At 40.0% G+C, this 144179-nt stretch overlaps 2 pseudogenes; both read right to left on the bottom strand.

Moving 5' to 3' along the window:
* Positions 1-90408: 90408 nt before the first annotated feature.
* LOC145799903 (G-type lectin S-receptor-like serine/threonine-protein kinase At1g11410) lies at positions 90409-126714 on the bottom strand (annotated as a pseudogene).
* A 250-nt stretch (positions 126715-126964) lies between these two features.
* Positions 126965-138314, bottom strand: LOC114266109 (S-locus-specific glycoprotein S13-like; annotated as a pseudogene).
* Positions 138315-144179: the final 5865 nt, after the last annotated feature.

Genomic DNA, 144179 nt, shown 5'->3' with positions numbered 1-144179 from the left:
CCTTCGGGTCGGACCCCACCATGTTCACCTCTGAGATGATAGCAGACAGATACATGTCGTCCACATCTTGAGACAAATCCTCTATCTTAGCCATGTGAGCCTGACTTTTGTTATGTGGAGGGTATTTCTTGTAGGGTTTATTCTTCTTATGGCAGTCAACCACCCAATGTCCATCGTTTCCATAGTTGAATCACTCTCCATTGATCATAAAAGTAAGTTCCTGCGGCTTGTAGACCAGTCTTTTAGAGACACCGCCTCTTGCCCCCAGCTTTGAGCTTTTGTCTGTCAGTGGCTTTTTCTTTACTCCTGCGGACTGGCCATGCTCAACCACGTTTGATTTCACAATAGAGGTATTCCCCATTTCCTCTTGTTGTCTGCCTCAATCCAGAGCCTGACAACGTGTTCTTCGACTGTTATCTCCTTTAGTTTATGCTTCAAGTAGTCCTTGAAATCTTTCCAGCCGTTAGGCAGCTTTTAATCAATGCAGCTGCCTGGAATGATTCACTCAGGAACATTCCCTCTGCATGAATCTCATGCAGAATTACTTGGAACTCTTAGACTTGACTAATGACGGTTTTTAAGTCTACCATTTTGAAGTCCAGAAACTGGCCAACGACAAATTTATTTGCTCTAACATCCTCGGTCTTGTACTTCTTGTCCAAATCATCACACAGCTCATTTGCCGACTTCTTGGCATAAAACACGTTGAATAGTGAATCTGCAAAGCCATTCAGAACATAATTTCGGCAAAGGAAGTCTGACTGCTTCTAAGCATCTAGAGCCATCTCTTCCACCGCTAGTGGATCTTCACTCAAAAACCTCGTAAGGCTTAGAGTAGTTAGGTAGAACAGCATCTTCTGCTGCCATCTCTTGAAATTCACTCTCATGAACTTCTCTAGGCACTTATAATGGTTGAGCGGGCCTCCCGGAACAGTAGTAGTAGCAACAAGGTTGACCACAGAGGTTACAACAATCGGGTTGACCATAGAGGTCACAACAGCAGGGGTTGGCAAATCAGTTACCCCGGGGTTTTGATCCCCGCCAACATTGGTAGCAATAGCAATATCGGTAACAGTTGCCATTTCTGAAAAATACAACAGAATTTCATTATTCTATGTTTCCAGAAATTAAACTTCACACTAGAAAATCCTAAAGTTAGCAATTTAATTCAAAACTAGTCTCACTACTTCCCTAGAATTGAACAAGGTCAGAAATGTTTCCCAGAAGACTAGAGGGGTCACATCGGTCCCACTTAAACTCCAGTTAGCCTTAGACAAAACTTTCAAGAGTATGTTGACTCCTAGTCCATGGGAAACAATTTTTAGAATTAAGTTTTTCAGGGGATGAACTAGGTTAAGACAAACCTAGTTCCAAACTTACATGCAATTAAAATAAAATTGCTAACAAATTACAGCAATGTAAAAAATTACTACTACAATTATAAGCACATAAAATGCTTCTAACAATACAAGCAAACAAACTTGCTTCAAAAATTAAGTAATTAGCCACTACTAAACACAAACAAAACAAAATTGCTTCAAATTGTAAGAAATGAAACCAATTCAAATAAGGATTATTATTTGTCTAAAACTCTTTTCTTCGCTTAGGTATTTTTGTTCAACAAAAAGTTAGCAGTCCAAATTTGTGGTTTTACAGTCCCAAATACTATTAATTTGGATTTGTATTTTTTTATTCCATTCCCTTTTGCATAGGCATTCCTGTAAAGAAGGTTAGCACATAACACAACAAAATACGAAGTAAGGAATTGGAAAAAGCTGTAAAAGTAATAAATGAATAGAAAAATCAAGTAAAATTAAAATGCTATACAAGTTACACACATAAACCTTAAGAGTCCAAAATTAATTTAAATTTAATTTACACCATAAACATGTAAATAAATAGACAAGTTACAAAAACCTTTATAACTCCAAATACTTAAATTAAAAATTTAATAGGCTAGAGTTAAATGAAATTTTTACAAAAAAATAACCATACAATAAACATGTGAATGTTTTAGTAATTAACCAAAAAGAAAATTAAAGAACATGCAAATTATCTTAAAATTTGAGAAATAATAAACATATGAATTAAATTAGAATGTTGTAGATATTGAACATGTTGATTATACTAAAAAGTAGAAGATAATTAGCATGGGATCTTTAACTACAATTTGAGACATTCATGAGTATGCAAATTACATTATAAAATTGTAAAATAAAAAGCATGCACAACATGGTAGAAAATTAAGAATCATGCCTATGAAATTAAAATTATACTAGAACCAAATAACATGCAAAATGTATTTATTTACTTAAATGAATTAGTACATCTCATGTGAAATTTTTTTCCTAAACCTAGAAGCATGCACTTTTTGTACACAAATTAAAACAGTGCATAAGTTAATTTACATTTGAATTTCTAATCATCAACAGCATAGACAGTAGCAACCAGCATGTTGGAATCCTAGAATATTTTTTTATACAACTAGTACTAGAGCCAAACACCATGAATAATATATTAGCATTTAAATTACTGCAAAGTCCTAATCACGAATTTATGTAGTGGACTTATCAAAGTGAATTTATAAACAAGAACAACATACTGAGAATTGAAACAGTGGGCTTAATCACTGTACAGGTGTTCGGTGCTTCAGAACAAAACAGTAGCATGTTACAAAAATTTAAATCTCATACATTGGGAACTTTAATCTAGTACAAAGTAATATGAATTTATTTGTTAATTTCATAAGAAACATAGAATCTGTTTAAGATTGTTGGCTAAATTATGTAATTAACTAAAATAAATAGATTCACGATTAATCAAACTAAATTACATAATAAGACAAAAAGCTGGAAATTATAACCATATCGTATTGGACAAACATTCATTCATACACAAAATAATATTTCAGAAAATAAATCATCTTATATCATTCGAAAAATACTTATAAATTGAACATAACTTTACAAAGTTATTACTCACAGATAACAGAGGCTCCAAGGTAAACAGATACAATAAGCAAATTAGATGTCTTGCGGCACGTGACCTACATAACATAACAAATACATACATTGAAACACACACTTGGAGTGTACATAGCTTATTTCATTATTCTTAGTGAGCTTCTAGCCTTTATCCTCATTATGGTGTCTTAATCTTGGTCTAGGAATGCTTAGGATGGAATGAGGATGCAAAAATGTACTTGAAAACATTTTTTAAAACTTGTTGAAAACAGAGTCCACGTTAAAGCGTGGCTTTTCTCGCTCGAGCGGACATGCAAAATGTGAGGGTCCACTTGAGCATAACTTTCTTCGCTCGACCGGTCTGCAAACTTTTGACAAAAGTATTGGTTGCTTGATTTTCACACTCGACGGACGCTCGAGCGTGAGACTCAGACTTTCGCTCGAGCGTGACTTTTGTCACTCGAGCGATCTGCAAAACATATGAACTTCTGGGAACATGCATTTCACGCTTGAGCGGGCTTCAGGTCGCTCAAGCGAAAGTGCACGCACTCAGAGTGGTCGCTTGAGCGTGAACTCCTACGCTCGATTGTAGGTGTAAATTCTGGAATTTCCAGATTTGTTCTCCAAGTTCAAAACTCAATCTTTAAGCATCAAAACTTGATTTTTCTGGGCCAAAACTTGAGGAACTCTTAGAAACTCACAATACATCATGAATTATGGATCTTTTCAAGAAACCATGGCCAAATAGCTTGCCAATTGTGCAAAATTTCAACTTAAAATTTATGCATGAGCCATGAACATGACATGCATGAATTTCTTCGAACTTAAGCTTCTCAAAACATGATCAAACGCTATAAAACAACATGAAACTTGATCATTTCCCAAAATAAAGGTGAATTCAAGACATGCATGAGGGAATTCTTGGAAATTAAACTCAAAATGTAAGAAAATATGCATGCATGCATGGTATGACTTAGTTTTCTTCAATTCTAGCTCAATTCCTACTTGAATTCACTTGTTTTCATACATTAATCAACTACATTACAAGATCAAAGGCTAATTCTCTTACCTAAAGTTTGAATTGCACAAGTGTGGGAGCTTCAATTCCCAAATTCTTTGCAAATCTCCAATACTTCTTGGCAATTCTTTCCTATCCCAACTTTTGATCGCAATTGCCTTCTCTCTCTCACTCTCTCACGTTTTTCTTGTATGAGGGAGCTCAAATATGTTGAATGAAGAAGGAAGAAGGAAGAAGGAATAAAGGCATATGAGATGCCTTATATTGGCTCACTTGAAGATAATTAAGTAAGGCTAAAAAAAGTGGGCATTAAATTAATCTAATTAATTCATTTTGAATTGGATTTCAATTGAACTTACCATAAAATTCTAAAAATTCTAATTAACACATAAATCAAGTCAATTTTTGATTCGGATGCCGATGAGGCCTTCAATTCACAAACTGAAGAGAAAATACGAACAAATCTTTCTACGTTAAATAGATATAATCACAAATAATGCAGCACACAAGTAATTAATTCAGAATTTGAACTCAAGAACTTATTAGGCACATTAAGCATGAATTAACATTAATCATGGGTCAGGGTTGTCACAGTCTTCCCCCCCTTAAAGAGTTTGGTCCTCCAAACTCGAATTACCTTCATTTCGGAAGAATACCGGGTCCAAGGGGAATAGTTCAGGATATCTTTTCATCATGTCTTCTTTCGTTTCCCAAGTTGCATAGGTTCCTCCATGATTCTGCCAATCGACCTTTATTAATAGAATTTCCTTGTTTCTTAATCCTTTGATTCGGCGATTCACAATTTGCATTGGCCTCTCCTCGTATGTATAATCATCTCTTAGAAGTACATGAGTTGGCTTAATCACATGTAGTGGATCTCTCAAATACTCTTGGAGCATAGATACATGAAAAACATTATACATCTGCTCCATGACCGGAGGCAAGGCTATTCGGTACGTTACTGAATTGATCTTTTCAAGAACTTCATATGATCTGATGTACCTCGGTGCTAACTTACCTTTCACTCCAAACCATGTTTGCCCTTTCATTGGAGTCACTTTGATGAACACATGATCCCCGACTTCGTATTCTCTATCTCGCCTTCGAACATCTGCATAGCTCTTTTGGCGACTTTGTGCAGTTTTTAACCTCTGTCGAATCAGTTTCACATTTTTAGTTGTTTCTTGCACAAGTTTAGGTCCTAACAATGGTCTGTCGCCTACTTCAGTTCAACCGATAGGAGAACGACATTTCCTTCCATACAAAGCCTTATAAGGAGCTATCCCAATACTTGAATGATAGCTGTTGTTATACACAAATTCGGCTAATGGTAAATAGGCCTCTCAATTTCCTTGGAAGTCTAAGACACACATCCTTAACATGTCTTTCAAAGTTTGATTTGTTCGTTCAGTTTGGCCATCTGTTTGTGGGTGGTAGGCACTACTCAATTGCAATTCAGTCCCCAAAGCTTGTTGTAAACTCTGCCAGAATCTTGATGTAAACTTAGAATATCTGTCAGACACTATAGATACTAGTACACCATGTAATCTCACGATTTCATTTATATATATGTTAGCTAACTTGTCTGGATTATAAATAGATTTGACGGGTAGAAAATGAGTAGACTTAGTTAAACGGTCAACAATGACTCAGATAGAATCCATACCTTGGGAGGAGCGAGGTAATCCCACAATGAAATCCATGGTAATGTGCTCCCATTTCCATTCCGGTATTGGAAGCGGTTGTAACAAACCAGCAGGTTGTTGATGTTCAGCTTTAACTTGTTGACAGTGTAAACATTTAGCCACAAAATCTGCAATACCCTTTTTCATTCCTGGCCACCAGAAATTCTGCTTCAAATCATGATACATTTTCGTATTTCCTGGATGCATAACAAATTTGGAATTGTGGGCCTCGGTCGGAATGCGTTTCCTCAAATCATCAGAGTCTGGCACACAAAGGCGACCTTGAAATTTCAACATATTGTTCTTAAGTACAAACCCGAGCCTTGGTTTTGAGTCAATTTCATCCATGATATTTTTCAGGAATTCATCTTGCGGTTGTTTCTCTTTAATTTCTTCAATGATTGTAGGCTGAGCGGAAATAGCAGCTAAGATTCCTCCTTGTTCGTGCATCACAATCTCAATTTCATTCTTTTCCAAGTCACATAACAATTTCTTCTGGATAGTGAGCAAACATGACAAATTCCCAATGAATTTTCGACTCAATGCATCTGCAACGGTATTTGCCCTCTCTGGATGATACAAAATTTGCAGGTCATAATCTTTAATCAATTCTAGCCACCTTCTTTGTCTCATGTTCAGTTCCTTCTGGGTAAAGAAGTATTTTAAGCTTTTATGATCTATGTATACTTCATAAGTCACTCCATACAAATAATGACACCAAATTTTTAAAGCAAAAACTATTGCGGCTAATTTAAGGTCATGGGTTGGATAGTTCTTTTCATGAGGGCGGAGTTGCCGAGAATCATAAGAAATCACTTTCCCTTTTTGCATTAATACACACCCCAAACCTTTGTAGGAAGCATCACTGTAAATTTGAAACCCATCAGTACCATTAGGTAGAGTCAAAATTGGCGTAATTACTAACCTGGTTTTCAACTCTTGGAAGGCAGACTCTCTTTGATCATTCCAATCAAATGAGACATTTTTCTGAGTTAATTGGGTCAATGACATAGCAAGTTTTGAAAAGATTTCAAAAATCTTCTGTAATAACTAGTAAGTCCCAGAAAACTTTTAACTTCTGTCATGTTGGTTGGTCTTGGCCAGTCGACAATAGCTTCAATTTTATGTGGATCCACTGATACACTATTCTTGTTAATCACATGTCCCAGAAATGCTACACTGTTGAACCAGAATTCATATTTGGACAATTTTGCATATAGCTTCTTTTCTCTTAGAATCTGTAAAACGGTTCTCAAATGATTCTCATGATCTTCCCTGCTTTTGGAGTAAATCAAGATATCATTAATAAATACAACAACAAATTCATCCAGATATGATTTAAACACCCTGTTCATAAGCTTCTTTTCTCTCAGAATCTGTAACACGGTTCTCAAATGATCCTCATGATCTTCCATGCTTTTGGAATAAATCAAGATATCATCAATAAATACAACAACAAATTCATCCAGATATGATTTAAACACCCTGTTCATAAGATCCATGAAGGCAGCAGGTGCATTAGTCACTCCAAGTGGCATTACCAAAAATTCATAGTGACCGTATCTAGTTATGAATGCATTTTTCTCTACATCTTCTGCCTTAACCTTTAACTAGTGATACCCAGATCTAAGATTAATTTTAGAAAACAATTAGGCTCCCTGAAGTTGATCAAACAGGTCATCTATTCGGGGTAGAGGGTATTTGTTTTTAATAGTTACTTTGTTCAATTCCTAGTAATCTATACATAACCTCAAAGATCTATCTTTCTTTTTGACAAATAGGACTGAAGTGCCCCATGGTGAAGTGCTCGGACGGATGAATTTCTTGTTTAACGGTTCTTGAAGTTTAGTTTTCAATTCTTTCAATTCTGTGGTTGGCATTCTAGAGGGGGTCTTGGAAATAGGTTGTGTTCCTGGTGTTCGCTCAATAGTGAATTCAATTTCTCTATCAACTAAGTCTCCATGCAAGTCATTCAGAAACACATTAGGAAATTCACAAGCAACAGGAATAGTTTCCACATTAGCACTATCAGATGATGCATTCAATATACAACACAAGTAGTCCAACATCCCTTCCTAAGCAATTTAACAACTTTCATGGCCGAAATCAAGTATGGGGGAGGAACTACCCCATTTCCAGTAAAAATAAATTCAGGCATACCAGGTGGTCTAAACACAACAGACTTACTTGCATAGTCAATGGTGGCACGGTGTTTAGTCAACTAGTCCATACCCAGAATACAATCAAAATGATCAATGTTCAAGGGCAACAAGTCAATATACAATGTCATATCACCAATCACAATATCACATTCCGAACAAACATAAGAACATATCGTAGAATCCCCAAACGGTGCAGACACAGATAACACATATGGCATAGATTCTAATGGTCTGGTTAATTTTCGAGAGAACGCATGCGATACAAAAGAATGCGTAGAACCAGAATCTATCAGTACACATGCATTTTGAGAATATATAGGGAGTATACCTGACACCACAACTTCGGTGTTCTGTACGTCACCAGGCATTAAGGCAAACACCGACCTTGTCTTAGAGGTTCTTTCCCAGTATGAGTTCTAGCATTTGTTTTTGACCCAGAAGCTGATCCTATTGAACTTGCTATAGGACGGTTGGTATTCTCTGACCCAATTGGACAATCCCTTATCATGTGGCCCGTTTTGCCACACCGGAAACAAGCGCCGTATACCTGATGGCAAACTCCTTTATGTCTCCTCCCACATTGAGTATAAACAAGCGTATACCCACTGCTTTGACTTGAGCTGCTAGAAGATCCCGTATTTTGTTCCTTATTCATGGCAGTTGAACGGTTCTTCTTAAAACTGAATCAAGATCTTTAGCCTTTTCATTTAGTTGTTGAGGCTGGAGCTTGCCTTTTTGCTACCAAAATGGCTTTTGCCATCAATGCTCTATCCAATACATTCACATACGTAGGTAGGTTGAGGACTCCCACCCGATCTAGTATATCTAAATCCAATCCACCCTTAAATTTGCGGGCTTTCATATAGTCCATGTCCACCATGTGAGGAGCAAATCTGGCTAACTCAGTAAACCTTGCCTCATATTCAGCTACAGATATTCTGCCCTGTTTGAGTTTCTGAAATTCTGAAACCTTTCGATCCCGGAAGCACTATGGAAAATACTTGTCATAAAAGATCGTATTAAATTGAGCCCATGACATATTTCCATTACTGTTTCGAACCAATAACCACCATCTCTGAGCTTCGTCTTTTAGAGTGTAGGTGGCCAAAAGAACATTTTAAACCTTGGAATAGGGAAATACTTCAAAAAAAATTTCTATCTCCAACAACCATGTTTCAGCCTTTAACGGTTCAATACCACCAAGAAAGGTTGGCGGTTTCATTTTCATGAACTTCTGAGTTAGATTGATAATATCATTGTTGTTTGGTTCAACTTGTACCGGTAGAGGCAGATGATGTAAAGGTTGTTGCCTCTGTTGTTGTGTTATTACCTCAGTCAGAGCTGTAAGCATTTGTTCCATTCTGTTCATTCGGGCCTCTGAAGACCCTGTTGTATCATCACTTCTTGTATTTTCCATTGCTATAGGGAAACAGAAGGGTAATAAACATAGGCAAATAGTCCTTTTCATAATGTTCAGAACATTCATTCTCAGTTTAATCAATTCAATTTCATGTGTTTATGTTCGGGTGAAATTTTCCTTATGTACAAAAATTATTACATACTCACACATGCAGATGGAATGTCCCTAATTCTTTCCCAGGACATCCTATAGCTCGTATGGACTCGTGCGTGCGGTTTAACACATGCTTTGATACCACTTTGTCAAGACTCGAGCCCGCCTCTATGGGTTTAACGTCGTAATCGGCCAGTAATCCTTAGATTACCAAAGGCCTCTGAATAGAATAACATAAGATAAGGGTTGCGGAAGCAAATATACAAAATTAACATAGTCCATATTCCATAGAGCTGTGCAGGCATACATGAGACATAAATTTTCAAAATAAACTTATATATATATACAGATGTGACATCAAAATACAATAGTCTTACATCACTCAGTTACACAGATAGGGTCAAAGGGTACTTAGCCCAAGTACATACATACAAAACAAGCTCAACTAAAGCCTTGACGTAATCCTCTCAAAAGGAACCTCCTCAGGAGGCATGGTAGTTGGCTGACAAACCAGAAACATAGGCCGAAAAATTTGGGCCTGGTCACGTGCCTGCTCACCTACATACATAATATAAATAGTGAGCTGGAGCCCAGTGAATAATAACAGAGTAAAGAGGTTTAATGAATGTTGTCCATAACAGTTACAGAAAACAGAATTCAATAATTGTTAGAAATGAATTCGTGATTATGTTCAGAAATCATAGTACATAACAGATATAGTTTCAGAGTCGTAATCATGATTAGAATTTGCAGTTAATCATATGTGGCACATTCATTAGCACTAGCAAAAACAGTTGACCTATAAAGGGACGACCATAAAGGCACACAGTTGACCCATAAAGGGACGGCCATAAAAGTATACAGTTGACTCTCGTGCACGGAGACAGCACAGTTGGCTCATGAGACATACAGTTGGCCCATAAATGGGACGTATACATAAAGACTCATAATAGTCAGCTCATGAGACGTACAGTTAACCCATAATTGGGACGGAATAGAACAGATAACATATGTCATTTGAAGCTAAGAATGCCACGAATACATTTCAGAAAACATTTGACAACCATTCATTCATACAGAAAATAATATTTTCAGAAAACAGATAATCTTATATCATTCGAAAAATACTTATAAATCGAACATAGCTTTACAAAGTTATTACTTACAGATAATAGAGGCTCCAAGGTAAACAGACAGAATAAGCAAATTAGATGTCTTGCGACGCGTGACCTATATAACATAACAAATGCATACATTGAAACAAACGCTCGAAGTGTACATAACTTATTTCATTGTTGTTAGTGTACTTCTAGCTTTTATCCTCATTATGGTGTCTTAATCTTGGCCTAGGAATGCTTAGGATTGAATGAGGATGCAAAAATGTATTTGAAAACATTTTTCAAAACTTGTTGAAAACAAGGTCCACGTTGGAGCGTGGCTTTTCTCGCTCGAGCGAACATGCAAAATGTGAGGGTCTACTTGAGCATAGCTTTCTTCGCTCGAGCGGTCTGCAAACTTTTGACAAAAGTATTGGTTGCTTGATTTTCACGCTCGGCGGACGCTCGATCCCCGCTCGAGCGTGAGACTCAGATCTTCGCTCGAGCGTGACTTTGTCACTCGAGCGATCAGCAAAACATATGAACTTCTGGGAACATACATTTCACGCTCGAGCAGGCTTCAGGTCGCTCGAGCGAAAGTGCATGCACTCAGAGTGGTCGCTCGAGCATGAACTTCTACGCTCTAGCGTAGGTGTAAATTCTGGAATTTCCAGATTTGTTCTCCAAGTTCAAAACTCAATCTTTAAGCATCAAAACTTGATTTTTCTGGGCCAAAACTTGAGGAACACTTAGAAACTCACAATACATCATGAATTATGGATCTTTTCAAGAAACCATGGCCAAATAGCTTGCCAATTGTGCAAAATTTCAACTTAAAATTTATGCATGACCCATGAACATGACATGCATGAATTTCTTCGAACTTAAGCTTCTCAAAACATGATCAAATGCTATAAAACAACATGAAACTTGATCATTTCCCAAAATAAAGGTGATTTCAAGACATGCATGAGGGAATTTTTGGAAATTAAACTCAAAATGTGAGAAAATATGCATGCATGCATGGTATGACTTAGTTTTCTTGAATTTTAGTTCAATTCCTACTTGAATTCACTTGTTTTCATACATTAATCAACTACATTACAAGATCAAAGGCTAATTCTCTTACCTAAAGTTTGAATTGCACAAGTGAGGGAGCTTCAAGTCCCAAATTCTTTGCAAATCTCTAATACTTCTTGGCAATTCTTTCGTATCCCAACTTTTGATGTCAATTGCCTTCTCTCTCTCACTCTCTCACGTTTTTCTTGTATGAGGGAGCTCAAATATGTTGAATGAAGAAGGAAGAAGGAAGAAGGAATAAGGAATAAAGGCATACAAGAAGCCTTATATAGGCTCACTTGAAGATAATTAATTAAGGCTAAAAAAAGTGGGCATTAAATTAATCTAATTAATTCATTCCGAATCGGATTTCAATTGAACCTATTATAAAATTCTAAAAATTCTAATTAACACATAAATCAAGTCAATTTTTGATTCGGATGCCGATGAGGCCTTCAATTCACAAACCGAAGCGAAAATACGAACAGATCTTTCTACGTTAAACAGATATAATCACAAATAATGCAGCACACATGTAATTAATTCAGAATTTGAACTCAAGAACTTATTAGGCACATTAAGCATAAATTAACGCTAATCATGGGTCAGAATTGTTACATGTAATATCTTGTTACAAAGAATCTAAACCCATTTAATCCCACCTCAAAATAATTAATACCTACTTTAATTTCACATTAAAATTACCATAAAATCATTTTTTCCAACATAAGTTTCTTATATATTTCAGGTTACAGACTATAGCTAGGCTCAAATATGTTATTTTTGATCATTTTTGACTTTTTTATGTAGCCTACAGGGCCAGCTTATATGCTAAGCCAGTAAGGCAGTGCCTTTAGGCCAAATTTTCAAATAGGCCTCAAATTTTTTAAATATAATAAAAAATCATTGAGAAAGATTTTGGTACACTTTTCAAAAGGCATATATTATATGCCCCTCATAACTATAGAAAGTGAGGACATAATTTTATAATTTATAAAAAATAAAAAATAAAAAATAAAAAAATCATTGCCAAACACAAAAAAAAATATAACAAAAATCTCAAAATAATATCATAATTAAAGAATAAAATTAGTCATATTTAAAAAGAAAAATAACGTAATTACGGGTGTTAAAAATATATCTCTGTTTGTTTTAATAAAAAAATTCTTTTGAGAAAGGCCTCTATGCAATCAAAAGTAAAACAAATAAATAAAAGTTCCCCACTGATATGCATAACACAAACTCTATATTTGAAAAACGATTCTAGTAATTTGGGTTATATTTTTAACACGCACTTCTTATATATATATATATATATACATATATATTGAAAATCTACATTAAAAAAGATAGATGAGTTTTGAAAATCTACATTAAAAAGCATCTAGTATAGTCTTTACTTTGAGTATATCCATTCCATCTATTTATAGACAATTTATGACACTTTTTATCTATTTTTATTTCATAGTCCTCATAAACAATTTAAACAATTCTTGAAATCAATTAATATTATAAAAATTTATATTTAAACATAAAAGGCCTTTTAATGAAATTTGTCCCTGGCAATCTTGGCTTGATTTGGGTTGTGGATTGTGATTTGGTCACCAAACATTATTTGATATAAATTGAACTTGAAGTTTTCCAGGCTGTTTAATTCTTTTTTAGTAATAAAATTTTAGAAAAATTGTTCTCTTTTCTATGTTGTTTATTTTTTTCTTGTATTTTTCTTATTCCATACATTTTCCTGCATTAGTATACTTAATAAATATTTTAAATTTTGACTTGAGGGGTTGCATCCCTGAAGTTACCTGGAAGAAGAAACAGAAAACTTGAAATGTCAATCCATATATATATGGGAAAATGAGTAGCATACCAGTTCAAATTGACCCAATTGCTAAGTCATATGTGACATTTGGGTGTATAAATGCAGTGGTGAATGACTGCAAATTCATGGAACGGTTTGACAAATTGTTGGTAAAATAATAATTTTGTTGATATTTCAAGGTCATTGAATCAGGCCAAAACATTCATATTCGATCTGAATTTTAGGTGAATTCTATTGGTCTCCTAACTAAAAAATTTATTGTATTTGAAAACATATTAACAACTTAATTTCAAAGTTTAAATAAATCCGTTTTGAGTAACGTTTCTCTAGAATATATTCTAACTTTTATTTTTCAAAGTTTCTGACTTTATGTAATCTTAGCTTGATTTGAAGCATGAATTGTGACTTACACCAAGCATTGTTTGTTATAAATTGAAATTTAAGATTTTACAACTATTAAGTTCTTTTTCAGTAATAAAATTTAAAAAAATTATTCACTTTTTTATATTGTTCTTATTTTCTTTGTCTTGCTAGTTCATAAATATTTTAAAATTTGACTTTGAGGGGTTGCATTGGCTTTAGGGTAAGTTTCAAACTTGGAAATGGAAGATTTTTCTGAAACAAGTTTCAAGGAAAATAATTTTCGTCTTTTGCTGGCAACTCAGCATTTGAAAATCAGAAATTTAGATGAATTTCTCTGCTTTTTAACCCTAGCAAACATGTATTGGTTAGTAAAAGTCAACATATATTAGTAAAAGTCAACATATATACTAATAAATTTTCAATCCTTTGAATGGTGAAGAAGGAGGTCCTTGAAGTTGTCACCAGCTTGGCTTCAATGGACAATATGGTTTCTATTACATGTGACTAGGAACCTCCTTCGTGGAAACTCACAGGATCTTTTGTATCAATCTCTTTGAGTCCTCCATTCCCAAAACACAGAGGACTTGATTGGGAATATATTTTAGTTTAAAAATTAAAAAATTATTATATTATTTTTATTTTTTTGCGCATCTCTTTGTAAAATGTCAATTAAAGTAGTCAATTTTCAAACTACTGCTGATAATAACATATCACGAGATTTTTATGTTTTAAAATTCTCACATGATCCAATAAAAGTGAGTATTTTTTGATGGAGAGATTTATGAACACAGAATCCTTAACTCCTATCCTAATAATCGTTGAAACATGTCGCGAGATTTTTATATTTTAAAATTCTCACATGATCCAATAAAAGTGAGTATTTTGGGATGGAGAGATTTATGAACAAAGATTCCTTAACTCCTATCTATTAGTCTTCGTTTAAGAAATTGGCCGAAATAGTCACTTGGTAATTGCTCATGATCGCCACGTGGTTAATTTTCGTTAACTTCTTAATAACCGGGTGAATATGTAGCAGACTTTGTTATCATAATTAAAAGGTTAAAGACAAAAATAGGACTTGATATAAAATACCAATATCACAAGTGAATTTACCCATTTTTAAAGTTATAATATGTTTCTGGTAACATAGTATGTATATATTAAAAACTTGCCTTTTTCCTTTATTTTAAAACTCTTCGAGAACTAATAAATCAATTGAAGGCTGCTTCAAATTCGAAATCTTGCAAAGCTCAAAATCCCATGTTCTTCCATAACCATATTGTTAGGTCCCTTAGTCTTATCAATTCTGCGAACAAACATAGCTTATTGAGTTGTAATTGTTCCTGGTGTTTTGTCTTGCTCGCTCTAGCGAAGGAGTCTTGGCTCGAGCGAAGAAGAGTTGCTTCCAAAAGTTTCTTTGTCTGCAAAAATATTGGGAAGGTTTATTGTGCGCTCGAGTGAAGGAAGCTTGGCTCAACAAAGGCACTTGTGGAAAACACGCATATCAGTGTTGTTGCTCGAGCAAGAGATCCAACGCTCGAGCGACCTTCATGGCCCCTATTTTTTATAAATATCTGTTCCAGTCTATTTTTAGGTTTACGACTTCCAGATATTCCTTAAGGGTTTTAGGGTTTTCTTCTGGGGCTATTTTGCTAGGTTTTTTGATGTTTGATTGAGTATTATACTCTTGCTTTGACGAGTATACATTAAAGAGTTGTTTGATTATTCGACTTCAAGAGTGTTCTTCGGTGGAATTCAGAGATTCAAGCGTGGAGTATTCGAAGGAGTTTGATGCTGTGCACAGTTGTTGATTCGACAATGGATGTTGTGGATTCTACATCATTCTGATCAATTCCGAGATGAAGGTTGCAGTGAAAGAGATACAGATTGTTGAAGACAAATTGACAGTATTTGCGTAATTTGTTTGGTATATTTGTACTCTGTCTTCCTTTTATAGTGGATTGATTTGTGGCATTTTGCCCCTGATTTTTTTAATCACAATTGGAGGTGCTCTAATTGTGATTTTTCCACGAAAAAATCGTTTGTGTTGATTTATAATTTTTGAAGCGACAATCTAAATCACTTTCGTATGTGTAGATGATTATTGGAAAGCTCGTATGAGAGCGTTTTTTAAATCTATCGATGAGAAAGTTTGGTACTATGTGATCTATGGGTAGAGTGAACCTATTGTCACCATTGATGGTGTTGATATCCCCAAACCTCTTGATAAATGGGACGTATTCGACTATCAAAACTCGAGTTGGAATAGTAAGGCTCTCAATTCCCTCTTTTGCTCTGTCATACCTGAAGAGTTTCATCGTATTTGCACGTAGCAGATAGCAAAAGAGGCTTGGGACATTTGTGAAACTATTCATGAGGGTACTACTTCTGTTAAAAGGTCAAAACTTCAACGTCTTACCTCCTCTTTTGAAACTCTTTTTATGCGTGATGATGAGGCGTTCGATGATTTTTATGCTAAACTTAGTGACATCATGAATTCTTGTTTCACACTCGGTGAAAAAATCCTTGAAGCTAAGGTCGTTAGAAAATTTTTGAAGTTTTTACTCGAGAGGTTCCAATCAAAAGTTACAGCTATTGAGGAGGCTTAGGATGTTGATACCCTTAAGCTTGATTAGTTGGTTGGAAACTTGCAAACTTATAAAGCCCATCAGATTTCTAAGAAAAAACAAAAAGATAATGTGGCTTTTACTAGTGGTCATGAGATTGTTAAGACCCCTAAGATTGAGTTTGATCTAGAGTCTAAAATGACAGCTATGTTTACCAAATAGTTCAAAAAAAATTTAAAGAAAAAGAAGCCTAATTTCAAGGACCCTAGTTCAAAAGATAAGGGTAATGAAAAATCCAAAACTTTTCCACCAAAAGTTGCTCCAAAAACTGAAAAGAAGATTGTGAAGGGGCAAGGTGTCAAGTGTTACGAATGTCAAGGGTTTGGTCATATTGCTCTTGAATGTCCATTGAAAAAGAACTAGAAAAAAGTCTATACAGTGACCTGGAATTATGAAAGCGGGTCAGAGCAAGAATCAGAAGAAACCAAATCCGGTGAAGACGGAGATAGTACCTACATGGCATTTTGGTCTACCGTCACTCAACCTCCTCCAAAGCTAGTTGAGTTTACTCGTGGTCAGAATCTGCACCGTGCTCCTACCTTTGATGGGAGTAACTACTTATTTTGGAAGATCCAAATGAGGATGTTTCTTAAAGCTCATGACCCTGAAGGTTGGCAAGCCATTGAAGAGGATGTTGAAAGTGTTGACAATCCAATCAATCAAAGAGTTCTGACTGCCATCCATGGAGCAATTTTTGAAGAAGAACAACAACGGATTGCTCACTGTACAAAGGCCAAAGATGCATGGGACATTATGAGTCAATTCCATGAAAGAGGAGAGTCATCGTCGCTACCATCCACCAACTTTCATGCCTTGGTTACTCGACTGGATGAGGTCAAAGAGAAAAAGGAGCAAAAAGAAGATGAAGATGATGAAACCTTGGAAGACAATGATGAGATCGATGGTGATGATCTACAACAAGCTTGTGAAAAGCTTTACAATGAATCTCTGAACTTGTCCAAGATCAATGACAAACTGACTTTCAAGCTCAAAGCATGTGAAAGTGAGAATGTCAATCTAAAGAGAGAGATTGCAACAACAAAGAAGGATGTCATCAAGATCTCCAATGACAGGCAAGACCTATGTGGAAAACTTGTTTCTTGTGAGACTGAAAGGAATGAACTTCTGAAAATATATGCCACATATGAAAAGAAAATTGAAATTCTTGAGATGTCACAAGCTGCATTGGAAGCGATGGTCAGTCAGAAAGCGGAAGAACTCCATGATGCTAGAGCCATGAATGATATGTGGAACAGAGGTTCAAAGACACTGGAAGACATCCTCGGGTCTCAATAGATGAGTTGTGACAAAAGTGGGCTAGGCTATGGTAATACATCAGTTTAAAAGGGACAGGCCTCCACGTCACATAATATCAAGACTCAAACAAAGGGAAAGCTGAAGGTTCAACTGGGTGATCCCTCTCTTCATCAATCTAACAGAGGTAAGATCAACAAAAAGGAGGTAAAACTTGTTTTTGTTTGTCATCATTGTGGTAGGTATGGCCACATTCGTCCGTATTGTTTTGAGTTGTTTGGTAAGGTGTCTCCAAAGGGTAGAAAGTCTAATACTTTTTAGGTTAGGAGATAACATTACATGTCTAGTTGGAACACCAAGATTGAGGATGTTCACAACGCTAAGACTTTTACCAAGACTGCCAGTCCTATTTCTGCTAAGACCAAAAAGATATGGGTGAGAAAAAGTGACTTAACTTGTTTTGTTGTTCACACTGCACTGAAAGCACGTGACTCACACATGTGGTATCTTGATAGTGGGTGCTCTCGGCACATGTTTGGTGACAAATCCTACTTCACATCTTTTGAAAAATATGAAGGAGGAATTGTTACCTTTAGAGATGGTGGCACTTCTAGAGTCATTGGTAAAGGCTCTCTATAAGTGTGGTTGGTCGTCCTAAGCTGAAAAATGCCCTTCTTGTTAATGGCCTTAAAGAAAATCTTTTGAGCATTAGTCAAATGTGTGATTCCCATCATGAAGTATTGTTTTCAAAAAATAAATGTGAAATTTTGGATAAGAAGGGAAATACTGTCATGCATGGGGTTCGCACATCTGATAATTGCTATGGGATTGTTACCACTAATGATTTTACTTGTCACTCGGTTGTCATAAGTAACGTTGACTTGTGGCATCAAAGATTAGGTCATATGAATTTCAAGGACCTAACCAAGATAGCCAATAAAGAGCTTGTGAGAGGAGTACCCAAAATGGGTAAGAATGTGAACCAAGTGTATGGACCATGTGAACTTGGGAAGCAAACTCGTGCCCCTTATAAAAAGGTGAATAGCTTCACAACAAAACGTCCCCTTGAACTGGTTCATATGGATCTTATGAGACCCACTCGCACTATTGAAGGTACAAGATACATTTTTTAACTGTGGTTAATTACACTCATTTTTCATGGGTTAATTTTTTAAGAGAAAAATTTGATACGTTTGATGCTTTCCAGCCCTTAGTCCTTAAAATCCAAAATGAACAGGGTGTCTCTATTGGGCTTATCATAAGAATCCAAGCTGATCATGGTCGTGAGTTTACAAATAGGAGTTTTTTGCACCTATTACTCCACAACAAAATGGAGTTTTTGAGAGGAAAAATAGGGTTATTCAAGAGATGGCTAGGGTCATGCTCCTTAGCAAAGAAAGTTCCTCTAAAGTTTTGGGCTGAAGCCTTAAATACCGCTGTTTATGTGGTGAATCATGTGTATTTAAGGCCCGGCACTTTACAAACTCCATATGAATTGTGGAAAGGTTTGAAACCTAATGCAAAAAACTTCAAAACTTTTGGGAGTAAATGTTATATTTTCAAAGATAGAGAGCCCTTGGGAAAATTTGACTCCTAAAGTGATGAAGGTATTTTTCTAGAGTATTTAACCACTAGTAGAGCTTTTCGTGTCTATAACCTGTGTACTTTATCTCTAATGGAATCAATCAATGTGGTTATAGATGACACATGTTCTCCTACTCCGACAATACACGAGGAAGAAAATGGTGAGTCTTCAGTCTTGGATACTGAACCACAAAGTCAATTTGTAGCACCAAGTCAAGCTCAAGAAGGTAAGCCAGAACCAACTTCAATTTTTCTAGGGTATTCAACCACTAGTAGAGTTTTTCGTGTCTATAACTTGCATACTTTATCTCTAATGGAATCAATCAATGTGGTTATAGATGACACAGGTTCTCCTACTCCGGCAATACACGAGGAAGAAAATGGTGAGTCTTCAATCTTGGATACTAAACCACAAAGTCAATTTGTAGCACCAAGTCAAGCTCAAGAAGGTAAGCCAGCACCAACTTCAATGGTAAGTCTAAGACCAAAGAGTGCATAAAGAGACATCACCTTTGATGCTTCCGTCACTACCAGTCCAGAGTTAAAACCATCAACAAGGGTAAAATTGCACCATCCGGTTCAACAGGTAATTGGCAGTGTTTCGGACCGCATGAAAACCTAAAAACAAGTTCGGGAAGAGGTAACTCACATATGCTATGTTTCGTTAATTGAACCTAAGAATGTAAAAGAGGCCTTACTAGATGATAGTTGGGTTAATGCAATGCATGATGAATTAGGTTAATTTGAACGTAACAAAGTTTGGACTCTTGTTCCCAGACCTAGAGAGATGAATATGATAGGTATCAAGTGGATCTTTAAAAATAAATATGATGAGAATGGTACTATGGTTAGAAATAAAGCTAGGTTGGTTGCTTAAGGGTATAGACAGGTAGAGGGTGTTGACTATGACAAGACGTTTTCCCCCGTTACACGTCTTGAATCTATTTGTATTTTACTTAGTGTTGCATGCTTTCTTGGGTTCAAACTGTTTTAAATGGATGTGAAAAGTGCCTTTTTGAATGGGTACTTGAAAGAAGAGGCTTATATTGAGCAACCATAAGGGTTTGAGGACCCAAAATATCCACACCATGTCTACAAGTTAGACAAGGCAATATATGGATTGAAACAAGCCCCTCGAGCTTGGTATGACAGACTTACTACCTTTTTGCTCGATAATGATTTTCAAAGGGGTAGTGTGGACAAGACCTTATTTGTGAAACATACTAAGTCTCATGTACTTGTTGCTCAGATTTACGTTGATGATATTGTGTTTGGATCCACTGCTGATTTTATTGTGAAATATTTCTCGGATTGCATGACACATGAGTTTGAAATGAGCATGATAGGGGAGTTGTCTTACTTCTTGGGTCTTCAAATTAAACAGTCTCCTTCGGGTATGTTTGTTTCCCAGATCAAGTATGCCAAAAATCTTGTGTCCAAGTTCGGTCTAGAGTCAGCCAAACATGCTCGCACACCCATAAGCACTGGCCTTCGCATTTCCAAAAATTCCTCTGGTATTGATGTTGATCCTACCCTTTATAGGAGTATGATATGGAGTCTTTTGTACCTCATAGCTAGTCATTTTGACATTGCATTTAGTGTAGGTGTTTGTGCCCGTTACCAAGCCTATCCTAAAGAGTCTCACCTGCTTGCAGTTAAACGCATCATTAAGTATGTAAATAGGACATTGGGGTATGGGATTTGGTTCATGACTGACACTACCGCTAAAATCATTGGTTTTTCTGATGCCGACTGGGTAGGGTGTGCTGATAATCGTAAAAGCACATCTGAAGGGTGTTTTTACCTTGGGAATAATTTGATTGCTTGGCATAGCAAAAAGCAAAATGCCATATCTCTTTCGATTGTTGATGTTGAGTACATTGCAGCAGGGAGTTGTTATGCATAAATGTTGTGGATGAAGCAAATGCTTCATGACTATGGTATAGACCAGAACACTATCACCCCTTTCTGTGATAACACAAGTGCCGTTAACATTTCTAAAAATCTTGTCCAACACTCTTGCACCAAACACATTGACATTCGTCATCATTTCATTTGAGAGTCAGTGGAAGAGGGCCTTGTTGTTCTTGAATATGTACCCATTGAGCATCAAAGAGCTGATATTTTTACAAAATCCCTTGATCTTCTTAGGTTTGAGTTCCTTAGAAAGACCTTGGGTGTAGTGCTCAGTCACTAAGGTATGACCTGTTACTTGAGTGTGTGAGAGTGATTGGCTTTATGTGTACATGGATGCTATAATCTCATTGTCATTGATTCATGTCATCTCTGCATTTAGACTCATATGAACGCCTTTCATGCTTCTTGCAAGATTTCATGTTTACTTGTTCATAGCTTATTTTGAATGCTCATCCTCATTGACTTTATGATCTCATTCTGTATACATCCTTGAGATAAACTGTTGCAAGGGTTTCCGCACAAGTGATCAAAGTTCTCTATGGACCTCTAACAGTGTCTCGTATACATTTTCAGAGGAATTGACCTATACTAGTAGATCATGGGTGATGTTAAGTCTCTTAACCATCTACCATCATTTTTTACTTTCACGATTTCTCCCTCGGTTCATTGACGTCCGGGCATTAGGAAAAGGCTACCTCAGAGGCACCAACCAGGCCATTCTTATTGTTTTTATGCTTCTCTGGTTTGGTCTCTATACTCTTGAGCATGCATGCCACTCGTGAGTGCCCACAAGCAAGAAAAATCAAAACTCAAATAAAAAAAAAAGGACTCATTGATTGAGGGGGAGCTTCCGCTTTTGCTCAACAAATACCCCTTGATTTCTAGTGATTTGACTTTTATCAGTTATATTTAGTTTTTTTTGTCGAAGGTCCAGCCATCCGATCACTACGAGGATTAACTCTAGCTCTGTGGCCTCTCAAGGATTGCACACGCACACACATACACACATTCATTATGTGAGCTCTCATTTTGTCTTTAAGTTGTGCATTCCCATATAGCTTATGCTCATTGATCATTCTTTATCTGATTTACTCATGATACTATGCTTCATACTGTCAAAACTGTGAGTTTACTGGCCTCATGGGTTGTGGATTATCTCATCTTAGTGTCACATTCTAGCTATTGTACTAGTCCCCTCTTGTTTCAGGTCTTTCTTGACAGTGTGAGTGTTTTTATTCTGCTTAGAAGGGTGGTTTAAGGGTGTTTTGGTTCTTCTACTTCGCTCGAGCGAACTTTTTCTAAATCTATTATTTTTGCAGGTGGTTCAAGATTCTAAGAGCGTGTGGTTTTTGGCTCGAGTGATCTCTTGCACTTAAGTGTCTTAGCTCGAGCGACAAACTTCTTGCTCAAGCGATCTGTCTTGGTTTAAATTCTGCCACTCTGTCTTTTTAGTCTCATTTTCCCCCATTTTTCTACGATTGGTCTCTCTCCTTGGGTGATTTCGCCTCTACTGCTGTTCGTAGTTTGGATTTTCCTAGGCAGGGTGTTTATTTCCTCAATCCATTCCTCCTCTTCAGGTTTTGGTACGTTTTTCTCTCTTCTTATCGTGTTTGTTTTGTCCTCTTGTTTCTGTGTGTTGCTCTGGTTCATATGTGTTGTCTAGGGTTTTCGTTTTTGTTTTAATTCCCGGTTCCCTCTCACACCCTCTGTTTTCTGCTTCATTTATGCCTCTTTTCTAGATTTTGTGCATCTTGTCATTGTGTTGTGTTAGTGTTCTGGTTTTGGTTCCTTTATACCGCTGAACTCATACTAGTCTTTGTGTGGGTTTTGTTTGGTTTTTAGGAGTTGTTTTGATAGTTTTTTGCTTACATAGTAAGGTTTCAGGTCTACCCTAATGCAGTGCTTGAATTTATTGGTTTATTGGTGTGAATCACAATACTACTATTCTCCTGATTGTATTTGTTCTTGAATATATGGCACTAATGCCGTTTGTTCTTTTGATTTGTTTTTTGGGGGTTGCAATTGGTTATTAGGTTTTACCAGTTGGATTTGGGGTTTTATTTGTGGTGGTCTTTCCTTTGTATCTGTTAGTCTTGTCCGTCATGGCCAAGTCTTCCAAATGTCGTAAAACCACCGTGTCACATCCCTCGTTCAATACAACCAAATTCCAATCCCAAGAAAAATCTATCCTATATTGGGACTTTTATATTTCTCGGACAGTTCACTTAGAACGGAATGTCTAACCTAGTGCCTCTGAGTCTATTTCGACCCGCTCTCTTTTTGATGCTTTAGGGGGTGACCAAGTCCTTTTCTCTGGTCCACAAAACCTCAGTTGGGTCCGGGAGTTCTACTGTAATATGCACTCCATTTGTAAGGGATAGCCCCATCTTTTCACACATGGGTTCGCAATAAAGCCCTGGTCATGGATGTCGAGGTCATTAGGAGGTTTCTTAATCTTCCGGAAGTTCGAAATTGTCACTACCCATTCCTTGCCACCAGCAACATTGCGGATTTTGACCAGGTCGCCACTGAATTATGTGGCACTCCCCAGACTTGGATCGCCAGGGTGCTCATTCAATAAAATGAGCTTCTTCCTTGTTTTTGCATTTTCAAATCTCATTGTTTATGGCAACATCCATGTTACCATACACTCCTCTTACATTACCCAAGATCAGGGTTATGTGTTGTATTGCATCCACCGTCGCCTTCTTATCAACCTGTTTGAAATGATCGTGTCCAAAATGATTGGTGTGTTTAAGAGTCGCAAGTCGTTGGGCCCCCTTATAGGTGTTTGCTAAATCGGTTTCTTGAATCTCTTGGTGTCCCCACCTTTGAGACGAGTTTCCCTATCCCATTAAACTTGTCTCCAAACTAACTGTCTCACAGAGTCAAGCTATCACGACCCAAACTTGCTCTTATAGGTTTAGTATTGTAACCAGCCAGTAATCTGTGATTACCAAAGGCCTGATTAACACCAATGACAATAATACATGATACGGGGTTGGCGAAAGCCAATCAATAATAAGATAATATCCAATGAACTGTGAGGACCTGTATGGAAATAAACTTTTATATACATGGCCATATTCAAAAACACTTATGCTATAATCATATATATACAAGACAATATGCAAGTTAGGGAATTAATCCCTTCATCAGAGACAATATAAGCAAAAGTCTTAAACATTCTTTGCACTTAGCAAAATCAAAAGGGTGGATTTGAACCACCCAAAAAGCCTTGACACAGTTTGGTTCGGAACCTCGCTACGAGGCATAATAGCTGGCTTGACAAAACAAGGGTTCGGGTCGGCGCCACTAGCTTTGGTTCAGTGCTCGATCACCTACATATGTATAATAAATTGTGAGCTAAAGCCCAGTGAATAACAAATGTGTAAAGAGGTTAAGAATGATGTCCTTACGATCTTTGAAATAATCGATTTCAATTAATATTTTTTGTTAATCAATCGTTCAATCATTCAATTCGATCAATAATTTTCAATCATATTCATATTCATATTCATAGAGGTCATAAGGGGTACATCCAATAGCAACAATACAATACAATAGGTCTTAAAGACCGAACAATCAATTAATAGCCATCATACAATAACAATAGTTCCAAGATTTGGAATTGATAGAGATCCTTGTAACAATAGCAATATCAATAATAATGACGATAACAATACGCTATAGATGCCATGGATACAATTCAAAAGAGGATTATCATTCAATCGATAGAAAGTAACCATTTAGAAATAATATAAGTTATCGTTTAGAAAATAAATACAATTTGAACATATCTTTATAACATTGTTACTCACAGTGGGCTTCTCGATACACATACTTTTGGTTCGGCATCCGACCTAAACAAACAAATTCAAGCTCACTAATTCAATAATATTTATATTGTTAGTCAATTCTATTCAATTCGGTTGTTACTTATTCAATAATTATTTACCTTTACTAATTCGGTTCTAATTTTTCATTTATTAATTTTAATGCATTCATGAGATGAAAATGATCATGAAAACGCTTTAAAACTATAGAAACGGAGGCTTGGGAGCTGGAAAAGAGGAGCAAAAAACAAAACTCGGACTAGCCTAATTGTCGTACGTGCAGGGGTCCTAGCAGTATGTGCGGGGCCACCTCCGCACCTGCCTCCCGCACTTGCCATTTAAGCAGAATGCTTCACCAAACTGCTCTGTTTTCCGCACGTGCAGGGGCCCAGGCCGCACGTGTGGTACTGGACCTGCTTGAGTTCGAAAACCACTCTGTTATGGCAATCCATTCTTGTGCCAATTCAACTTCCTTTTGAAGCAATTCAAACTCAAAACTCTCCAAGAACACTCTCACAAATTTATAATTTTACATTGAGGCTTAATTTCATGCAAAATGGAGTATAAAATTTTGACATTAACTATAAAATTGGAAACCATGCAAGGTGAGCTTCAAATCTTTAATTTCATGGAGTTTCCTTTTCAAATTCGAAACTTATGCAAGACAACAAATGATTGAGTATGCAATTCAAGAATTATGCCATGCATGGGTGTAGATACCCCATTTTTGACCGACCTTAAGACTCAGACGTCATCGTTTGTGCACTTGATGATTGTGCATGTTTGTGCTTGTTTTGAGTGCCCGAAATTCTCGGCGGAGCGCCGTGTCGTTGGGACTCTAAACCCTTCTTGTTTTGTGCTTGCTTTTAGGCCAAACCTTGGTGCCTCTTGCCTGGAGGGAGGAAGGGCCCTGTCGGCCACTTTTGGCACTTGTTGGCCACTTGAAGTGGTCGGTCGGCTAGGGGAGGTGGCCGGTTGGCCACCTAAAGTGGCCGACAACCATTTTTTTCCTTTTTCAGATATTTTCTTTGCCAGCTGTGCCAACTGTTGATCACTGAAGCCATCCTCCATACACGTGCATGGAGGGATGAATACAAGCCTTAGGCTTGTATTTCTATATATGGGGAGGTCCCTCCCCCATTTGAGGGGTTACAAAATTTTGTGAGCAAAATTTCTGCCTCTCTCTCTAGAATCCTCTCTTTCTCTCTCTCTCTCTCTCTCTCTCTCTCTCTATTGTACTTGAAAGTGAGAATTTCCTACACTTTTATTCTGAGACCCTTAGCCAAACACCTTCACCTTGGAGCTGAGGTTCTTTGAGGCTTGGTTTGAGGTCTTAAGCTTGGTTTTGGCTCAGAAATTGTGCTGTTTGTTGCTATGCTTCAAGGGTATTAAGCTTACCTCTTTAAAGCTTTGCTTTAGTTGCTTGTTTGGCCACCTTTTCATGCTAGTTTTAGGCTGGTTTTAACTTCTAAAAAAACTCTGTTTTTATGGTTAAAATAGTGGTTTGAAGTTTGTTTTTGAGTTAAGGGTGGTCCACCCTCTTTTGTAGTTTGTTTGCTAAGTGTTGTGCCATGTTTCAAAGCTTTCAAAACAACCTTTTTTTGGTCTTTTAACCACTAAATTCTAGGGGAATTTCAGTGGAAAAAACTTGGTTTTGAGGTCCAAAATAGGAGGGGGTGGCCTCCCTTCCTTGTGTCTTGTTTGCAAGTATTGATGGCCTAACATGTGAGCATGTTTTTCTACCCTTTTGTAGCTTAATTCAGGCATGTTTTACCTGCTGATTTAACATGATTTAGCTCTGTTTGAGTTGTTTTGATCATGTGAGTCATGTTTTGTATAGCTATAATGTAAAGGGTTTCACTAGTTTTGTGTTTTAAGGTCTCTAACATGCTTTGCATGGGTTGTTTGCATGCTATAGCATTGTTTTACATGTGATTTCAGTGCCTATATCACTATCACACTCTCACATATATCACTCTTTCATTGCTTTTGAAAGTTGTGCTTTGTATCTTGCTTGCGAGCTTACATGTGCGCATGATTTTCTTACTTTTTGTGCCTAAATCTCAGCATGTTTCAGCCACTTTTTTGGCATGATTTAGCTCTATCCAGAGCTGGTTTGGTCATTTAAGCTTGGTATTGCATGCCTCTAGTGTAGTGCTCTTCACTAGCTTTAATGCTTTTGGCTTTTACCATGTTCTGCATGTGTTGTTTGCACGTTTTAGCAGTATTTCTCATACCATTTCAGTACTAAAAAAGTCTGCAACCTCCCTTATTTCTTCATTTTTCTATTTTTTTTGAGGGTTGGTTGACCTTATGATTGTGTTTAAGCTTGAGATAGAGCTTGTACTCAATGGCTTTAACTCTCTTTTGAGGGTTCCTCCTAGCCAAAGGCATGATCTCTCTCATGTCTTAAACCATCCTTTGGTTGACCCCTCTCTCATTAGAGGACACTCACCTTGAACAAATTGACTGAAGAATGGCTTGGTAATGCCAAAATGAGTAAATAAAATTGAATCAAGTAAAACATGATCAATATAAGCATGTTGTTTGCATTGCATGTGTTTGGATCGGATGTTAATCCAAACACAAGAAATGTGGGACATTTCATACTTGAAGTGATGAAACATATCATGTTTCTTGGTCTCCATCACCCTTAATCATGCATGATAGGGTGGTGGCCATTTGAGTCTTATGTGCGCATTCATTAAGCTTGTACAAGCTTGGTTCTTTGGCTATCATGCATGAAAATACTTGATTAGTGGCTTGAGATCCAAGTGCCATACTCCTTTGAGCATGATAAGGAGGGTGGTAGTACACACATTTCCTTGCAAATTGTAGACGTCCCTGAACGCCCCGGGAGGGAAATCCTGTTCTGTTCATATGGGCTCACTACAGTTCAAGACTCAAATGTCACGGCCCTGTATCTAATCCCGCAGAGTGCAATGCAAGACCGATGAATCATCAAAGAGTCCAAATTCGGAAAATCATTTTTGAAAACAGATTTTTTTGAAAGAAGTGCCAAACATGGACTGCTTTGCCAGATACAGAGTCGCCACCTAAATATTTTATTTTTGGGAGAATTTAGGAAACCCTGACTCGTGCCGAAGGCCACGTGTCCGTCATCATCAAAGTTGCCTCGGCTCGGGAACTTGGCTACAATTGGGGAAGGTCACTTTGTGAACACCCCCGCTCGCCCGATCAATGATCGGCCTCTACTAACCATGATATAGAGTTTTGAAACATTATGTGCTTTTATTCCGGTTATTAGCCTAGATTTACTAGGTGATGCGCACATCATACAAGTATAGACCGGATCGCCTGAATTGGAACAAAACATTTCATGTTTGTTTTTGAAAGCGGTTTGCTACTCGTAAGTAGGCTTAAAATACAGATTTTGCGACCCTTGGGTGGGCTTAGAAAACATGGTTTTGCCACTATCTAGTGGGCTTAAAACTCACAGTCAACGCATTATTCCAATTCAGATAACCCAACCTTCACCCACAGGCACTCAGGCAGGTATATCACATAAGCAAATAGCCTCATGGTAAGCATGCTGTCATGGCAGTCACTCACACGCATGTAAGGATGCCGAAGCATAAAACTTACCAAGTACTCCAAGCCAAAACAGAAGCTGATTAGAAATCATGCATGAATCCTAACTATGCTGGAATACCTAATGCAACACATGCAAAATGCAACTAAAATAGGTTCGGCTATTCTACAATGGCATGTGAAATGCTACAACTAACACGTATTCAACTCGGAATTGAAATACAATACAGCTATTATGGTGCGCCGAGCCCGATGCATGCAAGACAGATGAATGGATGCAAACATGTGAGCATAAGTATGCTAATTGAAACATGCCCTAATCTAACCATCATAAGCTGATAAATAAAAGGGAGAAAGACGTGGGGTTGGAAGACATACATCACACACACGCACACTTATTACAACATTGCCCCCCTCGAGGGGTCCGAATAAATAATACAGTCCGAATAAATAACAGCTACAACTAATTATTACACAACACTAACTAATTAATAAACTATCTAAGTAAGCATGTAAACTACATGAATGTGACTATCTCGGCTCTGTTTTGGATGACGATGGATGCATGCATGCTCGAGTCGCCTCGTCGGGAAATTCCATCGCGATGCCTCGTCTCGCCTTTGTTTGCAACTGATTTTAGAAATTTGCACAAGGCTCCAAGAGGCTGAAACTCCACCCTGGGAAGGCTGCCGACCAGATATTGGCTTGGGAAACAACTGCCGACCACTCTTTGTGGTGGAAACCAAAAAAGGTGGTCAGCCCGCTAGAAAACCTGGTCGGCCGACCACTTTCTGCCCCTGGATTCTGGTTTTTCTGCAACAAAGGCAAGAGGGAGAGAAAGCAAGGTATTTTCAACATATGTGTGCAAGACCACTCTCCCCGTCCTTGCACAAGCTCAAGGGGAGTGTAGACCTTGATCTTCGTGATGCATCATGGTCGAGGAGTCGAATTGCACGACTCAATGTGAAATGAATGCACATATAAACACAACAAGGCCTAAACTCCATCATGGGTAATCCGGAGTGTCGGCGATCGAAAATTGAGACACGTTTCGTCACTTTGAGTACGAAATGCCCCTCATTTCCCGTGTTTGGACTAACCCTACTCCAAACACAATGCAATGAGATGGCATACACAATGCGACTAACGTGCAGCCCTAAATGCAATGCAACCTAATCATGCTGGCATGCGAGGGATGATATGCACACATGCAACCTAGCATACGCAATGCTATGGACTAAAATGGCATACACAATGCACATGAGCTATATGGCATACACAATGCACACATACGAAGATGGACATACACAAAGGCATAATCAAAGCATACACAATGCGATGGTCAAACATGCAACAACATGAACCAAATGACATACACAATGCAAGGTGGACTTAAACCAATATGAGTGGACCTCAGCCACACTCACGTCAGTGGCCATATGATGAAAATGAGACAACCGAAATACATGCAAACATGCACGAATGCAAAGGACCGATCCTAAGGCACAACATGCAACTCTAACTAAGCATGGCAGAGGATGAAATATGGCATAGAATGTCACATGATACAGCTCTAAAATGGCACAAAAGATGGTCCTGAAACATGCAAACATGTCACCCAATGCATGTTAGAAGGCCCGGGTACCGAAACTAGTGAAGCGGATTACACTAGAGGTACACAAAGCAACGCACATATGGAAAAACCAACCCCAAACAGACCTTAGGCAGGTCTGAAACAGCGGGGAAATGGCCTAAAATGATGGCTCGGAATGCAAAGAAATGGAGCTCATTCAATGGTCCGAAAACAAGGCATTCATGGACAACTCTCAAGCACACTTAAGGAGTAGAAAACATGGAAATATGGCATTCATACAAGCTCTGAAATATGATGTATAATGGACCCAAAACATGAACACACCTCAGTATATACATGGAATGAGCCTCAAAACTCAAAGTTAAGCATGGGTATTGAACTACAAGCATGCAAAACAAATATGATTCAATCATGAGACCCAAAAACAGAGCTAGGGCAGTCCAAAATACGCACAATATCAGTTTAAGGCATGGCCAAAAAGTGCTAACATGAAGGGTCAACCAAGCATGCGAAGTAAGTTAGTGAACCATGATTTACACTACATGTATATGAAGAACATGAGGGCTCACCAAACCAACCAAAAATAGAAGTATGCCATGCCAAAATATGCTCAAATAACCACTGAAACTCAATCAACATATGCAAGAATGAAGTGCTCCTTTGAAAGGCCATGCAAGAGGTTATTCTACACATGTATGATGGACACACAAAATGGAAAAACCACCTCTGGAAAGAGGTTACAAGGGTCCTAAAACCCACCAAAAAGGCCTTGAAATTAGTCTAGGAAGCGTGCAAGTGAAAGCCCCTTTGAAAGGCCTTGAATAGGATTGTTCTACACATGCATAATAGACATTCAAGATGGCCAAAAGGGCTCTGGACAGAGCTTATGCAGACCTTAAAACTCACCAAATAGGGCCTGAAACATGACTTCAAAACATGCAAATAAGGGGCCCTTTGGAAGGCCAACAAAGCTAGTAAAGAGAACAAGGGGTGAGAGGGTCACCCCTCTATGGATTTGAAGCTCAAAGACACATGTTAGCCACTGAAAATCCACTGTATTTCAGTGGCTAAAAGGCCCAACCAAGGCCAATGCAAATGCTCAAATGCATAGCTCAAAGCATGAGGAAATGAAGCATGGAAGGGGGTAGATGACCCTCAACAGAAAAATGACCTTAAGAAAACATGTTTATAAGCTCAAAAGAAAACTCTTTTCAGTTTATGTCGAAACCCAAAAATGCTTGCAAATAGGGCTAAGATATGAAGCAAAATAATGCAAAAAAAGAAGAAATAGAGGCTTACCCTTGTAGAGCCGACTCTCAGCAACTTCTGGACCAAGGTAATGAGCCTTCAACCTCTGCAAATCAGTTCCAAGGTGCTTGGATGGATGGTGGAGGTGTTGTGCTAGGAGGTGTAGTGTAATGGGTGCAAGAATAATGGGGTTTGGAGCTTAAGGAAGAGAGCTATGGAGGGAAGTGGATCTATGCTCCAGCCAAAAGTGTTCAACCTTTGCAAATGAAGAGGAGAGCCTCTCTTATAGAAGACAAAGGGCCAAGGCTTCTCTAAGAAGCTTCAACAAAGGGTCAAAGCTTCTAAAAGAAGCTTAACCAAAAGGGTCAAGCTTCTTGAGGAAGCTAGACCAAAGGGGTCAAGCTTTCTCAAGAAGCTTCACAAAAGGGTCAAGCTTCTCCTAGAAGCTATGCAAAAGGACCAAAGCTTCCTTAAGAAGACAAGCAAAGGGGCTAAATCCCGGAGGATGAGTCACATGTTTCCCAGTTGTATTACACTCAGGAAGGGCAAAAAGTAGATGGCTGGCCGACCAGGCTTCAAAAAGGTCAAGAAGAAAAGCTGGTCGGCCTACCCATATTGCTAGTCTCCCAGGTGAATGCAACACAGTGGTGGTATGAGAAACCAGAAAATGTGGCTCAAAAGTATGGAAAACCAACTTTCAAAGAAGGTTCAAAAGGGTCAATCACCAAGGGGGTCGGCCATACCAAATAGGTGGCCTCCCAGATGAATGCAACACAATGGGGGTATGGGAGACCAGAAATTATGGCCCAAAAGTGAGGGAGACCAGTTTTCCGACAAGAAAACTGGCTAGAAGAGAGAGAAAAGTGGTCCCCAAGGAGAAAGCTGGTTTCCAAGGGGAAAATGTGGTCTCCCACCCTCGTACCACCTTCCTAACAATGAAACTAGGGTCCATGCCAAAAATGAACCCTGACCGATGCAAAACGAGGGTTCGGGGGCCAAAACGCGCTGCCAGGGGCCCCAAAAACTGACTGTTAAGCGCCGGAAGTGGCGTGCGACCCCGAAGGTGGTCTCCCGGGCGATAGTGTCCCTCTAAGGAGAGGAAACAAGGTGTGTGCCAAAAACTGAAGCAAACGGAGGTAGTTAAGCGGTCCCGAACCGAGGCACACGACCGACGGCTCAGAAAAACTAGAAACTGGTCTCCAAACGGGAAAAAATGGCCCACGACCACGAAACGTAACCTACGGCCACTGAGAGATGGTCTACGAGACCTCTCCTTCGCTTCGGGAAGAGAAAACAGAGAAAACAGGACCTGGTTCGTAAACCGAGGCAAAGCACAAAAGAGCCCCGAAGTTCGGAGGCAAGGCTCTCAGCCGAGACTCTGAAACCTCAGAACGAGCACAATATGCATCATCACCAAGTGCTCAATCGATGACGTCTGAGTCTTAAGGTCGGTCAAAAATGGGGTGTCTACAGTCGCCCCTCTTTGACAGAACTCGAAAGTCATAAGTGACAGGAGTGAATGTCAAAGCCCAGAGACGACCTATTTTTGACAAGGCCGAAGACTTAGACGAACAGGCGGGATGGAAGAGATGTGTCCGCGGGCATGCCCGCAGGTGGGAGGCAAAATGAAAAGCGAAATGCACAAAGCTGGACGTTACTCATGATCATGCAAAGCAGCAAACTGTAATGAAACAAATATTCACAATAGATGCAACAGTTTTAAGCAAGAATGTAAAGCAATAACTACATTTCATGCAGTTTAAGAATGTGGAGAATTTATTCAATTCTCGCCACGTCTCACACGGAGAAGATACAATACCTGTGCGGTTCATCTGGTCGTACCAGCTTCAAATGAACCGTACATACAATAGCGCGCCTGCAAAAGAGAGAAACTTAACAAGCACAACATAGTTAGCAACATATGTTCAATGCTATATCAAAGACAGACAAAGATGGTGCCGATGGAAAAGTGCATCGCAATGCAAGAGAAACGCGTGTGACAACGCGAATTAAGCATGGAGGTATGACAATACTGGTGAAACGTGCACAATAATGTAAGTGATGTGCTTAGCAATACAAGTGACGTGCAAAACAATACAGGATAAGTACAACTTCGAATGCACATATAAAACAACGGGCAAAGAAATGCCAGTTTCGACGAGGGCGACTCTGTCGCAGCCTCCGGTTTACCTCCCGGAAGGGTCACAACGTACTCAAAAAGGATACATCTTGCTCTTGACGAGTAACAATGGAACATGCATCGAAAGTTGGAGTTGAAGTTCCTACGGAGGGATTTCGTGACGAAAAGTGCACTTTTCTTGTACTTTCTCGGGTGCTGGGGACTCCGATCACTACCAAAATTTGCAGGGAGCTCAAAAAGGCATTGGGGACCACCTTGGGAACACCACCGACCAGGTTTGGAGGCCACCGACTAGGTTTGGTGTAGGGGGTGGTCGGCCTACCAGAAAAGGTGGTCGGCCGACCACCTAGCCAAAAACAAGGGCAGTTTTGTCCTTTCACCCTCGGATCTTTAAATATCCATGGCCAAAACACTTTTCTTCACAACTTCGGGTCCGAAATTAGCTCCTCCTCCTTCTTAGACCATTTTCCCTCTCAGATCTGTGCTCTATACGCGTTTTCCAACGCCCCACGCAAAGTTGTTTCGCGAAAACTTTCAGTTCTCTTTACTTTGAACCGATTAAATTTTGATTTCGGTGCTTCTTTCTCCATTTTCACCACTTGGGGTAAGTTTGTCTCAATATTTGGAACATTTTCTCAGGAGTTGACTTTTGTTGACTTTTTCATTTCCCCGAGAGTTGACTTTTGTTGATTTTTTCCAATTTTGGCTCATTTTGCTCATTTTTGCTCCTTTTTGCAGATTTCTCGAAATGGAAGGTCATTTCCCTTATGGCGGAGGTCCTCCAGGTGCCGGAGGTGAGCCAGACATTATGTCTCTGCCTCCAAGGGTTCGGCCATTCGATCCCGAGAGGTATCACCCTCGGGAGCATATCCTTTCTCGGGCCGTTTTCTACCATTTTACTGATTTTGATGATCGAGCACCTGTGGATCTGCTATTGCGGGAGCCGGAGTCCCACCTCTCTCATCAGGCACGGGAGGTATGTACTTCACTTTTACGTTTTTCGCAATGTATTATGCATTTTCTGTGCATTTCATGCTTTCGCTATGTTTATCTGCTCATTCTAGCACACAGCTTGTTCTGAACACTTAGTCTATAACACAGTATTCCGTTTGCATCTTGAACACACAGCTCAATCACTTGAATTTCTTAACACGCTGCCCACATATTGATTGTGAACACACAGCACACACTTGTTGAGGGTTGAACACGCAGCCCAAACTGCTGAATTTCTGAACACGCAGCCCATTGTTGATTGTGAACACGCAGCACACACTTGTTAAGAGTTGAACATGCAGCCCAAACTGTTGAATTTCTGAACTCGCAGCCCATTGTTGATTGTGTACACACAGCACACATTTGTTGAGAGTTGAACACACAGTCCAAACTTTGAATTCCTGAACACACAGCCCATTGTTGATTGTGAACACGCAGCACACACTCGTTGAGAGTTGAACACTCAGCCCAAACTTTGAATTTCTGAACACACAGCCCATTGTTGATTGTGAACATGCAGTACACACTCGTTGAGAGTTGAACATGCAGCCCAAACTGTTGAGGTGAACACACAGCCCACTGTTTCCGAAGTCTGAACACGCAGCCCAAACACTTGATGTTGAACACACAGCTCGAACTTTGAGATGAACACACAACCTACTATTTCTGAAGTCTGAACACGTAGCCCAAACACTTGATGTTGAACACACAGCTCATTATTTCTGAAATCTGAACACGCAGCCCAAACTCTTGCGTTGAACACATAGCACAACTCATATACTGCATGTTGAACACACATCTCACACACTTCAATTCTGAACACGCAGCCCACATACTTTATGTTAAACACGTAGCTCATGGCATTGTATCTGATTTAATTTGCACACAGCTCATATTTTCATGTTGAACTGAATACATGTGTTCATTCTGAATGCAGGTATCTTCCTGTATTACACAAGGATACAGCTCCATCGTTGCGAGGGAGTGGTACATGGAGCTCCCAGAGGCCATTCGTGATTGGGTTGACCAGGCAGGGTTCGGACCATTCTGCACAGGGATATCTCGCTATCTTGCTAGCAGGGCATTGATGGGCGCCCTTGTAGAGAGATGGTGGGACACCATTAACTCCTTTCATTTCTCAACTACCGGGGACATGACTATGACCCCGTTCGACTTTGCTGTGCTGACAGGCCTTGACGTGGGAGGCTGGTCAATCCCTTATGACGAGGACATGGGCAAGTGGGAGGCTGCCTGGATTTATCTGTTGGGAGCTCGCCCCCCGGTTGACAGATCATCGGGCAGGGTCCGGTACACTTGGTTTTCCACACATTTCAGGAGGACTGAGCCTGAGACTCCCGAGGAGATAGCGCAGTACACTCGAGGGTTTTTGATGTTCCTCCTCGGGACCACTCTGTTCTCTGATAGGGGGAACACCGTCGGACTCTATCTGTTGAGTGCTCTGGTAGACCTATCACAGGTCAGTCGGTATGACTGGGGTGGCGCCGGCTTGGCTACCCTCTATTGCTACATGAGTGCGACCTCCCGCGGACGTGGGAACACAGTCGGCGGCTATTGGAGAGCCTAGGAGGTACTTTTTGCCCTCTTGATTTACATTTCTACTTTTCATTATTTGTACATTGCACGCACGGCACACTTTACATTCTGTACTTTGCATTCTGCTCTCAGCATTCAGCATTCTCTGTACATTCTGTATTCACATTCTACACTCAGTATTCTGTATTCTAATGGCTATTGCCCTGTTTTTCACAGCTATGGGTTTTCGTGTACTTTCCGACGTTAGCCCCGGAGCTTGAGGTAGTGGTGCCTCTCACGATCCCTTACTCGCTTGTATTTGAGGGCCAATACCGGCCGAGAGCTCGGGAGTCTCTCCCCTACCTACGGCAGTTTTTTGATACAATGCGGTCGTCAGAGGTAATTCAAAATTCTCAGTTCTCCATGTTTTCATCTTTGATTCATCTTGCACATTTGCGATTTCTAATCGGCTTATGCATTGGTTATTCGCAGATCACATGGCAGCCCTGGGCGCCATTGGGTAGAAATACCGGATTTCAGTTTGCTGAGGGGTGGGCCGTTTCTCGGTACAAGATCCTATTTGAGGGGCCTGTTGGGAGGGCCTGGTTTCTGGGGGACCGCTTCATGCGTCAGACTATGGGCTACCCCGAGCAGAGTGTCCCCGCAGCACCTCCAGTCGATATACGGTCTACTGAGGGGCTCACTCCCCAGGATGTCGATAGCGCCCTGTTGGGTACCAACGTACTTCTACATTTGGAGGAGGGGGAGTACGCGACTTACCGTCATACATACTTGATGCCTCCATTGACAGGTGTCTGTACTCCCACGAGGAGGCTTGCCGGCATGCCATCGTTGAGCCGGGCCCGGGCTACAGATATTCCTTCGACCAGTAGGGCCGGCACATCGAGAGGTGGGGCTGGACTGGTCCCCCGATTCCCCCTACTTATCATCAGGCTGGATGGCCAGAAATCCCGACTAAGTTGACAGGATGGCGATACGGGACTTCCTACCCGATTCCGATAGAGCCCCCTATGCCCGATCACCGATACGTCAGTGATCTTGACTCACCACCAGTATGTTCCACTGCTTTTCGTTTACCACTCAGGTATTTATTTACTCATTGATGACTTGAGCTTGTATCTGCAGCCTACCAGGGAGTATACGGAGGGGTTACTCGGGTTAGTAGCCTTACTCGAGGGCATGGTCCTGCGGAGAGAGACACAGTTGTCCATCGTCGGTGTCCCGGTACTCTTTAGTTTTCTTGCTTTTATCATACTTCTGATGACATGCTAAACTTGAATATTTCACTACATTGATTGACTGTATGTGTAGAGCACATCTGACACACACAACATTCATGTACTGTATCTGCATACACCCACTCTATGTAGTTTTCTTGCATCTGCATCTGATATACATACTTTGGCTGATGTATTCAAATTGCACTCTTTCTTTTCAGATGCCTCCGCTACATACTGGGCCACAGGCCGGGCCATCAAGGCCTTCTCGGAGAGCTGGAAGAGGGGGTTTGACTCGCGGCCGAGGCAGACGCAGAGCACCTATCGTAGAGGAGGAGTCCAGCGAGGAGGAGGAGCTTGCTCATCCTTAGTCAGAGACATCCGCTGGCAGAGAGGATGACTTTGGTTTCGGTTCTGGTAGTGGAGATGATGCCGAGGAGGATTCCGAGGGTGGCGACTCCGATTCCGATGATGATGATGGTGCAGAGGTTGTTCTGCAGAAGAGGACGAAGAGGGCCTCTTATTCCTACGCTTGATAGCTGTTCCTGCTTTATTTGCCTTTTTTACTAGTAGTTGTAGCACATTGTACATTATTAGGCAATTTTATTTTCTGTAAAACTTGTACCCTTGTTGTAAAATGTTGTAACAAAGGAAGCATGATGGAATAAAACAGCTTTTGAAAAGTGTTGCATTTTATGTTCTTAGCATTGCATCGCATCATTTTGCACGAAAATGAGATTGAATGGAATTGTGCACTGAAAATTGCCAAGTCAGGTAGTGAACCGACACAACAAACTAAACAACTCAACTTACTAAGAAACAACAAAACCTTAGCAAGTTTACAACTCGATTAGCAAGACACAACAATGTTGATTAAACAAAGAGTAGCAACTCAATAAACGAAACTCGATGACTCGATAAAAAAAATAACAACTCGAGAAGCAAAACAACAACTCGATAAGCAAGACTCAACAACAACTCGATAAACAAAATGCATTTCGGACGATTAGAGTGACGGAACGCATCCAAAACAGATAAAAACTCGCACCTTCAACACTCCCGATGCATGGAAATGCTAGGAACTTTCTTTTAGAGGCTAGGACAAGACCAAAGCCCCACTTTCCTCCATGGCCGACCACCTAAGGAAGCTGGCCGACCAGCTTTTTTTATTGGAGACCAAGAGGGTGGTCGGCCTACCAGAAAAGGTGGTCAGCTGACCACCTAGCTTAGCAACCACCAGATTCTTGACACGTGTCCCCCAAACAGTGCCTTATCCTCTATAAAAGTTCCAGCTTCGTGGTTCATCCATTTTATCTCAGTTTTGCACCAAAATGGAGGCGTTCCTTGTCCAAAATCTCACAGCTGGGATTGCTTCTCTAGATGGCTTGAAAAAGTTGAACTTCCGGGGCTTCGGCTTGAATGCACTATTCATGCTGGGCCGTACTCCGCTGTATCTTCCTTTCCTCCATGCTGCGGCAAGGTCTTGGAACCCGGTAACACACGTCTTTAGCTTTAGCGGGCAAGAGATGTGTCCTACTTTCGAAGATTTCCAAGCTTTGATGGAATCCGAGCGCAATGAGGAGATCTTGCCTCAACTCCGATTTGGCTATGTCCAAGCCCTAGGACGAATATGCGGCCTCACTTTGCATGATGCTCGATCATTGGGTCATGATGGGGAGCTGGACATCCCAAGCTTGGTTCGCTGGTTTTCTGATGCTGGTGACCGCGACGACCATCATTGGCAGGGCTATCGGCGACACGCGCTTTGCCTATGCTTGCTATCTCATTTCTTGCTTGCCCCGGGCTCCGGTGGATTCAGTGTCTGGTTGATCGAGGTTGCCCAAGGTTTGAAGGAGGGCAAGAGCTGCATCGCCATGACATTGGTTGAGACATTGATGGGTTTAGACGTTTTTCATCGCCGGGAGACGGCTAGGCTTGCAGGGAGCCCACTACTATTGCAAGTAATGTTTCCCACCCAATCTCACATATGTATAGCTCACATCATTCGGCCCTCAGGCTCAGTTTTTCTCACAAAACCCTTTTATTTCTTTTCTCTCATCATACATCTCTCTTTTCTTTATTCTCTCATTTTTCATCCCTCCCCAAGTGTGGTTGATGGACAAGTTACAAATTGTGGAGTCTTGCCCAGCATACTCAGCTCGCGGCTACTTTTTTCGACAACGCTTGGTCGATGCCCTGGATGAGGGGTGGTGGTACAACTAGATGTGCAGCTTGTCTGTAAACCGCATCGCTTGGCGCTGCCCTTGGCTTAATCTGCCGGCAATGAGTTACAACATGACCCGTCAACCTGGGATTCAATTGATTGGCATGACACACTATGTCTTCTAGTTTCCGTTCCGGTTCCAACGCCAGTTCGGCCATGATCAGACTTGCCCGCCAGAGGGGATAGACTACCCGGCCGCATTCCCGGTCCGAGGCGCACAGCTTGCTTGGTATGCCACAGCATGGAGGACGCGAGAACTCCTGGGCCCCGCTCTCACTTTCAGTTGCACTTTGTCTGATGAGTGCTTGGATTGGCTCAATGAAGAGACACAGGAAGGGCCCACTTTGGCATCAGAGGCTTCGACCAACTCTGGGAGGGGGCGCAGGAACACCTGACTTAACTATGCCCCGGATTTATTGCTTTATTAGTACTTTCAAGTTTTCTTTATGAATGTAATAAAAAGAAACTTCAATTTGTATGCAAGAGCAGGAGAACTCTGTATTGAAATCAATGAAATTGAAGGTTGTGGGTACTGAAAATTTTCCGCTTTGGTCCAAAAATGGTCTAAGTTGTAAAAAGATTAATTTTGAACAAAGTCAACTTTTATTAAAACTTTTCAAAGCCATTTTCGATATGGATCAGAACTGGACATGCCTAAAATCTGTCACTGAGATGCACAACCTCAGATCCTAGCAACTGGAAAGTTGCCCCTAGTCTAAATAGTACCGCGACACTGCACAGCAACGGAAAATTACCCCTAGTCTGAAAAGCACTGCACCAGAGATCATAACCGAACTCTTGAATGCTGAATAGACAAAGATGGCCGAGATGATCAAATGGACAAATTTGATCGGGGAAAAGTTTATGGTTAAACTTCAGGATGAAGTTGCCTACGTATCCCAAAGATGGGAATCAAGCCTTATGTAGTTCAAGCTCGAGTTCACTCGAGTATTTTCACTCGAGTCTAATTTCAAATTTTTTTGTGCTCTGACTTTTGCTTAGGTCACCCTCTCGGGTTTTCGGCCTATCGAGCCTCTCAGGGGTAATATTTCCTCAACTTGTCCATGTTGATCGGTTGTGAGAACTCTAGGCCATCTAGGTCCATTAGAACCACAGCTCCACCTGACCAGATAGACTTGATAATGTAAGGGCCAGTCCAATTGGGTCTGAACTTGCTCCTAGGGTCGTGGATGGGAGCTCGGTTGTCTTTGAGCACCAAATCTCCTTCTTTTAGATTCCTGGACTTAACTTTCTTGTTAAAAGCCCGGGCTATTCTGCGTTGATAACCTTGAGCATGATACAGTGCTTTCAGTCTCCTTTCATCAAAGAGCATGAGTTCCTCAAATCTGCTCTGCTGCCAATCTGCTTCGGCTATCTGACACTCAGCCAGTACTCGCAAAGATGGAACCTCGATTTCAATAGGTAGAACGACCTCCATTCCATAAACCAATGAATACGAAGTCGCCCCAGTAGAAGTCCTAATTGAAGTCCGGTAGCCCCACAGAGCAAACGACAACTTATCTGGCCAATCCTGGTAGGTTTCCAGCATCTTCTGTAGTATGTGCTTGATGTTCTTATTGGTGGCCTCAACCGCTCCATTGGTTTGCGGCCGGTATGTGGATGACTTATGAAAAGCCACGTTGTATTTCTCCAACAAGTCAATCACTTCCTTCTTGAAGTGGGAACAATTATCTGAAATGACCTCGTTTGGGACCCCATAACGACAGATGATATTGTTTCTGATAAACTTTGCAACGTGCGATGCCTTTAACACCGCATACGATTGGGCCTCAACCCATTTCGTGAAATAATCTATCGCGACTAGGATGAACTCATGCCCATTCGACCCCTTTGGAGTGACAGCCCCGATCACATCGATTCCCCAAACTGAAAATGGCCATGGCGAGGTCATATTGTACAGCTTCAACGGTGGAATGTTCATGCGGTTTGCATGGATCTGACATTTGTGGCATCGCCGAACAAAGCTGATACAATCCTCCTCCATGGTGGACAAATAATAACCTTGTCTGAGGATCTTTTGCGCTAGGATGACCCCGTTCATATACGCACCGCATTCCCCTCCATGGATGGCCTTCATCAGGCGTTTCGATTCTTCAGCTTCAACGCACAGCTTATGCATTCTCAGATGACCTCTCTTATACAATTTACCTCCATAGATGATGAACTGAACGACCATTCTTCTGATTGCCCTTTTATCCTTGGCATTTACCCCTAGTGGATATGCTTCCTTCTCCAAGAAATTCCAAATATCGTAATACTAGGGGTTCTCGTCTTGAACCTCATTTATAGCAGCAATCGACTCGTAAGCCGGCACAAATTTCTGGTCGATAATGACTGGACGCAATCGGACTTCAAACGGGATGTCTATCAAGGAAGATATAGTTGCGAGTGAATCTGCAAACCTGTTGTTTTCTCTTAGTAGATGAGTGAAGTTTAGCTTCTCAAACTGAGGAATCAGCAGGTCCAAGGTTTGGTGGTACATTATTATCTTTTATTCTTTGACCTTCCAATTCCCCTTAGCATGGGATACAACAAGATTCGAGTCCCCAATGACGTCCAACAGTCTTGCTCCTAGTTCTAGGGCCGCTTCTAGACCGGCAATGCATGCCTCATATTCTGCTTCGTTATTCGAGACTTTGAATCGGAGTTTGAATGTTAAAGGGATATAGGAGTTGTTGGGTACTATCAGCAACACTCGTATCCCATACTCGTATTGGTTTGACGCTCCATAAAAGTACATCGTCCAAAATTCATCGTTGATATGAAGAATGGCCTCATCTGGGAATAAGTACTCAACTGCTTCACCTCCTTCCACTGGATGATCGGCTAGGAACTCTGCTACCGCTCTTTCCTTGAATGACTTGCGCGTCACATATTTCAGATCGAATTCAAAAAGTAACAGCAACCAACGAGCCAGCCTACCCGTAAGTGCTGGTTTCTCAAAGAGATATTTGATGGGATCTAATCTTGAAACCAGCATTACAGAGTGAGCTAACAGGTAGTGCCGTAGCTTCTTGGTAGCCCATACCAAGGCTAAGCAAGCCTTTTCCAACGGTGTGTAGCGGGTTTCATACTCCAACATCTTCTTGCTCAGACAGTAGATAGCCCTCTCCACCTTGTCCTCAGACTCTTGCGCGAGCATGCAGCCCATTGTGGTCTCAGTCACTGAAAGATACCAAGTCAACGGCTTCCCTGGCTCAAGTGGTGACAGCACAAGCGGGTTCTGTAAGTATTCCTTGATTTGTTCAAAAGCATTTTGGCATCGGCCGTCCCATTGGAATTTCTTTCCTTTCTTTAGGAGGACAAAAAGTGGTTCACAAGTCAAGGTTAATTTTGAAATAAACCGTCTTATGAATTGCACTTTACCCAGAAAGCCTCGCACCTCCTTTTCAGTCCTTGGTGGTGGCATTTCTAGGATGGCCTTGATTTTGAAAGGGTCGACTTCGATACCTCTCTGTGTAATCAGAAACCCCAGCATTTTCCCTGCTGTAACACTGAACGTACATTTCTGAGGATTCAGCCGCAACCGGAATTCTCTGATCCTTTGAAAGAGCTTTTGTAAGGCGGTGTAGTGGCCCTCTCTTTCCTTGGACTTGATAATCATGTCGTCCACGTACACCTCAACCTCTTTGTGGATCATGTCGTCTAATATTGTGGTCATGGCCCGTTGATATGTAGCTCCAGCGTTCTTCAACCCAAACGGCATCACTCTGTAGCAGTAGGTCCCCCACGGGGTGATGAAAGCAGTCTTCTCCCGGTCCTCGGGTGCCATTACAATCTGATTATAGCCTGAGAAACCATCCATGAACGAAAGCAAAGCATGCCCCGCTGTGAAGTCCACTAACTCATCGATATGCGACAAGGGGAAATCGTCCTTCGGACTAGCTCTATTCAAGTCCTTCAAATCCACGCATACCCAGATCCTACCATCCTTCTTCGGCACCGGAACAATGTTGGCCAACCAAGTTGGGTATTCGGATACCAGCAGGAAACCTGCGTCAATTTGCTTGGTGACCTCTTCCTTAATCTTGAGAGCCCAGTCCGGGTGGATCCTTCTGAGTTTTTGTTTAACGGGTCGGGCCTCGAGGTCAAGATGGATCCGGTGCTGTACAATCTCAGGATCGATTCCAGGCATGTCTTCGTAGGACCACGTGAAAACATCTTTGAAATCTTTTAATAAAGCGACTAAACGCTCACGTTCCTCCGAAGACAACGTGGACCCGATCTGGACCAGCCGTCGGTCCTTTTCAGTACCGATATTCACAGTAGTGATTTCACTCAGTAAGGGTTTAACAAATATCTCCTGCTCTTGTTCAATTACGCGTTGCAAAACCGGAGGAATTTCTTCATCGTCGTTTTTATCAAAATTTTGAAAGTCCTGATTTAAGCAATAAATTAAGGGCACGGAAAAGTACTCAGAAACCACATCCACATCATTCTCATTAAGCACATCCAAACCGTTTGATTCTTCTGTTACAACAGACTCAAAAGAGAAAGAAAAAGACGACCTGAACAGGACTGTGATATCCGGGTTATCACCCCCAGGAATATCGGACTCAGACTCAGTCGAGCTGGAACCTGATTCCGACTCAACAGACTCGGTGGAATCAGATTCCGGCTCACTACCTGACCCGGTGCTGCTTGACAAAAATCCCTCTTCATACTACCAAATGAGAGAGGGTGCAATAGATGCATCCAAAATGTTTGTTGATAGGCCTGCAGCCATTTTATTCCCGATCACGTATACCGAGAAGTCATCCCCCAAGCAGTTCTATTTGATCGGAGGATCTGAAAGTAGACACGCCAGCGCTACCCCCATTTCATTTTTGGCATCCTCAGACTCCACTTTCTTGCTCTGCTCAGCCTCAGCTAATGGGTCCGTCTGCTCTTCGGTAACGTCATCCCCGGATAACTGCAGGTCGAAAAAGATCTCAAACCCTGGCACGCGCTTCCTTTCCGCGTTCAACCATGGTTCCGGGAAGCCGCAAAATGGATAGTCCTCCCCCTCCTGGATAAAGCGTCCGTTTAGGGTACCCTGGATAGGTCGGTGCATTAACTCATATGGCTTCCCTGCCTTCGTTGCTCTGGCTCTCCCAGCCATCTCCTTACCCTTTCTCACCCAATCCTCTTTGGTAGGTAGATAACCCAAACCAAAGGTATGTGGATTGTGTGGCACTTCGGCCAACGCTGCAACACCCTTCCGACCGCTCTTTCCCAATCCCATCCCGGGGATTTGTTGAAGCTTGTTCATGAGGTATACAGATTGAGCACTAACATACACCCCCTCATTAACAACCAAAATGTTCTGCATGACCCGGGCCTCAGCCAGAGTGAAACCGGATAAGAACACATCCTTCATACCGTGCTCAATTTCTAAGACTGGTGTAGACACCTCCAGCGGTGGATGGATCGATGAATTCCCAAAAACAATGGCTACTTCCTTCCCATGGGGGTATTTCACCATCAGATGTAAGGTGGATGAAACTGCCTTCACCTGGTGCAGCCACGGCCGCCCCAAGAGTAGATTGAAGGTTGCGGGAACTTCTAAGACGTGAAAGTCTACCTCATGCTGTCCCGGCCCAACCCTGGTTTGAATTTTTACTGTCCCCATTACTTCTCTGCTCGTGTTATCATATGCCCGAATCACCTGGGCTGTCGGCACAAAGTCCGCGGTCTTTAAACCGATTGCATATGCAGTTCTTGCTGGGCACACATTGATGGCGGACCCTGTGTCGACAAGCACCAGGGGTATCCATTTGTTTCTACACTCCACAGAGATGTAGAGTGGCTTGTTATGGTTCGCACCCTCAGGTGGCAATTCTTTGTCGGAGAAAGTCAACATCGGGGTAGCCCCTCCCGGAAAAACTAAGCCCACCAGCTGTTCGGGCGTGGTGTCTATTGAGAGCTTGGACTTGTCCATGGCCGATAAGACAACTTGTCGATACACTCGCGATGCCATAGGCAGTCCCCAGACGGAGATGTCTGCCTGTATCTTTTTCAACTGCTTTAGTACAGCCTCTTCTTCGAGTTGCTTCTCTTTCTGTTTCTTCGCCTCCTTATCTTTCCCAGACACCTTTGGCTGATCTAGATGTGGGGGCTTGAAATATCGCTCGTTTCTAGTCATATGATCGACTTCGCCGATGTACCAGGTATCGTCTGGCTGGTTACTCCCCCAATCCTCATCCGTGTGGGCAAGACATAGATCATCGTCTTCCAACCACATTCCGTCGGCAGCCGACAGACACCTGTCCGGCTCTGGTACAATTGTACTCGCAGTACTTTCGATCCACATGCTCGCAGCATTCTCTGTACCCGTGCACATAGTATTTTTAGTCCCCATGGGGGCCTGGACTTTTCTGATTCTGTCAAACTCCTCGATTCCTTTTTGCTCCAACTGCGTCAGTACAGCTGGCTGCTCTATAATTCCTGTATTCAAAATGCCCAGATCCTGAGTGAAATTCTTAGCACCGGCGCTCTCTGGCGATGCATTCTGATTTCCGACCCTTCCAGCCACAACTGATGTTCTTGCTCCTGTCGGGCCCCGTTCTAACTGAGTTTCGTTGGCAACATCTGGTAGGTCATCAAGCTACCTGGTTACCTCTGCTGACTCCTCAAAATCTGACCAGTTGACTATCATGCCCTCTGGATCTTGTTTATTGAAAAATTGGAGGTTAGCAAAGTCCCCTTCCACGGCTGCCAAGTCATCCATCCTTTGACCAGATTCATCTCCCTGTATCACACAAAACTCTGCCCCTGCCGGCAATTCCACATTTGGCCCAATCTGGCCTATTGATAGAATGTAGTCACTCGGACTGTATACCTCCTAAGAAAAACTCCCAGATTCCTCGGATTCCAACTCAACAATCCCATTCTGCCCTGAAATCTCCCCTGTTCTGTCTTTGGCAGTCACCACCGTTGGTTCAGGTTGGGTTCTGGAGATGTCCAATATGCACAAGTCAGTGCAATCAGGAAGGAGCACCTTCGGCTTGGGTAGGTGGGACAGGGTGATATATATGCTAGGGTCGTAAGATATGACCTCGGTCTGGATAAAGTTGATACGTTTGAGGGGTGGAGCTTGGTTGTGCGGTGGGAGAGGGTTTGTTGTGACATTGGGTTTTTCGGGAGGCACAATCACCTGCTTGGCAACGAGATCTTGAATCTCATGACGCAATCTAAAACATTGGTCAGTGTCATGACCATGTTGTTGGTGATATGCGTAGTATTTTGCTGGGTTATGAGAGGGAGGGAGTGGATTTGGCAATGGCCTCGGCTCCAGGGGCTTTAAGTGCCCTTTCCTGATTAATACCCCAGAGCCTTGGAAAGGAGCATATATAATGGGGTGAAGGTTCTCTGGCCTCGAGGTTGGTATTTGGTGGTTTGTGTGTTGCTTCCAGACGCGCCAGAGAAAGGTGTAGCTGCCATGGGTCTTGGAGGGGGAATGGTGGTGACCACCCTTACTTCTGAAGCTCTAGCATTTGCGGCATTGCTGGTGCCTGTATTGTTGTTGCGGTTGAAGGTTCTTCTGGGTTGCTCTCTGTCATTATCAATCAAGCCCTGCTTCAAGGTATCCTCAATCTGTACACCCATCTCATGCAAATCTGAAAAGGTAGGGAAAGGGAGCATGATCATTTTCTGCATCAGCTTAGGCTGGAGATTGTGCACAATCATCCGGATTTGATTTTTATCAGTAGGCCTTAGAGTCATCATTGAGGCCTTCGCCCTCCACCTGGCTACGAACTCCGAAAAGCTCTCCTTAGGCTCCTGCCTTGTTCTCTCAAGATCACGGGTTGTAATCTCGATTTGCGTATTATAGGAGTACTGTGCAATGAAAGCCTCGGCCATCTCATCCCAGTTCCGCTTCACATTGTCTTCTAATTTTGCATACCAGATAGCGGCCACACCCGATAGGGTCCGGCCGAATAATGAAAGATTCTGCGGTCTGGTGAGGCCCATCGGCCGTAGTATATCTGAGAACAACCAGAGATGCACCATGGGATCCCCAGATCCGTCGAAGCGGTCGATTTGTGGCATTTTGAACCTATGTGGCAGCGTCACAGCCACGTCGGTATACCCGTCCTTAATGTCTGGGATGGACTTTACCCCTTGCGATTTCTTGAACAACTTTTCGAGCTTGCTCAACTTCGATGTTGTAGGGTCCACTTCAAACTCGAAGGGAGAGTCCGGTTGATTGATAGGCGTAGGTGTCTTGGACAATTGAGGTAGAATCGGGGGCAAAGCCAGCCCTGTCGGAATGTCCGTCTCTCCCTGGACATTTGGTACCTCCCCGGGTGGCGGAACTCCTGGTGGGGGAGGAGCTTGGTGCGAAGCAGATGCTCTGGTTTGCTGTTGTAGCCGGGTAATTAGCTCTGCCTATTGGGCCATGACAACGGCCTGCTGTTTTGGCAAATTCTGCTTGACGGACAACGTCCTCATGCATGGCTTTCATGCTCTCTTGGAGTTGACGCATCATCGCCTCCATCCCTGACGTGTTCTGCTGATCCATTTGACTGACTGGTATATCTATCTCTATGGCAACAATTGAGACCTCAGCTCGACTGTCCACTGATGGGGTAGACCACTGCTCCGACAACCTCTGCTCAGATATACTGCGTTTTCTCGGCCTCCGTCTGATAATCGGGGGTAGAGAGTGGAACATTGGTTGTCCGTCGACTAGATCCTCAGATCGATTGAGTCGGCGACCTCTTGTCCAGAGTGCTTGGGAATATCTGCTTGGTCTGAAGCAATTGTGCTAAACTACCCCTAGCAAAAAGATAAATAAAGCAATAATAAGGAAATAAACAACCAGACAAACGGACAGCATAACGGCTTTAAATAAATACACAACACACAGTCGATAAGCTGAAAATACTGTCCTCAAACACTAATCATTATCCCCAAATCGCTGCCCCCCAAAAAACTGAATCTGATACCCGCAGATAACTAATTCCCAAAATACTGAACTGGTGCCTGCAGGCCTGATGCCCAAACTTGCAAACTGATACATGCATTCCTGTGGAGACGCACTCTAAAAGCACATAACAAGCAAGTGAGAGCCAAAACACCCCTATGTTGGAGTAGGGTTTCCCTGTCCTATTTTGTCAGGAGCTAGGGTTTCACTACGCACACAGCGGTTTCAAAACAATCCATGATCAGGTAAGTAACCTGTCCTAGCTTGGAATGGTCACTATGGATTCCGAATATGCACTAGGTTGAATTGTCAAAAAGGGTGCCCCGGTAAAACCGGGGTTTGTGTTCTCGTCGGGGAAGAGTCCACAATCGGTCAGCCTTATGGCACACTTCTCGAAGTGAGCCTCTGGAAAACCATTCAGGAATAGCATACGGCAAACACGGTGTCCTAGGCGCACCAATGTACATGTAATGCAAAGAAACACATAAGTGTAGTCAAAACAAGATATCATGAGTTCGAGTCAAGTTCTCTAACTCCCCAGCAGAGTCGCCAGAAACTGTAGACGTCCCCGAACGCCCTGGGAGGGAAATCCCGTTTTGTTCATGTGGGCTCACTACAGTTCAGGACTCAAATGTCACGGTCCTGTATCTAATCCCACAGAGTGCAATGCAAGACCAATGAATCATCAAAGAGTCCAAATCAGGAAAATCGTTTTTGAAAACAATTTTTTTTGAAAGAAGTGCCAAACATGGATTGCTTTGCTAGATACAGAGTCGCAACTTAAATATTTTATTTTTGGGAGAATTTAGGAAACCCTGACTCGTGCCGAAGGCTATGTGTCCGTCATCACCAATGTTGCCTCGGCTCGGGAACTTGGGTACGATTGGGGAAGGTCACTTCGTGAGCACCCCCGCTCGCCCGATCAATGATCAGCCTCTATTAACCATGATATCGAGTTTTGAAAACATTATGTGCTCTTATTCCGGTTATTAGCCTAGATTTACTACGTGATGCGCACTGCATACAAGTATAGACCGGATCGCCTGAATTGGAACAAAACATTTCATGTTTGTTTTTGAAAGCGGTTTGCTACTCGTAAGTAGGCTTTAAATGCAGATTTTGCCAGCCTCGGGTTGGCTTAGAAAACATGGTTTTGCCACTATCTAGTGGGCTTAAAACTCATAGTCAATGCATTATTCCAATTCAGATAACCCAACCTTCACCCACAGGGACTCAGGCAGGTATATCACATAAGCAAATAGCCACATGGTAAGCATGCTATCACGGCAGTCACTCACACGTATGCAAGGACGCTAAAGCATAAAACTTACCAAGTACTCCAAGCCAAAACAGAAGCTGATTAGAAATCATGCATGAATCCTAAGTATGCTGGAATACCTAATGCAACACATGTAAAATGCAACTAAAATAGGCTCAGCTATTCTACAATGGCATGTGAAATGCTACAACTAACACGTATTCAACTCGGAATTAAAATACAATGCAGTTAGAATGATGCGCCGAGCCCAATGCATGCAAGACAGATGAATGGATGCAAACATGCGAGCATAAGTATGCTAATTGAAACATGCCCTAATCTAACCATCAAAAGCTGATAAATAAAAGGGAGAAAGACGTGGGGTTGGAAGACATACATCACACACACGCACACTTATTACAACATTGCCCCCTTCGAGGGGTCCGAATAAATAATACAATCCGAATAAGTAACAGCTACAGCTAATTATTACACAACATTAACTAATTAACAAACTAGCTAAGTAAGCATGTAAACTACATGAATATGACTGCCTCGGCTCTGTTTTGGGTGACGATGGATACATGCATGCTCGAGTCGCCTCGTCGGGAAATTCCATCGCGATGCCTCGTCTCGCCTTTGTTTGCAACTGATTTTAGAAATTTGCACAAGGCTCTAAGAGGCTGAAACTCCACCCTGGGAAGGCTGCCGACCAGATATTGGCTTGGGAAACACCTGCCAACCATCCTTTGTGGTGGAAACCAAAAAAGGTGATCGGCCTGCCAGAAAACCTGGTCGGCCGACCACTTTCTGCCCCTGGATTCTGGTTTTTCTGCAACAAAGGCAAGAGAGAGAGAAAGCAAGGTATTTTTAACATATGTGTGCAAGACCACTCTCCCCGTCCTTGCACAAGCTCAAGGGAGTGTAGACCTCGATCCTCGTGCCACCAATCACGCATCTCGATGCATGATGGCTGAGGAGTCGAATTGCACGACTCAATGTGAAATGAATGCACATATAAACACAACAAGGCCTAAACTCCATCATGGGTAATCCAGAGTGTCGGGGACCGAAAATTGAGACACGTTTCATCACTTTGAGTACGAAACGTCCCTCATTTCCCGTGTTTGGACTAACCCTACTCCAAACACAATGCAATGAGATGGCATACACAATGCGACTAACGTGCAACCCTAAATGCAATGCAACCTAATCATGCTGGCATGCGAGGGATGATATGCACACATGCAACCTAGCATACGTAATGCTATGGACTAAAATGGCATACACAATGCACATGTGCTATATGGCATACACAATGCACACATACGAAGATGGACATACACAAAGGCATAATCAAAGCATACACAATGCGATGGTCAAACATGCAACAACATGAACCAAATGGCATACACAATGCAAGGTGGACTTAAACCAATATGAGTGGACCTCAGCCACACTCACGTCAGTGGCCATATGATGAAAATGAGACAACCGAAATACATGCAAACATGCACGAATGCAAAGGACCGATCCTAAGGCACAACATGAAACTCTAACTAAGCATGGCAGAGGATGAAATATGGCATAGAATGGCACATGATACAGCTCTGAAATGGCACAAAAGATGGTCCTGAAACATGCAAACATGTCACCCAATGCATGTTAGAAGACTCGGGTACCGAAACTAGTGAAGCGGATTACACTAGAGGTACACAAAGCAATGCACATATAGAAAAACCAACCCCAAACAGACCTTAGGCAGGTCTGAAACAGTGGGGAAATGGCCTAAAATGATGGCTCGGAATGCAAAGAAATGGAGCTCATTCAATGGTCCGAAAACAAGGCATTCATGGACAACTCTCAAGCACACTTAAGGAGTAGAAAACATGGAAATATGGCATTCATACAAGCTCTGAAATATGATGTATAATGGACCCAAAACATGAACACACCTCAGTATATACATGGAATGAGCCTCAAAACTCAAAGTTAAGCATGGGTATTGAACTACAAGCATGCAAAACAAACATGATTCAATCATGAGACCCAAAAACAGAGCTAGGGCAGTCCAAAATATGCACAATATCAGTTTAAGGCATGGCCAAAAAGTGCTAACATGAAGGGTCAACCAAGCATGCGAAGTAAGTTAGTGAACCATGATTTACACTACATGTATATGAAGAACATGAGGGCTCACCAAACCAACCAAAAACAGAAGTATGCCATGCCAAAATATGCTCAAATAACCACTGAAACTCAATCAACATATGCAAGAATGAAGTGCTCCTTTGAAAGGCCATGCAAGAGATTATTCTACACATGTATGATGGACACAGAAAATGGAAAAACCACCTCCGGAAAGAGGTTACGAGGGTCCTAAAACCTACCAAAAAGGCCCTGAAATTAGTTTAGGAAGCGTGCAAGTGAAAGCCCCTTTGAATGGCCTTGAATAGGATTGTTCTACACATGCATAATAGACATTCAAGATGGCCAAAAGGGCTCTGGAAAGAGCTTATGCAGACCTTAAAACTCAACAAATAGGGCCTGAAACATGACTTCAAAACATGCAAATAAGGGGCCCTTTGGAAGGCCAACAAAGCTAGTAAAGAGAACAAGGGGTGAGAGGGTCACCCCTCTATGATTTTGAAGCTCAAAGACACATGTTAGCCACTAAAAATCCACTGGATTTCAGTAGCTAAAAGGACAAACCAAGGCCAATGCAAATGCTCAAATGCATAGCTCAAAACATGAGGAAATGAAGCATGGAAGGGGGTAGATGACCCTCAACAGAAAAATGACCTTAAGAAAACATGTTTATAAGCTCAAAAGAAAGCTTTTTTCAGTTTATGTCGAAACCCAAAAATGCTTGCAAATAGGGCTAAGATATGAAGCAAAATAATGCAAAAAAAGGAGAAATAGAGGCTTACCCTTGTAGAGTCGACCCTCAGCAACTTCTGGACCAAGGTAATGAGCCTTCAACCTTTGCAAATCAGTTCCAAGGTTCTTGGATGGATGGTGGGGGTGTTGTGCTAGGAGGTGTAGTGTAATGGGTGCAAGAATAATGGGGTTTGGAGCTTGAAGAAGAGAGCTATGGCGGGAAATGGATGTATGCTCCAGCCAAAAGTGTTCAACCTTTGCAAATGGAGAGGAGAGCGTCTCTTATAGAAGGCAAAGGGCCAAGGCTTCTCTAAGAAGCTTCAACAAAGGGTCAAAGCTTCTAAAAGAAGCTTACCCAAAAGGGCCAAGCTTCATGAGGAAGTTTGACCAAAGGGGTCAAGCTTCCTCAAGAAGCTTCACAAAAGGGTCAAGCTTCTCCTAGAAGCTATGCAAAAGGACCAAAGCTTCCTTAAGAAGACAAGCAAAGGGGCTAAATCCCGGAGGATGGGTCAAATGCTTCCCAGTTGTGTTGCACTCAGGAAGGGCAAAAAGCAGATGGCTGGCCGACCAGGGTTCGAAAAGGTCAAGAAGAAAAGCTGGTCGGCCTACCCATATTGCTGGTCTCCCAGGTGAATGCAACACAGTGGTGGTGTGGGAAACTAGAAAATGTGGCTCAAAAGTAATGAAAACCAGCTTTCAAAGAAGGTTCAAAAGGGTCAATCACCAAAGGTGGTCGGCCATACCAAATAGGTGGCCTCCTAGATGAATGCAACACAATGGGGGTATGGGAGACCAGAAATTATGGCCCAAAAGTAAGGGAGACCAGTTTCCCGACAAGAAAACTAGCTGGAGGAGAGAGAAAAGTGGTCTCCGAGGAGAAAGCTGGTTTCCAAGGGGAAAAGGTGGTCTCCCACCCTCATACCACCTTCCTAACAATGAAACTAGGGTCCATGCCAAAAATGAACCGTGACCGATGCAAAATGAGGGTTCGGGGTCCAAAACGCGCAGCCGGGAGCCCTAAAAACTGACTGTTATGCACCGGAAGTGGCGTGTGACCTCGAAGGTGGTCTCCCAGGCCACAGTGTTCCTCTAAGGAGAGGAAACAAGGTGTGTGCCAAAAACCGGAGCAAACGGAGGTAGTTAAGCAGTCCCGAACCGATGCACACGGTCGACGGCTCTAAAAAACCAGAAACCGGTCTCCAAAGGGAAAAAAATGGCCTACGACCACGAAACGTAGCCTACGGCCACTGAGAGATGGTCTATGAAACCTCTCCCTTCCTTCGGGAAGAGAAAACAGATAAAATAGGACTTGGTTCGCAAACCGAGACAAAGCACAAAAGAGCCCCAAAGTCCGGAGGCAAGGCTCTCAGCCGAGACTCCGAAACCTCAGAACGAGCACAATATGCATCATCACCGAGCACTCAATCGATGACGTCTGAGTCTTAAGGTCGGTCAAAAATTAGGTGTCTACACAAATGCATTGCTTTGCCTCTGTTGTAGCAAAACCAGAAGCCTGGAAAAAGCATTGGCCGACCAGTCACATGAAGTAGCCGATCGGCCACCTATACTAGCCGACCGGCTAGTTAAGGTGGTCGATAGCCACCTTCTATGGTCGACCGACCACCAGTCCATTTTTCTGCAAAAGAGTTCCTGTGTTGGAGCAAAAGCAGTTTGGAAATTGGTATAATGTTCAGAGATCAAGGTAAGTGCAAACAGAGGCAACCAGTGGCAAGGCGATGGATTTTCGGGAGGAATCCACCTGAGCATGCATATCTCCCTCGCCCGCGAGGCCGTTTAATTGCTTTATTAGCTAGTTGTAGCTAATTAATACATGTGTTGTAATTAATTAGTTCAATTTTTTTTTGTAATATTTTAATTAGCTTAACATAGCTAGTCATTCAATTATGTTGTAATAATTAATTAGCTTAGAATAGTTAATTAGTTGTTTTGTAATAATTAGCTTAGCTTAGTGTAGCTTAGCTTATTTATTCGGACCCTTCTTCGCGAGGGAACAATGTTGTAATAAGCGTGCGTGTGTGTGTGCGTGCATATCTTCTAACCCCACGTCTTTCTCCCTTTTATTTAAATGCTTTCGATGGTTAGATTAGGACACGTTTTGATTAGCATACCTTATGCTTGCATGTTTGCATCATTCATTTGTCTTGCATGCACCAAGGCTCGGTGCATCATTCAAACTGCATCGTATTTCAATACTTATTTGAATATGTATATCAAATTGTTGCATTTATATGCCATCTTAGATAGCCGAGCTTATTAATTGCATTATTACATGTATTGCATTAGGCATCTTGCATAGTTAGGATCATGCATATTTCTAACTAGCTTTTGTTTTGGCTTGGAGTACACTGTAAGTTTTACGCTTTAGCATACTTGCATGAGTGTGAGTGATGCCAAGTTTCGCATGCTTGCCATGAGGCTATTTGCTTAAGTGATTAACTGCATGAATGCCTATGGATAAAGCTTTGTTGCTCGAATTGGAACAATTCGATGATTATAAGTTTTAAGCCCACTTTGCGAAGTGGCAAATCATCATGTTTTAAGCCCACTTGAGGGTGGCAAATCCACGCATTAGCCTACTTGAGGGTGGCATCTTCAAACCATTTTCGAAAACAAACATGAGTTGATTTGTTTCAAGTCTTGCGACTGAGTCTATACTTGTGTGTGCGTCACATAGTAAAGTTAGCTAATAATCGGAATAAGAACACATGTGTTTATGAAACAACATATCATGTTAGTAGAGGCTGATCCTTTGATCGGGTGAGCGGGGGTGCTCATTTCAGGACCTTCCCCTCACGTATCCAAGTTCCCGAGCCGAGGCAACTTTGGTGATGACGGACACATGGCCTTTGGCATGAGTCAGGGTTTCCTAAATTTTCTAAAATAAAATATTTAGGTGGCGACTCTGTAATCTGGCAAAGGAGTCCAATTTTGGCATTATTTGATTTAAAATCTAATTTTCTAAAACGATTTGCCGGATTGGACTCTTTGATGTTTATCAGTCTCGCATTGCACCTTGTGAGATTAGATTCAGAACCATGACAGGAGTCCGAACTGTAGGACCTATTCGAGCCTCTCCGAAAGGGGGCATGCGAAGAAAGTCAAGCCTACAATGGGGAAATTACGAGTGAATTCATTCTATCTTCCTTTCATAAGAGCCTTGGATGTAGTTAATCTCTAATTACATGAACCAACTCTTCTAGTGCACTTCTATTTTCTTAGCTAACCTTGACTTTCATAAGTTACAAGCATGATTCTAAAAATTCATGAAATGAAAGAGAGTAATTCTTACCTAGATTGAGTGTAGTAGTAGTGTTTTCTTCACCTTCTCTTTTCTTTCTTTTTCCTCTCTTCTATCTTCTTTGGGTTGAATTCTCATAGTTTCACTCTCTCTCTTTCTACGTGTATGTATCTAGGTGCAAGAAAAAAACCCACTAGCTCTCTCATCTGAATTCATTTGATGAGTATGAAAGACACTAGGCTCAAATTAATAAGATTAATAAATTAAGTAAAATTACCTAAGGCCAAGAGATTATTTAAAATTAATTTGACTCAAGGTAAATTAATCTCAACATCTTAAAATCTTAATTACACTAAAGGAAATTATACTAATGTGAATTAGGCTCTAATTCCTATTTAATTATTTAATTCTAACTTGTTAAAATTAACGAAGTAGACAGGCTTAATATTCACTTTAACCTATTTGTTCACAATAACACAATGTAAACACTCACATGGCATGACAATAACACTTCATCACGTATAATCATATAATGAACAATAAGCACATAATTAGTTTAATTAATTTGTTTAATTAAGGAGGCAGTTGTCACATCCTCTCCCCCTTAGGACATTTGGTTCTCCAAACTCAATTACCTTCCTCCGGGAAGAATATAGGATCAAGTGGAAAGAGGTCCGGGTATCTTTTATTCATGTCATCTTCTCTTTCCCAAGTTGCATAAATACCACCGTGATTTTGCCAATCCACTTTCACTAACAGGATTTCTTTATTTCTTAACTTCTTGATTTGCTGGTTTACAATCTTAATAGGTTGTTCTTCATAAGTATATTCATCACTCAATACCACATGGGTAGGTTCAATCACATGAAAAGGATCCTGAAGATAATCCTGTAACATCAAAATAGGAAAGATGTTATGCCTATGTACCATTTCGGGTGGAAGTGCCACTTGATATGCCACTGGATTAATCTTTTCAATGATTTCATATGGCCCAATATATCTCGGTTCTAACTTGCCCTTAGTTCCAAAGCGAGTCTATCCTTTCATTGGTGCCACTTTAATACCCACTTCATATTCCCTGTCTTGCCTTCGGACATCCGCGTAACTTTTCTATCGACTTTGGGCGGTTTTCAATCTTTGTTAAATTAACTTTACCTTTTTTGTTGTTTCATGCACAATCTCAAGCCCAAGTAAAGGTCCATCTCCAACTTCAGCACAACAAATAAGAGACCGACATTTTCGGCCATATAATGCCTCGAAAGGCGCCATACCAATGCTTGAATGGAATCTGTTATTGTAGGCAAATTCTGCTAAAGGCAAGTGAGTTTCCCAATTCCCTTAAAAATCAAGCACACACATACGCAACATGTCGTCCAGGGTTTGAATTGTTCTTTCTGACTGGCCATCTGTCTGTGGATAGTATGTACTGCTTAATCTCAATTCAGTACCCAATGTCGTTTGCAGACTTTGCCAAAATCTTGATGTGAATTTTGAGTCCCTATCAGAAACAATGGACACAGACACTTCTTGCAATCTAACAATCTCATTAATGTAAATTGTAGCCAACTTATCCGCATTATAAATTGTTTTGACAGGTAAGAAATGAGCAGACTTAGTCAAACGATCAACAATTACCCGAATTGAATCCATACCTTTATTGGAGGGAGGTAGTCCAACAATGAAATCCATAGTAATATGCTCGTATTTCCACTCCGGTATTGGCAGTGGTTGAAGCAATCCCGTGGGTCGTTGATGTTCAGCTTTGACTTGTTGGCAATGTAGACATTTTGACACAAACTAAGCAATTTCTTTCTTTATTCCCGGCCACCAAAAATTAAGCTTTAGGTCTTGGTACATTTTTGTATTTCTCGGATAGATAGAAAGTTTTGAATTGTGGAATTCGTGCAAAACTCGCCTTTTTAACTCAACATCATTCGGTACACACAATCTACCTTAAAATTTCAACACACCATATTCAAAAACAAAGTCCGGCCTTGGTTTGGATTCCCATTCATCAATAATTTTCTTCAGAAATTAATTTTGTTGCTGTTTTTCTTTAATTTCTTCAAGAATCGCCGGTTGAGTAGAAATAACGGCCAATGTCCTACCTTGTTCTCGCAGAACAAGTTTAACTTCAAATTTCTCCAGGTCTTGTAGCAATTCTCATTGCCCAGTAAGTAAACAAGCCAAATTCCCAATTGATTTTCGACTAAGTGCATCAGTAACGGTGTTAGTTTTTCTCAGATGGTACAAAATTTGCAAGTCATAATCTTTTATCAATTCTAGCCATCTTAGTTGTCTCATGTTCAACTCTTTCTGGGTAAAGAAGTACTTTAAGCTCTTGTGATATGTATAAACCTCACATGTTGCCCCATACAAGTAGTGACGCCAACTTTTCAATGCAAATACTACTACGACAAGTTCCAAATCATGAGTCGGATAGTTCTTTTTGTATGGCCTCAGTTGTTGGGAAGCATATGCTATCACTTTCCCATTCTGCATCAATACACACCCCAAACCCTTATAAGAAGCATCACTAAAAATAGTAAATCCATCTATACCTGAGGGTAAGGTGAGAATTGGTGCAGTCATAAGTCGAGTCTTTAATTCTTGAAAGGCTGATTCTCTCTGATTGGTGCAGTCAAATGGCATCCCTTTCTAAGTCAACTGAGTCAAAGGCAAAGTAATTTTGGAAAAATCTTTCACAAATCTTAGGTAGTATCTGGCCAAACCCAAGAAACTACGGAGTTCAGTAACATTAGTAGGTCTAGGTGTAGACACCCCATTTTTGACCGTCCTCAAGACTTGGACGTCACCGTTTGAACACTCGGTGATTATCCATGTTTGTGTTCGTTTGGAGTTCCCGGAGGCCTCGGCTCGCGTGCCTTGCCTCAGGATCTCCGAACTCGACCGTTTAGTGTCTGGTTTTGCACCAAACACTTGTGTTTTGCCTTGGAAGGGCAGGGTAGGGCTTGTGGACCATCCCCACCCACCACCGGCAGTGGATAGAGGCCACCGGCTGGTTTTTGCTGCCACCGACAATGTATATTGCCGGTCGGCACTATTTGTTGTCGGTCAACACTATTTAGTGCCGGCCGGCACTCTTTTTGGCCAAGATGGCATTTTGGGCCGGCCGATTGCTGTTCATCTGCTTTTGCAGATATTTTTAGACAGCTGTCTTGCTTTTACATCCCTCCATACACGTGTATGGAGGGATCTCCCTCTTGTAAAGCTTGTCTTGTAAGCTTTACAAGACATATAGAGAGAGGCTCTCTCTTGAGGCAAGAGGAGAGGACCTAGGGAGAGAGTTTAGATATTTTGAGACAAAAACAGCCATTGTTGAGCTCTGGTTCTAGGGTTTGAGTTAGATACATTTTCTATCTCTCTTTGCCTCTCATTTGTGCACTAGGTGTTTTGTGTCTTACTATTGCACACAAACACCTAGTGTTTCACCTTCCTTTGGCTCTTGAGGTTCTAAGGGATTGATTTTGAAGTTTTGGTGTTGGATCCAAGCTAAAGGAGGCCATTGGAGCACCATTTGTGAAGGGATCATCAAGGGTAAGAAACTTATACCTTTTTTCCCCAATTTTGCATTGATTTTCTACCTATCTTAGAGCTGTTTTTGTGCTTATCGTATAACATAAAAAAGTTCTGTTTTTAGGCCCTCTTTATTATTTATTTAGAGTGTTTTGTTGTTTGAGGGTGGTTGACCCCCCTTAGGCCTTGAAAGGCCTCATTTTGGGCCATTTTGTGCTAGCTCCAGGATTTTGGTGTTGGGGTCTCTTCACCACTGAAATCTTGAGGGATTTCAGTGGTGAAGATGATGCCTTGAAGTCCCAAGAAGGAGAGGGTCACCCCCTCTCCTTGTTGTCCTTGAAAAGGGCATGTTTTGGCCTCTTGAGAGAGCATTATGCTTGAGTGTGTGTTGAGCATGTTTAGGTTGTTTTTCATGCTTATATATCCATAATATAACATGATTTTAAGTTGGTGTTGGTACTCCATGCATGCTTAGCATAGTTGCCTTGTTATGCCTTAACATGTCTTAGGTTGTTAGCCTTTGTTGGAGCATATTTTAGGCTTAGTCTTGTGAAGATTTTGTGCATGTTTTGCCATGTTCTAGGTCTGTCCTAGGTTGTTTGGGTTGATTTTGGCATGCTTGATATAGCTCCTTTGTATTTGGGCTTGTTGGCCTTGAGTATGTGCATGTGTAGCATGACATCTTTGCATCGATTTGGTGATTTGGGGTCACTTTATATGTTATTTCAGTCCCATTTCCATGCTTGTTTGATTGCCTTGCATGCCTCTTTAATGCTTTGGAAGCTTGTGTAGCAATGCTCCATGTTTTGGTGTTTATGCATGCCTTTGTTTTTGAGTCACTTAGATGCCATCTAAGTAGTCCTTTAGCTTTGTTTTAACATGCTAAACCTCTGATTTTGGTCCTTCCTTTCATGCCATGTTTGGTCTTGTTAAGTGTAGTTCAATGCTCCTTTGATTTGCTTTGAACACTTGGACCATTTTGCATGTGAATGTTAGCTTATTTTGTTGCTTGGTTTGACACCATCCTAACATGCATTTTCAGAGCTTATGTTGCATGTTAATAGTCCATGATTCCCCCTTTCAAGTGTGCTTGAGAGTTGTGCAATTTGTGCTTAAGTGTTGGCCTTTCAACATATGTATGTGTGCATGTGTATTTGGTCCCTCATTGTAGCACTTTGGCTACTGTTTTAGGCCTATTTAGAGCTGCCTAATTCATGTTTAAGACCATCTTTGCATCCATTTGCATCGCCATATGTGTGTTTGTATGCTTGCATAAGCTTGTCACCATGCCATGTTGCATCCTTAGCTTGTATGCTTAGGTTGCATTGCATTTTGCATGCATTCCTTGTCCCTTGATTTGGTGATAGGGATTAGGACTTTGGTTTGATTTGGTTTGCATGCATTTGAAATCAAAGTTGCATACTTGGTTCTTTGGGCCATCATGCATGGAAATGCGTGATTGGTGGTCCGAGAATCGAGGCACATGCCCCTTTGAGTCATTATCATGATAAGAGACATGGTTGGTGCATATATGCCTTGAATTATGCTGCCATGCTTTGCCTTGTCCTCTGTTGCTGTCATTTGCAGATTCTGCAGGAACAATCTGCCGACCGGCAGTGTAATGTGCCGACCGGCAATAATTCCTCTGCCGATAGCTTCATTTTGTGCCGATGGCCACACACCACTGCCGGTGGTAATTCCACTCAGCCGGTGGCACTCCCCAGTGTCCAGGGATGCAATCTTGAGGTTTTGACAGCCTCCAGAGGAGTGAATGAAGGAAAACAGAGGCAGCCTATGCATGGCGGCGCGTTTCCCAAGGCGATTTTTCTGTTTTAATTAATTTATTTAATTCGTTAATTAAATTAATTTGTAATATTAATTAGCTTGCGTAGTTAATTAATCTGTAATATTTATTCGATCCCTCCGAGTGAGGGTAAAGATGTAATAAGTGTGCGTGAGTGTGTGTATGTCTTCCAACCTCACGTCTTTCTTCCCTTTTATTTACCTGCTTGTGATGGTAAATTAGGGCACGTTTAAATTAGCATACCTTATGCTATGCATGCGTGCATTCATGCATTTGTGCTACATGTATTAGGCACGGTACATCACGCTAACTGCATTTGTACTTCAAATTCTAAACTGAATATGTGATAGTTGTGCATTCTCACATGCCATGTTTAGGATAATCGGGCCTATTCTAGCAACACTTTGTATGCGATGCATTAGGCACTTAACATGGACTTGGATCATGCATGTTTGCTAACGAGTTCTTTGTTTTGGCACGGAGTACGATGTAAGTATTTCCGCTTTAGCATATCGCATGAGTGTGAATGTTGCCATGTCAGCATGCTTAACATGTGGCTAAATGCTTATGTGTTATAAACTGCTTGGATGCCTGTGGGTGAAGGTTGGATTGTTTGAGTTGGAAGAACTCATTGAAATCCGTGTTTTAGCCTACTTGCGAGTAGCAAATCCAAAACATTTTCCAACACAAACGGATATGCAATGCTTATTTCCAAATTAGGCAATCTAGTCTATACTTGTTTGCTGCGCGCATAACATAGTAATTCTAGGCTAATAATTGGTTTAAGAACACATTAAGTTTTCAAGAACGGATATCACGGTTAGTAGAGGCCGGTCTTCGGACCGGGCGAAAGGGGGTGCTCATAGTTGACCTTCTCCGATCGTACCCAAGCTCCCGAGCCGAGACAACTCCGGTGATGACAGACATGTGGCCTTCGGCACCGAGTCAGGGTTTCCTAAATTCTCCCATAAAAAATATTTAGGTGGCGACTCTGTATCTGGCAAAGCAGTCCATGTTTGGCACTACTTTTTCAAAAAATCTGTTTCTCAAAACGATTTGCCAGATTTGGACTCTTTGGTTCAGATTAAGAACCGCGACAACAAAAATCGCGAGTCCGAACTGTAGTAGCGAGGTCCCCCTCCGCGGGCACGTCTACAGTTTCTGGCGACTCTACTAGGGATTTTAGAGAGCTTGACTCGAACTCATGATATCTTGTTTTGATTTCGCTTATGTGTTTCTTTGCATTGCATGTGCATTGGTGCGCCTAAGAACACAGTGTTTGCCATCTACCATTCCTGAACGGTTTGCCGGAGGCTTGTCTTGTCAAGGCATGTCCATAAGGCTGACCGGCTATGGGCTCTGACAGCATGGGAACACAAACCCCGGTTTACCGGGGCACCCTTTTCGACCATTCGACCTAGTGCATATTCGGATCCATAGTGGCCATTCCAAGTTAGGACAGGTTGCTTACTCGATGTTAGGTTGTTTGAAACTGCTGTGTGCATAGTGAAACCCTAGTTCCTGACAAAATAGGACAGGGAAACCTTACCCCAATATAGGGGTGATTTGAGCTCTCTTTACTTGCTATGTGCTTTTAGAGTGTTGCTCTACAGGAACGCACATGTCAGTTTGCAAGTTTGAGTATCAAACCTGGGGACACCAGTATTAGTATCAGTTGTGAGAATCAGTTATCCGCGGGTATCGGTTCAGTTTTCGGGAACAGTAATTTCTGGGAACAGTGATCAGCAGTAGGGTACAGTTGTTTGGCTACGCCCGTGTTTGATCAGTTTGGACTGAAATGCTGCCTGCTTTTCCTTTCAGTTCAGAGAGTCGCAGAGTTGATACAGAATAGTCAGTGTCTCCCCCTTGCTGAGGCAGGATTTATGGCGGCACAAAATACAGAAGAAGTTGTGGTTATGACGGCTGCATTGGGGCAGGGGATCGCTCCGCAGAGTGAGGCCAGCATCAGTATGTCGCACCCGCCCAGGTCGCCCGTTGTGCACCCGGTTTGGGCTCCCCAGTTATATCAGGCTCGTGAGCCCACCACCTTCGAATTGATGGGAATGATAGGAGACCTCCAGAGGTCCGTGGCCGATCTAGCCTATGGAATGTCGGTTTCACCGCCAGCGGCGCCGTATGCCGGGAATTTCGTACCACAGGAGCCCCCGCTACTGGGGCGGATTGTGATAGAGCTCAGCCAGCCAGAGGTGGCTTCCAGCTACAGCCGCGATATGCCAGCACCGACCCAGACCCTTGATCAGGCTGAGGTCAGAGGAAAAGACAAGGCAAAGGTGGATGCCGATCTTATTGAACAACTGCTGTGGGCAGTCGAGGCTCTGAAAGTCAGAGGGATGAACAAGCAACAAACATCTGCAATCGTGATCAAAGCTGTGGATGATGCTTTCCCCACTCCAATCAAAGGCAGTTCAAGCCAGGTAGAAAATCGGGATGGGCCCTGTCATGCCCAGACAATGCCTGTAGTTCCCAACCCTGCACCGGGAAAGGTTCAAAAAGCCAAGGCAGCGCCAGCCGACCCCTTCGCCAGCGCATCTGGCAAGAATCCCCAAACTTCAAAGTACCTGCCCCGAGGGCGCAGGGTCTTTCACGACCTCCACATGCCTTTGTCTAGGGCATTGCTAATATTGGCAAAGAATGGGCATCTTAAACCTTTGGAGCCTCGACCACTCCCGAAAAATCTCCCCGCCACGCACGATGCTACATTGTACTGCGCATACCACCAACAGTTCGGTCACAGTACCGATGGATGTTCCTGCCTTCGTCATGAAGTGCAGGATTTGATCGATAACAAGGTTATCCTTCCACCCGCCTCAGCCAAGTCAATTACCACCCAGTTGTTGGATTTCGAGGGCTCAGATACTGCGAGTATGTGAAGTGGACCGCCTGCGGGCAACATTTGGTGTATTTTTGAAGCGTCTGGCACGCATTTTTGAGCATCGGTGAAACCGAGTTTTTGTAAATCCTGGCTTGGATATCGAGTCAGTCTTTTGTTTTGAGTCTGTCTCTTTGTCTTGAGTCAGTCTTTTTTGCTTAAGGGTCTGTCTGGTTGTATCGAGTCAGTCCCCGTTGTATATAATACCAGGTGATTCTGGGGTTGTTGTCCCGAACACCGTTTTGTTTTGTAATTATCTGTTTTTGTTTTGAGTCTGTTTCTGCCAAGGAGCCAGTTACACCAACAAAGCCGATTGAAACAGCTGTTGCTATCTCAAACTTCATGCTTGCTTTCAGCATAAGTGCCAGAGAATTTGATCGGGCTGACAGTACATCTCGCCTGCTCTCCTGCGCGCCAAACTCATTGCATTAACCTAAGTTTTTCAAAAACAAACTTTTTGAACACTGCGGTGATGAAAACGAAGAGGAAGGAATTCCTCGGGTTTTGCAAAATTTTGATCATTTTGAGAGAAAGAAAGGCGTGCTAAGCCTTTTTATGAATGAAATCATGCTTGTCGGCGTGAGTACTGAGAAGGATCCTGGCCTGATCCAGATTGGTTCCACACTATCTACGGCTGATCCAGATTGGTTCCACACTATCTACGGCGCGAGCGATTTGTCGCTTTCTTAAAAACTTTGAAAAGCAAATGTTTTACGCGGCCCTGTGAAGACTTGTGTGGAATCCCTCTTGAGGTCGCGCAGCCTAGGATCGCTCTCAGCCTCAAGATTCAACCTATTTGTTTTCCGACTTTGAACCCGTTCAGAACGTTCAGAAAGTTCAACGGACAAACGCCATGAAAGGCCCGTGTGGCCAGTTTTGAAGTAGCCCTCGAGCAAGAGGCACCAAAAGCCAAATCAGAAGGAGTGGATCTCGTCGGAAGAAGCTCGTGGAGCAACCGTGATGGATTCTTCTGCAAATCAGTGCAACAGCCGTTCTCCTAGACACAGAGAGGCTTCAATTTCAAAAACCATTTGGCATGGACTTGTTACACTTTTACCCTTTGAGAGGCTCGCTGGGCCGAAAACCCGGAAGGGCGGCCCAGGCAAAAGTTAGAGCAAAAAAAAAAAACAAAAAAGAAAGAAAAAAAAAAGAAGAAGAAGAAAAAAAAAGCAGAAAAAAGAAAAAGGAACGAAAAAGAAGAAATAGAAAATGAAAAGAAGCTCGCAAGGTCGAAAACCCGCATTGGGCGCCTTGGCAAAAGTGAGAGCCAAACAAAGTGAAGGTTAAAATACCCGAGTGTACCTTAACCGGAACTATGTAAGGCTTGATTCCCATGTTTGGGATACGTAGGCAACTTCATCGTGAAGTCCAGCCCCCAACGCTTTCATAGCGTCTCAGTCCATGCAATGGTTTCGATTTCATCTCGAAGTCCAGTGGCCGACACCCTTCAAGGTGATTGTGTCCATATATGTGTTGTGACCGTCTTCGTCATCTCTGTGTCTGAGAGTTCGACCATCGCCAATGAAGACTGTTTACAGATTGCTGCGGCACCATCCCAAACAAGGGGCAACTTTCCGTTGCCACGAGCCGCCGTGAGCCGCCATTCAAACTAGGGGCAACTTTCCGTTGCCTCCCACCCCCTTCAAACCAGGGGCAATTTTCCATTGCCTCCGATCCGAGGTTGCGCATCTCGAAGAGTAAGTTCCATGCTTGTTGAGCATTAGCTGTTTGAAAAATAGTTTTTGAAAATTTTTACTGAGGTTGACTATTTTCTCGAAAACTATCCCATTTTCCAAAACTGGACCATTGTCTTGGACCCAAAAAGGAAAATTTTCAGTGCTTGCTGCCTGACTTGCATGCTTTTCAAATAAAAAATCGAACAAGTACGATAATTCGACTCTCATTTTGATCAAAATTGTTTTAGTAGAAAGCAAAAACAAAGAATGGTTAAAGTGATGAACTAGGGGCACAGTTGAGCCAGGCGTTTTGTCTTTCCTCCGTCATCGACGTACTTGCCAGAAGAGCGCTCTACCCGCCAGAAGAAATAGTTGTGAGCTAACGGTGTTGAGCATGAACCCGCAACTTTCTATTTATCCATCAATCACCCCGGGGAGGGATGAAAAATGAGAGAATGAAGAATAGAGAGGTGTAAGTTGAGAGAAAAGTGAAGAAAAGGGTTTTTGAGAAAAAATCCGAGCTCGAGAGCCGAGTGATGTGAGAATCACAAATCAGAAAGGGTGGGAAACAATGCCTAGAGAAACTGGCTCCTCGTGGTCCGAGGTCCCCCGTCTTCGCTAATGCGTCTGTATGTCGTGTCTTTGGTTTTGTTTACCTCAACCTTTGTTTTAGGTCTTTTCTGAGCGTGTCTCGTTGTGTTAGGTCGTGTGCCTTTATATTTGAGTCCTCCCCGCTGTGTTCAGTTGTAGGCTCGATATCCCGGTTTGAAAAACCCTCATTCAATTTCAAAAATCATTTATGCTCAGAATGCTGTGCCATTCTCTACATTTGAACGTGTTTCGACTCTAACCGGTTCCATCTTTGAGGTCCGTCCTGTCAGATTGGGCCGTTTGTTCAGAATTTGCTGTGTGTAGAATGAATCGAATGCTGTGTTATGGGCTGTATGCAGATTAATCCCCAACAGAGTAAGGGCTGTATGTCCAAGAATCAGGCAGCGGGTTGCTTGGGTTATTTTGCTGTTGGCTGTTTAAGTTATCTGGGTATTACAGTGCGCGTGTTCAATTTTCAGATAACCAATCAATTTCATTTACATTGAGGTGTAACATGATGAGATGCGATGCAATGCATAAGATATGTAAATGTAAACACTTTTTAAGCGAAAATCTGTTCATTTCATAATCTTTTCAAATGTACAAGTTTTGGAAACAAAAATCTGCCTGCGGCAGTACAAGGTAATCTAACTACCAACAAAAGGAAAAGTACAAAGAAGAAGAGATGGCAAAAATTCGCATCTGTATCGAGCACTCCGGGGGGGCCGTCAGTCCGTCCTAGTCCTCTTCCTGGACGAGGGTCCAGGAGCATCATCAGCGTCATCGTCAGAGCCCGAGCTAGAACCGTCTCCGGTCTCCTCCTCTGATGACTCGGACTCCACCTCTGCCTCCGCCTCTGACTCCTCGTCATCATCATCGTCGTCTGGGACTGGAGCTCGCGAGCTACTCCCGACATCAGTACGCCCTCCCCTGGTACGGGGAAATATCCGGCCCTCCTCATCTCTCCCCCGGGCAGGGACAGAAGGCCCAGCTGGAGCACCTCCTGCCATGGGAATCTGGAAAGGAGGCTGAAAAGTATATAAAAAGGGAAATGCATCAGTATACTGTAGGCAGTTTATCAGTGCAGAATGCAGTGTGTGAGTACAGTGTGAGAATGCCGTGAGCAATTTATCAGTGCAGAATGCAATGCCGAGTATAGTGTATGAATACCGTGAGCAGTCTATCAGTGCAGAATGCAGTGTGTGAGTACAGTGTATGAATGCCGTGGGCAGTTTAACAGTGCAGAATGCAGTGTATGCAGTGTTCAGGTACTGTGAGATCAGTGTATCAGCTGTCATGCCGTGCATCAGATTATGTGAATCAGTGTATGAATGGTTTGAGGCCAGTGTCAGAAGGACATACCGGTATGCTATAGAGGGCTAGGAGATCAAAAGTCCGCTGGAGCATCCCCATCATCGAGGCATTCATCGCCAACGACTGACGGGTGTACCCAGAAGAAGCCTGCAACAGTATCAGATGCATCAATATTCTGTGGAATATCAAGTAAACTGAAATGAATAACTGTACAAAAATGCAGTAATACATACCGGTGGTAAGTCGGGGACATCGATAAACTCGTGACCAGCCGGTGGAGGGGCGAAGGGGATCTGATAGGTCGACCCACCTTGCCCCTGGAAAGTCAGTACAGCGGGCAGGGCAGGCCAGCCAACTCCCCGTCCTCCCTGCATTCCGCCCCTGCCACGGACCTGGGCCCTCCTCGCAGCCCCCACTCCAACTCCTGCTCCGGCCCCAGCCGCCGATGCCACAGGCCTGGCCCCCTCTGCTCGACGGCCGCTCAAAGCTCGCATCAGGTACGTCCGCACGTACTCCTAATAGTCTCCGGTACCTCTGAAGCCGGCCTCCTCCCAACCGATGGAGTAGTCATCCAGCTGCTCAGTGGTGAGCCCCTCGGTCCCCCTCATATCTGCAGAAGGGGGAACCGGGACTATCTGCTCAGGTAATCCCAGGGTCTGGCGTAGAAAACGCTCCCCCAGGTACCAAGCCCGACAGACCGGGCCCTCAAGCAAAATCCGGAAACGCGAGGTCTCCTCCGCACCAGGGAACCGACCCCGCATCGCCGCCGGCAAGGAAGCCCATGGCCGCCAAGTGATCTGAAAGTGACAGACAGTTTGTTATCTACTGTTTTGAAAATATACAGTGAAAAAGCGAAGCTTAAATGAACTATAAGTAAACATACCTCCGCGGGGGTGATGGTGTCGAAGTATCGGCGGAAGAAGCCGAATGTCTCCCGTGGTCGCCGGGTGCATCTCCCGTCGAAGCGACTCGAAAAGGGGACGACCAGGGGAGTCTCCACAACTGGCACAGGAGGAAGCCTAGGAAAGTAGGCGTAAACCCACAACTGCAAAACAGATGTCAGTATGACCATCAGTTGAAGCAATATACAGAATGAAGCAGAAATAGCAGAGTCGTGTGTTGTGCAGTGTATTGTTTGCAGCGTACAGTGTGAGCAGTGTACAGTCAGTGTAAAGCAGAATGTATGTGTGTGCCGTGTGTACAGTATGCAGCAAGTGTAAAACAGACTACAGTGTGTGCAGTGTACAGAGTACAGAAAGTACGAGACAGAAATGAAAAAGCGGAGAAGAAGTGTACCTCCCAAGCCCGCCAGTAACCTCCAAGCAGCTGGCCGCTGCCGCGCGAAGCCGAGCTCATATATCCATAAAGGGTGGCCAGAGCAGCGCCGCCCCAGTCATAGTGCAGAATGTCCCGGACGTCCACCAGTGCGCTGAGAAGACAGAGAGGCACGGTGTTCGCCCGATCGGCGAAAATGGTAGTCCCAAACAGGAACATGAGGAAGCCGCGAGCATACCTCTCCACGTCCTCCGGGGTCATCTCCGCCTCCTCCTCCAACACGGGCTGGACCCGAAACTGGACCTCAAACCAGGAGTATCGAACGAAACCTGGGTGAGCTAGGGGTGGCGCCTCCCCCAGTAGATGGACCTGAGCTGCGGTCCACTCATCCATCGCGATGTCAAATGGGATCGGATCACCCCCCACCCCGATGCCTGTGAGCATCGAGAAATCATGAGGGGTCATCGTCATATCCCCTGCAGCAGAGAAATGAAAAGAATCGGTGGTGTCCCACCACCTCTCCGCCAGAGCGGCAAGGAGAGGCCTGCAAGTGGAGAGCCTAGAGAGTCCTTGGCAGAAGGCGCCGAAACCCGCTCGATCCACGATACGTCGGACCGCGCTAGGGAGCTCATCATACCACTCCCGAGCACCAGTATTCCCATACCCGCGAATGGTATGGGAACCCTCCCGCAAACAGAAAATAACAATTGCAAGGCAACATTCAAAATGCAGTTTTGAAAAAGCAGATAAAGCATGTGTGCAAGTTTGACAAGATTCAGGCAAATACCGGGTGCCGGTGTGCTTACAGTGAAATACGTGTGATGTGTTAGCGTGTTTGGGTGTTTCAGAACAAATATAGCATGTGTGCAAATTTAACTGATTCAGACAAATACTGGGTGCCAGTGTGTATGCAGTGGAATACAGTGAGTGCAGTGTGTTTGAGTGATTCAGGGCTAGTGCAGTGTGTGTGCATGTGTCAATCTCAAGAAGATATCAATTGTATGTATGTTTACAGTCAACTACAGTCTACAGCATGTCAGATTCAAGCAATTAAAGAGTACAACTAACTATGACAGTTTTGTATCCTACATTGCGAAAAGTAAAGCAGAAGGAAGAGAGTTACCTCGGAAGTGCCGAATGAAAGGTGGGAGGTAGGCTCGCGCAGTAGTAGCTCAGGCGCCACGTGCCTCTCGAAGCTCCGGAACTGAAGTAGGCCGTCGGGGGGCAGAACATGGATCGCCGGTCGGTAGGTCGCCGGGTTGAACGGGCGCTCGCTCAGTGGTAGGAGCTCGACCCCGGGATCCATCTCGTGGTCCGGGGGAGTCCCGCCACGTGGAACATCGTCCGCCATATCGAAAATGATGAGAAAATGGCCGGAGGAAGGAAAACCGGGCCGGAATACGAAGAGTCAACCGAAAAGTCGACTCCCGAGAGGGTCGGGAATGGCCGGAAAGGTCGGAATGTGAAAAGGCACGGGAATGAAGAGGAAAACGAGGGGAACAAACCCCAAAAAGGCGGGAACGCCAAACGAGGCACCGAAACAAAAATGTGATCGGTTGAAAATGTCCGAAACGCGAAGAAAATCGCGAATCCGACGACGAAACGCGCGTAGAACGCGAAGAAACGGGCGAAAAATGAGAGAAAAACACTCTAGAGAGAGAGAGTGAGAGTTTTCGGTGGTGGGGAAGTGAGGATTAGGGTTTTGAAACCCTATTTTAAAACACCCAAAGTGAAAAGTCGAAACTGCCCCGAATCAGCAACTGTTTGCCGGTCGGCAATGTTTTCTGCCGGCCGGCACTTTTTTGTGCCGATGGAATTGTTTTTCAGCCGGTGGCCAGCCGGTGGCCTCCCCTCCCGGCCGGTGATGTTCCCACAGCCTTGTTTAGGCCATATGAGATGTTTTTGGTCTTCATAGCTCAAGAAAGTGCAAGAAAGTGCATTTCCGACGGTCAACCGGCCTCCGTTCTGACTTCGGACTGCATCTGCCGTGCGTAGCACTCCAATCCATGCAAGGTGTATCCTTTTCGTATCCTTTTGACTTTTACAAAGGTCCAAAAGTTGCCCTGTGTATATCGCATATCAATCGCACTGTTTTGTGCAGTTTATTGCTCGCGCTGTTTTGCGCATCGCACTGTTTTGTGCATTTCAAATCATCGCACTATTTTGTGCATCGTCGCACAGTTTTGTGCATCTCAAATCATCGCACTGTTTTGTGCATCATCGCACTGTTTTGTGCATTTCAAATCATCGCACTGTTTTGTGCATTTCAAACTGTCGCACTGTTTTGTGCACCTCAATTGCATCTTGCATGCATCCATTGCATTTTCCCCAGTAGGTCGCATCATACTGCATTGTCATGCATTTTGTAAATATCCATTCCATTGCATATTTGTAGATATTGCATTGTAGATTGCATGCATTCATTGCATCGCCTTCCGTCTATGGCTTGCGCCTTTCCATGTTGAGCTTGGTCTGGTATGTGCCCTTACTTTTCATGTTAAAACACAGTTCTGCATGTGTATCGCGCCGATTCCACGCTGATATGTTGGTTGAGGGTTGCGGCACCTTTTCTGTGTTACACGTGGCCTGTATGCGTACATATCTTTCCTAGGCAAGATTTGGTTTGGCCTGCGTGCCATATCCATGGCCATCTTCCTAGCATATCCATACATATTACATTGTAGTGTAATTTTTGCATCCGGCATTAGGATCGTAGTCCTTTCTCCAGCGGGTCGTTTCCCCACTTATGTCAATTCCACCCAATACTTGTTCTTGCGTCTGTCTACAATGCTCATAGTTCAGTTGACTGTTCTATGGTAGACAGACTTGTTATTTCCATCAATCTATTTGACATAGGTGTGGTTTCGAACCGCTCATGATTGGATCATGATTCAAATGCTTTGCATGTAGCTTGCATTGTTTCAATTACATTGCATCTTCATTTGCATTGTTTATACATTGTTTTGTATATATTGCATATCGTTTTGCATCCGCATTTGCATTGTCATGCATGTTGCTAACAATATTATACCTGTTAAGTTTGTTTTCTTTTCAGGCACGATATTGTATGTACGGTTCATTCGAGGCTGGTGCCACCAGACGAACCGAACAGGTATTGTATCCTCCGAGCGAGACGTATTGAGAATTGCATAATTCTCTTACATCCTTTCTGCATTGTAGTGTAGTTTGGCGTGTGCTAGCTTAAAACCGTCGCATGTATGCTTCGTTACAGCTTTCTTTGCATGATCATAAGTTATGCTCGGCTTCGTGCATTGTCTTGCATTTTGCCCCTGCCTTCGGGCGCATATCTTGATTGTCTTGCATGTTTGTCTAAGTCTTCGGCCTTGTCAAAAATGGGTCGTCTCTGGGCTTTGACATTCACTCCCGTCATTGTTATGACTTTCGAGTTCTGTCAAAGAGGGGCAACTGTAGACACCCCATTTTTGACCGTCCTCAAGACTTGGACGTCACCGTTTGAACACTCGGTGATTATCCATGTTTGTGTTCGTTTGGAGTTCCCGGAGGCCTCGGCTCGCGTGCCTTGCCTCAGGATCTCCGAACTCGACCGTTTAGTGTCTGGTTTTGCACCAAACACTTGTGTTTTGCCTTGGAAGGGCAGGGTAGGGCTTGTGGACCATCCCCACCCACCACCGGCAGTGGATAGAGGCCACCGGCTGGTTTTTGCTGCCACCGGCAATGTATATTGCCGGCCGGCACTATTTGTTGCCGGTCAGCACTATTTAGTGCCGGCCGGCACTCTTTTTGGCCAAGATGGCATTTTTGGCTGGCCGATTGCTGTTCATCTACTTTTGCAGATATTTTTAGACAGCTGTCTTGCTTTTGCATCCCTCCATACACGTGTATGGAGGGATCTCTCTCTTGTAAAGCTTGTCTTGTAAGCTTTACAAGACATATAGAGAGAGGCTCTCTCTTGAGGCAAGAGGAGAGGACCTAGGGAGAGAGTTTAGATATTTTGAGAGCAAAAACAGCCATTGTTGAGCTCTGGTTCTAGGGTTTGAGTTAGATACATTTTCTATCTCTCTTTCCCTCTCATTTGTGCACTAGGTGTTTTGTGTCTTACTATTGCACACAAACACCTAGTGTTTCACCTTCCTTTGGCTCTTGAGGTTCTAAGGGATTGATTTTGAAGTTTTGGTGTTGGATCCAAGCTAAAGGAGGCCATTGGAGCACCATTTGTGAAGGGATCATCAAGGGTAAGAAACTTACACCTTTTTCCCCCAATTTTGCATTGATTTTCTACCTATCTTAGAACTGTTTTTGTGCTTATTGTATAACATAAAAAAGTTCAGTTTTTAGGCCCTCTTTATTGTTTATTTAGAGTGTTTTGTTGTTTGAGGGTGGTTGACCCCCCTTAGGCCTTGAAAGGCCTCATTTTGGGCCATTTTGTGCTAGCTCCGGGATTTTGGTGTTGGGGTCTCTTCACCACTGAAATCTTGAGGGATTTCAGTGGTGAAGATGATGCCTTGAAGTCCCAAGAAGGAGAGGGTCACCCCCTCTCCTTGTTGTCCTTGAAAAGGGCATGTTTTGGCCTCTTGAGAGAGCATTATGCTTGAGTGTGTGTTGAGCATGTTTAGGTTGTTTTTCATGCTTATATATCCATAATATAACATGATTTTAAGTTGGTGTTGGTACTCCATGCATGCTTAGCATAGTTGCCTTGTAATGCCTTGTTATGCCTTAACATGCCTTAGGTTGTTAGCCTTTGTTGGAGCATGTTTTAGGCTTAGTCTTGTGAAGATTTTGTGCATGTTTTGCCATGTTCTAGGTCTGTCCTAGGTTGTTTGGGTTGATTTTGGCATGCTTGATATAGCTCCTTTGTATTTGGGCTTGTTGGCCTTGAGTATGTGCATGTGTAGCATGACATCTTTGCATCGATTTGGTGATTTGGGGTCACTTTATATGTTATTTCAGTCCCATTTCCATGCTTGTTTGATTGCCTTGCATGCCTCTTTAATGCTTTGGAAGCTTGTGTAGCAATGCTCCATGTTTTGGTGTTTATGCATGCCTTTGTTTTTTAGTCACTTAGATGCCATCTAAGTAGTCCTTTAGCTTTGTTTTAACATGCTAAACCTCTGATTTTGGTCCTTCCTTTCATGCCATGTTTGGTCTTGTTAAGTGTAGTTCAATGCTCCTTTGATTTGTTTTGAACACTTGGACCATTTTGCATGTGAATGTTAGCTTATTTTGTTGCTTGGTTTGACACCATCCTAACATGCATTTTCAGAGCTTATGTTGCATGTTAATAGTCCATGATTCCCCCTTTCAAGTGTGCTTGAGAGTTGTGCAATTTGTGCTTAAGTGTTGGCCTTTCAACATATGTATGTGTGCATGTGTATTTGGTCCCTCATTGTAGCACTTTGGCTACTGTTTTAGGCCTATTTAGAGCTGCCTAATTCATGTTTAAGACCATCTTTGCATCCATTTGCATCGCCATATGTGTGCTTGTATGCTTGCATAAGCTTGTCACCATGCCATGTTGCATCCTTAGCTTGTATGCTTAGGTTGCATTGCATTTTGCATGCATTCCTTGTCCCTTGATTTGGTGATAGGGATTAGGACTTTGGTTGGATTTGGTTTGCATGCATTTGAAATCAAAGTTGCATACTTGGTTCTTTGGGCCATCATGCATGGAAATGCGTGATTGGTGGTCCGAGAATCGAGGCACATGCCCCTTTGAGTCATTATCATGATAAGGGACATGGTTGGTGCATATATGCCTTGAATTGTGCTGCCATGCTTTGCCTTGTCCTCTGTTGCTGTCATTTGCAGATTCTGCAGGAACAATCTGCCGACCGGCAGTGTAATGTGCCGACCGGCAATAATTCCTCTGCCGACAGCTTCATTTTGTGCCGATGGCCACACACCACTGCCGGTGGTAATTCCACTCAGCCGGTGGCACTCCCCAGTGTCCAGGGATGCAATCCTGAGGTTTTGACAGCCTCCAGAGGAGTGAAGGAAGGAAAACAGAGGCAGCCTATGCATGGCGGCGCGTTTCCCAAGGCGATTTTTCTGTTTTAATTAATTTATTTAATTCGTTAATTAAATTAATTTGTAATATTAATTAGCTTGCGTAGTTAATTAATCTGTAATATTTATTCGATCCCTCCGAGTGAGGGTAAAGATGTAATAAGTGTGCGTGAGTGTGTGTATGTCTTCCAACCTCACGTCTTTCTTCCCTTTTATTTACCTGCTTATGATGGTAAATTAGGGCACGTTTAAATTAGCATACCTTATGCTATGCATGCGTGCATTCATGCATTTGTGCTACATGTATTAGGCTCGGTACATCACGCTAACTGCATTTGTACTTCAAATTCTAAACTGAATATGTGATAGTTGTGCATTCTCACATGCCATGTTTAGGATAACCGGGCCTATTCTAGCAACACTTTGTATGCGATGCATTAGGCACTTAACATGGACTTGGATCATGCATGTTTGCTAACGAGTTCTTTGTTTTGGCACGGAGTACGATGTAAGTATTTCCGCTTTAGCATATCGCATGAGTGTGAATGTTGCCATGTCAGCATGCTTAACATGTGGCTAAATGCTTATGTGTTATAAACTGCTTGGATGCCTGTGGGTGAAGGTTGGATTGTTTGAGTTGGAAGAACTTATTGAAATCCGTGTTTTAGCCTACTTGCGAGTAGCAAATCCAAAACATTTTCCAACACAAACGGATATGTAATGCTTATTTCCAAATTAGGCAATCTAGTCTATACTTGTTTGCTGCGCGCATAACATAGTAATTCTAGGCTAATAATTGGTTTAAGAACACATAAAGTTTTCAAGAACGGATATCACGGTTAGTAGAGGCCGGTCTTCGGACCGGGCGAAAGGGGGTGCTCATAGCTGACCTTCCCTGATCGTACCCAAGCTCCCGAGCCGAGACAACTCCGGTGATGACGGACATGTGGCCTTCGGCACCGAGTCAGGGTTTCCTAAATTCTCCCATAAAAAATATTTAGGTGGCGACTCTGTATCTTGCAAATCAGTCCATGTTTGGCACTACTTTTTCAAAAAATCTGTTTCTCAAAACGATTTGCCAGATTTGGACTCTTTGGTTCAGATTAAGAACCGCGACAACAAAAATCGCGAGTCCGAACTGTAGTAGCGAGGTCCCCCTCCGCGGGCACGTCTACACTAGGCCAATTCACTACTGCTTCAATCTTCTATGAGTCAACTAAAATGACATCTTTATTAATTACATGCCCTAAAAACATAACATTATCAAGCCAGAATTCACACTTCGTTAGTTTTGCATATAATTTCTTCTCTCTCGAAGTTCGCAAGGCAATTCTTAAATTATATTCATGTTCCTATTTGCTCTTGGAATAAATCAAAATATCATCTATAAGTACAACCACAAACTCATCAAGGAATGATTTGAAAGTTCTTTTCATAAGATCCATAAATGCAGCAGGCGCATTGGTAACCCCGAAAGGCATAACAAGAAATTCTTAATGTTCGTACCTTGTTTGAAAAGCAGTCTTTTCAATGTCCTCAGCTTTGACTTTCAATTGGTGGTATCTGGATCTAAGGTCAATCTTAGGAAAGACTTGAGCATCTTGTAGTTGGTCAAATAAATCATCAATGCAAGGCAACGGGTACTTATTTTTCACTATCACCATATTTAACTCACAGTAGTAAATGCAAAGCCTCATTGAACCATCATTCTTTTTCACAAATAATACTGGAGCGCCCCACGGTGATGTACTAGGCCTGATAAACTTTTTTTCCAACAAATCTTGCAACTGGATTTTCAACTCCTTCAATTCAGTAGGTGCTATTCTATACGGAACTTTGGAAATTGGCTGAGTACCCGGTATCACTTCAATAGTGAACTCAATCTCCCTATCAATCAAATCCCCTGGAAAATCATCTGGAAACACATCTGGGAATTGTCTGACTATAGGAATACTATCCATATTAGCTTTAGTAACCACATGCATAGTCAATATACAACATAAATACCCTTTACGCCCCTTTTTAATCAATTTGAATGCTTTCATAAATGAAATCAAATATGGGGGAGGTACAACACCAACTCCGTTAAATACAAATTTAGTTAATCCGGGTGGACAAAAAACAATTTGTTTTGTTACACAATCAATGGAGGAATGATATTTGGTTAACCAATCCTTTCCCAAAATTACATCAAAATGATTAAGATTCAGAGGCAACAAATCTACATATAAAAGCACATCCTCGATAACAATCTCACATGTAGGATACACATAGGCACAAGTCATAGACCCCCCAGTAGGTGAAGATACAACTAATAAATAGTTCATGGGTTCTAATGGTCTTTTTAATTTTCGTGAAAAAACATGCGAGACAAACGAGTGTGTACACCCTGAATCAATCAGAATATAAGCATTTTGAGCGCAAATAGGGAGTATACCTTACACCACCATCTCGGTGTTCTGCACATCTCCTGGTACAAGTGCAAACACCCACCTTGCCTCAGAGTTTCCTTTCCGGTAGCTTTAGGATTGGATTTTGGTGTAGCAGTTGATGCTGCAGCACTTGCTACAGGTCTAGTAAAATTCTGAGATGCGAGAGGATAGTCTATAACTATATGTCCCACCTTGCCACACTTATGACATGCCCCAGAAATTCTATAACAAACCCCTTTGTGTCTTTTGCCGCATTCTGAACAAGGAGGTACAGAATTGTTGCCATGGCTAGAACTGTTTGTTGACCTTGTATTTTGCTTCTTATTCAATGAGTTGTTTCGACCCTTTTTGAAATGGAAACTTTGTCTCTTACCCCACCATTCAGTTATTGGCGCCTTAACTTGTTTCAACGCTGCAACATTTGTCTCAGCTCTGATAGCCCGGTCTAGGACATCCACATACTTGAGTAATTTTAGAACATTGATCCGATCAAGTATCTCCACATGAAGTCTACCCTCAAACTTTCTAGCCTTTTTATAATCAGTGTCTACCATGTGCGGTGCATAGCGAGCGAGCGAGCTCGGTGAATTTAGCTTCATATTCTACTGCTGACATGGCACCCTGTTTCAATTGTTCAAATTCTATCACTTTTCAGTCACAAACACATTGAGGAAAGTATTTATCATAGAATGCTTCCTTGAATTGAGCCCAAATCATTGCATTATTATCTTCACGCACAAGCATCCACCATTGTCATGCCTCCTCTTGTAGGGTAAAAATTGCTAACAACACATTTTGTGCCTCGGAACACGGGAACACTTCAAATAGTTTTTCAATTTCGAGGATCCATGCCTCAACTTTTAGTGGTTCCAGTCCTCTTTAGAATGTTGGTGGCTTCATTTTATTAAACTTCTATGTTAAAGCAATCATATCATCATTGACATTTGGTTCAAGCTGCACTGGCAACGGAGGAGGAGGTAGGGGCTGTTGGTTCTGTTGTTGTCTTAGAGCCTCAGTCAATAATTCAACCATCCTTTACAATCTTGCAATTCTTGTTTCGGATGATTTAGGTTCATCTATATTCCTTGGATTCTCCATTGCACTGTATAAAACATGGTAATAATAAACATATGAAAGATGGTTTACTTATTCATGTTAGCACATATACACATAACATGTCCACACACACTTATTTATGCTTATGCAATGCCTTAATTGCTTTTCTAGGACATCCTATAGCTCATTTAGACATGCATGTGCAGTATAACTCGTGCTCTAATACTACTCTGTCACGACCCAAACCCGTCCCTATAGGTTTAGCATCGTAACCGGCTAGTAATCCGTGATTACCAAAGGCCTGATTAACACTAATGACAATAATACATGATATGGGGTTGGCGGAAGCCAATCAAGAATAAGATAATGTCCAATGAACTGTGAGGACCTATATGAAAATAAACTTTTATATACATGGCCATATTCAAAACCATTTATGCTATAATCATATATATACAAGACAATATGCTAGTTAGGGAATTAATCCCATCATCAGAGACAGTATAAACGAAAGTCTTAAACATTCTTTGCACTTAGCAAATCAAAAGGGTGGATTTGAACCACCCAAAAAGCCTTGACGCGGTCTGGAAAAACCTCACTACGCGGCACAATAACTAGGTTGGCAAACAAGGATTCGGGTCGGCACCACTAGCTTTGGTTCAGTGCTCGATCACCTACATATATATAATAAATTGTGAGCTAAAGCCCAGTGAATAATAAATGTGTAAAGAGGTTAAGAATGATGTCCTTACGGTCTTTGAAACAATCAATTTCAATCAATATCTTTTGTCAATCAATCATTCAATCATTCGATTCGATCAATCATTTTCATATTCATATTCATATTCATATAGGTCATATGTGGTACATCCAATAGTAACAATACAATACAATAGGTCTTAAAGACAGAACAATCAATTAATGGCCATCATACAATAACAATAGTTCCAAGATTTGGAATTGATAGAGATCTCTGTAACAATAGCAATATCAATAACAGTGACAATAACAATACGCCATGGATGCCACAGATACAATTCAAAAGAGGATTATCATTCAATCGATAGAAAGTAATCATTTAGAAACAATATAAATTATTGTTCATAAAATAAATACAATTTGAACAATATAAATACAATTACAGTGGGCTTCTCGATACACGTACTTTTGGTTCGGCATCCGACCTAAACAAACAAATTCAAGCTCACTAATTCAATAACATTTATATTGTTAGTCAATTCTATTTGACTCGGTTGTTACTTATTCAATAATTATTTATCTTTACTAATTCGGTTCTAATTTTTCATTTATTCATTCTAATACATTCATGAGATGCAAATGATCATGAAAACACTTTAAAACCATACAAACGGAGGCTCGGGAGGTGGAAAAGAGGAGTGAAAAACAAAACCTAGACTAGCCTAATTGCCACACGTGTGGGGGTCCTAGCCGCACGTGCGAGGCCACTTTCACACCTGCCTCCCGCACTTGCCATTTAAGCAGAATGCTTCACCAAACTGCTTTGTTTTCCGCACGTGTGAGGGCCCAGGCCGCACATGTGGTATTGGACTTGTTTGAGTTCGAAAACTATTCTGTTATGGCAATCCATTCCCGTGCCAATTCAACTTCCTTTTCAAGCAATTCAAACTCAAAACTCTCCAAGAACACTCTCAGAAATTTATAATTGTACATTGAGGCTCAATTTCATGCAAAATGGAGTATAAACTTTTGACATTAACTACAAAATTGTAAACCATGCAAGGTGAGCTTGAAATCTTTAATTTCATGGAGTTTCCTCCTCAAATTCAAAACTTATGCAAGACAACAAATGATTGAGTATGCAATTCAAGAATTATGCCATGCATGGTGAAATTACGAGTGAATTGATTCTTTCTTCCTTTCATAAGAGCCTTGCATGTAGTTAATCTCTAATTACATGAACCAATTCTTCCAGTGCACTTCTATTTTCTTAGCTAACCTTGACTTTCATAAGTTACAAGCATGATTCTACAAATTCATGAGATGAGAGAGGGTAATTCTTACCTAGATTAAGTGTAGTTATAGTGTTTGCTTCACCTTCTTTTCCCTTTCTTTTTCCTCTCTTCTATCTTCTTTGGGTTGAGTTCTCACAGTTTCACTCTCTCTTTTTCTACGTGTATGTATCTAGGTGCAAGAACAAAAACCCACTAGCTCTCTCATCTAAATTCATTTGATGAGTATGAAAGACACTAGGCTCAAATTAATAAGATTAATAAATTAAGTAAAATTACCTAAGGCTAAGAGATTAATTAAATTAATTAAATTAATTAATCTCAACATCTTAAAATCTTAATTACACTAGAGGAAATTATACTAATGTGAATTGGGCTCGAATTCCTATCCAATTATTTAATTCTAACTTGTTAAAATTAACGAATTAGACAGGCTTAATATTCACTTTAACCTATTTGTTCACAATAACACAATGTAAACACTCACATGGCATAACAATAACACTACATCGTGTATAATCATATAATGAACAATAAGCACATAATTATTTAATTAATTTGCTTAATTAAGGAGGCGGTTGTCACACAAGCCTATGTCAAGCGGGGTTCGTCGGGAGTTGGGGTTTTTGTTACAGGTGATGATCCACTCACCGAGGAGGCTGCATTTCCTTGGTCAGCTGCAGCAGTTCGAGCAGTCTGTCACACAGCGCCTTGATTAGATGGATGCCCGGTTGTATGCCTTTGATGACCGCCTTGCCCAGCAGTCATCCATGCTTACCCAGATCCTTTCTCTGTTACAGATGCAGCTGCAGGCTCCATTATCTTCTTAGTGATGCTTTCTCTTCTTTTTTATTAGATAGTTTATTAGACAGTTTTTGGCTTGTTTTTGGATAGTTTTCTGTTGCCTTGTTTTTGTTTCCTTTGTCTCTTCCTGGTCAAAAAGGGGCTGTTAGTGAAATATTGGATATGGGGACATTATTTGATATTTGATATTGGATATTGGGTTGGACTACACAATTAATTGAGTTTTTAGGTTATTGTCTTAGATTTGGGTTTTCTTTCTTTTATTTGATTATGTTGATCTGACATGTTCTTTTTTTTTTTTAGGGTGTGTTGCATCAACAGGATTGGTTGTGCCTAGCTCCGTAGTTTTTGTGTTTGATTGTTTGTTTGGTCTAGTGTGTGTATTTGCTAGGAACTTTGTTAGAATGTTTTGTCTGGAAATTGACAAAAAAGGAGATTGTTACGTCCCTTAGTCTTGTCAATTCCACGAACAAACATAACTTATCGAGTCTTAATTGTTTCTGGTGTTTTGTGTTGCTCGCTCGAGCGAAGGAGTCTTAGCTCGAGCGAAGAAGAGTTGCTTCCAGAAGTTGTTTTGTTTGCGAAAATACTGGGAAGGTTTATTGTGCACTTGAGTGAAGGAAGCTTGGCTCGAACGAAGGCATTTGAGGAAAACATGCGTATCAGTGTTGTCGCTCGAGCGAGAGAACCTACGCTTGAGCGACCTTCGCTGCCCCTGTTTTCTATAAATATCTGTTTCAGTCCGTTTTTAGGTTTACGGCTTCTAGATATTCCTTGAGGGTTTTAGGGTTTTCTTCTAGGGCTATTTTGCTAGGTTTCTTTGATGTTTAATTGAGTATTATACTCATGGTTTGATGAGTATACATCAAAGAGTTGTTTGATTATTAAACTTCAAGTGTGTTCTTCTTCGGTGGAATCCGGAGATTCAAGCGTGGAGTATTCGAAGGAGTTTGATGATGTGTGCAGTCGTTGATTCAACAATGGATGTTGTGGATTCAACATTATTTTGATCAATTCCGAGACGAAAGTTGCGGTGAAAGAGATACAGATTGTTGAAGACAAATTGATAGCGTTTGGGTAATTTGTTTGGTATATTTGTACTCTGTCTTCCTTTTATAGTGGATTGATTTGTGGCGTTTTGCTCGTAATTTTTTTAATCACAATTGGGGGTGTTCCAATTGTGGTTTTTTCACATAAAATCGTTTGTGTCGATTTATTATTTTTGAAGCGACAATCTAAATCACTTTCGTGTGTGCTAGATGATTTGGATTGTTAGTTTTAATCGTTTGGGAATTGGGACAATTAAATCTTGATCTAATCACGAATCACTTAGGTTTTGCACATATATCAACAATAATAATTTTTTTTTATTGGTAAACAGCGTTAATTAAAAAAAAAAAACACAATAAATCATCAGAGGAGTTGATCATAAAGAATTTAAGTAAAAACTGTGAAGTGGCTGAAGCAGAGAACAATTATTTGAAGGTTCAACTTGTTACACTTTGTCTCTCGGGTTATAATTATTTAGGTTCAAATTGTTAGAATTATTTCTTTTAGAGCTTAATGTCATCTACTGACTCATTGAAGATGCAAGTTCTATACCAAATATCTTATAAGTGCATTAGTTTGTGAGCGACACAGCAGACAAGATACGTAATACCATTCATGAAATCTGTTTCTCGAGAGGATAACATGCCCCAATCTGTGACATTAAGCTTGTTATTGACATTATTTATTTATTTTTTTAAATCTAGTGCCTTGGCTAAATTTTAATAAAATTTAGGGGTTTCAATTCCACTTTTCACATTTAAACATTATTATACATATGTTTGGGCAATTTTGGAAGCGATTGGGCTATCTCATTTGAAACGGGCTATCTCCTAGCACGGCTTTTTCATGTGTTGCACACTGAATTTTCTATTGCTAAAACATTTTTTTTTCTTTTTTTGCCAAAAAAAGGGTTGTTTGGAGCAGTCCATTGTTTTTAGGTGATTGAATGAGCAATGTTGCCAAAGGAAAATTTCACATATTTGACGACTTTCGTAGTTGAAAATTTGTTATCTGAGCATTAGATTAATAATTCGTGTCAAAATCTAAGCGAAATAAGAATATGTAGAAATCATTAAGGGATTGTTGTGTTACAGTTTTTTGGAGTGATTATAACTTATTTTGATTTTGGAGTTTATGTCAGACTATTTGGTGTAACTTCTACTTAGAGTTTATTAGGTAGAAATAACTTAAATAAGTTGAAAATTTAATTTTTTGAAAGTTGGGATAGGGGTATTTTAGCGTTTACTTTCTAATTATAAGCTTTTAACTTAAAAAAAAGTCCACCAAATAGGGCCAAAATCATTTAATCCTTCTACTTGCAACGATCAATAATTCCTAAAATAAATGTGATGAGAAAATTGAAATTGGGTGCAGACATACCTATCAGTTTCTTGTCTCAAACTACCGTTGTCGTTTGGTTAGGGCTTTTTTAGTTAATTTTTTTGAGTTGAGACTTTTTTTGAGTTGCGACTAAAGTTCGTTTGGGTTGGTTTTTTTGATTTTTTTGAGAGAAAAAATGAAATGATTATAATTTAGATGTGATATTTTGTCTTATTAATTTATTTAGTCTATTTTATTTTTTATATTTTTTTAATCCCAAAATCCCTAGCCATACGGCCTTGTTTGGAAACAAGGTTTTTTAGTAACTTTTTGACTTTTTGGTTGAAATGTAATGTAAAAAAAACTAGTATATTTGAGATGACTTTTTAGTTTTTTACAAAAATATGTGTAAAAAATAAAAAGAAAAAGAAGTTTTTAATTTTTTAATATAAATTATTAACTTTTTAATTTTTTTAATTACTTTTTAATTAAAAAAATCACTTGCCAAACGAGTTAATGTCATTGCAAACACAATTTGGTGCTAACATATAATGTTATGCAATGGAAAGCTTTTATAAATGAAGTAGCAGAGTAACACAGCTTTTTCTAAGACCGTGTTTGAATCTTTGATGTGTGAAAAGATTTGTGGAGGAAAAGAAGAAGGAATGAACAAACAGATAAAATATATGGTAAATTATAAAGTATAGATTGTCTTATGTGCTTTAAAAAATTATAAATACTTGTTAGAATTTTTTATTTAACAGAATTAATTAAAAAAAATAAAATTCATAATTGTTCTTTTATACAATAATAAAATTACTTAAATTATTGATTGAAATATATTTATAACATTATCAAAAATTGTTAATTGAGTTGATGATTTAATAATGGAAGGGTCGATTTGTTATGAAATTATAAATCTCAGGGGATAGAATGTGACTTCCAAAACTACAGGAGGAGCTTTATATTTTAATTAAATCTCAGGGAGCGTATTTATAATTTATCATAAAATAATAAGTTGTTTCTCTTTTTTTTCTTTTTTTATTTTTTAATTTTTTTTTTTTAGAGTTGATAAATGGACGCGGTTGGCTCATCAAAAGGGGTTCTATGTTTAAAATAATTAAATCCAAACCCACTTATTTAATAAATAGATTTAAATGGGTTGGGTTGAATTAGATACGAGTTTGACAAATGAACACAACCAATCAATTAACTTCATGTTTTATTTATTTATTTATTATTCTTTTGTTTAAAAGTTCTTATTTTTTATTATTTTTTAAATTTTATTTTTTATTTCAAAAAAAATAATTTTTTAATTTTTAAAAATATATTTATTTTTTAGTAAAAAAATGGTTAAATTACACTTACCTCCCTTAAAATTTTTGACAATCACGTGGACCTCTCCTACAGTTTCAATAATTACAGAAATTTTCCTCACTTTTAAACCTATTATTAAGATTCTCCTATCGTTAATTTTTTGTTAGCTTATTTAACAGAATATGCGGATAGCATGTATTATGAGTCAAAAATTTCAAGATTGTCCTTATATATTCAAATAGTAAATTTCACTCACCACCCCGAAGGTTTTACAAAAAAATTAGTAAAGACCTACACGTTATTTTAGTAACGTTGAACAAAATTATTAAATTCTACAAAATATTAAAAAAAATCTAAATTGTTAAGATATTATAAAAATATTTAACCAAAAAACTATAATTTTTATTGATAAAATACTTTAAAAGAAGGGGGATTTTTTTTTAAGATCCCTCGTATTAAGATTTTATAGCATAAATGACATAAAAAATTTTCATAGTAGTTAGGGTTCGTCAAATTTTTATAGAGAAATTTCGAAACAGAGAAATTCGATCCAGATAAATTTCAAAGTAGGGAAATTTCAAACATAGAGAAATTTGTCTGGTTTCAAATTTCTCTAGTTTACTCACAAATTTTTCTGTGTTTTGACCGATTTTGTTTGGTGTGGCTTGTTTGATTTTTATTGGAATTTCTCTAGGCAATTTCACTAGAATTTCTCTAGACACATCACAATCTCCTTGGAATTTCTCTAAGTGTTTCTGTTCATGTTTGGAATTTCTTTGGGCATTTTCATTGGAATTTCTCTAGGTACGTCACAATCTCCTTGGAATTTCTCTGAGTGTGTTTGTGTGTTTATGTTTTGAATTTATCTGGCTTTTTCACTGGAATTTCTCCGGACATATTGCAATCTCATTTGAATTTCTTTGAGTGTGTTAGTGTGTTCATGTTTTGAATTTATCTAGCTTTTTCACTGGAATTTCTCCGGACATATCGCAATCTCATTTGAATTTCTCTAAGTATGTTTGTGTGTTCATGTTTGGAATTTCTCTGGACACATCATAATCTCCTTAGAATTTCTTTAAATTTGTTTGTCTGTTCATGTTTAGAATTTCTTTGGGCATTTTCACTGGAATTCTCTCTAGACACATCACAATTCCAAAGTGTTTGAAAAAATTCACACAGTGACCATAGCTAGAGAAAATTCAAACAGTGATCACAGTCAGAGAAAATTCACAAAATTACAATCAGTGACCACAACCAGAGAAAATTCACACAGTGATAACAACCAGAGAAAATTCATACATTTAGAGAAAATTCACATAGTCAGAGAAAATTCACGAAGTTACAAATAGTGATCGCAATTAGAGAAAATTCATGTAGTTCCCACATCCACAGAAAATTCTCAAAGTCTAGAAAAAATTCAATCTAATTTACTCACACAATTTTCAATATGATTTTCTTACAAAATTCACACAAATTCAACATCTCCAAAACTCCCAGCCCAAATCACAAACTTCTTCTTCTTGTCTACTTTCATGGCGGTGGCTTCTGCGTCAAAACCGCATCTTCTCCTGCATACCATAACTATCTCAATTCACTTGTGACCGAAGCAAACATCATTATCGTTTCTGTTGATTATAGAATGAGTCCTTGAGCACCCTCTTCTAGTCGCTTAAGATAATTCTTGGGCCGCTATTAAGTGGGTTGCTTGTCACTCCACTTCTATTGGTGGTGAGGTATGGCTAAAGGACAATGTTGATTTTGATCCTTTTTTTTATTTATTTTTTATTTTTTAATTTTTTTGGGCAGGAGATAGTGCAGGTGCTAACATTGCACACAACATGGCCATTCGGGTTGGGTCTGAAGCCATTGCTATACACACAATGCATATATATATATGTGTGTATGTATTGTAACGTCCCGAAATAATTACAATAATCCATCCACAATACCCAATATATGACAACAACGATAATAGGGGTATCCTCTATTAAATCTAATATGATATACAAAAGAGAAACATATGCATCATACATTCATAAAGCCTAGCCCTGAATTTATAGCATATCTTGTAAGTTAGAAGAGAGAAAGAAAGAGAAACAAATAAAAATGCCTCGAAGGCTTACATATTTCCAAGATGAGACTTGGTTACAATAAAAGTGGACTTTAAGTCCAACACATAAAGCCTTTGGCTATACAAAACAAACACAACGAAGGAAGCTCTTGCTCCAGATCCTTCCAAGATAGTGCCTTGGCGGAGGCATATCATCAGCACTTGAAATGTTTTTCCCACATAGGGTGAGCCAAAGCTCAGAAGAGATAATCTAACACAATATATGAATCTTAACAAAGATATAAGGGTGAAATACATATGCAATGCTTATGACAAAACGGTTTACATTTCTTTTCCCAAAACCATGTTATGCTCAGCTTATGCCATAATTCTCAAGTCATGTTCTTTACAATAGAAAACAAGGGGGATTCTCAACCGATACAACCTTTCACAGATATTTTGTCCACGAGAAACCGTTAAATGACACCCATGTAAACGTAGCCTATACAAGCGCTACTATTGCTATTTTACGGATCTTTTGTCCTCGGGAATTGGCACCTATGTATACGCTTATTTTTCGAGACTTTCACCCTGAATACACAGGCTAACTTCATTTGGTGATACACACCTCTTTCCAACATTCACCCATTTTTATCAAAGTCATATATATTTGCAATGTATTAAATGAGCAACAATGTTCAATGCACATGGATAAGAAATTAGTTTCAATTTGCCTAATCCTCATACAATTTCTACAATAATCATAGTTATCCTCCATCAATAGCTCAAAACAGTTATAAAATCTCTAATACAGATAAACTTTTCAAAATTCAAGACGTAAGCGATAATACATATCCAACTCCACAATCCATATCAATATCCATCCGATTTCATATTCCCAACATTAATTTCATTTATTTATACAAAATAAATATTGAGACATTTAGGGCAAAAACCCCTTTTCCTCCAAAGTCCATTTCAAGTACCAAAATCAATAATTTTCTCATAATTCAACCTCATTTACACTTCCTCGACCATTTTCAATACAATCATTTAAAAATCTCTTTTTTGAATTTTAAACCAAAACCCTAGGTTTGTTTAAATCCTCCAAATCACAGTATTGTTTATGAAAAATAAATAGCTAATTAAAAATCATAAAAAGGTATAGAGAATCCTTACCTCAAGCTAGCAGACGATTGAGAGAGTGAAGGAACTTCAACAACGCCGAAACTCAACTTTGATCGGATAAAAATGAAGCTCTAGGTGAGCTCTACCTTTTTAACAAAGGGAGCAGGGTGGAGAGATAGATGGATCTAAGTGTTTTTGTAGAGAGAAGGTAGGTTTTAGAGAGAGAGGCTCTAGATCTAGGGTTTTGAAAAGTTTTAGAGAAAGAAAGAGATGAAAAAAGTGATGTAAAAGTGGTTGTTAAGAACTGATATACGCACAGTCCGCTTAAGCGTAAGAAGTGACGCTTGAGCGTCCAGACACAAAAATGATTACCGCTTGAGCGTTAAGACACAATGAAAAAAAGGCATCACCGCTCGAGCACAGGAAATGACGCTTGAGCGTAGAATACACACTCTCAGTAATTTTACAGACAGAAGACCATAGCTCGAGCACAAGAAATGTGGCTTAAACGCACCACTACTTGAGCGCAGGAAACACCGCTCGAGCGTAGAATACACCGTTCTAGTAGTTTTGCAGGCTTGCAAAAGTACTGAGAGTCCACAAAACCCGCTCGCGCGCAAGAAGTGACGCTTGAGCAAATGAGTAAAATTTTGGGCAACAAAAGTTTGAAAATCAAGCTGCCAACCTATTCCAAATGCAACCAATATAATCCAAATGCCAAACTCAAGGAGGGAAAAGAGAAATAAGACAAGAATAACAATACAGAACCATGAAACCCGAGTTCAGAATATCAAATAGGTCGAGTCTAAAACCAGAATCACTATATGTATGATATATATAGAGGAGAGAGAGAATACAAAGACAGAAAAGAGAGAGAGAGAGAGAGATGGTGTGATACATGGGTGTGGGTGAGGGACCATAGGCTACAAAATATATATATATTGTGGATCCTTCCCATTACTAAAAGTTAGAGAGGGATTTTAGACCAATTTTCCCGAAAAAGAAACCATATCTCTAAAATTAATGTTATGATAGATAATACCTTAATTATTTCACACTACATATCATTTGAACTAATGTATTTATTATTTGAGCTTTTTTATTTTATTTTAAGAAAGTTAAAATAAATTAACTTCTTTATTTTTTATTTTTAAACAAAATGAACTCCTTGGATCCATGGAGTAATCATTGAATATTGCATATATTTGTAATTGGGTCATGTTTTACTCTATAATTTGGATATGTTTTCAATACACTATGTTTTGCTCTATAATCTTAAGCCTTTCGTATTCGGTTCATCAATATATATATAAATTTGTAATAATAAATAAAAAAAATTAGAGATTAGCGAATTATATCTTATATGTGTTATTAAACCCTAACTTAGATCAATAAATGTATTTAAACAATAAATAGAAATTCAATCTATTGTGAAAAGAGAATCATTGCTTATTTCATTACATAGAACCAAAACCTTTATAGTGACAAGCATATATATATATATATATATAGTATAATAACCACACATTACCTTATCTTAAAAAAAAAAGAATCCAACAAATCGATCACTATCAAACCTTATACTAAATTAGATACAATCCTTTATTTGAAAATTACAAAACAAAATATAAAAGATGCCAATTTTTATTTTTTAAAATGACCACCAATTTTATAAATAACTATTTGGATAGCCAAGTAACGTCATTTGTGCTACATTAACAGATTGGAAAAATCTTGATATTGTCATCAAAAGTAGGAGAGGTAGGTCCTTTTATTTGTCAGAAACATCAGGAGAGGTAAGTGTAATTTATCTCAAAAGAATTATTTTTTATTTTTTAAAAACATTTATTAAAAATTTTTAAAAATTGATCGTAGTGTTGTAGAAGTGGTGGCATTTAGATGAGTTTAAATGAGTACCCATATCCAATCTATATAAACCTACTTTTAAGTGAGTTGACATTGAGCAACTCATTTAAGTCTATTTATTGATTTGGGCGGATTAATATAGATTTTAAATAGGTATAATTGAACTGATTCATAAGTTTGGATTGAGTTTGCTACCTCTAATTTATTTCTCTACTTTTCCCCTTCTTTCCCCACCCCCTCCCCCCTCCAAAAAAAAAAAAAAAAAAAAAAACCCAACCAACCAACCAACCAACCAAAATCTCTACTCAAATCTAAAATCCAAACAAAGCCTTAAAGGCTATAAAATAACAACGACTTCACAATCGATAATAATTTGTTCTAGTGATCACTGTTAATATTATATGTGGCCTCCTCCAAGATAAAATAGATGGTGTAACTACTACAATAATTACAATTACTCTGAAAAACTGGTGATAGCATGCATAAGTTAGATACATTTAATTATGCTACAAAAGGAAACAAGAATACTGTGCATTAAGTGCAAAATATTAGTGTATAGTGAGAGCATTCATCGAGCTTGAATTTTAGTAAGTGTAAGATCATTTATAGATGAACCGCCATGTCTGTTAAAGATGAATGCCAGTTGTTTAGGAGGAGGCAAGGTTGTTTCGTTACATAACATGAAAGCAACATCTGGCATAGTTGGCTGATCAGTGGTAAATTCTTGCACGAACAAGAGACCAATGTGAATGCATCTCAAGACCTCTTCACTTGAACATGACTCGGCTAACGATGAATCAACTATATCTAGGGATTTTTCTTCTCTCCATAAGTTCCAAACTTGAAACAATGTATAACATCATCTTTGGGTGATTAATCAAACAACAATTTTCTAGGTAATGGAAAATCCTCCATTCTATTGCAGCTATAGGATTTTCCATTAATAATACATTGATTTACTTACATGTCCAATTAAATTCACAAAATTGTCTTGATTATAACTGATGTTCTTTTTGCCACTAACGATCTCCAATAATAAAACTCCGAAACAAAAAACATATGATTTTATTGAAAATAGTCTTTTTATTGCATACTCTGGTGACATATAACCATTGCAATTACAACATCAAACAATAATTAGAATTTAATGACTTTCTCGCACATTTCTTTCTCTCCACACATGAATGTATAAGCGATAGTTACTATGTTCCAACCACCCTATTTGCGTTAGCTTCAATCTCGTCTGCTCCAAATATTTTAGCCATACCAAAGTCTGATATTTTGGGGTTCATTGAAGCGTCGAGTAACACATTACTTGCTTTTAGATCCCTATCAATTATTCTTAGTCTAGAGTCTTGGTGAAGGTATATCTGATGAAAAATCTTCACTGTATTTAAATTAATTAATTCTGTTTGGGTACTAAACGACAAACAGAATATAAAAGAAATATAGGAAAGGAGAATGAATGTTTGATTACAAAAATCAAACTAGACAAAGAATTAAATAAATAAAAACAGATTTTATTTTGTTACAAAAACAAAATTAAAATCTGATTTAAATAAACAATAACAAAACAGAAAATAAAAAACTTTCTTGATTAATATCTTCGAATAATAATCTGATCACGTCCAGTGTTCGACACTGTATCCTTAAGACAGATTCGTCTTCTCCACGGTGCTTTCAGAATATGGACGTCTATCTCCCAAGATGAAATGATCAATCAACAAATAAATGCAGCACTACAATTTATTTGTTCAACGAACACACTAGGTGTTTATACTCTCTCTCAGAAGAAAATAATACAGCAATACGAAGAGAATGTTTGCAGAATTATTAAGGATGAAATTAGTGAAATGAATTCATCAAATGAGGGCTGCCTATTTATAGATGTAGTGGTGGCTATTCAATTTGAATTAAACAGGTACCAAACCTGTTTGAACAAGTGCAACACTATTTCAACAGATAACCGAACAGAATCGGTTTAATTTGCACAGATTTAAATCTGTTTGAATTTAAATTCAAACAGGTATGGGTTTTCCCTTGAAATAAACGGATAGATTTTGGAAAAATCTGTACAGAAGGTTCGGACAGATTTGAATTTAAAACAGTTGCCAAAAAATAAATTAAATTCAAATGTTTTTGGCCCAAAAAGATTAGTATTGGGCCGGACAAGCCCAATCCAACCTCACACCACGCACCCAAGCCCAGTTCGCCCGATCGGACGGCGGCGCGCGCGTGGTGGTTTTTTGGATCCAATGGGTCTAGCCCATAACCACCCTCTCTACAAAACTCGGGTACCTCTTGGGGCACACCCCAAGTTTCAATCCCATGCCTTATAAACCCATTCAAAACTTCCCAGCAAATCAATGTGGGACAAGCCATTTTCCAACCTTATGGAATTTCCACCAAAACTCCATTTCCATGGAGCTCACTTTGGCTTCAATTTTTCATTCACCCGATAATGGTTTTGAGCAACCAAATATACCACGTGAATCACAACGCGGCATAGAACGCATTATCACTTAGACCCGTCAAATTTGACGCTCAGGTCCCACCTAAAAATAGAGCAAACTTGGGAAAAAATTCTGTTATTAACCCAGAATTTCTAAACCATTCTACCAATCCCCCACATGAATGAAATTTGATGACAACGAAAATGCAACAATATGCAGACTTTGTCGAAAGAGTATAAATTGAAAATATCCTGCGTCAGGATAGGTAGCTTTCGGCCTTGAACCTTCCCTAGTGATAACATATCAGACTTACTAGCTAACTAATGGACGCGATTCCATGAATTGTTCAGCCGTTTATATAAGCCAAGACAATAGATTTCATACAAAATATCTTCTAACACATCGTGGTTCTCACTGTTGTGTTTATTTTGGCCTTGAACGCTCCTGGTTTTCATGAGTGTTTCTAGAGAATTTAGCCTCTTCATTCTCATAGAACCGGCCTCAGTTCAACACTTGTATAGGTGATTCTTATTGTGAGTATCTCCTTATACTCGTCTTCATTTTTATGCCTAAATCAAGATATAAGTAATCATTAAAAGCAAAGCTTATCCTTAGACCCTTGCAAACAACACATGTTGCAGATATCACTCTCACCATAGGAATGGATAGGGAATTTTAATCCCTTGGTGATTTCTGGCGAGCCACACATAACTTAGTTGTCCTTTCGAACTTAGTTCTTGAGATCTCCAGTCATATAAGCAGGGTTACCATCATGATGACTCTTATGTAATAGGCTTTAATCCCATCCCCTTTGATGAACTATACACTAGCTCTTTTGTCAAACCTTTTGTAACGCCCTCAAAAAAATACATAAAACCCATCTCTTTAGACATGCATTGATACAAAGAAACCAACTATCTTTCCATTAATTTGAGTAGTTCTTACAAAAGTATTACATGTTAACAACAAAAGCAAATGCCCTACGGGCTTACAGCTTTCCAACTTAACACTTGGTTACAAAAAGAAGAGTGCTAACTCAATACATATTAAGCCCTTGGCTTGAATTTACATGTAATACATCAAAAGAAAGCAAATAACAAAGCAGTCTGTCTGCCTCTAGCCTCCCAAGCTATGTCCTTGGAGGTGGCATGCTACCTGTACCTGAAAATGATGTCCCATAAAGGGTGAGCCACAGCCCAGCAGGAATACGCTAAACCAGCTATGAACAATGACTAAAAGATTAACAGTTGATAGATGGTCAACACCGATACACTCACTTATATCACATCTTGGTTTCATGACATTTAAGTCCATGTTACATTTCATTTCTCATTTCTTTTTCAACTTTGAATTTGAAAACAAGGCTCAAAACTTAGCCAAGTAACTTGATGAGAATAAGACTCATCTTAAAACACTTTCGAAATTCATGGTGGATACACATTTTGATGCTGTATCAATAACACATAAGCCACTTCCATACTATACGAACGATACACATTTTGGTGTTGTATCAACATAACATAGAAACACTTCTATATCTCACAATTGATAACGAAATACATTTTAGTGCTATATCAAATCAATTTAAACACTTCCATAATCAACACTTGATACACATGGTAGTGCTGTATCAATGTCACACACAATCCGGCTTAGAGGTCCATCCCCTATCTTCCCCTAAACCATGAAGCACATCCCCTATCTCCTCCTCCCACACACACAATGTATATAAACATAGATCATATACACAAACAATCAATACATAAAGTCGATGTATTATTCCAACCGCTATATTCAACAGCATACTCAATTGATTAGTTTTAGTTTGCCTAATCATCATGCATTGTCTACAACAATCAAGACTATCCCCCATCGATAGCCCAAAGCAGTTATTTCTAAACAAGAAATAAATGCACCAAATGGATATATTATCAACATTCAATCTGGGTGAGTGATTAAATGAATCCAACTACACCCGTTTATCCCATAATCTTTTCAATTTGAATACTCTCAATTCAATTCCTCATTTCTCAAAATTAATTATACAATTAATTCATCCAACTAATTAGGGCATTTTCCCATAATTAACATAACAACCTCAATATTTCACTTTTATCCATAGTTCATCATCTATATCATTTCTCTATGCCAAGCATGCATATAGGTTTAAATATAAATAAAACCCCATCTTTTGTAAAATTACACAAAGACCTAAACTTTCTTAAAATTACCCAACAACCCCCAACATATCAAAATGCTAAAATTCAAAGACAAAGCTCATAAAGAGGAGTAGGATATCCCTACCTCGAAGTTAGAGCTCAAACGAGGAAGTTGAAGAAAATCAAAATGCTCCAAACTGAAAGATCCACGGATCAAAATGGAGCCCTCGACGATCAACACACTTTTTACAAAGGCCGGAGGATAGGGAGACACTCTAACTAGATCAAACCCTAGAGAGAAGGGAGTTTCTAGAGAGAGGAGCTCTCAAAATATCTTTTTAGAAAGTAAGAGAGAGAGAGAGAATGTAAAAAGTGATTTTAAAATGCCCAGCTGCCAACTGATATACGACATTCCCGCTCGAGCGGAGAACACAACGCTCGAGCGTCAAGAACAAAAAACTAGGTACGCTCGAGCGCAAGAAGGCCCGCTCGAGCGCCAAGACACAAGAATAAAGTACATCCGCTCGAGCTCGAAAACCAGTCCGCTCGAGCGTAGATTTCCCCCTCCCAGAACTTACACCAAAAAGTACTACCCACTCGAGCGCCAGAGTACCCGCTCGAGCGTCAAGAAACCCGCTCGAGCGTAAAAATCACACCTGCAGAAGTTTTGCAGGGACACGAAATACTGGGAGTGTGCAATCTCCGCTCGAGCGGAACGACCAAAAACCTGGCAACAAGATTTTAGACTAAGGTTCAACCCACCTGTTCGAAACATGCCCAACACATCCTAAAAATCAAACAAATGGAATTAAAGGACGACAACAAGGTAGATACAACTACCAACTCCACGGAACTGAGTCCGGAATACAACAGAACAGTAAAGGGACAACCGGGATCGCTATAACCTCCCCCCCTTAAAGAATTTCATCCCCGAAATTAAACACAAGTTTTTCAAAAACAGGTTTTCTCCATTCTCAACAATATTACAACATAATATTAAACAATCCGACCCATTACTGGTCAATCCCATCTCTTTCAAGAGGCATTTCACATTACACATAACAGCCTGCATTATCAACATGCATTCCTTTGAAAATTACCAATTTCAACCTGTTTCCCACAATTTCTTAACACATGCAACATTAATATCATGCTTGCATTTCCACAATATACTTAACATACGCAATGTTAAAACAAACTTCCATTAACCAAAACATTCACAATGTTTTACAACTGAAGACATATATAATGCCCTTAAAGTTCAATGATATTACAAAATTACTAATGCATGGTTACACATCAACAAACAAGTCCGGATATTTCTTGCGGACTTCCAACTCACGTTCCCAAGTGGCTTCCTCCACTCCATGATGTTTCCACAAAACCTTTTACCAAAGGAGTGGTCTTGCAATGCAGGACTTGATCCCGCCTATCCAAGACCTGAACTGATCTCTCCTTATACGAGGCATCCTCATCTACCTCTAAGTCGGTCCAATCTAACACATGGGATGGATCCGGCTCATACTTCTGAAGCACACTCACATGAAACACGTCATGCACTCCGGACAACTGCGGTGGTAAAGCTAAACGATAAGCGACCTCTCCGATCCTCTCAAGAATCTCAAAGGGACTGATAAACCGAGGGGATAACTTCCCACTCTTCCGAAACCTCATCAAACCTCGCCTAGGTGATATTTTCAAGAAGACATGATCACCTACCTCAAACGCCAAAGGCCTCCTCCTACGGTCGGCATAACTCTTTTGGCGACTCTGGGCTGTAACAAGCCTCCTACGGATAAGCTCAACTTTCTCCGTCGTCTCCCTAACCAACTCTGGACCCAACAAAGGTGCATCACCCACCTCGGCCCAACACACTGGAGACCTACACGGTCGGCCATACAAGGCCTCAAACGGTGCCATACCGATGCTAGACTGAAAACTGTTATTGTAGGCAAACTCCACCAAGGGCAAGTGCCTCTCCCACGTCTCACTAAAGTCAAGGACACAACCTCGAAGCATATCCTCAGGGATCTGAATGGTACACTCAGACTGCCCGTTAGTCTGAGGATGATAAGCCGTACTAAAGGTCAACTTAGTGCCCAAGACACTCTGCAAACTCTACCACAACCTAGCAGTAAAACGAGGATCTCTATCTGAGACGATCGTCACTGGGACCCCGTGCACTCTCACTATGTCCCGAATATACAAGTCGGCGAGATGATCTACCGAATCTCTCACGCGCATAGGAATGAAGTGCGCCGACTTAGTCAACCGGTCTACAACCACCCAAATGGCATCACTACCCCGCTGAGTCCTCGGAAGACCTACAACGAAGTCCATAGTGACATGCTCCCACTTCCACTCGGCAATAGGCAAGGGTTGCAACAAACCCGCTGGCCTCTGATGCTCGGCCTTCACTTGCTGGCAAGTAAGGCACTTCAATACGAAAACAGCCATATCTCTCTTCATACCTTGCCACCAAAACTGGCGACCCAAATCCCAATACATCTTAGTGCCTCCCGGATGCACCGCAAGGCGTGAATGATGGAACTCTCGGAGTAGTTCCTCTCGACAAGATTCCGGCACAAACAAACGGTCTCGGTATCTCACACTCTGGTCGGGATACACCGTCAAACCCTTCTCAACTTTCCCATTGGAGATCTTCTCTCAAAGGGACTCTACCTCAAGGTCAACTCTCTGTGCCTCTAACACTCGTGTCATAAGTGTAGGCTGCGCAACAACAGAAAACAAGGCCGTAACCTCAACAGATTCGCCCAGAAGTAAATCAAACTCGCCAAGTGCACCTAACATCTCCCATTCTCGGATGGCTATACAAGCTACATCACTAATGGATTTCCTACTAAGGGCATCGGCCACAACATTGGCCTTTCCCGGGTGATAGTGCAACTCAAAATCATAGTCCTCAATGAACTTTATCCATCTCCTCTGCCTCAAATTCAAGTCTCTCTGTGTAAACAGATACTTCAAACTCTTGTGGTCCGAGAACAGCTCGAACCTCTCACCATAAAGGTAGTGCCTCCAAATGTTCAAGGCAAAGATCACTGCTGCTAGCTCTAGGTCATGTGTAGGGTAATTCTTCTCATGTATTTTCAACTAACGTGAGCCATAGGCAACCACTTTTCCCTCTTGCATCAACACACAACCCAAACCCTCTCATAAGGCATCACAGTAAACCGCATAACCCAACCCTCTCTCCGGAATAATCAAAACCGGAGCGGTGGTCAATCTAACCTTCAACTCTTGGAACGACTTTTCACAAGTCTCACTCCACACAAACTTGACCCCTTTTCGCGTCAATCTAGTCAACGGCGAAGCTAGCCTGGAGAAATCTTTCACAAACCGACGGTAATACCCAGCTAATCCCAGAAAACTGCGAATCTCAAACACACTCTTAGGCTGTGCCAAATCTTGCACTGCCTCTACCTTGGATGTATCAACAGACACCCCTTCCCCGGATACCACATGGCCTAAGAACTTGACTTCTCCTAGCCAGAACTTACACTTCCCAAACTTGGCATACGGCCTATGGGCTCTAAGCAACTCAAGCACCACTCTCAAGTGTTCCTCGTGCTCCTCCTCAGAAAGCGAATAGATAAGAATGCCGTCCACGAAAACGGCTACAAATCGATCCAAGAATTCCCGGAAGATCTGGTTCATCAAGTCCATAAAGACTACCGGTGCATTGGTAAGCCCGAATGGCATCACCAGAAACTCATAATGGCCATACCGCATACGGAATGCCGTCTTCGGAATATCCTCCTCCCTGACCCTCAACTGGTGGTAACCCGATCTCAAGTCTATCTTAGAGAAACAACGGGAATCCTTCAACTGGTCAAACAGATCATCTATACGGGGCATAGGGTACTTATTCTTGACCGTTGCCCGATTCAACTTTCGGTAGTCTATACACAGTCTCAAGGCACTATCTTTCTTTTTAGCAAAGAGGGCCGGTGCTCCCCACGACGAAACACTAGGGCGAACAAAACCCTTATCTAGCAATTCCTGGAGCTGAATCTTCAACTCACTCAACTCGGTTGGGGCAAAACGATAAGGTGCCATAGAAATCGGCGCTGTGCTGGGCACTAAATCAATAGAGAACTCTATCTCTCGGTGAGGTGGCAAACTAACGAGATCCTCGGGAAAAACATCCGAATACTCACAAACCACCCTCGGCAATACAATCTGGGTCTCATCACACTCACCACTCATAAAGCTAGCAAGTAGACCACTAAGCTTATTCCGCCCTCGCAGATCATACATCGGTGGCAACACACTACCAACCCGATCCCCCAAGAAATGGAAACACTCCCCACTCAAGGTACAAACTGTGACCCTCTGGCGGTAGCAATCAATAACAGCTCGGTATGACGATAGCCAGTCCATACCCAAAATAACATCAAAACCCTTCATGGGCATGACAACAAAAGGAAAATGAAGCCTATGGTCGGCGACCTCTATATCACAACCTCTAACACCTTGTTTCAAGATCAACTCACCACCAACAGGCGATACTACACATATAGGAGATGCTAACTGTGCCAACTCCAATTCCAAAACAGATGCAAATGCAGCAGATACAAAAGAATGAGATGCACCCGTATCAATCAATACACTAGCAACCGAGTTACAAAACAGAAAGGTACCTCCCACTACTGATGGAGTCGGTACTAGGTCCTGCGCGGTAACAGCATACACGCGCCCTGTAGGCCCCTGATCCAACTACTCACCCCTCAGAGCAAACGACTGCTGCACTGACTGGGACGACGAAGCTCCCAGATTGGCCCTCGAGGCCTACACAGACTGAGCTGGTTGAAAACCCTGCGTCTGCCTAGAACCAGACGCGCCCGAAGTGGCACTCAACTGTGGGCAAAACCTCTTCAGGTGCCCAGACTGACCACACTGATAACAAGACAAGGGCTGACCCCTGCCCTAACTCTGGCTCTGCGGTCTAGCTGAAGATAAAGCAGCTCTCTAACCTCCTCCCCTCTATGGGCAAACCGAAGCCTTGTGGCCCAACTGACCACACTTGTAACAGGTGAACTCCCCCTGATTACCTGTCCCCGAGCCTGCACTCGGCACTGGAAAGGTCGACCTAGCAACACCACCCTGAGACTGCTGAGGGTTAGCACCCCTCTGTCTCCTGCCATCACCCTGACCATCTTGGCTCCTCTTGGAGCCTCTCTGTCCCTCCTCTTCCTGCATCATGATCTCCATATGGGCTGCAGCATCAACCAAGCGCCCATAATCTCGGATCATCGAACCTCCAACTCTCATCTTGAGGCCGTGCCTCAACCTTTTCTCGAACTCGATACAGCGGCGTTCCTCGGAAGCCACAAGTTCAGGCGCGAACCTGGACAAGCTTGTAAAAGCAGTCTTATACTCGGCCACTGAAGAACTTAACTGCAAAAGTTGACAGAACTGATCTCTCAGCTTCTCCCTGACTACTGGAGACAAATACTTCTCCTGAAAGGCCTCCACAAAAGCCTCCCACGTGCCAGCAATACGGCCCCTCATGTATTTCCACCACTGACCCGCACCCCCTTTAAGTTGGAAGGATGCCAAGGTCACTTTCAACGCTCCGTCCTCGATGCCAAGCATCTCGAACGTCTTACCCATTTGCTCTAACCACTCGTTAGCCTTCAGTGGCTCCTTCGGATCCCCAATAAACTTGTCCGGGTTGGACCGGAAGAACTCCATTTTCAAGAAGGAAGGCCCTGCCTCAACAACCTGGGCCTGAACTGGAGCCTGAACCGGAGCCTGAACAGGATTCTCAGCTTTGAGAATTCCCATAGACTCCCTCAAAGCATCGGCTATTCCTCGGGCTAAAGCGCCTATAGCCTCTTGACCTGCTGGGTCGGCCACATTGGCCTAACCAACCCCCTCCTACTGTACCGGAATATCATCCGATAAAGGCATCTCCTGCCTACCACGTCTGCCACGTCTACCACGTCCTCGTCCTGACATCCTAATAAAGGTAACGAAGAGCGTTAGCACATTCATAAATGTGCCAAAACTAAACACTCGCGTCCTAATACATGGACAACTGTAATTCACTCCACGTAAGCACATAAACACATAAGCACTTACGAATTTCATTTTCGGATAATGATAGTCTCGAGGCGTTACTAGAGTTCCGGTTAGAAACAGCATTGATCAAGTGCTTTTCCAACAAAACTCACAGAAACCCAAGGATCCAATCAACATCCTAGAAACTAAATCCCATACCCAAGTAGTCACATAAACATGTTATCAAATAAACACATAATGTCGCACATAAGTCTCTAACAAGCGAGACAAACCCATTGTGATACTAATCACTTCCCACGTACCCAAAGTATTCAAACCCGGTACGCTCTAATACCAAGTTGTAACGCCCTCAAAAAAATACATAAAACCCATCCCTTTAGACATGCATTGATACAAAGAAACCAACCATCTTTCCATTAATCTGAGTAGTTCTTACAAAAGTATTACATGTTAACAACAAAAGCAAATGCCCTACGGGCTTACAGCTTTCTAAGTTAACACTTGGTTACAAAAAGAAGAGTACTAACTCAATACATATTAAGCTCTTGGCTTGAATTTACATGTAATACATCAAAAGAAAGCAAATAACAAAGCAGTCTGTCTGCCTCTAGCCTTCCAAGCTATGTCCTTGGAGGTGGCATGCTACCTGTACCTGAAAATGATGTCCCATAAAGGGTGAGCCACAGCCCAGCAGGAATACGCTAAACCAGCTATGAACAATGACTAAAAGATTAGCAGTTGATAGATGGTCAACACCGATACACTCACTTATATCACATCCCGATTTCATGACATTTAAGTCCATGTTACATTTCATTTCTCATTTCTTTTTCAACTTTGAGTTTGAAAACAAGGCTCAAAACTTAGCCAAGTAACTTGATGAGAATAAGACTCATCTTAAAACACTTTCGAAATTCATGGTGGATACACATTTTGATGCTGTATCAATAACACATAAGCCACTTCCATACTATACGAATGATACACATTTTGGTGCTGTATCAACATAACATAGAAACACTTCTATATCTCACAATTGATAACGAAATACATTTTAGTGCTATATCAAATCAATTTAAACACTTCCATAATCAACACTTGATACACATGGTAGTGCTGTATCAATGTCACACACATTCCGGCTTAGAGGTCCATCCCCTATCTTCCCTTAAATCGTGGAGTACATCCCCTATCTCCTCCCACACACACACAATGTATATAAACATAGATCATATACACAAACAATCAATACATAAAGTCGATGTATTATTCCAACCGCTATATTCAACAGCATACTCAATTGATTAGTTTTAGTTTGCCTAATCATCATGCATTGTCTACAACAATCAAGACTATCCTCCACCGATAGCCCAAAGTAGTTATTTCTAAACAGGAAATAAATGCACCAAATGGATATATTATCAACATTCAATCTGGGTGAGTGATTAAATGAATCCAACTACACTCGTTTATCCCATAATCTTTTCAATTTGAATACTTTCAATTCAATTCCTCATTTCTCAAAATTAATTATACAAATTAATTTATCCAACTAATTAGGGCATTTTCCCATAATTAACATAACAACCCCAAGGTTTCACTTTCATCCATAGTTCATTATCTATATCATTTCTCTATGCCAAGCATGCATATAGGTTTAAATATAAATAAAACCCCATCTTTTGTAAAATTACACAAAGACCCAAACTTTCTCAAAATTACCCAACAACCCCCAACATATCAAAATGCTAAAATTCAAAGACAAAGCTCATAAAGAGGAGTAGGATATCCCTACCTCGAAGTTAGAGCTCAAACGGGGAAGTTGAAGAAAACCAAAATGCTCCAAACTCAAAGATCCACGGATCAAAATGGAGCCCTCGACGATCAACACACTTTTTACAAAGGCCGGAGGATAGGGAGACACTCTAACTAGATCAAACCCTAAAGAGAAAGGAGTTTCTAGAGAGAGGAGCTCCCAAAATATCTTTTTAGAAAGTAAGAGAGAGAGAGAGAGAATGTAAAAAGTGATTTTAAAATGTCTAGTTGCCAACTGATATACGACATTTCCGCTCGAGCGGAGAACACAACGCTTGAGTGTCAAGAACAAAAAACTAGGTACGCTCGAGTGCAAGAAGGCCCGCTCGAGCGCCAAGACACAAGAATAAAGTACATCCGCTCGAGCGTGAAAACCAGTTCGCTCGAGCGTAGATTTCTCCCTCCCAGAACTTACACCAAAAAGTACTACCCGCTCGAGCGCCAGAGTACCCGCTCGAGCGCGACCGCTCGAGTGTAAAGAAACCCGCTCGAGCGTAAAAATCACACCTGCAGAAGTTTTGCAGGGACACGAAATACTGGGACTGTGCAATCTCCGCTCGAGCGCAACAAGGCCCGCTCGAACGGAACGACCAAAAGCCTGGCAACAAGATTTTAGGCCAAGGTTCAACCCACCTGTTCAAAACATGCCCAACACATCTTAAAACTCAAACAAATTAAATTAAAGGGCGACAACAAGATAGATACAACTACCAACTCCACGGAACCGAGTCCGGAATACAACAGAACAGTAAAGGGACAACCGGGATCGCTATACCTTTTGTTAACGGATCTGCAATATTCTCTTTAGATTTATATAATCTATTGAGATTATTCCATTTTACAACAATTGTCTTACGGTATTATGCCGACGACGAATATGTCGCGACTTACCGTTATACATATGATTCTGTGCCTTGCCTATTACAGATTGACTATCACAATGACTGCAAATAGCTAGCACAGGTTTTGGCCACATTGGAATGTCTTCTAAGAAGTGATGAAGCCATTCTACTTCTTCTCCTGCTTTGTCTAAAGCAATGAACTCGGATTCCATTGTGGATCGCGCAATGCATGTTTGTTTCGTGGATTTCCAAGAAATAGCAGCGCCTCCTAGAGTAAAGACATATCCACTAGTGGATTTTGAATCTTTAGTATCTGATATCCAATTTGCATCACAATAACCTTTGAGTATTGCTAGATATCGAGTAAAGTTTAAACTATGATCACGGGTAAATCTTAGATATCTAAGAACCCGAATGATCGCTTTCCAATGGTCTTCTCTGGGGTTACTAGTGTACCTACTCAATTTACTGACTGCATAAGCTATTTCAGGACAAGTACAATTCATTAGGTACATTATGCTTCCAATGATTTGGGATTATTTTAACTGAGACACCGCATCACCTTTATTTTTTTGATAAATAAGGACTGATGTCTACTGGTGTTCTAGCTACATTCAAATCATCCTTGATAAATTTATCAAGAATTTTCTCAATATAATGAGATTGAGATAATGCATATCCATCAAATGTTTTAGTAATTTTCATTCCTAATATAACATCTGCGACCCCCATATCTTTCATATCAAATATTTTGTTAAGCATTTGCTTAGTTGATTTGATCATGTTTTGATTGCTTCCAATGATAAGCATGCCATCCACATAAAGACAAACTATAACATATCCTTGGTCAGTATTTTTAACATGGATGCACTTGTCACATTCGTTTATCTTAAACCCATTAGTAAGCATAGCATGATCAAATTTTTCATGCCATTGCCTAGGTACTTGTTTTAATCCATAAAGAGATTTTACAAGCCGACAAACTTTCTTTTCTTGCCTCGACACTACAAACCCTTCGGATTGCTCCATATAAATCTCTTTATTTAGATCAACATTTAAGAAAGTTGTCTTAACATCCATTTGATGTGTCTCTAAATTAAATAACGCTGCTATAGCAATAAGCATGCGAATGGATGTTATTCTTGTCACAGGGAAATATGTGTCAAAATAGTCCAGACTTTCCTTTTATCTGTAACCTTTTACTACAAGTCTTGCTTTATGCTTGTCTATTGAACCATCTGTGTAGACACGCCCTTGGGCTTTGCTACTACAGTTCGAACTCAAATGTCACGGTTCTGAATCTAATCCCGTAAAGTGCAATGCGAGACCGATAAATCACCAAAGAGTCCAAATCCAACAAATCGTTTTGGAAAACTGATTTTTAAGAAAGAAGTGCCAAACATGGATTGCTTTGCCAGATATAGAGTCGCCACCTAAATATTTTATTTTAGGAGAATTTAGGAAACCCTGACTCGTGCCTAAGGCCACGTGTCCGTCATCACCAAAGTTGCCTCGGCTTCGGAACTTGGGTATGATTGGGGAAGGTCATGCAATGAGCACCCCTGCTCGCCCGATCAAAGATCGGCCACTACTAAACATGATATCTTGTTTTTGAAAACACATGCGTTCTTATTCCGGTTAATTAGCCAGAATTACTATGTGATGCGCACAATACACAAGTGTAGACTAGATTGCCTAATTTGGAACAAAGCATCGCATATTTGTTTATTTGAAAACGGTTTGAAGTTTGCTACTCGCAAGTTGGCTAAAATGCGGATTTCGATGAATTATTCCAATTTAAGCAATCCAACCTTCACCCATAGGCATTCAGGAAGTTATATCACATAAGCAATTAGCCTCATGGCAAGCATGCTGTCATGTTAACACTCACATACATGTAAGATGCTAAAGCATAAACGCTTACAGTGTACTCCGAGCCAAAACAAGAAGCTAGTTAGTAATCATGCATGATCCTAGTTCATGTTGAGATGGCTAATGCAACACAGGCAAAATGTAGCTAGAAATAGGCTCGGCTATTCTAAGATGGCGTTATGAGATGCGACAATTCGATACATGTATTCAAGTAGGGATTGAAATACAATGCAGTTAGTATGATTCGCCGAGCCTGGTGCATGCAAAACAGATTAATGGATGCAAACATGCAAGCATAAGGTATGCTAAATGAAACGTGCCCTAGAAGTAACCATCAAAAGCGGTTAAGTAAAATGGAGAAAGAAATGGGGGTTGGAAGACATGCATCACACACATGCATGCTTATTACAACAATGTGCCCTCTTGAGGGAGGGACCGAAAGAATAATACAAATTAACTAATTAACTAACTAACAAGCTAATTAATTATTACAAAACCAAATAAATAACTAGCTACAACTAATTATTACAACATTTAAATAATTAACAAATTAATTAAGCTATGAAGACAGTAAAGCAGTCTCGGGAAGAGGGATGAATGCATGCTCGGTCGGTTTCGCTCGGAAATCCGTTGCCATGATTCATGTTGCCTCTGTTTGCACTGTTCTGTATCTCTAAAAACTGTGCCAACTTTTGTGACACTTCTAAACCACCTTGTGGCCATGCTGAGAGGCCATCGGCCAAAAGATAGGGCCATCGGCCATGGGAAATTGGTCATCGACCAAATATAAGGCTCTCGGCCAAATTCTGTTAGCCGACCGGCACTGAATATAGCCGATCGACCATCTCTTCCCGCTGAATGCTTCTTTTGCTGCAACAGAGGACAGACAGAGCATGGCAATACATTTGCAAGACAATGTTTGCACAACTACACCCCTTATCATGTTTAAGACTCAAAGGAGTGTAGTTCTCGACCCTCGAACCATCAATCACGTATTTCGATGCATGATGGCCAAAGCAACCAAGTGTGCAATTCAATATGGAATGAAATGCACAAAAACACACAAGGGGCCCTAACCTCTATCATGCTTGATCAAGAGGCAAGAGAATGCACACACAATGCAATGCAACCTAAATATGCAAGCAAAGCTAATGCAACATGAGCATGTTAACAACAATGCCATGTAATGCAACTAGCATATAACAATATGCAAAGGGGCAAGTATGTAACAACATGTTAATTAGCAAGCATGTGACAACATGCAATTTGACAAGCATGCAACGAGCATGCAAGCACAATATAATAGAACTAGCATGCAACAACATGCAATGGAACTAGTATGCAACAAGCATGCGACAACATACAAGGCAAGCATGCAACAACATGAGAAGATGGACTTAAACCAAAATGGGAGGACCTCGGCCATGCCAAAATCAGTGGCCAAAAGTACTAAAACGATGGTACCAAAATGCAAAACAAACATGCATGCCAATTGGCCCATAAGTTAGACAACAAGACACAACTCTCAAACATGAGCAAGGTGTGACAAACATGAGAATGTGGCAATGCAATAAGCTCTGAAAATATGTGAGGAATGATGCCAAATCGACCAAACAAAGCAAGTATAGTATGCAAGAAAGCCTAAAGCAGAAGGCTAACCAAGGGACTCAAACTACGGCCATGCAAGGCAAGCCCAAAGGGCCAAAGACACTTAAAACAGTCCCAAGGTAGGTCAAGATAGGGCCAAAAACAAGCTTAAACTTAGCCAACACAAGCTAGAACAAAAGTCCAAAAGCATGAGGCATGCAAGGCTACAAAGGGAGGGTTACATTACACCTATCAAAACCAAACGTGGCATGAATTATCCAATGAAAAACAGAGTTATGGAATATCAAAATAAGCCCAAAAACCCACTTAGATGGCATCCCAAAGACGTAAGCATGGAAGCATACACAATGGTCCATTCATGAGGCATAAGACATCAACTCTTTAAAGCATTAAAGGAGTGATAAGTGCAAGCATTTGAGCATAAAACATGGACTGAAATAACATTTTAAATGATGCCAAATCATGATAATGAGCCAAGTAAAGCATGCTAGAGGACTCAATACTTAAAGCTAACAAGCTAGATTGAACCATGGCTATACAAAGCAAGTCATGCATGACTAAAACAATACCAAACAGACCTTAAGCATGGTAAAACAAGGCTAAAAGCTTCTTTGGGTCAAGCCAAAATCATGCTAAAAACATGGCTTAAAGGACAAAGCATGTTAAGGCAATAGAGAGGATTGCACTACAAGTCCATAAGGCATGCATGGTATGGTTGAACCAAGTCAAAATAGTGTTATATCATGGCAAAACAAAGCCTAATACATACTGAAATGAAGCCACAAAGAAGTATAAAAACATGCTAACTTAGTAAGCCAATACCACAAGCACATAAGAGAAGGGGAGAGGGGAAAACCCCCTCCTATTTAAGGCCTCAAAACCTCACTTCCACTACTGAAATTCCTCTGGAATTCAGTGGTGAAGAGGCTAAACAAAGACTAAACAAAAGCCTAAAGGAGGTGGCCCAAAGCAAGGCCAAATAAGGCACAAAGGGGGTAGACCACCCCTCAACACCAATGAGCCCTCAAACAAACATGTTAAGCAACTCAAAACAAAGCTATTTTCAGTTTAAAGCTAAGCCAAAAGAAGCATGCAAATATGGCCAAATACTCAAGCAAAACAAAGCTTAAAAGAGGATGAGAGGCTCACCCTTGTAGAACAACAAAACTAGCAACTCCCCTGTGCCAAAACCAACCCTAGGATGTTAAAACAAGTCTTATAGAACCTCAGCTCCAAGGTCAAGAGGTTTGGCTAAGGGGTTCTAGGCAAAATGCAAGAAGAAATCTCACTTTAGGGCACAAACAAGGGCTAATATAGAGAGAGAGGGAGGAATATAGAGAGAGAGGGATATAACTTCTCTATTTCAGAACCCTTGGGAAGGGAGAGGGGTCTCACTTCTTATAGGAATTCAATTCTAAAGCTTCCTAAGCAAGCTAAGGTTGGTTGAAATCCCTCTATACACGTGTATGGAGGAGACAGAAAGTCGCCAACAGCTAGCACCAGCTGGAAGCACAATCTCTGCAAAAAGCAAAGAAAAGGTCTCTGCCAAAAGAAATGGCCGATCGACCAACATAAGTGCTGACCGACCAAAAAGAGTGCCGATCGGCCAACATTTTTGGCTGATTGGCAAGAAAACAAGGCCGATGGCATCAAGCCTTGGCCGATGGGTTGAGGGAATGGCTAACAAGCCACCCTCTTCCCTAAGAAGCAAAACACAAGTCCTTGGTCCACAATCAAGCACAAAACAGACAAGTTGAGAGATCTTGAGGCAAGGCGCGCGGCCGAGACCTCCGAGAACTCAAAACAAACACGAACATAGATGATCATCGAGTGTTCAAACGATGATGTCCAAGTCTTAAGAACGGTAAAAAATAGGGTGTCTACAATCTGCTTTCATTTTTCTCTTGAATATCTATTTATATCCAAAAGGTTTAGAACTAGGTGGAAGATCCACCAATTCCCAAGTATGATTTTGCATAATGGATTCAATTTCATTATTAACAGTCTCTTTTCACAAAGGTGCTTCAGGACCTGTCATTGCTTCCTTAAAGCTTTGAGGTTCATTTTGTAATAGTAAGTCAGAAAATTTGGACTAAAGGATTTGATGTTCTTGCTCTCTTACTTCGTCTTGGTTCATCATCAGTTAAATCTGTTGGTCGAGACCATTACTAGTCTCTTGTGTTTGATTGTCATTAGTCTCTTGACTTTGTGTACAATCATAAGTTATTTTCAGTGAACTTAATTCCTGTTCTTTCTTGTAAGGAAAGACATGTTCAAAAAACACAGCATTCCTTGACTCTATAATAGTGTTCACATTTATATCAGGTATTTCTGATTTATAAGTCAGACACCGATATCCACTACTATTCTGAGTATAACCAATAAACACACAATTCACTGTTTTTGGTCCAATCTCAGTCTTTTGAGGAACAGGAACTTCAATTTTTGCCAAACACTCCCACACTTTTAAGTATTTGTAGGAAGGTGGTCGACATTTCCACAATTCATAAGGAGTGCTGTTGGTTTTCTTGTGGGGTATTCTGTTAAGAACATAATTAGCAGACAATATTGCTTCCCCCCACAAGTTCTGTGGTAAGTCTGAACTTAGTAGCATAGCATTCATCATTTCTTTTAGGGTTCTATTCTTCCTTTCAGCAATTTCATTTTGCTGTGAAGAATAAAGTGCTGTACACTACAACAAAAATATACTTTAGTGGCACTACACTAGTGGCATATTTTTAAAAAATGCCACAAAAAATGATATTTAGTGGCACGTTTTTTAAAAATGCCACAAAACGACAAACATAAAAGGCTCTAGTGACATTTCAATGAACAAGTGTCACAAAACTACAACAAAAACATACTTTAGTGGCACTACACTAGTGGCATATTTTTAGAAAATGCCACAAAAATGATATTTAGTGGCACGTTTTTGAAAAATGCCACAAAACGACAAACATAAAAGGCTCTAGTGACATTTCAATGAACAAGTGTCACAACACTATAACAAAAACATATTTTAGTGACACCATACTAGTGGCTTGTTCTTAAAAAATGTCACAAAAAGAATATTTGGTGGCATTTTTTAGAAAAATGTCATAGCGCCACAAACATACAAGGCTCTAGTGGCATTTCAATTAAAAAAAGTGTCACTTCACTACAACAAAAATGACACTACAACAAATTTACACTTTAGTGACACTACACTAGTAGCATGTTTTTAGAAAATGCCACAAAAATAAAAATTGGCATTAAATGTTTTAGAAAAATGCCATAGAACCACAAAACATATAAGGCTCTAGTGACATTTCAATAAAGAAATGTCACATCAATTTTATGACATTTTATAAAATAATGACACAAAAAATTATGTTCGTGACATTTACCAACAGATGCCACTAAACTTTAGTTGCAATGGCATTTTTTAAAAAATGTCAGGACACTAGGTAGGTGCAAATTACTTTTTATGGCACTTAGGTGAAAAGTGTCATAAGCAAATATTTTATACCATTTTGAGAAATGCCACTAAGCCAAAAACTTTCCAAGCTTATAATGACATTTTTGAAAAAATAAAAAATGCCAATGTATTTTCTAAATTTTTAAAATGCAGTAAATGATTAAAAATAAATGAATTAAGCTCAATATACACTACAAGAAAAAGCATATTCGGCGACTAAATTTCCTGACCAAAAAAATTTGGTCGCTAAAAGAATAGCTTTCAGTGACCAAAACAGCATTAGTTGCCAAAAGTAAGCTTTTTGGCGACTAAATAATTTTAGTAGCCAAAAGTCTACAATTGGCGACTAAAACTAAGTTTGGTCGCTGATTATATGGATTTTAGTGACTAAAAAATTTTTAGTAGCCCAAAGTAAAGCTTTTTGGCGACTAAAAAAATTTAGTAGCCAAAAGTCTACAATTGGCGACTAAAAATAAGTTTGGTCGCTGATTATATGGGTTTTACCGACTAAAAAAATTTTAGTAGCCAAAAGTAAAGCTTTTTGGTGCCAAAAAAAAATTTAGTAGCCAAAAGTCTATAATTGGCGACTAAAAAATAAGTTTAGTCGCCAAAAGTGGTCATTTTTAGCGCGGGAGAACTAAAATCCTAAGGCGGGAATAAAATTTTTTAGTGACCAAAATTTTGGTAGCTGAAAGTGCATCTTCGGCGACCAAATCCGATTTTGGTCGACAAAAGTTAAGTTTTTTAGCAACTAAAAAACAATTAGTAGCCAAAAGTATAGAATTGACGACTAAAAATATTTTTAGTCGCCAAAAGTGGTCTTTTTTTTAATTTTGGTAGTAAATAGTTTATTTTACATAAATTATGTTCAATAAAATAATTATGTTTATACATATACTTTTATATTAATATAGATGTATGTACTATATAAATAATATATGTTGCATATATAATCATGTGGTGGTATAGAGGTGTAGTGGGAAGAGTGTGGTGTATAAGGTTTATGATGCGGAAGGTTAGTGGTTCAAGTCTCCGCAAGAGCGGATCAAGTTGTTCTACAACAAATTATCGTCATGAATGGCACTTGATAGCGTCACGAATAGTACCTACCATGACATTAAAGTGTCACTGAAAGGTTTTAGTCTTGATGGTGTAATGACACTTACAAGTGTCACTAACTCTTTTTTTAATGGCGCTTGATAGTGCCACAAATAATATCTACCATGACATTAAAATGTCATTGGAAGTTTTCAGCCATGATGGTGCAGTGGCACTTGCAAGTATCTACCGCGGCACTCGTATCTACCGTGGCACCGATAGAAGTGGCACTTGTTCAAAATGCCACAAGACCAAAAAATGTCATTAGAGGAATAGTTTTGTGACACTTTCAAATGTCACTAAACTAAGAAAATGTTGTAGTGGTAGTTTGGTGAATAATGCTATGTTGTGCACAAAATTCATTTAATGGTGCATCATATTCACCACCCCTATCACTTCTAACCATTTTAATGGTTTTGCCAAGTTGATTTTCAACTTATGTTTTGTAGAGTTTAAACATTTCTAAGACTTCATCTTTATTTCTAATTAAATAAACATAACAATATCTTGTGCAATCATCGATAAAAGTTATGAAATACTTTTTGCCTCCTCTAGTTTGAACAAATTTAAGATCACATACATCTGTATGAATTAATTCTAGAGGTTCGGTTTTCCTTTCAACCGATTTAAATGGAGCCTTAGTTAGTTTTGCTTCTACACAAATTTCACATTTATGATTAGGATTAATTTCAAACTTTGGTATATAATCTAAACCAATTAATCTGCGCAAAGCATCAAAATTCACATGTCCTAATCTACCATGCCATAAATTTGACTCAAGAATATAAGAAAAAGATGTGTTATTCTTATTTGTAGCAACTTTCGGTACAACTGTCATTACATTCAATTTAAAGAAACCATCACTCATGTATCCCTTACCAACATACATACCACTCTTTGTTAATACAAATTTATCAGACTAAAAAACCAGCCTAAAACTATTTTTACTTAACAAAGAACCAGAAACTAAATTCTTCCAAATGTCAGGTACATGCAGTACGTTGTTGAGGGTCAGTTCCTTTCCTGATGTCATCTTCAAGATCACCTTTCCTTATCTAGCTATAGTAGAAGTAGAAGAATTTTCCATGAAACGTTGTTCACAATTTGCAGCCTCATTGTAGGTAGTGAACATCTTCTTGTCCGCATAAATATGACGAGTTGTCCCAGTGTCAATCCACCATTTCTTGGGATTTCCAACCAGATTAGCCTTAGACACCATAGGAGAGAGGTTGATGTCATTCACTCCGTCAGAGATGTAATCTAATTTAGTTACATTGGCTTGATTGGTGGTCTTCTTGCTTGTACTTCCATGATCCTTCTTAGGGCGGCGGCAGTCAGAAACTCGATGTCCAGTCTTGCCACAGTTATAGCATTTTCCTTTGAACTTCTTGCTGTCGTTGTTGTTGCCTTGTTTAGGACCATCTCTAGTAAACTTTCTCTTTTTGTTATGTGGTTTGTGAACTTGTTCAACCACATTAGCCTTGGACTCAATGGGATTTTTTCCATTCCTCTTTTCAGCCTTTTGGTTATCTTCCTCAATTCTCAATCTTACAATAAGTTCATCCATAGTCATCTCTTCGCGTTTATGTTTTAAATAATTTTTGAAATCGTTCCAAGCTGGTGGTAACGTTTCCACTAAAGCAACGACTTGGAAAGACTCACTCAGAGACATACTCTCAGAATGAATATCATGTAAAATTAATTGAAAACTTTGAACTTGAGAAATTACTGTTTGGGAGTCTACCATAACGAAATCTAGAAATTTACTGACAACAAATTTCTTCGTGCCGGCATCCTTTGTCTTGTATTTCTTCTCCAAAGAATCCCATCATTCTTTTGCTGACTTCAGGGGACTGTAAATATTATACAACATGTTGTCAAGGCCATTGAGGATGTAGTTTCTGCACAAGAAATCTGAATATTTCCAAGCATCTACAGCGACAATAACTTGCCAATCACTTTCATCATCTTTAAGTGTTGGAGGCTCTTCATGGAGAAACCGGGCCAAATTAAGAGTTGTAAGATAGAATAGCATCTTCTGCTGCCATCTCTTAAACTCAATACCGTTAAATTTTTTCGATTTTTCTCCATGATTTATTGGTACTTGAACATGGTTCTGGATAAGGACCGGTGTTGGTATAACAATTGAAGTACCACTACCTGTTGCAGTTTCAATTGCAGTAGCCATAATCTCTGATTACAAAAATCAAAAAAAATTAAAACACAAATTAATTTTCTAGTTACTAAAATCAGAAAATAAATTATAATACAAAATAATTTTATTTTCCTTGTTACTAAAACTAAAAAAATAAAATACCACAATAATTTTCTGTAACACAAATTAATATTCTGCAATTGTTAATGACACCAGTATATTACTACTAGTTATCAAAGAAAATAGACAGTATATTACTACTATCTGTCAAATAGCATAAACCACTATTTGTTTTTCCAACCAGAATATGTCTTTATGAAATTACAGAAAATTAAATACAATGAAGATCCCAAAAGACGAATCTGTCTTAAGATTGTTGGACAATCTTCACTGTATTTAATTTAATTAACTCTGTTTGGGTACTAAATGACAAACAGAATAGAAAAGAAATATAGGAAAGGAGAATGAATGTTTGACTACAAAAATCAAACTAGACAAAGAATTAAATAAATAAAAACAAATTTTATTTTGTTACAAAAATAAAATTAAAATCTGATTTAAATAAATAATAACAAAACAGAAAATAAATAACTTACTTGATTAATATCTTCGAATAACAATCTGATCAAGTCCAGTGTTCGACACTGTGTCCTTTAGACAGATTTGTCCTCTCCACGGTGCTTTCAGAATATGGACGTCTATCTCCCAGGATGAAATGATCAATCAACAAATAAATGCAGCACTACAATTTATTTGTTCAACGAATGCACTAAGTGTTTATACTCTCTCTCTCAGAAGAAAATAATGCAGCAATATGAAGAAAATGTTTGCAGAATTATTAAGGACGGAATTAGTGAAATGAATTCATCAAATAAGGGCTGCCTATTTATAGATGTAGTGGTGGCTATTCAATTTGAATTAAACAAGTGCCAAACCTGTTTGAACAAGTGCAACACTGTTTCAACAGATAACCGAACAGATTCGGTTTAATTTGCATAGATTTAAATCTATTTGAATTTAAATTCAAACAGGTATGGGTTTTCCCTTGAAATAAACGAACAGATTTTGGAAAAATCTGTACAGAAGGTTCGGACAGATTTGAATTTAAAACGGTTACTAAAAAATAAATTAAATTCAAATGTTTTTGGCTCAAAAAGATTAATATTGAGCCAGACAAGCCCAACCCAACCTTACCACGCACCCAAGCCTAGCCTGCCCGACCGAACAGTGGCGTGCGCATTGTGGTTTTTTGGGTCCAATAAGTCTAGCCCATAACCTCCCTCTCTAAAAAACTTGGGTACCCCTTGGGGCACATCCCAAGTTTCAATCCCATGCCTTATAAACCCATTCAAAACATCCCACCTAATCAATGTGGGATAAGCCATTTTCCAACCTTATGAAATTTCCACCAAAACTCCATTTCTATGGAGCTTACTTTGACTTCAATTTCCCATTCACTTGATAATGGTTGTGGGCAACTAAATATACCACGTGAATCACAACGCGGCATAGAACGCATTACCACTTAGACCCGCCAAATTTGACGCTCGGGTCCCACCTAAAAAATAGACCAAACTTAGGAAAAAATTATGTTATTAACCCAGAATTTCTAAACCATTCTAACAATATCATCCCACGAGCGATTCCCAAAATGATCTCGAAGCGCTTTCTCCACTCTAGAGATGAGCCTTTTGTTTTATCTAGGCCAAAGTTAAAAGTCAATTCTATCAACAAATCGAAGGTACTCCTATATTTTTACATAAATTTCTGTGATAAAAAACAAATGAACTCAAATCAAAAAATTAAGCATCCCAAAGATGAAAGAGTCTAAGCCTTTGTTTGGTAGATATTCATAGATCAACATTCTCTCGTCTTGTTGAGTGCAACATCCCAATAGTCTCACTAGATTTCTATGTTGGAGTTTAGCAGCAAGTGTAACTTCATTCTTGAATTCCTCCACCCCTTGGCCTGAATTTTTTGTTAACCTTTTGATCGCTATTTCTTGTCCATTATGTAACCGCGACCTTGAAATCAATGCACAATTAACTTATTAACTCTCTAAATACAAATAAACCATAATTTTTAGATAATTTTCATCTCCAAACGGTGTCTTACCTTATACACTATTCCAAAGCCACCTTGACCGAACTTGTTTGAGGAATAAAAATTGTCAGTGGCGACGACAATGGTGGTTAGATCAAAAAGTGGTAATTCCGCATTTGTTCCACTTTCATCAAACTGATTTTCTATTTGGGTGGTTACAAATGATGTTGAACTGTTGGAACTAAATAACAAGTTGTTCTGTCGTCTTTTTCCTATCTCACAACTCAACTAAAATCTTATAAAAATTCAAAATTTAAAATTCAGATATAGTCTTAAATCACTGACATTAGATTTGGTTACCACATATGATTTTTCATGCTACAAAATTTGAAAATGAATAATGATAGAAGATTAATGTTGTTTTTATTACCTTTTCTCTTCCTCATCACCAACCAAGAAAGTAAGCAGATTACAAGAATCAAAGCTGCAACAGAGGACATTACAATTGCCACCACCATGCCCTTCTTGGCACGAGAATGTTGTGACTTCAAATACTGAGCTGAAAAGAGGATAAAATAGCCACTCCATTTATTAATTTATTGTAAATAAAAAGCTAATAATTTATGCTTGATTTTTTCTTATTTGTTCTTTTATTTTATGCTACAAAGAAAGAGAAAATGCTTTCATAGCAAAAATAAGTTCAAGTTTGCATGCTTCTCACAATTTGGAAATCATAACACATTAAGTTCATTGAATAAGCAATGAACATAATAATATGCTCATTATCTTTTGTTGGAAATGGTTATAAAATTCTGGATAAAACCAGAATTTTTTCCTAAGTTCGGTCTATTTTTTAGGTGGGCCCCGAGTGTCGATTTACTCGGGTCAAAGTGGTAACGCGTTCTATGCCGCGTTGTGATTCACGTGGTATATTTGGTTGCTCAAAACCATTACCGAGTGAATGGGAAATTGAAGCCAAAGTGTGCTCCATAGAAATGGAGTTTTGGTGGAAATTTCTTAAGGTTGTAAATTGGCTTGTCCCACATTGATTTGGTGGGAGGTTTTGAAAGGGTTTATAAGGCTTAGGGTGTGATACTTGGGGTGTGCCCCAAGGGGTACCCAAGTGTTTTAGAGGGAGAGGTTATGGGCAAAATGGGCTAGACCCATTGGACCCAAAAATCACCACACGCGCGCGCGCCGCCGCCGCCGTCCGTCCGGTCGGGCGCGGGTGTGTGGTTGGGTTGGGCTTCTAATCTTTTTGGGCCAAAAACTTTTGAATTTAATTTTATTTTTTTATTAAAATAAAATCCAGAATTCAAATTAAATTGGTTTGGATTTTTTGTACATCCAAACAGGGCCCTTCCCGTTTTCAAACAGAAATAAACTGTTTTGGAATTAGTGTACATCCAAACAGAGCCCTTCCCGTTTTCAAACAGAAATAAACTGTTTTGGAATTAATGCACACCCAAACAGGGCCCTTCCCGTTTTACTATCTGTTTGAATTAATTCAAATCTGTTTGAATTCAAAACCCAACAGGTATGATACCTGTTCAATTCAAAACCAAGAGCCACCTTCACATCTATAAATAGGACCACCCTCATTTGGATTTTGTAACTCTAATTTTCGTCCTTCATAATTCTGCAAACTTCCTCTTCATTTTGCTGCATTATTTTCTTGTCAGAGAGAGTATAAACACTTAGTGTGTTCGTAAGGCAAACAATTTGTAGTGCTGCTATTGTTTGTAGTAGATCATTTTATCCTGGGAGATAGACGTCCACATTCTGAAAGCACCGTGGAGAGGACGAATCTGTCTTAAGGACACAGTGTCAAACACTGGACTTGATCAGAAAAATAATTCGAAGAAATTAATCAAGTAAGTTGTTTAATTTATTATTCTGTTTTATTTGTTTATTTAAATCAGATTTTAATTTTGTTTTGGTAACAAAATAAAATCTGTTTTTATTTATTTATTTTTATTTCGAGTTTGATTTTTGTAATCAAACAAATTCTCTCCTTTTCTTTATTTCTTTAAATTCTAATTGTTGTTGTGTACACGATAGAATTAAATCTTTTAAATACAGTGAAGATTTTGTAACAATCTTAAGACAGACTCGTTTTTGGGTATCTTCATTGTATTTAATTTTCTGTATTTTCAAATTGATATTCTGGTTGGAAAAACAAATAGTGATTTATGCTATTTGACAGATAGTAGTAATATACTGTCTCTTTTCTTTGACAATAACTAGTAGTACGATACTGGTGTCATTAACAATTCAGAATATTATTTGGTATTACAGAAAATTCTTGGTATTTTATTTTTCTAGTTTTTGTAACAAGGAAAATAAAATTATATTATTTTCTAGTTTTAGTAACAAGGAAAATAAAATTATTTTGTTGTTATAATTTATTTTCTGGTTTTAGTAACTAGAAAATTAATTTGTGTTGTAATTTATTTTCTGGTTTAAGTAACTAGAAAATTAATTTGTGGTTTGGTTTTCTGATTTTTGTGATCAGATATTATTTCGGTATTTTATTTCACTAGTTTTAGTAACAAGGAAAATAAAATTATTTTGTATTGTAATTTATTTTCTGATTTTAGTAACTAGAAAATTAATTTTGTTAATCAATCATGTAACTTTGTGACTCGGTCACAATCTGTTAATTTTGTAAGTAACTTATGGTTTCATTTGGTAGACCACTTATTTTTGAACCCTTTGTGAAAAGGTGTTAATTATTTTGACTTTATCATAGTTCATCGTGAGTATACATGGAAGAATTTGTTTCTAGAGTAAAAATATTAGTTTTACAAACTAATTTTATTTTATTACAATGTGGATTCATAGTCTTGAATTGTTTCTGCACTTGAGTCGGAAAATATATATATATATATATATATTCACAAGAACATTTTAATGCATATTTAATTTATTTATTTATGTACAAATCAAACTTGTTAAATGAAGGTATGCTTTGTAATTTTGAAGTTTAAAGTATAAATGCGTTGGATTTTATTTATGAGTTGAAAATCCTTTTATTTCATGATGCAAGTGATGGGATCGTGCATGATTAATTTATTTTGTTAAATTCATTATTTTTAGTTGATGCGTTTGATATGCATGTATGATATCAATTCATGTTATTTCTTAACAATAATTTCAAGTGATTTGAAATGATAAATTGTTATGTCGATTTTGGACATAAGCAGGTTAATTTGAATATTTCTAATCAATTTTGAATGGGTGTTTAAAACACCAGAGAAATTTAAACATGAAGATGTATGTAATTATATCGTTCCATTTAATTGGAAAGTAATTTAAAAAATCTTTTATGTTGATTATTGAATTATGTGACATGAGATGTCATTAATAATTATTTTACTTGCGTAGTAGAATTTGTTAAACCATGAACCATTTTATTAATATGGGGGTGTATCTCTTGCATTAGTTGAGATAATTTAATTTTCTTCTGTCACAATATTTTTATGACAGTGACATTTATTTGTTATTAAGTTGCAAGAATGTATACAATCAAATGGGTTTTGAATTGTTTGATTCTTAGGCAAAATTTTTTATGTTTGATTCTTAGGCAAAATTTTTTATGAGGATATGATTTTGTCAAAACATTAATTCTGACTTGAGTAGTCATAATTATTTTGGTTTTTTCTTGAATTTGTTTTAAAATTCATTGATTTATATTAGAAGTGATATGGGTGGTGAATATGATGCACCTTTAAATGAATTTTGTGCACAACATGGCATTATTCACCAAACTACAGCCCCTTATTCTCCACAGCAAAATGGAATTGCTGAAAGGAAGAATAGAACTCTAAAAGAAATGATGAATGCCATGTTACTAAGTTCAGGCTTACCACAGAACTTGTGGGGGGAAGCAATATTGTCTGCTAATTATGTTCTTAATAGAATACCCCACAAGAAAACCAAAAGCATTCCTTATGAATTGTGGAAAGGTCGACCACCTTCCTACAAATACTTAAAAGTGTGGGGGTGTTTGGCAAAAGTTGAAGTACCTGTTCCTAAAAAGACTAAAATTGGACCAAAAACAATAGACTGTGTGTTTATTGGTTATGCTCAGAATAGTAGTGCATATCGGTTTCTGACTTATAAATCAGAAATACCTGATATAAATGTGAACACTATTATAGAGTCAAGGAATGCTGTGTTTTTTGAACATGTCTTTCCTTACAAGAAAGGACAGGAATTAAGTTCACAGAAAAGAACTTATGATTGTACACAAAGTCAAGAGACTAATGACAATCAAATACAAGAGACTAATAATAGTCTTGACCAACAGGATTTAACTAATGATGAACCTAGACGAAGTAAAAGAGCAAGAACATCAAAATCCTTTGGTCCAGATTTTCTGACATACTTGTTAGAAAATGAACCTCAAAGCTTTAAGGCAGCAATGACAGGTCCTGAAGCACCTTTGTGGAAAGAGGCTGTTAATAATGAAATTGAATCCATTATGCAAAATCATACTTGGGAATTGGTGGATCTTCCACCAGGTTCTAAACCTCTTGGATATGAATGGATATTCAAGAGAAAAATGAAAGCAGATGGTTCAATTGACAAGTATAAAGCAAGACTTGTTGTTAAAGGTTACAGACAAAAGGAAGGTCTGGATTATTTTGACACATATTCCCCTATGACAAGAATAACATCCATTCGCATGCTTATTTCTATAGCAGCGTTGTTTAATTTAGAAATACATCAAATGGATGTTAAGACAGCTTTCTTAAACGGTGATCTAAATGAAGAGATCTATATGGTACAACCCGAAGGGTTTGTAGTATCAGGGCAAGGAAAGAAAGTTTGTCGACTTGTAAAATCCCTTTATGGATTAAAACAAGCACCTAAGCAATGGCATGAAAAATTTGATCATGCAATGCTTACTAATGGGTTTAAGATAAACGAATGTGACAAATGCGTCTATGTTAAAAACACTGACCAAGGATATGTCATAGTTTGTCTTTATGTGGATGACATGCTTATCATTGGAAGCAGTCAAAACATGATCAAATCAACTAAGCAGATGCTTAACAAAAGATTTGATATGAAAGATATGGGGGTCGCAGATGTTATATTAGGAATGAAAATTACTAAAACATCTGACGGATATGCATTATCTCAATCTCATTATATTGAGAAAATTCTTGATAAATTTATCAAGGATGATTTGAATTTAGCTAGAACACCTGTAGACATCAGTCTTTATTTATCGAAAAATAAAGGTGATGCAGTGTCTCAGTTAAAATACTCCCAAATCATTGGAAGCCTAATGTACCTAATGAATTGTACTCGTCCTGATATAGCTTATGCTATAAGTAAATTGAGTAGGTACACTAGTAACCCTGGAGAAGACCATTGGAAAGCGATCATTCGAGTTCTTAGATATCTAAGATTTACTCGTGATCATGGTTTGAACTTTACTCGATATCCAGCAGTACTCGAAGGTTATTGTGATGCCAATTGGATATCGGATACTAAAGATTCAAAATCCACTAGTGGATATGTCTTTACTCTTGGAGGCGCTGCTGTTTCTTGGAAGTCCACGAAACAAACTTGCATCGCACGATCCACAATGGAATCCGAGTTCATTGCTTTAGACAAAGCAGGTGAAGAAGCAGAATGGCTTCGTCACTTCTTAGAAGACATTCCAATGTGGCCAAAACCTGTGCCAGCTATTTGCATTCATTGTGATAGTCAATCTGCAATGGGCAGGGCACAGAATCACATGTATAACGGTAAGTCACGACATATACGTCGTCGACATAATACCGTAAGGCAATTGTTGTCAAACGGAATAATCTCAATAGATTATATAAAATCTAAAGAGAATATTGCGGATCCGTTAACAAAAGGTTTGACAAAAGAGCTAGTGTATAGTTCATCAAAGGGGATGGGATTAAAGCCTATTACATAAGAGTCGTCATAATGGTAACCCTACTTATATGACTGGAGATCCCAAGAACTAAGTTCAAAGGGACAACTAAGTTATGTATGACTCGCCAGAAATCACCAAGGGATTAAAGTTCCTACCCATTCCTATGGTGAGAGTGATATCTGCAACATATGTTGTCTGCAGGGGTATAAGGATAAGCTTAGTTTTTAATGATTACTTATATCTTGATTAAGACATAAAATCAAGACGAGTATAAGGAGATACTCACAATAAGAATCACCTATATGAGTGTTGAACTGGGGCCGGTTCTATGAGAATGAAGAAGGCTACATTCTCTAGAAATACTCATGAAAACCAGGTGCGTTCAAGGCCAAAATGAACACAACAGTGAGAACCACGATGTGTTAGAAGATATTTTGTGTGAAATCTATTGTCTTGGCTTACACAAACGGCTGAACAATTCAAGGCATCGCGTCCATTGGTTAGCCAGTAAGTCCGATAGGTTATCACTAGGGAAGGTTCAAGGCCGAAAACTACCTATCCTGATGCAAGATATTTTCGACTTATACTCTTTCGATAAATCTGCATATTGTTGCATTTCCGTTGTCATCAAATTCCATTCATGTGGGGGATTGTTGGAAATGGTTATAAAATTCTGGATAAAACCAGAATTTTTTCCTAAGTTCGGTCTATTTTTTAGGTGGGCCCCGAGTGTCGATTTACTCGGGTCAAAGTGGTAACGCGTTCTATGCCGCGTTGTGATTCACGTGGTATATTTGGTTGCTCAAAACCATTACCGAGTGAATGGGAAATTGAAGCCAAAGTGTGCTCCATAGAAATGGAGTTTTGGTGGAAATTTCTTAAGGTTGTAAATTGGCTTGTCCCACATTGATTTGGTGGGAGGTTTTGAAAGGGTTTATAAGGCTTAGGGTGTGATACTTGGGGTGTGCCCCAAGGGGTACCCAAGTGTTTTAGAGGGAGAGGTTATGGGCAAAATGGGCTAGACCCATTGGACCCAAAAATCACCACACGCGCGCGCGCCGCCGCCGCCGTCCGTCCGGTCGGTCGGGCGGGCTGGGCCTGGGCTTGGGCGCGGGTGCGTGGTGTGTGGTTGGGTTGGGCTTCTAATCTTTTTGGGCCAAAAACTTTTGAATTTAATTTTATTTTTTTATTAAAATAAAATCCAGAATTCAAATTAAATTGGTTTGGATTTTTTGTACATCCAAACAGGGCCCTTCCCGTTTTCAAACAGAAATAAACTGTTTTGGAATTAGTGTACATCCAAACAGAGCCCTTCCCGTTTTCAAACAGAAATAAACTGTTTTGGAATTAATGCACACCCAAACAGGGCCCTTCCCGTTTTACTATCTGTTTGAATTAATTCAAATCTGTTTGAATTCAAAACCCAACAGGTATGATACCTGTTCAATTCAAAACCAAGAGCCACCTTCACATCTATAAATAGGACCACCCTCATTTGGATTTTGTAACTCTAATTTTCGTCCTTCATAATTCTGCAAACTTCCTCTTCATTTTGCTGCATTATTTTCTTGTCAGAGAGAGTATAAACACTTAGTGTGTTCGTAAGGCAAACAATTTGTAGTGCTGCTATTGTTTGTAGTAGATCATTTTATCCTGGGAGATAGACGTCCACATTCTGAAAGCACCGTGGAGAGGACGAATCTGTCTTAAGGACACAGTGTCAAACACTGGACTTGATCAGAAAAATAATTCGAAGAAATTAATCAAGTAAGTTGTTTAATTTATTATTCTGTTTTATTTGTTTATTTAAATCAGATTTTAATTTTGTTTTGGTAACAAAATAAAATCTGTTTTTATTTATTTATTTTTATTTCGAGTTTGATTTTTGTAATCAAACAAATTCTCTCCTTTTCTTTATTTCTTTAAATTCTAATTGTTGTTGTGTACACGATAGAATTAAATCTTTTAAATACAGTGAAGATTTTGTAACATCTTTTTGTCAACATAATATTGGTGTAATAGGTTTAACCACTCATGTATATATCTAATGTAGTACTGACAATTAGACTAATACATCGAATAATAATATAAGATAATAAAAATAGATGATCACTATAGCATGACTCTACAACTAGTGTTTTCACCCCATGGCATGGCATCTACCTTCCTTTATGTGTTCTTTACTATAGAATATGATTAAAAAAGAAAAAAAAACAAAAAAATGAGATTTGGTTTCTCGCTGTTTACAGAGAAGTCTAATCTAGTACATTTGAGCCCTTGGTGTCTACAGCATGTTCCATTCTAGTAATTTGAGTTATTCATAATAATAATAATAATAAATCTTGATCTAATAATCATGGATATATAATTTCAATAGATTTATCTTTCAAAAAAACAATTAAAAAAAAAATAGACAGGAAGTGTGCTTTTGTAATAAATTGTTCATTTCAAAGACAAATCTAATAAACTTACGTAGTCACGATCATTAAAGTGGGACTACAAACTCACTTTGTGAGACAATTTGAGGATAAATTTGATTTTCCCTTTTTTTTATTTTATTTTTTATTTTTATAGATAATCTATAAGTAGCATCCAATAAAATAAACAATATCGAAGTAGAACTCATAATGAATTTCATTAAGACATCCGGAACAGTTTGAAATTTTTTAACCTAAGGCTAAACAATAAAATGGCTTATGAACAAGCATGGTAGGGTCCTCTGCGATTAAAAGTGAGTAAATCTAGTTCGTACATATAATTAAATTAAAGATTACAAAAATATATTAAAATTTTGGAGAAAACTAATAGAGAATTAGCAATGGACTTGCAAAGGGTTGTATTAGTAAAAAAAGTTTATCCACAATAGAGTTGTTAATTAGTGCAATAACTAAAGTTGTTAGATGCTAAAGTGCAGGTCAATTGTGGTCTTTTTCATATATTTACATTTGAAAATTGATTTGCAAAACAAAATGCTTATATGTTACTCATAAAAGGATGGGAATAATAGTTAATGATATTTTTTACACATCACTGTTGTTATTAATAATATTTTTAAAATTACGAGAATAACTGTGAGTGTTTTGATTTGAAATAAAAAGTTCACAAAATTATAAAATTATGTATAAATATTTTATTTGTATATTATTACTCACTCATGTATCTTTATTTTTTATTTGTAAAAAGGATTAGGACCACAACACTTTGGCCTTATTTGGTTTGTATTTAGAGATTTTTTAGAAAAGATTTCAAAATTTTGTTTGGCTAAAATTTTTGAAAAAAGAATTTCAAAATCACTTTTCTCAATGTTGCACATCAATCAATCATTTTTTTTTTTTCTCTCCACTCTCTTTCTCTCATATCCTACGGATCAATCTTTCACTTTTTCTCTCTTTTTTTTGGGTAATAAGATTGATATTACAGAAAGCCTAAACTGAGTCCAAAACAAGTTTAGGATACAGGTTCCCTAAAGCACACTTACACAATGATGCTTCGTTTTTTTTTTTTTTTTTTCACACCCATCTGTTTAACTTCAAAAAAAAAAAAAAGATTAAATCATTCAAAACTCGAAAAACTATTCTCAAAACATACAACCAAACAAATTTTTAAATTTTGTAAACTTTTTCTAGAAAATTATTTTTCAAAATTATTTCACAAATATAAAACAAAAACATGGCCTTTATTTTTATTTTTTTGGTAAATTACACTCACCTCCCCTGAGATTTGAAAAAAATACGAATAACCCTATACTTTTGACATAATTATACTAACCTCTCCATTAGTAAAACTAAAGTGACTTAAAACAATTCAAATGGTGGGTAGAGACTGATATAAATAAAGATAAATATACATTTTAATATAAGATATTTGATAATATTCGGACTTATACTGATGATTTGAACCGTCTATTTCATACTTCTTGCAATAAAAGTTATCTATATTTTTTCATCAATAAAGTTTTCTTTTTATTGATATATATATATATATATATATATAAAAGACATCTATGTAAAAAAATAAAAATAATAATTTTATCGGACATTTATAAATACAAGAATAAATCATATTTTATTTTACAAAATAAATGATAAATATGATTGTTAACTTAAATTATCTATTTTGTAAAACAAAATATAATTTATTCCTGTATTTATAGTTGTCCGATAAAACTATTTTTTACATAAATAATTTTTATTACAAAATTTAAGAAATAAATGATTCGAATCAACTATGTGGGTTGGATTAAAGTCCATAAAACAATTTAAAGTGATTTGAAGAGGAATATGAAGGAAAACTTGCCCTGAAATTCACAGTTGCTTTCAACTATAAACACAAAAATATCAACAAGACATTCATTGCATACCTAATTCAACAGCGTCAACACGTATATATAAATCTTGGCCCCCAGTTGAAAACTCTCTTGTGTCCATCAAGTCCCCATGCCACGTCACACATCCACTCTCAATCCCCTCTAGTGAGATCTCCGCACTGCTATACCCTTGGCATGAACAGTTCTTCATGCACTCTGTTTCACATTCTTTTAATCTAATAGTTTTATTGACAAGTGCTGCCGAAGTGTCTGGTAACTATGACTGTAAATGAACCGAGCTGTTTCTGAACAAACTTGACTTGGCTCGTTAAGGGCTTGACTCTTTTAGTAAACGAGCCGAGCTCGAGCTCGATTATTAGGCTCGTTTAGTAAACGAGCCGAGCTTGAGCTCGAGCTCGCATCAGCTCGGCACGTCAAGCTTGGCTCGTTTATCTTTATTTAAATTATATAAGAAATATATTATTTATATATTAAATAATATATAAATATATATAAATAATATTAACAAAAAATATCGACCTGAGCTGAGCCGAACTCGAGCTTCATTAATGTCAATGAGCCGAGCTGAGCCGAGCTCGAGCCTAGTTTCTTATCGAGTCGAGCTCGAGCTCAATAAACAAGCTCGATAAGTAAACGAGCTGAGCTCGAGTTCAGCAAAACTCAGCTCGACTCAGTTCGTTTGCAGTCCTACTGGTAACTTAGCACGTGTCACTTTGATGAAACCATCTTGATTTTGACATGTGTCTCCTCTACGTTTTCTTTTGCACCCACTTGACCCATCTCTTAAGTACCAGTCACGTGCCAACTTGGGATCAAACACTGGCAGACACGTGCACTCGAAATCACTAACATTTACGGATGAGTCACAGTTGCATTTGCAACACAATGACGGTAGTAGTCGCATTGATCCTTAGGGACCGATTAGAACCCAATCCATTGTTGGTGGTGCCCATGCCACGTCAGCCTATTTACTTTTCCTAATTTATTCACGACCATTCTTGAGAAAATTGACGTGTTATGGATAACATACGACACGAAAACCTCATTTTGAGTGTTGACGTAACTGACATTGAAGATGAATTTGGCTGTCATCTCTGGTATTCAGGAACGGACGTAGGATTCTAATATTGGGGGTGAGTGTATATGCAATCAAAAAATTTGTAATGAGCATATGATATACAATATCAATTTCTATCCAAATATCACAAAAATATATAATTAGATGTTTCCATTCATCATATTTAATTACAAAATATTATCAAAATACAATTGGATATGTTCTAATAAATCCATATTAATTTTCAAAAAAGCAACTATTTGCTTTACATATTTACTTAGGCATCTAAAGTTGTGCTCGATATTCTTTCATAATATGAAAAACATCTATGATGGAATCTACATCAAAATATCGAGCAATGTCTTTGTCAACATATGTTAACAAGTAGCTTGAAAGAAAATCATCCTTCATCCTGTTACGCAATCCAGTCTTTACAATTTTCATGGCTAAAAATGCACATTCTGTTGTCGACGTAGAAACTGAAGAAAATGCACCATTGACCACGAATATTTTGTACGTTCTGCGAGTTCTTTTCCAGATTTCATATCATTTACACACACACACACACACAGAGAGACTAAAGTGAAGAAGCGGGCTTAAAGTGGAGAAGAGGGCTTAAACAATTAGGTTAATAAGAATTTGGGGACATTTTCAAGCATGGGGTAGGTTACACGTGAGTAGTATTTTATTTTTTTTATTTAGTTATAAGCAGAAAATTAAAAATTTTGGGCCCTAATCAGACAAAAAAGACTTTAACATATTAACAAATAAATCCTCAATTATTTTAACATCACTAAATTTAAAATAAAAAGTAATTATACTTAAAAAAAATTATTATTATTATTTTTAGTATTTATCAAAAAATAATTAAAATTTTAAATTTTAAAGTAGAAAATTTAGGGAGTGGTGGTTCTTAAATTTTTTGCAAAAACTTTGCGGTGGTGAACCTATATAATTTAAAAATACCTGTAATTTTAATACTCTATTTAGGGGGGGTTTTCAAATTTTTTTTTTTTTGGGGGGGGGGCGGTCGCCCCTGCCAGCCCCCCCTCTCGGTCTATCCCTGTTGGTATTCCACTTCATCTAACCCCATCCCACAACCCGGTTTTCAATAATCGACCAAACCCTTATACAAAAAAAAAAACTCTGGATACCCAATAAGATCCATTTTGGACGAGTACTCTACGATTGCCGGATCATCACGCGATTTCCAAGATGTCGGAAACCGGTTTAGACCGGTTCTCCTATCTACCTCAAGTTTCATTAAAGAAAGCAGGGTGTCTGTAGGATAATCAAAACTCTGCCACACAATGGCCCCTTTGCCATCACCTTGAAACACCACCAAATTCCCTGAATCCAACAATTGAGTTGAAAAGACATTCCCTGAGGCTGCCACGTTGGTCAACCAGACTGGGATTTTCTTGTCCGGACCGTGAATGACAAGGTTTTTGGTGTTCTTAAAGGAGATTACTCCGGATGTGTCATTGATTGGCTTGTCTCTATTTGCAACCTACACCACAGTTTGTTCTGAAACATTGTTGTACCATATTCCGAGGTACTAGTTGGTGGACTTGCCAGGGCTGAAGAACTTGAGTGCGAAAGTCTCATTGCGGGAGACTAACAATTGACCATCCTTGAGAGATTGGAAAAGGAGAAGAAGAATAAAAGAACTCATGAAGAGGTTGGTTTCATGAGACATGGTGGTCTGGTCAATTATTAGTTTTCCTAAGGTTTTTGTTTGTTAGTATTCCACAACTCTATCTTATTCTTATAGTTTCATTTCAATCTCACCAATTTTCCTTTTGTTTTCACTACTAATACGTCATACGGAAATTTTACACTACACACCTTTCAAGGAAAATTTGGCCAAAAGTCATTAGTAGAAAGTGTGTATTGTTTGTATAAGATATATATAATGCAGTGGGTAAAAGGATTCGAACCACACCTTTTGTGATAGAATCTGAAATGAAGAACCTTGTGGATAAATCACGTGTTTCTTTAATCTCGAACTAAGAACACCTAGCAATGGGGTGATACCACAGTATGAGTATGACCCACTTTAATCACAGTGCAAAGGCTGGATCGTTCTCTAATATGGGAGAGAGTTAGAAAGAGAGAGTATGGGAAAAATGTTATAGGTAAAAATCACATAAAGTATCTGATATTCTATATATTCAAATATATAATTAGATATATAACCATATATATCCATCTATCTATATCTCCTAATGATAGGATAGATGTAGATAGATAGAGGGTTATCCTAACAAATAGGATAATCAGGAAATCAAATTCAAATTACATGGGTAATTTGAATGGGCCATGGGTCATGCCACATGGCGCCCAAATTCGGGTCCAATACTCGGCCCAATCTCCAACATTTCCCACTCGCACATGAGTTGGCATGACATTGCCACATCTCTATCTCAATCTCCCCAAATATTTAACAATCTCATACTAGCCAATGAACCCTGGGACCGCTAAGAAACACCTGCATGTGGGAGCTCTTTACTAGAACTCAAAAATAAGCCAGCATAGAGACATCAACCCGAAAATAAAAATAGTGTCTCATATATCCTAGACCCATCTAATTACACTGGTCCAAAAAAACATCTCTAATCCCTCAAAAAAGAATTTTTGACCCTCTCAATTCTTACAATATATTCACACTCAATCCGCCTCTCATACAGAACGATATGAGTTGCCGGCAGTGAATATACAACAGTGGTGTAATACTAGATGATCTTCCCTTTGCCCTCATGCTATTTAGTTTAGGATTAACCGTTTTCCCAGTGATGTCCCTTAAGACCGAATCATACATAACCGTAGGCAACATACCAAAGTAGCAGAACATCAATCCCTTACCTTATAACGTAGTCAAAAGTCTCAAAAGGGTACATAAATAAAAGTCATATCAATAATGACACGTAAGACTCACACAGTGAGGAAACAGGGATCCATTCTCCCACCTTATGACTTGGTCACCAAGCACATGAAGTATAAATACATGCTACGGTAGAGTAACTCTTCCAAAGAGTGACGTCATACTCGATACACCGTAGAGATCTTTGTTTAGTCGCTTTCTAGTGCCTAACTTGAATTCTCTATTTGCTCGTCTTTGAGGCGCCAAACAAGATCTCGCATCTGGCTAATCATAACAGGCACAACATGAAAAGTGGGTACTAACATCCATGTTTGGTCCTTAACACGACCTCATCTTGGTTGTAACCAAGGCGACATACGTAGTGGATAATTTAAGCCTTTTTTGGCTCCAAATAAAAATAAACCACTAGTCTTATCCTTGCTCGCTCCCAAGCGCTGAGGGCGATTGCTCGTGTGAGTGAGTCAATCTTGCCTGCTGACATCATCATCTACTAATCATTATGACACAAATCATAATAGTGTCAACATCATATCATCTCACAACAAATATGTGATTGATTTAAAAAAAAAAAAAAAAAAATGACCATAGTCGGCATAATTCTAGATCCCAAGCATAAGCCTTATCAGCACCTCCTGCGATAAGCATATACAACACAATCCACCATGTGCGCCTTACATGATGTGGTTCAAGATCACTACCTCTGGCGCAATTACCTCTCTAAAGATATTTTGGTGACCAATCTGCGTTCATTCAAGATGCGCCCAACTAGCGCATTGAATCTTACTGGGGGCAAATTTATATACTACTAGTAAAGCATTCTATCCATAGTCTAATGAGCAAGGTCAATGTCTAAACTACTCAGTTGACCATTTACCAAAGATAACACTCATCATGTCGAATACGCCCACATAGCGTACTTCAGGCTCCCACAAAAAAAAAAAAAAAAAAAAAAAAAGATCAAGGAATGTAGGTCATCTATTTCTCCCAAAGATAATCTAAGGATTCACTCAATAGCTAAGGTTCTGGTTTTTACCGATAGGTAAGCCAATAGGTTTGCAATTTTGCATCTAGAATCATTCTAGGATATTCCTTATGTAAGTCATCAAAGACAAATCGAGAATTCTCCCAAAACAATCCCTAAGGATCGTACATCCGAGCATATAAATTATATCACCCATGTCCATCATATCTAAAACAGAGGACTGCCCACCCTAGGCGGTGACAACCTTATAAATTTCTGGCTCATAATGACTAAGTAAGGAAAAACTTCTTTTAGACCATTCATCATGCCTCAGTGGTCTTCATCGATCATCGTTGGCCTATCGTGGCTCAACAAAATCTAAGAACCACTATTTAGATAATTGTTTTAGGCTATAAAAGATTTATTAGAACTAGCAACCTTTTTGCGCTCCTAACTTTTCACCATAAAAACAGAAGGTAAATTCCTACGAATCTACTTATCCAATTCTCCAACGAGAAGTTGGGTCACAACGTCCACAAAATAATGTTCCGTACTTATGTCACTCATAGCCTAAGTCAAAATAACCTCACTCCCCAGGAGGAAGTCTTCTCATGGTCTACACCTTCCTCAATGGTGTGACTTTTCGATATCTAGCGAGCCTTAAGCCTCAACAATGACTATCCAAATTGCGCATAACTTTAGAACAATTTCGCATCATAATGGAAAGTCAACCAGATTATAGAAATGGTTAATCCTCAAAGACTTTGTCTTAAACTGCGCAACATTGATCCACTTTCTAAAAACAAGGGACTAGAGCCTTTGGCATTATCCTAGGCTCTTTATCATCTTGCGGAGCATTCATGAATGTTTCCCTCTCAATCACCCAATGATGACGTGGAAAATTTTCACATTTGCTACCACGCAACAAAGAATGTACAATATTATTATCTAATGGAGTAATCCACTAGTAGGCACATTGCTCCCCTTGTCCCTAGGATATTAGAAATTTCTTTCCATTCTCAACTAGCCTACATAAAGCGCTATACTTAGAATTCTCTATCTTATAGAGTTCCAAAACTCTATTCACGTCACCTTTACTAAAATAACTTTTTGTGACTTAGTTACACTACCACAAAGCTGCTTACCTATATGCACATGACCCGGAGGGTTTACATGAAAACATACAATAATATGCCGCATGACCCTAAGTGTTTATAAGACAGCATACAATAATGCGTCATAGAACCCTAAGTCTTAACTTCGCAATTTTATGAGAAGTAAAATAAAGATAAGTTGTTTAACAGTTACAGATCACCCATAGATGGCTCTCCGCTAACCCATTACTCAAATAGAGTGTAAAATCTGATATGGAGGGCACTTAGTTAGGGATATAGGCAACAAACTAAAGTGCAATTCCCAATTGGGAAACATTTTTTGCCATCATCCACCTAACATTAACAATACTTAATTCTTTATCTCTACTACACTATTGTGTTGCTGAGTACTAGGAATAATCAATTCTCTAAGCATCCATTTCTCTTCACAGAGCTTTGTAAAAAAAAAAAAAAAAAAACTCAAATAGATACTCGCCACCTTGGTCAAAACTAAAAACACGAAAGCTGTTATCTGATTGATCTTGACCTCATATGTGCAATGTCAAAAATCATGTCAAAACTTTTGACTTATATGAGATCAAATAGTGTTCACTCAGGTGTGTATCGTAATCTATAAATGTGTCGAGATTGAGGCTTAGCTATCATACCCTTGCACATATCTAGTTACAAATATCATAGTGAACTAAATGCGCCGATACAAATGCGCTTCTGTGGCTTTTCTACTTACTTGTGCGCAACCATTGCGAACAAAGTTACACATTCACATGAGAGCAGGATGTCACAAGCGAGTGGGCCCAAGAGGGCCTACTCAAACCATCCATGTCATCTTCTCATTAATGTGATTAAGTATAATAAGCCACCGATTCATGACCAATGTCATAAACTAATTCCAATCACCCTAATATGTGAGTTCTCGAAGACAAGTTTTAAAGGTTTAGGCCCAACTAGGTAATGACTCACGACTAATTCATATTCACTAGATTATAAAAGGATATCATGGAGATATCAATTACGCCTAAGTCGCAAATTTAACTAGTAAGTGCTAATCCTCTGCACCTTCAAGTCAATTTTATTCTCCATATACTTTACTGCATCTAGTTGAAAGATGACGATACTCCTCTTGCCATCTCTGTTTCTTGCTGCATAGTTACTTGCAATTAATTATAATATCCATAAGGAGAGAATAAGCTATCAATCTATGACAGCTCTTGAAGTAACTTAAGCGCGAATTAGGCTAAAGAGTCTAATTCAACACAATGCTCTCACAAGCAATGCGTCAAATTCTTAGGGTCATAACAACCTTGTCAGCCTTGACCTTTTCATTACTATGCTACAACGTTTGCGCTTAGTGGTAAACGTTATTCAAAAAACGTTAGCCTAGCTAAGGAATCATACAAAAAAGCACCTCCTCATGTCTCACACTCAAGTGTGGAAACAGTAAGTGTCCAGACTTAGATAAGTTAGCAATGCTAATAGATTTTGCAGCCACTTGGCGCTAATCTTTTCACTTAGTGATAATAGATTTTGCTGCTACTAAGCGCTAATTTTTTAATTTCAAGTGATACTTTAATACACACAATTATAGTGCGTGAAATTTTGCTCCATCCACTTCCAATAGTTGGATAGAGAGCAAAACACTGTTCATATTGGTTACTCGTCTTACACTTAATGACTAATTCATTTAAGCTCGCATTTATTGGATGACGTAACTCTTGAGTGTTACTTCATCCAATGATGCAACATTATTACAAGTCAAATTACAAAGTCAATCCGCGCAGCTCAATAGTCAAGATCATATACAGATCTATTGAGGGCTTACTAATTTCACAACTCTAAAACTTGCCAATCAAAACTACGTAGCATGCCGCTCACCGTAGCGCACACATCAGTTTTTATTACGCCAAATAAGGCAACAAAACCACAGCGACTTTGAGTCTTGTTTTCTTACTTTGGCTCAATTAAGGTCTAACTCAAAGTCTCCAAGACTTTTTGCTCATCTAACAAATATGATTGCATTGTTCACATTTGAACATCTCTACTAAGTCTAGGTCTACCGAATTAACTTCCATAAGCTAAGTCAATTTAGAGAGAAATTCGCATTGGGATTAATTTTATTAGCAAAATATAATTTTGCCGCAAAAACTAAATTAAATAGTGACAATATTACACAAGTCACAAGATCGAAAATCCGTTATGCTCGTAATCATCTCTTACGCCACAGGTGACAATTATCCAAAATTTAATTTAATTTAGGCGCAAAATATTAGTTTTCGGGAGTAAATCTACAAAGATTTCTCTCAACTGAACAACCTCCCACTGGCTATGGCATGTCTAAAACATGATAAGATATTCTAATTCCATATAATAACTTCATAATGTAGATTCACAATCAACTCATGCTATGTTACACTTAATAATGGAATTTAAATAAAAAAACATTTAATTAATCATGCTACTCTAATCATAACATATTAGAAGCTCTAGGCAAAAAATAACAATATGTTGTATTTAATATTCAAATTATGCCATAATAGAAAGTATATCACTTCTGAAATTTTTCTAGAATTTTCTGGTACTGTAGACGTCCCCCGAACGCCCCGGGAGGGTTAACTCCCGTTCTGTTCATTTGGGGTCACTACAGCTCGGACTCTTAAATGTCACGGTTCCTAATCTGAACCAAAGAGTCCAAATCCGGCAAATCGTTTTGAGAAACTGATTTTTTTTGAAAAAGTAGTGCCAAACATGGACTGCTTTGCCAGATACAGAGTCGCCACCTAAATATTTTATTTTGGGAAATTTAGGAAACCCTGACTCGGTGCCAAAAGGCCACGTGTCCGTCATCACCAAAGTTGTCTCGGCTCGGGAACTTGGGTACGATTGGGGAAGGTCACTTCGTGAGCACCCCCGCTCGCCCGGTCATAGACTGGCCTCTACTAACCATGATATCGATTTTTGAAAACATTGTGAGTTCTTATTCCGGTTATTAGCCTAGGTTACTATGTGATGCTCACAGCATACAAGTATAGACTGGATCGCCCGAATTGGAACAAAACATTTTATGTTTGTTTTTTTGAAAGAGGTTTTGCTACTCGCAGGTAGGCTTTGAAACATTCGATGATTTATTCCAATTCAGATAACCCAACCTTCACCCACAGGCATTCAGGCAGTTTATATCATATAAGCACATAGCCTCATGGTAAGCATGCTATTCATGGCAGTCACTCACACTCGTGCAAGGATGCTAAAGCGTAAAGCTCACCGAGTACTCCAAGCTAAAAAAAGAAGTTCATTAGAAATCATGCATGATCCTAAATATACAGAAATGCCTAATGCAACACATGCAAAAATGCAACTATAGCAGGCTCGGCTATTCTAAGATGGTATATGAAATGCTACAACTATCATGTATTCAATTTGAAATTGAAAGTACAATGCAGTTAGTATGATGCGTCGAGCCCGGTGCATGCGATACAGATGAATGAATGCAAACATGCTATCATACTGTATGCTAATTTAAATATGCCCTAATCTAACCATCATAAGCGGATAAATAAAAGGGAGAAAGACGTGGGGTTGGAAGACATACAACACACACACGCACACTTATTACAGTTGTGCCCTCGCGCAGAGGGTCCGAATAAATAATACAGTCCAAATATTACAGTCCCGAATAAAAGAATATTACAGTCCAAAATGTTACAAAATCCTAATTAATTAATGAATTAACTAAGAAAGCAAATAAAACTGGCATGCAAGCCAGGGACTGCCTTGCTTCTGATGGATGATACATGTCCGGATTGTCTTGCGCGGAAATCCACCGGAATGCCCCAATTAGCCTCTGTTTACACCTGTTCTTGAAATGCGTGCCAAGTCCCAAAAAGTAGCTGATTCTGCATTTTGTTGCAACAGAGAGCAGGAAAGGGGCATAGCAATGTATTTGCACAGATATATGCATGTCTCGATCCTCGTGCCACCAATCACGCATACCGAGGCATGATGGCCGAAGAGTCGAAATGCACAACTCAATATAGAATGAATGCACATGAAATTACAGCTAAAACCTAACTCCATCATGGATAATCCGGAGTGTCGGTGACTGGGGGAATTGAGACACATTCCGTCACTCGGAGTACGAAATGTACCTCGTTTCCCGTGCCCGGGCTAACTCCTATTCCGGACACGATGCAATATGCATGATATGCATGAAATGCAACTAAGATGCAATCCTAACATACACAATGCTATGAAAATGAGATGTCTCGAAATGCGTGCGCACGGGCACGCAAACCGAGGTAATGGCAGAAACAATGCGAATGACATGAAAATGAGATGCCTCGAAATGCGTGCACGCGGGCACGCAAACCGAGGAAATGACATGTCTCGAAATGCGTGCACGCGGGCACGCAAACCGAGGCGATGATATGTGTCTCGAAGTGCGTGCACGCGGGCACGTAAACCGAGGGGATGATATGTGTCTCGAAATGCGTGCACCCGGACATGCAAACCGAGGGAATGATATGTGTCTCGAAATGCGTGCACACGGGCACGCAAACCGAGGCGATGATATGTGTCTCGAAATGCGTGCACACGGGCACGCAAACCGAGGCAATGACAGAATGCTATGAAATGACATGGAAACAATGATATGGGCTTATACCAACATGAGTGAGCCTCAGCCACACTCACATAGGATGCCGGCAGGTAAAAATGGAGTGCCTCGAAATGTGTGCACACGGGCACGCAAACCGAGGCCGTGACAAAACATGATGAAATGACATGGAAATGACAAATGGGCTTATACCAATATAAGTGAGCCTCAGCCACACTCACATAGGATGTCGTCGAGTAAAAATGAAGTCCTCGAAATGCGTGCACACGGGCACGCAAACCGAGGCGATGACAAAACATGATGAAATGACATGGAAATGATGGCAATCATTCTAATGGAATTTCAGCAGTAAAATATGGGGGGAAAACAGTCCCGAAATGAGGCGAAATGACATGAAATGCATGGAATTGTCCCGAAATGCAACATTAGGCACCCGAAATGGCCTATAGCTATGCCAAACATGCACAATATGGACATGCAATGTAAAGACAGAAGCTAGACAGACCCAAAAAATGCACTTTCACAGTTATAAACATAGCCAAACAGCAAGCATAGGTATGGAAAAAATAGCATGCAAGAATAGGGGCCAAAAGAGGGGTAATGAAGCAAGTGGTATAAGAAAAACCCAAACTGAAAAATTTCCTTCTACAACACTGAAGAGGGACCAAAAATATGAATATTTACAGTGTATGGCAGCCTCAAAATCAGTATAAAAACATGCTAAAAATGTGATGCAAAATGAGGCTCAAAAGGTGCTATAACATGAAGTATATAAAATAATCACCAAACAGAAAAAAAGTGTTAATGAAACATGAAGTATAGGCCAAAATAAGGCCACTTTCAGTTCGGATCAAGGTCCAAAAACAGAATCAAAGAGGGCTGCCAATTTATGCAAAAAATGGGGCCAAATAAGGGATATAACTACAAGTGACATATGGAGACACCAAACAATGTTGAGCCCTTCTCCAATGTTGAAGAGGGGCTCAAAATAAGCCCAATATCAGTTTACAACATGCTCGAAAACAAATTTCTCATGGGCCAAAAATAGCATGCAAAATTATGACATACAAGAGGATCAATGAAGCAAGTGCATTATGGAAGGCTCAAACAGGGTTGAGCCCTGAATGAAAAGTGAAGATGAGCTCAAAAGAGGGCCCTTTTCAGTTAGGGCCGGAGATTGAAACAAAAAGCATGGAGGACTTACAAATAAATCAAGAAAAAGGGTCAAAAGGGTAAAAGTATTACTTACCCTTGAAGACTCAAACTTTTGTTGCTTCTTGGATGAATTTGCAGCTTCTTTGACCTTTGAGAAACCTCCCTTGTTGCTGGAAATGAGGTGGTGGTGGTAGAGCTTGGTGGTGTAGAAGGAATGGTGCTTAAGGACTTAGGGTTTTTCAAAGAATTGAGAGCTATGGAGATGGAGTTGTGTGTGGAGACTTGAAGGACAATTTTTCTAACCCCAAAATACTACAAGGCTTGCTTGCTATATAGGCCAAAGAAGGGGTGTAAAGGTGGGGGAAAAGGAGAGTAATATTCCCCCACGAAATATCCCCCAGATAAAGATCTTGTCTGGGGGAAACAGCTCCACAGCTGTAAAGTGTACAGTGCAAGGAAGCAGGCCGGCCTGGTACTTTTGTTGCAGGTGGCCGGCCGGCCACACCCCCTAGCCGGCCGGCTAGGGGTCAAAAGGTTCAATCATATTTTCTGGCCGGCCAGCAACTGGTGAGGTACTCCTATGTGTGTACAACACAACCATGTAGTTAAAAGTCCGAGAAAGTGGGTCCAAGGGGTTCAACATTGGCTCGGAAAGAGAGGGTCAAAAGGGTCAAGCTGAATTACTAGCCAGCCATGAACTTTTAGGGGCCTCTCAGGTGTGTAGATCACAGATATGTGGTTGAAAGTTCAAGAATGTGGGTCCAAGGGGTTCAACATTAGCCCGGAAGAAAGGGGTCAAAAGGGTCAGGTAACCTTAATGGTCGGCCACCAACTTTTAGGGGCCTCCCATGTGTGTAGATCACAGATATGTGGTTGAAAGTTGGCAACATTAACTCCAAGGTGTTCAACATTAGCCCGGAAGTTGGAAAAACGGGTGCCGGGAGGCTCCGGAGGAGAGATAACTGGTTGCTGCAACAATTGCTGGCCTCCCACCCTTCAGTGACCTCTCCAGTGATAAAACAGAGGTACCTGCCAAAAATGAACGAAAACCGTTGCAAAACGAAAGCTCGGGGACCAAAACACGCAGTTCGGGGTCCCGAAAATGGGCTGTTAAGCACCGAAAGTGGTATTCGGCCACGAAGTGGGTTTCTCGGACCCCAGTGTCCCTCAAAAGGGAGCAAATAGGATGTATGCCAAAAATTAGAGCGATAGGAGATGATTAAGCGGTCCCGAACCGTGGTACACGGCCTGACGGCTCCGAAAACCGGGAACCGGACTCCGAAACGGGCAAAATGGCCTACGGCCAACAAATGTAGCCTACGGCCACTGAGAGATGGTCTACAGGACCTCTCCCTTCCCTCAGGAAAAGAAACAGAGGAAACCGAGCCTGGTTCGCAAACCGAGGCAAAGTACAAAAGAGGGTTCGGAAGTCCGGAGGCAGGGCTCACGGCCGCAACTCTGAAACTTCTGAACAAGCACATTATGCAACATCACCAAGCGCTCAATTGGTGACGTCTGAGTCTTAAGGTCGGTCAAAAATGGGGTGTCTACAGTTGCCCCTCTTTGACAGAACTCGGAAGTCACAAGTGACGGGAGTGAATGTCAAAGCCCAGAGACGACCCATTTTTGACAAGGCCGAAGACTTAGACAAACAGGCAAGATAGACAAAGATGTGCCCGCAAGCAGGGGCAAAATGCAAATGATATGCAAGCAAATTTTGTAGATTGGACTTATACGCTACGCGAGGCCGGTTTTGAAAGTTGGACTTATACGCTACGCGAAGCCGGTTTGACGAGTGGACTTATACGCTACGCGAAGCCAAGTTGAAAGTTGGACTTATACGCTACGCGAAGCCAAGTTGAAAGTTGGACTTATACGCTACGCGAAGCCGATTTGACGAGTGGACTTATACGCTACGCGAAGCCGGTTTGAAGAGTGGACTTATACGCTACGCGAAGCCAATTTGACGAGTGGACTTATACGCTACGCGAAGCCAAGTTGAAAGTTGGACTTATACGCTACGCGAAGCCGAGTTGAAGAGTGGACTTATACGCTACGTGAAGCCAAGTTGAAAGTTGGACTTATACGCTACGGGAAGCCGATTTGAAAGTTGGACTTATACGCTACGCGAAGCCGATTTGAAGAGTGGACTTATACGCTACGCAAAGCCAATTTGAAAGTTGGACTTATACGCTACGCGAAGCCGATTTGAAGAGTGGACTTATACGCTACGCGAAGCCAGGTTGAAGAGTGGACTTATACGCTACGCGAAGCCGATTTGAAGAGTGGACTTATACGCTACGCGAAGCCAGGCATCACTCATGATTATGCAAAGAGAGCTGTAATGAAGCAATTATGCGAAATAGATGCAACATTTTAAGCGAATGCTAGGCAAGCAAGTAAACTCGAGCCAAACTACACCTCGTGCAGAAAGGATGTAAGAAAATTATGGAATTCTCACTGCGAATACAGTGTGCATGTGTGATAGATACACAGAGCGAACATGTGATTGATACACAAAAAGGTGAGCACAAAGTGTGATAGATGCACTAAGTGAACAAAGTATGATAGATATACTAAATAAATGAAGTGTGATTGATACACTAAATAAATGATCTTAAAACGGAACTTCTTTGAATGAACCGTACATACAATATCGTGTATGAATGGGAAAGAAAACTTGATAGGTACAATGCAATACAATGCATGATGCTTAAGGAAAGCAATAAATGGACAAAACAGCACTTTAGAAAGCGCCTCAAGAGGTGAGTGGCGGTGAACCGCTCTGCTCCGATAGGGATTTTCCCTTGTGCTCTTTGAACACTTACCTTCAACCTACAGTACAAAGGCTCTGAAATACTGACAAGGGTTTTTCATGTAGAACACTTTGGATGTTGCCTTTCTTCCTGATCACATTCACAACTTTCCCTATTCTCCAACGGGGTGACAGACTAGGTTGGTTCAGTATCCAGAATTGAGGTGCATACATGCTATCTCAACCTATGGGGCTTCCATACAGATTTCAAACCGAGGACACGCCTCTGGGTATTTAAACCAGACTTTAGTCTCGGAAATCCCGAACCTTTACGTTCTAGGCATCAGCCATTCGAACTCTAGTTTCCACCGTCGCAGTTGGTCTCCTAGGAACTCATTGCGAACACAGCCAAGATGCCTCTGGCAGGGAATGGTACTCAGGGAGAGCACTTGATCGCCATTCTGGCTTGAAGCAGACTTGATCTTGAGCTTGAGGTAGAGGTACACTCGTGCTTCGAAGCATTGGCAAAACCTGAAGAGGTACACATGGAATGTAGTCTCGGAACTTACTGAAGTTGAAACAAACTCAGTTGCTCGACATTTCCTCTTTTGCTTTTGCTTTGTAGTCTGGAACCCATATAGCTTCAAATAGGTCCTAGTTCTACTGTTCTCGCATGACCTGGGTTGAACCCTGCGGTTTTATGAAAGAACGAATCTTGTTTTGCACAGATGTGGAGAACGGCACGGCACTCGGAGCACAAAACGATTTTATTTTTGAATTGATAAATGAGCTTTTGACCGGGTATCGAGCCTACGACTGAACACAGCAAGACATCTCAACAAAGAAATAAAAGGCACGCAACCTAGACACATCGAGTAACACTCGAAACGACTCAAAACAAGAATCGAGATAAAACAAAAAGACACGACACTCAGGCGTGCACAGGGAGCCTGTTTCACTGGGTAGTGTTTCCCACCCTTTCTCATTTGTGGTTCTCACATCACTCGGCCCTCAAGCTCTGTTTTTCTGAAAAAGCCCTCTTCTCACTTTTCCTCTCATCGCACGTCTCTCTATTCATCAATCTCTCATTTTTTTTTCATTCCTCCCCCGGGTGGTTGATGGATGAACAGGAAGTTGCGGGCCCACACCCAACATAATCAGCTCGCGGCTATTTCCTTCGATGACATCTGTCGATGCGCCGGATGAGGGAATGGTGCATCTCGATCCATTCCAATTCGTGCTTCGCACTCGGCTTGATACCTCGCTGCTTGGAGGATGAGAGAGTTTTCTGCCCTTTGTTGTGCCCTTTTCTGCCGAATATGGTGCCTTTTCCGACAAGTAGAGTGCCCTTTTTGGCAAGTATGTTGACAATGGGAAAGACAGGAAGCCTGACTCAACTGTGCCCCTAGTTCATCATTTTGACCATTTTTTTTGTTTTAGTTTTCTCCTAAAAAATTTTGACCAAAATGAGAGTTAGACTAACGTGCTTGTTCAATTTTCTGATTTAAAATCATGCAAGTCAGGCCATGAGCACTGAACATTTTCCCTCTTTTGGGTCCAAGAAATGGTCCAGTTTTAAAAATGGAATACTTTTCGAGAAGATTAGTCAACCTCCGTAAAAATTCTCAAAAACTATTTTTGCAAACGACCACTGCTCAACGAGTACGGAACCTACTCTCGAGATGCACAACCTCGGATCCGTAGCAATGGAAAATTGCCCCTTGTCTGAAGGACACTGCATGGCAACGAAAAGTTGCCCCTTGTTTGAACGGCGTCGCGGCGCATTGAATGGCAACGGAAAGTTGCCCCTTGTTTGGACGGCACCGCAGCGCATTGAATGGCAACGGAAAGTTGCTCCTTGTGTGCATGGCACCGCAGCGCATTGAATGGCAACGGAAAGTTACCCCTTGTGTGAATGGCACCGCAGCGCATTGAATGGCAACGGAAAGTTGCCCCTTGTGTGAATGGCACCGCAGCGCATTGAATGGCAACGGAAAGTTGCCCCTTGTGTGAATGGCACCGCAACGCATTGAATGGCAACGGAAAGTTGCCCCTTGTTTGGATTGCACCGCAACGCATTGAATGGCAACGGAAAGTTGCCCCTTGTGTGGATGGCACCGCAGCGCATTGTAGGCAGTCCTTAAAGCGACGAATACAACCAAATTCTTAGATACAGAGAAATCGAAGATGATCAAAACCATTACATGGGCACAGTCAATTTGAAGTATTTTACGGCTGGACTTCAGAATGAAGTTGCCTACGTATCCCAAAGATGGGAATCAAGCCTCACGTAGTTCGGGGTTAAGGTACACTCGGGTATTAACCTCTTCTTTTTAGGCTCTAACTTTTGCCAAGGCGCCCGTTGCGGGTTTTCGACCTTGCGAGCTTTGTTCTTCTTTTCTTTTCAATTCTTTTCATTTCTTTTCTTTGCATTTTCTTTTCTGTTCTTTTCTTTGCATATTTCTTTTTTGTTCTTCTTTTTTATCTTTTTGCATTTTTTGTATTTTTCTCTTGCTCTAACTTTTGCCTGGGTCGCCCTTCTGGGTTTTCGGCCCAGCGAGCCTCTCAAGGGTAAAAGTGTAACGTTGTCCATGCCAAATGGTTTTGAGATCCTGAAATTATCTGAATCCAGGAGAATGGCTGCTGTTCTAGCTTCGTAAGTTTCTCTTGATGAGATCTGATCTTTTTGATCTGACTTTCCTGGCCTCTTGTTCGAGGGCAGCTTCAAATCTGGCCACACAGGCCTCACATCATAATTGACCGTTGAACCTTCTGAATTCAAGTTTCAAGGTTTGGAAGTGAAGGGGTTGAGTCTCGAGGCTGAGAGCGATCTTAGGCTGCACAATCTCAGGAGTGATTCCACACAGGTCTTCGCAAGGCCGCGCAAAACATTTTGTTTTTGAAAATTTTTAAGAAAGCGACAAATCGCTCGCGCTGAAGGTAGTGTAGAACCAATCTGGATCAAGCCAGGATCCTTCTCAGTACTCACGCTAACAAGCATGATTCCATTCGTTAAAGGCTTAGCACGCCTCTCTTTCTCTCAAATGATCAAATTTTTTCAAAACCCGAGGAATTACTTCCTCTTCGTTTTCACCGCAGTGTTCAAAAAGTTTTTTTTTTTAAAAAAAAAAACTTAGGTCAATGCAATGATTTTGGGGTGCAGAAGAGTAGGCGAAAAGTCCGCTGTTTCATTCAAACTTTCTGGCATAATTGGCACACGGCCGAGGCAAACACAAGAGCGTGAAAAACCACTGCTGTTTCATTCAGAATCTGTTGGCACAACTGGCTCCCTGACAGAAACAGACTCAAAACAAAACGAAAAGACAAACACAAAACAAAATGGTGATGCCCGAGGCAACACCCCCTGGAATCACCTGACTCCTATACAACAGGACTGACTCGATACAACAAGACAGACCCAAAACAAAAAGAGACTGACTCAAAACAAAAAGACAGACTCAAAACAAAACAACAAGACTGACCCAATACTTAAGTCAGAAACTGGCATTCGCAAATGCTCAGAATAGCGCATGTCCCTCCCACATCTGGAGTAAATCGAGTGCCACCTGCAGCTGGTTCATCCCTCGATCACATCACATTATCCCCCCACAAATTCAATGATCAAGTGCCGATAGGCTTTGCAGGACTTGGTGCGGGGATGACCCCGTTGTCAAACAAATCTTGTACATCATGGCGCAGACGAAAGCAACTGTCGGTGTCATGACCAGCTCGCTGATGGAAGGCATAGTAGTCGGCTGAGTTGTGCGAGAGAGGGAGGTTCTTTGGTAATGGCTGCGGCTCAAGGGGCTTCAAATGCCCTTTCTTGATCAAAACCTCTAGAGCCTTTGACAAAGGCATATAGAGGGCATGGAAGACCCTCTGACCTCGGGGTTGGTACTTCAAGGTTTGTGGATTTTTGCTGGACGCACCAGCAGGGGGATTAGCAGGTGCTGGCCTGGTTTGCTGATCTTTTCCGAGTGCAGGATTATAGCCGAAAGGAACGTTTCTGATACAACGACCC

The sequence above is a fragment of the Camellia sinensis genome, chromosome 9 (assembly GCF_055761805.1).
Source record: "Camellia sinensis isolate YWXY chromosome 9, ASM5576180v1, whole genome shotgun sequence".
NCBI lineage: Eukaryota > Viridiplantae > Streptophyta > Magnoliopsida > Ericales > Theaceae > Camellia > Camellia sinensis.
This window is presented reverse-complemented; position numbering and strand designations above follow the sequence as displayed.